The sequence below is a fragment of the Strix aluco genome, chromosome 16 (genome assembly GCF_031877795.1).
Source record: "Strix aluco isolate bStrAlu1 chromosome 16, bStrAlu1.hap1, whole genome shotgun sequence".
Taxonomy (NCBI): Eukaryota; Metazoa; Chordata; class Aves; order Strigiformes; family Strigidae; genus Strix; species Strix aluco.
The window spans coordinates 11,475,719-11,607,164 of NC_133946.1; the positions used below are offsets into that span (position 1 = coordinate 11,475,719).

The window sequence follows — 131,446 nt, forward strand, 5'->3', positions numbered from 1 at the left end:
TCATCCTGTTTCAGAAGGGCTGGGCCTCGTAATTAAAAGCTCCAGCAATCTTATGTCTAGCAAATGTCATCGATGGCTTCACTAGGCCGTGCCCTGCTTCTCTGAGCAGTGGGAACGGTTTGGAAAGGAGCTTCTGGTTAGAGAAACTCGGTGATACCGGGACACGATTCACTTTGGGTCTTTAGACCAGCTCAGCATGGAAAGAAGCTGTCATGAAATCAGTGTCACCAGCATAAATGATGATTCCCATTCAAAGCCTGTCAATATTCTGAGATGAAGGAGTTGTCTGGAGCTTACAAACTTCTCTGTCCTCCTCCTACATTCATCACAGAGTGGGGGGGCTGTCAGCAGCTGAACTACCCCAGTATCTGCTCATCTAATCAGAAAAATGTTTCTGGACCATTTTATCTTAAACTAGAAAACTGAAACAGAGCTGCACCTTTTGAGGTTGGTGCCAGCTGACCCCCAGCAAGCACTGAGAGCTGTCCAGGACTCTGACATCTGCAGGCCATCAGGCAGTGCTCTGAAATGAGCTCCAAAATTTATGTTTACTATCATATGGATATATTTACTCCATCGCTGACTGTCAGCAAGCATCGTTGCTCTCTGCTGATTCTTGTTTTTCATCTAGATGGTTAGGGAGCAAAGGATTCACCACATTTTATAATATATATAGATGTCTTTTATATATATAATATATATATGTTTTATATACATAACTTTTAATTTTTAATATATATATTTTAAACCCAGTTTTATAAAGCTTGAGGAGGAGGCTGCTTTACTCTGTGTGGCCCAGCAGACTGTCCCAAACTCTTACTGTGCTGTGGGGATCAGCAGAAACACTGTCACCTGATCAACACCTTCACCAGAACCATTTCTGAGGGTTCTTTTCTGCGTGGATCAGGCCAGGCACCCAGTTTTGTGGTGCAGCATCACAAATGGTTGTAGGGCTGTAGCTGGGGGGGTGGTGATCTGTGGTGGGGTCAAACACCTCAGGGTAGGAGCACCTTCTGCTAGCTTTACTAGCGTCTCCTGAATCTACACCCTGGGTCTCTGCTACCAGTTGCACTAATAGTTTGTATTTATTTTGTTTGTAGTAAGCACCACAAGAAGGAAGGAAGGCAAAGCACAGAGGCTGCATCTTGAAGTTACCATGTGTGACCCCATCTGCTGCACCACCTACATTCAGGTAAGACAGAGTTTCACTGAGCAATGTTTCCTTTAAAATCTGTCAGATGTTCTGTTGCCAGACCTTTTTATGAGGTAGGTGTAAATACCAGGAAAAAAAAAATGCTTTTATTTGTACACATACAGAAAGGGGTTTTGCTTGGTATGCATTCATCGTTGACGGGGTAGATGCGGCTCAGTGTCTTTGTCGTTCCTCTGAACAAGTCTGTGATGAGCACGTTCCATTATGCCAACCAAATCTGGGAGGACAAATAACTAGGCGGGTGTTTGATTCATGCAGATTAAGCACAGAAACATTTGGTCATTGGGTTTCCTGGCTGCTCCTCAGCACCCAGTTCTGCTGCTTTTACGTTGTCTTCACGGGTGCAGCCTTGCTCCTGCTGATCAGCAAAGGGCTGGTTGTGCCACTGTCTTACCAGGATTTGGCCCAAGCGGGTTCCTGCCAATGTGGGTTTGGATTTTGCCTGCTGGGCAGCGTAAGGTGGACAGAAGCTGGTGTCACCTGCCCCTTGGAAGGGGCTCCCCCGGGGATGGCCGAGGGATGAAACTGGGCCCTTCCACAGGACCTTCTGCATTTTTTGTTCCCTTCTACCACCACTGGGAAGAGAACAGCAGTGCGGCTGAGGTGATACGGGGCCAGCACCGCTGTATTTCCAGCCCCTGGGTAGTGCAAATTAGCGCAGACGTCAGATGCTCCTTCCCAGCGCAGGCGAGGGGCTCACAGCAGCAGGATCAGAAGAGTCCTTTGCACACATCCAGTCTCGCCCAAATCCTCCTTTGTGTAGCTTCACTGTAGCTTAGGAGCTGAACAAGATGCTCTGCACTTCAAACACTTCTTAGATCTAAACCATTATTTATTTGAATAAATAAATACAAAAATAGGAAATTCTGAATATAAAACCTGCTTGTACAAAACCCCCACAAACTCCCCAAGCTTTACATTAATACATATATATTTTTGATACAGTAAAAAAATCTGAAATTGCACACAGTTCTTCATTTAAAAGACAAGGCTTGCATGTAGTAACTTTTGCAGAATCATGGAAATAAACACATGTAACACCAAACAGAAATACACCTAATAAAATAGGACAGAAGGGTGAATGAGTGGTGAATATTTATCTTAAGGCCATCCAATTTAATCAAACATACCCTCGCACTACGGGCCTCTGCGTCAGTAAGAACCAGCTGCCCAAACCCTGTAGCTCAGCTCTCCAGGTACGTGTAAAACTCAGTTCAACTCTCTCCCACTGGGCTAAGTCAGGTACTGCCCTACTAAAGTCAGGGAAATTACCACTGGGGTCTGAAAACACAAATGAGAGCAGCAGAGAAATTGTGCCCTCAAACAGGAGCGTGTATGTAGCAAGGCAGAAATGAGTCCAGGCTCTATTGGCCTGATTAATTTCTGTGTCACTTTGGTTCTATGTTGCCGCTATACAATAAAAACTCACATCATCTCAACAGCAGGTACGTAGGTGATGCACTGGCTACTATTTTGTGTTGGGAATGAATATTTGCTATCAGTCCCTGATGAACAGCAGAGCGTTAAGTGTTTTTGCTGAATCACCTCTTGCATTTGCCCATAAATAAGTGAACTGATGAGATAGTGCAGCACAGCTGCTAGACAGGATGTTTTACCCAGCATTCAGGGAGATCTCTGCCCCTCAAAAATTTGTACTTTAAACAGAGGAAAGTTTTAGGGGATTTTTATATGCAAAAGAATTAAATATTTGAAATATAAAATCACTCTTGTAGAAGAAATGTGTTGAAAACATGCTGAAAACTGCTAGGGTTTAGCTGACAAAGGCAGCAATGGCTATGACCTTTAGTACTGACTCAAGCCCGTATGTAAAGAGGAGAACAGCGTTTATAATGACGTCTGCTTTCAGTATGTAGGTTTGCCACACCAGGAAATACACAGACAGAATCACACTTCCGACCGTGATCACAAGACTGAGTCCTAATGGAGCCTCTTCTTCTGTCAGGTTACCCATTGAACCTCAAAGGAAACAAAAAGCTGATATGAGTCTTTGATTTCTTCTAACAATATCACAAGCCACAAGTCAAGAGTATTCCTGTTCAAAAAAGGCTCTAGCCCTTCCAACTCAGAGTACACTGAAATACTGGCCTGAATCAAGGCTCTGTCAGTAAGTGTACGGATAAACCCAAACACCAGTGGACAATCCATCTCTTGCTCACCGAAGTTAATCTAAATAAAGAGCAATCAGTTGATAAAGTCAGGCTGCCTAACTTTTCTTACCACAGATAATCCGTTCTGAAGCTACAACCATTCTGATCGCTCAGCTTCCAGTCAACCATCAAACCTTCCCCCAGTCCCCCCCAGTCCTGCGCTTAGCATGACAACTTGGTGACTGCACTGCACATCTAAGAGCATCCAATCCTGATTTTAAAATCTTACGCAATATAGGATCTTCCATATTCCCAGCTAATCTCTTCCTATTTCAAATTGTTCTCACTGTGGTGAAGCTGCACTTCTCTCTTCCTTGCATCTTCCTTGCAAGCTAGTCTCAGTAGATTTTGTTGTTTAACTACATTAGACTGAAACTTGCTTCTTTATTCATCCACCAGGCTCCAAGCAAGCACGTGCAGAGTGCTTTAAGGCAGCTGGCTAAATTCACCCCTACAGCAAGTCAGCTGAATTCAACAGAGACCCACCTTGCATAAATGTCAGGAATATTGAGCACGGATTTTAATAGTAACTTGCTTTTTTAAAAAAAGGACTTTATGACGTTTTAGTAAGGTCTGGGCAGGGGTCAGGAGGCACTTTATGCTGTTCTTAGTGAAACGAAGATGTTGAGACTGGCATATGTCTTCAGAAGGAGCGAAAGGAAAAGGTGCAGGCGTGGTGGCAGCCGTACGCTGCTCAGCGATGTCCTTGCCATCCCCTGCTCCACAGGGCTCCTGCCATTTGGTTACCTGTGCAGGCTGCTGGAGCAGCTGAAGGGAGCTCTGTCGCCTCAGTGAGTGGAACTCTCCGAGTTTCAGCACGTTCATTCTCACATGGCATGCTCGCTTGTAAACAGACTCCAGCTGTCCCAGTTCTATTGCTTTCTGACAACCTAGCTGTTCTCTTAATGGTGTTATAGATTATATTTCATATGAGAGCAGATTCTATTTGAGCCTCTGGCCAAATCTATTGATCAGTCAGATAAAGTTTAATGACATAAATGAACAGTCTGCAAATATCTGCTAGTCTGCTAAAGTAGCATGTTTTGACACACACTCAATTTCAGAATGATTAATGTTTGAAGATTATATTCCATGGAAAAGGTGATGACATGACATACCCAAGTATAATCGGAGCACTTCAAGAATGGCCATAATGAAAAGCAATGCAAGATCTGGAGCCAAAAAATCATCTGGATAACTGAAAACTTGACCTGTAGAATAACACAGCGTAAATAAGCCAGGAAAACACAGTAGGCTGACAAACCACAACTATCTCATAAGCACACAACCTACTTCTGTGTTAGAATACATGCAACTTACTTTTATAAATAATCATTGCAAGAGTTGCCACGAAGTAAAAGATGTAATAAATCCCATTTACATAAAATAGAAACTGTAAAGGAACAGATGACAGCTGATAACTGTTGTTAAGGATTTCTCATAGCAATGCAGTGGGATCCATTTCATAAAATCGCCATTTCCCAGAAACCTCAAAATACACTGCTGTGCCTTTTTATACTAAATGGTTCAGCTATGACTGGCCTATTGGTAGGGTTCAGAAAGTAACCTGAGATTGCAAACACCGGGAGTTAGGATAAAAGCTTGCTGTTTCAGGTTTGGCTTTAGTTCCTTTTTAAAAAAAATTTATTTGGTATGTAGTGGGGTATTTGTTAGCCTAAGGAAATGAGGGGGGTGTGCATGTGTACATTTCCCCAGACAACTTCTGTACCTGTTAGTCAGCCTTAGGCAAGTTGACAGAGGGTTGGCAGGCTCCAATATATCAAATTCCTGTACGTTCTTGAAAATAGGTGGCTCTGTGAAGCAGACAGGCCCTTTTACTGCCCACATGATGGAAAGTCTGAAAGCTCTGCTCCTCATTACGTGTCTGAGAAAGGCCATGAGCTCAACTTTGAGATGCAAATTTGTAAGGAACAGACTTCCTTAATTCCCTGCTCACAAAACTAACTGCTATATACTGTGAGATAGTATTTAGCTTTAGTTATTTGTCTGTCTATGTGGATCCACTGCCAAGGTATTTGAGAGCTCCACAATCCTTAATGCATCCTCAAAATGCCCCTGAAGGGCAGGGAATATGGCACACGCTGTCGTACAAATAGGGAGAAATTACTTGCAGGCTCAGGACAGATTCCTCTCACCTGTAGCCATGCCAAGATGAGAGCCATCCTAAAATTAGAGTCTGAATTAGCCGACTGGGCTCCCTCTGGAGTCAGTGGAGATGAGCACGTTCCTAGCAAAGCAGCTCCCGAGCAGCGTGGGATGAACCACTGACCGGTGTTAAACCATGCCAGCTACAGGAGTCGAAATGCCTCGTTTACAGGAGGTACCTCACAGTTAAATGTCTTCAAGAGTCCCCCCGCAAAGGCACAGTTCCTATATAGCAGGTACATACATACTGGAAGAATCATTTTCTCTTGAGACGCAGCAGCATGTTACTAATGCAATAGGGGAGACATGCGCAGGACATTCTGGAACTCACCACCACATGGAAAAGTTGCAATATGGCTCCTAGAATCCGGATTTGGTCATTCATATGTATTTTTGATAACCAAATGATACTAAATGCCTTTCTTAGTGTTACATAATACAGTGTAATTTATATAAGGAAGTCATCAGTGCAGATTCATTATTTCCACATCTGTCTTTCTATACTTAAAATATTCTTTATCCTCCCCTCTCTCCCCCAGCCCTTCTCAAATCCTCTGGATCTCTCCAAGCAGGGACCTCAGCCCAGGTGCCTTTTACGGGAACTGCCCATCCAGTTTCTGAACGGAGCACCCACCCACACACAGTGAATGTATTCCCGTTCCCAGAGAAGCTCATTTTATTAAAACAGAACCAGGTTTTTGTGTTTTTCCAGTTGAAGGAAGGTGGAGCAAAAAATTACTAGATAGGTTCTAGGCATGGAAATGTCTGAAGCCAAGGGTGTCTCCTCTTAGGAGGTTACTTAGATCTTGGCAGAAGTAAAGGTAGAGTGAATTAACATCAGAGAAGAGGAAGTACCACTGAAAGCTGCTTTTACTGCCTCTTGTTGGCTGTCAGCTGTCTGTGAGGTGTGCTGCATGGGGTTCATGGCCATCAGTCCACAAATCCAATTTTCAGCTTTGCTTCCTAAGGAAAGGAGAGTTACACGATCCTAAATGGTGGGTGCCAGCCCTCTGTCCAGACCGCAGGGTGGGTTAAAGGGGTTTCTGCAGGAGTGGGAGCTGAGCAGGGCAAAGCCTCAGCTAAACCCCAGCTAATGCTGCAAAAACCATCTTCCCTTGGAAGAAATGTTTTCCCAGTTTTGCTTCCTATAGATGGTACTGATGATGGAAAACTCAAAGAATAACACAAAAATAGCATTGTGCAGATTTAGGAAGGTATGAATGCTTTTCAGCCAGTCTTCCTGACGATTCCCGCATGTGAGGGATAAAGGTACAAAAAGGATACAACTGATGAAGTTCTTCCTTTCCGTTGAGAAAGAAAAAATAAAGAGAAGAAAATCAGTATTTACTGAAAGTGCTGCAGAAACATTCAAACAAGTGATGTTACTAGAGAGGTCAAGCATGTTTGGAGAAGTGTTATCCTCAGTTCACTGAAAGACTTACTATTTGCTCAGATCATGCAGCTCAGGTTCCAAAAATAGCTTTTTCAAATACATGAATTCTAAAGTAATTTGGGGGAAATCCCTGTTGTGAAGTCACTTTCATGGAGGAACCCATCTCTTTCAAAACACAAAGTATGCAGGCATTACCTAGAACTCGTTTATCCTGTCCTTTCACAGCAGATGACACTTCATCCCCTCTAACTATGCAGGAACAAGGGAAACATGCAAGGGAACCTGAATGTTCCATTTGGTTTTAAATTGTGAGAAAGCATTCATGTAGAACACAGGGCTCCCTGGTTCCTCTAAATAATGTCCTTCCAAACCGGTTCCCTTCAAAAGCAAAGTCATTCTATGTAAAACCTTGGTATGTTCTGATCACCCACAGAAATTGTACCAAATATTTTCTATAAGCTAACCGATTTTTTTTTTAAATACAAATAAAATTCCCTTGCAACGTGATGGCACTGACCTACTGAAGTACCTCTTAAGTAACTCATTAACATTCTTAGCCTCTTTCAGACACATGAGCAATTGAAAAGTTAAAATCTGTTTCGGATAGAGCAAAACTGTCTGTGAAAGGTTTCATCCATCTTCTCAGAGACATCTCATTATCATCAAATCAGTGAGACATACGTCACTATCTTCATCCCTGGGCTTCTTGAGGTTAATGTCCTCATCACCTAATAGTTTTAGGCAGTTGGGCCCAAATTAATCCCCACTAACTTTAGGCACCTAATTGAGGTATCCAATTTGGGAACACAGTGGAAATAGGCAAGCAATTTTAGAAGGTGATTCATACTGTCTATGATCTGAAATGCCTCCTGGATGTGCTTCATCTGAAGTCCCAGTAAAAGGACTTCAGGCTCCTAACAGACTCGTCCCTTCACTTAGACAAAATGTGTTTTGATGAACGCTTTCTTTCGTTTTGCAGAATGGGAGTTAAAGGTTTCATTACACATCCTGTTCTACAGTGACTGATGGTTTGTACATCTCTGAAAGATGCGTTTGTATTTGTACCCTGGTATAAACCCTCACACGAAGGTGTAACGCCTTCTGTCAAGATGCTGTGCTTCCTTTCTTCCACAGCAATAAGATGTCTCCATTTTAAAGTTATTTTAGACTGTGAAGTAGGATGTTGATTTGAAATACCATAACTGCATGTGCAGGCATGTTATTATTCCAAAGTGTCCAGACAAGGAACTTTTTCTGTATAACCAAACACCAAGCTATACCGGTGTAGCCTCATCCATGCTGGGCACCTACGCTGTCGTGATGCCAGTGGTATAATTAGAGTAGGATAATTTTACCGTACAGGCAATCCCTAATGAATTCCCTAATGGTAGTTCCCCAACTTTATTTTTAATTTTTTTTTTTTTTTAAATCATTTTCCACAAGAGGGCACTGACCACATTCCTGCATCTGTTCCAAGGAGGGGTTTGACAGCCACCATTACTTGGAACATGCTGCCTCCCCCTGAGCAACAGGGGACATTTCACACAGCTTAAACATTTAAACCCCACAACACACCTGTGAAAGGGATACTGCAGTTAAGTAGTAATTATTATGCCAGATGAATACATAATTTCAGGTATAACAGCAGGCTGCTAATTCCAGCCTCCTGAGACCGACTCACTGGTAGGATTAATGAAGTCTGCATTGCTGCTGGTGGATTTTTAAATTGGAAGTGAGCATTCTGGCACGGGGGAAAAAAAAAAGCACAGTAACAATTTAAAAGCATTTATATGAAGAACACAGACTTGCAGCAGCAAGAACAGTGCTCTGCTAAGGGCAGCATTTGCATTAGTGAGACCCGGTGTAGTGAGTTTCCATGGTGTGCAGGTTGGCAACCCATTTCTACCTGTTGGAAGGCTTGTATGGTCCAGACAAAAAGAGAGTGTAACACTTGATCCCAGCTGTATGAATTCCTTAACGTGACTGGGAGTGACGCGGTGCATGCTTACTTGAGGTAGAATATGGCCCATTTTCTAAAAAAGAGGGGTTTAATGCCAAAATTATATTAAAAGCATGCAGCAGCTATAGTTAACATTACCCAATGCACCTCATTACACAAACTTAGTTTTTAGGACTTTGGCAAAGGCTAATTGTTCACGCCAAAGTTGTAAAACCAGCTTTGTCTACCTAGGGCTGAAATTTATGTTTTGGGAGAAGACCTTTGACCTCTTTGAAAGAAGTGGAAATTAATAATTCTGACCACACTAATGAAGAACTTTTTTCTTTTTTTTTTCCTCTCTGAATCCCACTGGTTCGTAATTTAAAGCAAAGACCTGATTTTCAAGGGATGTCACTCGGCCTGAGGAAAACGATTTGCTTATAAAGGTGCTCCTCACCCCGCACAAGCGCCGAACACCTGCTGACGCTGACACAGGGCCCGCAGCTGCCGGGATTTACCTCAGCGTGTCGGGGCTGTCACGATATGGCTATAGGGCTGCGCCTAGCTCGAGCTCGGCCCCCACCTCGCTCTCGTCGGTGTCCTACCCGCCCGGGGGCGGCGAGGTGAGAAACAGCCCCCCCCCTCCTCCCCGGTCACCCTCCGCCGCGCCGATACGCAAGGTGAGGGGGGGGGGGGCGGGGAAGAGCTGTCGGTAACGGATGGCAACGCGCCGCTCACCTCGCCTCACACCCGCCATCTTGGCGGCCCGCCCCCGCCGAGTCCTCCAGCGTCCCGGCAGGCTGTGCGTCCGCGCGCGCCTGGGCGGAGCCGGCTGCCCTCTCCCCGCCCCCTCTGCCTTCGGGTGCGATCGGAGCGCTCGGCCCGGTTCGGTCGCTTTCGGGCGGATTCGGGCACTGCCCGTTCGGGCGTCTCCGTTCGGGCCGGCGAAGGGGAATTCGGGCGCGATCGGAAAGGACTCGGCACAGCTCGGCTCTCCTCGCGCCCGCCTCACCCCCGCCTTCGGAAAGGATCGGAAAAGACTCGAGCGAGCTCGGGATTCTTCGCCCCTCTCTGGGCCGGACCGCTCGGGGACTCGGCGCTGTTCGGGCGGGCTCGGGTTCCCCACCCCAGCTGTCAGGTATCGCTTCGGGCCGCGCTTCTACGGACTCGGCCGGGCTCGGCTGCGTCCCGCCTCGGGATTGGCCAGCCGGCAGGAAACGCGGGCCCCGCTCCTCGGGACCGCCGAGCGCCTTCGGACGAGGCCTGGGAAGACTCGGGACACTTCGGGCACCATCGGCAGCGGTTCGGAAACGCTCGATTCCGCCCGGGGAAGACGTTCGGAACCGCTCGGGCGAGCTCGGCGCCGCTCGCCAACCCGCCGAAAAACGCTCGAGTGAGCTCGGAGGACCGGGCCCCCCCCGCCCCGCGGCCCCCTCCTCCCCCCCCGCGGGACTCTCCCCAGCGGCGTTTGGGGGGGGAGGGGGGGGGGAGCGGCGGGCGCTGGGGCCCGCTCGGGCGGGCTCGGCTCCCCTCGCCCGCCTCGGATGGAGGACGCCGACTCGGCGGCGAAGCAGCTGGGCTTAGCGGAGGCGGCGGCGGCGGCAGCCGCAGTGGCGGCGGCCGCGGAAGGACCCGAGCAGCAGCAGCAACAGCCGCCTCAAGCGGCGGCCTCGGCGCCAGAGGCAGAGCCAGAGCCCGAGGAGGAGGAGGCGGCGGCGGCGGCGCAGGTGACGGCGGTGACGGTGATGGCGGCTGATGCCGAGCACATCGAGATGGGAGCCGAGCCCCTGCCGAGCGCGGACGAGGCCGCCGCTGCCGCCTTCGCAGGTCAGGGCGGGCGGAGTGCGCATGCGCAGCTCCCCTCAGCGCCGGCAGCAGCGCCCGCCCGTCCCGCCGCTCTGCCCCGGGGGGGACGGCTCCGGCCCCCACAGCCACCGCCGGGCCCGGGCCCGGGCCCCCGGGCCCCTGCAGCGCTCCGGCCTGCAAATGCCGGCATTTACCTCAGGGGGTGCAGGGAAGAAAGGGCAGGTCCGAGCTGAGGCTTGAGTCACTCGCCGCACTCTTCGAAAATTACACGCTCCTCACTTGAACGCTACGTAACGTGAAGTCAAATGAGCAAGAGCTGCCTCTGCACGTCTGAAATTATTTTGACCCCGTGTCCCATTAGCAAAGAGCTCTGCAACACGCAGAATTGTGAAAGCAAGCTCTGATGTGTGGAAAGTTTCAGAGCCCTTCATACCTACATTGGTATCTCAGTGTGAGCTTAGATGGTGTTTTTTTCACTCTCACCCCATGTGTGGTGCTTAAACCCCTCTGATTTTAGCTAGACGGTCAAATATACATCATAGAAACATTTAGCTGTATGTTTGGGCAGTTTTTAACTGGACCAAGCATACAGGTAATGGCACCCTAGAATGTATGGCAGAGGGAGAGTCAGTTGTCTTTATCTTGATGTTTGCCAGCCACCTTTCTTTTAATAAAAAGCATCACAGTTTGTTTTTTTTTTCAGTACAGATGCAATATTCATTTTTCCCTTAGTTCATCACATGCTGTTAGGGTCTCAAGGAGATTAAAGCATGTTCAACCCGAAGCTTAGTAAAAATCAGAATGATTGTGCTTACAACAACTTAAAAGATGTCATGACAAACTTTTGAATAGGAAGAAGGAAATAAAATCACATTTTTTGATGTTCAGCTGTTTATCAGGCTCTCTGGATGCAGCAGAATATTAACTTCATGCCTGTTTTACATTTCAGAAGTCACCACAGTGACAGTAGCCAACGTTGGTGCCTCTGCGGACAATGTTTTCACTACATCTGTGGCAAATGCAGCTTCAATTTCAGGACACGTGCTGGTAAGTCTGTCCTCTCATTTGAGGGCCTTAGCAAAGTCCCATGTACTTTCTTAGTGTAAATGAAGAGCTTGGTTTGCGTTCAAGCTGTAGTAAAGTCAAGGATTTGTTTTCATTGCAGTGTACGGGCTTTAGGCCACAAAACCATTAGCTGGGCACATACACTTTTTAATTTGTCACTTGGCGAGGTTTTTTTACCTTTCCAGCCCCATGTACGCATTCTGTAATGGAACTGATGACCCGGAACATGTGACCTTTGAACGTGGTTGGCTGAAACCCCAAAAACTAACCTAATTAGCGCCATACCGATTGGTGTTTCAGCGTGCCTTTTGAGAAGATTTGGGGGAATACTAAGACACGTTGATATTTTAACTCTATGAATTTAAACTCTTTATTTCTTTTGTAGTCTGGGAGAACAGCCCTCCAAATTGGGGACAGCTTGAATACTGAAAAAGCTACTCTCATAGTGGTTCACACAGACGGCAGCATTGTGGAAACCACAGGGTTAAAGGGGCCATCAGCACCCCTCACACCAGGTATAAGGCAATCTGTTTTTGAAGTGTCCTTCTCTTGGAGGGGTCTCTTTTTCTCCATTTTAACTGTGTTAGAATTAAAAAACCGTGCATAATATTACGCAGTTGCCTTGTAAAGATCGTTTGTCCTGTGTTCACATGGTGCTTCTTCTATTTCTTGGGAGTAGAGTAGAATACTTTTTTGTTTTTTTCCTGTCAGAAATGTATTTAATTTTCTTATTCTTTGCCCTAACCCTTGCAAATAAGCTTCTTGAAAAATCTTGCCCTGCTGCTGGGCTGTTGCATGCCTTTCTACAGTCATCCACCCCCAAAAGCAGATGGATTATTGTAATATTGATAACAAAAATATGGGTCTCATAGCTCTGCACGTGGGTTCTTTTTAAAGGGTCCTCGAATTGAGTTTTATCTCCATTCAGTCCACTTGCTGATATTTAAGTGTCACAATAGCTGATGTCTTTATCGCTAAGGTTTTGTTCACGGCTGCTTGGCAGTTTCCTTTCTGCCCACAAGACGGCATGGCAAACCTTCAGCGGTCTGAAACACGTTACAGGATCGGCCTCTGGGAAGGGGAAGATCCAGCCAGCTGCTTACACCACTGCAGGTTACAACCTCAGCGTTTAATGCGCTGTTAGAGCGTGTTTCCTAAGATGCAGTTTGCTTTATTTTCAGTCATTTTGAGAGTGTTCAAGCTGGATTTTTTGCGGTGCACCATGTAACTGGCCTTGCTGTGGAGAGGTGTCAGCTGCTTCAGTTAACCGCTTGACACTTGCTGTAGCCGAGCTGAGCATGTGAAGGTATGGCCAGTGTGCTTTTTGGTTGCTGTCACCTTTCTCTTCTTCTTTTCAAAGGACCGCAGTCTCCTCCTACTCCTTTAACATCTGTCCAAGAAAAAACTGGAACCAAGTATAACTGGGACCCGTCTGTGTATGAGAACGAGCTCCCGGTGAGGTGCCGGAATATCAGTGGTGTTCTGTACAAAAACAGACTCGGCTCAGGTAACAACGACCTTCTCGGATGAGGAAGTGTGACTGCTCCTTCTTCATTTGGTGCACTCTTCTTTTAATCAGGCTACTTTTAAGGGCCTATTGTGAGGGGAAAAAAAGACAGTTTCCTAGCCAGCCTAGTCCCTTGTGATATTGTTGTTCTCTTCTGGTTTGTTCTTTCTTCAGAGTCTTTTAAACTTTTTTCTTAAATCTGTGAGGATACAGGCTGTTGTGAAGAGCGTCTCCCTGGTGATAGGTTGACTCCTCTAAGATTTTCTTTGTCTCAGAAGTAGACTTGTGTTTCTACAAAGCTCTACAGAATCCCTGCTGGAACAGAAAATAGAGAGTTTGTCTCCTAACGGGACTCCTTAGCTGCCTTAGTCCCTCCTCTTCTTTCCTCTCTCTGTGGGAAAGCTGAAGCAGCAGCAGAAATTGTGGGCAAGCCTGACTGCACGGCACAGCGCTTGCTTTGTGGATAGAGAATTTTCTTCACGACCAGAAGGATTAGAAATTTGAGTGCAAATTAAGGAAGGGCTTAAATTTATGGTGTTTATCCAAGGAATACTTACCCTGTTGTGGATGAGTAATTTTTTCTAGACTTTTGATGCGTTGGTGAGGCCCAGAGTTGGTGCTCTCTAAACACACACAGTCATTGACACAGCCAGGGTAATAAATGGGCATGGTTATCCCAGAGTGATGAGAAGTAGCAGATGGGCATATTCGGTGATTGCCATAGATTATCTGCTATTTTGTCCAGCAATTTCAGTATTTACTTCTTCAGAAAAGCAGAAAAGTGATTTTTAACCTTTACTAACAATATATTTCATCCATTTTATTTCAGGAGGCCGTGGTAGGTGCATTAAGCAAGGGGACAACTGGTACAGTCCTACTGAATTCGAAGCGATGGCAGGACGAGCCAGCAGCAAAGACTGGAAGAGGAGCATCCGCTATGCTGGGAGGCCACTGCAGTGCCTTATTCACGTAAGGTTAAGTTTGTTTCCTCCTTTCTGCAGGAAGGGGCAGGTGGAGTCTGGGCAGAGCCTGCCCAGCACTGCAGTCCAAACCGTGTGCGCTGCTTCTGCAGACCTATGTGTGATGGTGCCAGGGGGCAACTCGGAAGCAGCATTTTGATTTGGTTGAGAACTGGTGATGTGAGGGGAATTTTTCTAGATGTGTTTTCAAATAGCACAATACAAATCTTGCTTGTACTTGAAAAGGGGTCGCAGTTTCTGCAGGATGAAGTCCAGCCTTGAGCTGTGTCGCAGAAATTGAGAAGTAAGCTCTCACCCATGGTACTGTAATTCAATAACCTGATCTGCTTAATTCTGTTTGCCTGACAAACATATTCTTCACTCGCACCGTTTATTGAGTATTGCTTTGGGTCCTTTGTTTCCTGCAGCATCCAGGAGTCTCATGGAGAATTTGGCATTGCCATTAGGTTGACAGGTGATTTCTGCTTGGGCAGAAACTTTATAAAGTCTCAAATTCACATATCCTTGCCTTTTGATTTGAAAATTGTTTGTTCTTCCTTCACTCTTCCCCTTATCTGCTCGCCCCATCACCGAGATGTAGGGGAATGGGCCTCTGTCATTGCAGAGGGCCCCGAGGAGGGAGTGGGTTCATCTCTCTGGGAGCTGTCTGAACCTTTTAGCAGAATACAGTTGTACTCTCGGTGGTTTTGGTGACTAATGCTGAACTAGAAATCTTCTAATTCCAGGATGGGATTTTAAATCCTCACGCTGCCTCTTGTACTTGTGCTGCTTGCTGCGATGACATGACTCTGGTGAGTTGTAGGTTTTACATCCATTAGTTTAAAAACAATTAATCAGTCAAGCTGCCACAGCCATTTGCCAGCAGGTCATGAGTGTCCTAGAAACGTTCATGAGTCCTGTGGCTGCGGCGTGCTTTGTCCATGCTTCACAGAGAACGGACAGAAGGAACTGCTAGCACTATTGCGTAGCAGCCTCAGTAAAACTGGATAAAAGTTATTGCTTTCTTCTTTTTTTTTTTTTTTTTTCTCCTTAATACTTATATAGAATGCCTTTGGGGGATGTCAAAACTGTGATTTTTGATTCAAATTTCATAATTTTTTGAGTTGGAAAAAATGTTTTTATAGGGAAGTAATGTAATACTCTATGTTGGGTCTATATTTTCATATTAAACTACTTGGGTTTTTTGTTTATTTGTTTGTTTGTTTCAAAAATGAGGTTAAAGTCCTGAAAGCAGAAGACTTCAGCTTGCCTTGAAATAGTGTTTTGCATTTCTTTTCTGCTATGAACTGGATGATTAGCTTGTTTCTTAGACCTGAAGCTAATCGCTTCCTGTCTTCCTCTCACTCTCGTTCTCTTTTCTTCCACCACCTTGTCCAGCAGTCAATTCTTTGCCCAGTTCTGCTCCTTAAATAATAGTGGGAAGAGGCTGAATCTGTGCCTCTTGAGATGGAGACAACTGAGCGTAACTTTCTTTTCACAAAGTTTTTTTGGTTTGGAGAAGAATAAGTTTTTTGGTCTGTTGTTGCAAACCACACATCTTCCATGGGGATATGTGCTGCTTGGCCTTAGCTGCATCTGGAAAGATGAGAGTGAACCCAAAGTCTCCAAAGAGGTGCCTCAACTCACCTTTTACTTTTTTCTTTGTAATTTCTGTTTTTTTTCTTTTGCCTAGAGTGGCCCTGTACGACTCTTCGTACCATATAAAAGGCGGAAAAAAGAAAATGAAATGCCTGCAACTCCAGTGAAGAAGGATTGCCCCAAAAACATCACTCTGCTTCCTGCCACAGCTGCTACTACATGTAGGTTCTTTTCTCCTGGTAAAAATTGCTTCCCTTTTTTGATGAAGAATTGCTACACCAGATATTTTATGTCTATCAGCGGCCCCTTGGAACTAGCCAACTGAGAAAAATGTCTTTTTTTTTGCCACTTCCTTTTCATTGGATAGTTTTGTTGGCTCAGTGTCTTTAGCTAATTTCACTTCCTATTGTGTAGAAACTAGCACAGTGTTGCCACATTGGGACTGCAAGTTGAGTAGGAAAAAGTGCAACTCTAGACCTCCGGGAGACTCGGTTTTAAGCATCTTGACATCCTTTTGCAGCGAGCAGTAGGTTTCCTATTTTCTTCTGAGAGAGTTCTGGATTATATTTACCCCCTCTACATGCCTGGCCATTCAGGGGGAGTTGTGGAGTCCTGGCCTTGATCCATAGTGGGTTTCCTGTAGGTTTTTCACAGACAATTGAGAAATTTCCTCATGTTGAAATTAGGTTGAGGGGAAGACTGTCCCTTTTCTGCTCTGCTGGAAATCCCCATCCCATCCCCAGAGCTTGGTTTTTGCCCTTTAGAAGCTGGTGGGCACTATGGAGTGAGATTTATGCTATTTCTTGAAATACATAGAAAAGTAGGTTCTAAGCACCTGGAATGAAATCCACAGCCTGAAAGTCGTTAATGAAGGAGGCAGAAGGTGATGCTTTCATCTGCAAATTCCTTTCTAACATTCGGCACATGCTTTGTTACTTACTGTTTTTGATTGTCAAACCATCTGTGTGAGAGCAGAAATTAATTTGCAAGCTCATCCAGCTCACACGTTCCCAGTCACATTTGTGTGTCCTCCTGCTTTTATCACACTAGCATCATCTGGATGGTAACATTACAAAGTGAATTGAGGAGGAAGCAACAGAAATCCGAAAAAGAACAGCCAAAAGTAAGATTAGATTACTACCAGCAGCAGGAAGAGAAATATGCAAGGATTTTGTAGAATTTTGTTTTGGTTTTTTTTCATCCCCCAGAGGGGTTTAGTCTGTGTTGGTTCACTGATGTGAGGTGCTGTGAGGTTGCAGGTTTATTCATGCTGGCATTGGGAGAGAGGAGGACTGATTGTTTTGGTTGTAGCCACGTATTTCACCAGGCATGAATCTGCCTAAAAATTGAATAATTGTTTGCTAAAAGATCCTTCTGGCTGAGCAGTGTGCTGCAGAATCAGACCATTACCAAGGAGTGGTGCCAGATTAATTAATCCTGCTTAAAAAGGGTTTAAAACATTTTGGAGCCACTCAGGAATATTCATCCAAAAGGATTTTGTGACTTGTTCCTTGCTTTGGCCAAGCATAATATATCACTCTGTGTAGAGAGACAGCTAAAATTGTCCAGCTAACCAAACTGTTATAGGATTAATTGTAATCCACGTTTTTTTTATGTTGATTTAAGTAGTAAGAACCGCTCTTACTAAGGTTGGAATTAATTAGGGTGAGCCAGAAACTGATGGGTTTTGTGGCCCCACTGAACCATTATGGTCAGTGTTAAGTTTTTGCTCATCTAATAATTGAAGAGGTGGTGATTTGGGAGGCAGCGTGTTGTAAGTGAACATTCTGGCCCCGTACACCCCGAGAATAAACAGAGTCCTGCAGGAGGCCAGCAGTGCCTTCGGAAGCCAAACGGGGTTTTTATTCCCCTTTCCAACTGTATTGGTCACAGGTGTGATCCAAACTTGGGTTGTCGCAGGCCACTTACTGATGATTCAGAACAGGGATATCAACAGCTAAACGACCGAGGCCTCGCGCTGAGTGTTAATTATGAAAGTACTTCTAATATTTCCAGTCACCGTGACTCCTTCTGGACAGATCACTACCTCTGGTGCTCTGACATTTGATCGTGCATCGACAGTGGAAGCCACAGCAATTATCTCGGAAAGTCCGTCCCAGGGTGATGTTTTCACTGGAGCCGCTGGTAAGAGTTCAGGTGTATGTCTGCTAGACATACCTGAGAAGGAGAAAAAAAAGTTTTGGTCGCCCATTGCTATAGGAAGAAGCATTCTGAATACTGCACAAAGGATTTCTTAAGAGCTTACAGACAGACTATATGTTAACCTGCTGTCCTTCCTTTGAAGTGATTTCAGCAGCTTGAAATCTTACCAGTTGCACAAAAGAAGTTAGAAGTTTTGTCCAGATGTTGCAGCTGCTAATGTACACCTCTGCTGATTTTTTTTTTTTATGGTCATCTCTGTCATTTTTTCCACTACTCCTTCATCCTAAAATACTACCAAAAAAAAGAAAACCAGCTGAGTGTTGAAACTAAGTGAAAAATGCTGAATAAACGCTGAAAAATGCTAGAATAAATCAAACAAAATATAAATGCATGACATATATTTTAGTTCTCTCAGTCTGATTGATACATGGGATTGTGAGCTCTGCTGAGGGAACTGTCCTTCCCCGAGAACCAGAGTTCAGAGTCCTGTGATTATTGTAAATACAGAGGTGTGTGTGAGGGAAGGCAGCAATGGCCTTTGCCTTTAAAAGTGAAAGCAGAGATGAAACCAGTACAAGGTTGCCTTGCTTGCTAAGTGTGTAAGATCATGCTCCTGTTTCTCATTTACAACCCCTGGAATTATCATAGAATGTAGGAACTTGTCTAAAATGTAAAAAAAATATGCGTGAAAGAGGCATAAGAAGTGCCTGGGAGCCGTGTTGTGCGGTGATTCATAATGCCATTGTTCTCTGCAGTTCAGGATACCAACGTCCAGCAGCCCTGCCGGGTCAATCACCCAGAACCTCACTATCCCAGTTACCAGGACAACTGTCAGATTTCTCCTTTTCCTGAAGCTGCGCTGCCGACGTCTCATCCCAAAATCGGTACGTTTTAGGTCCATCACGTGCAACAGTTAGCAGTGCTTGAATTTGCTCTCTAGTCAGTGAACGTAAAGATTGAGGCAGAAAAATTAACTTTCCTCTCTTTTGCTTATGAGTTTTGCGGTTATTAAGATTTGGAGAAGCAGATTATTCACTCCCTGGAAAGTTTTTCACTCTGTTATTGAGAACTTTGATTTGTTGGTTTCTACCAGAGGCTGTTGTGATCCTGCTTCCTAAATCATCTTGCTGTCCCCTGCCTTTCCTAAGGCTTTTGCTTCAAGGCTTTTGTCACCACTTGGGCATTGTGGCGAAACATTTATTTAGTGTTTGGTCTGGGGAGACCGTCTCCTTTAAAATTGTGTCACAGAAGCTTTTCTAAAAATTCCCACATCTCTTTGTGAATCCACTGATGCATGCTGGAGGCAGTTTGGGGCAGGATGCTGTTCTCGCATCCACTGTCAGGTTTCCATCCCTTAGCACTAGCACTGACGTTTGTGCTGGAATGATGGGTGCTGCTTAACAACTGCAGTGAGAGCCACCCTTGCCGTGGTCAGACCGATTCTGGAGTAAAACCAGAAAAGATGGTATGAAAAACAACAAATGCAAATCAGTCCTTTAGTGTTTGATAGGATGGGTTAAACCGATTATCAAATAGCTCTTCAAATGTTATATTACGTAAAGTTGATCACCTTTCTGACTGATAAATGAAATGAATATGATGCTATTTGAGTGTTGCCTGTACTGATAGAAACTGGAAGTGTTGAAGAAACTGGAATTGCAAACTTGGAGTGCTGTTATTGCTTTATGTGTTTATCGAGCCTGGGCAAGAAATAGAGCAGGGAACAGTCTGCCACTGGCCAGCAGATGGATTAGGCGATTATAGGCCTTTCACTTCTCTAATTTCTATGATTCTGTGAAGCGACTCTGATACTTACTGATCTCGCTGACGCAGAGCTGGAAGACAGGCAGGTTTTGATCCCTGTTACTGTTCTCTCAGACATCAGGAAAAGATCATGTAAACATGTTGTATTCCTTTGTGCAGTCTGACGTCTTTCTCCTTTAAAGCCTGTGTCCTCCCCTCTGTGTGACCTTTTATTTACTTATTTGGAGCAGCATAGTGCGTTGTTGGTCTGTCCAGAATGAAATCTTGTTGATTTTAAGTCTTAGTCAGACCTTGATGTTACTAATTAAACATTGATTATTTTTTTTCACTGGTGAATACTTTCTCCTGACTGATACGCTTATGCCAAAATGAGGAATCAGAAGCAATTCCTGCTAGATAAGTTATCAAATGCCATGCTGGGATAAATATTGTGCTGGAAATTTAGCAGTGGGAAAGGCTCTTCTGCAAATAGCTACTGATAAAAGACTGCTTTATCTCATATTCATATCTAAGTGCAAATAGTTCTACACCAGTCATGTGCAAATTGATTGAAATTACTGTTTTAATTAAGGGCTGTTGAGCGTAAAATGACCATTTACCTGTGTGGTGAACTTGCAATGCTGTGGGTCAGAAAAGGTCGCACATCTAACACACAGTGACCTGCAGTACTGCTGGTTTTGAGACTCATTCTTTCCAAATTTCTGCTGGATTCTCTCAGCTTTTGCTGCTTGCATGAAAAATACCAGGTATAACTTGGGAGTCTGCTCCAGGCCACCACACCAGGACGACTGGGTGGATGAGCTCGTCTATAGACAGAAAGGAGCAGCCTCATGTTTACAAGCCCTGGCCCTCCTGGGGGACTTCCTGATATCTGTTGGAGGGACAACCCAGCAGGGCCCAAGCAATGCAGGAGGTTCCTGGAATGTGTTGATGAGAACTTCCTTCTGCAAGTGATGGAGGAGCCAAGGAGGAGAGATGCTGTGCTGGACCAGCTGGTGGGGAGTGTGAAGCTCAAGGGCAGCCTTGGCTGCAGTGACCATGAAATGGTGGAGTTCAGGGTCCTTAGAACAGTGAGAAGGGTGTGCAGCAAGCTCACTACCCTGGACTTCAGGGCTTCACTTTGGGCTCTTCAGAGATCTGCTTGGTAGAGTAGTGTGGGATAAAGTCCTGGAGGGAAGAGGGGCCCAAGAGAGCTGGTTAATATTCAAGGATCCCCTCCTCTGAGCTCAGGAGTGTCAACATCCTGACAGAGATGCCTGGGGGGCTGGAGCAGCTCCCCTGTGAGGACAGGCTGAGAGAGTTGGGGGGGTTCAACTGGAGAAGAGAAGGCTCCGGGGAGACCTTAGAGCGGCCTCCCGGGACTTAAAGGGGCTACAGGAAAGGGGGGAGGGACTCTTGATCAGGGTGGGGAGGGATAGGATGAGGGGGAACGGTTTTAAACTGAAAGAGGGGAGATTTAGATGAGATCTAAGGAAGAAATTCTTCCCTGTGAGGGTGGTGAGGCCCTGGCACAGGTTGCCCAGAGAAGCTGTGGCTGCCCCCTCCCTGGAAGGGTTCAAAGCCAGGTTGGATGGGGCTTTGGGCAAGCTGGGCTAGTGGAAGGTGTCCCTGCCTGGGGCAGGGGGGGTGGTGGCACTGGTTGGGCTTTAAGGTCCCTTCCCACCCAAACCAGTCTGTGATTCTATGAAAAGGACTCAAGAGTCAATACACTTAAATCAGTTGCTGTCTTGGAAAATACTCCGTGTTCAATGTAGCCCTGCGAGGAGTCTGGTTTGTCTGCCGATGTTTTGCTAAGGAGAGGTTCACTGTGAGCGGAACTGCTGGAACTGCAGCCTGGTACAGGCAGGTGTGTGGGCCAGCTGCTGTTCACGACAGTATCTACAGTTGAATTTTTTCAGGACAGTATTTACAGTTGAGTTTTAAGTACCATCTGAAGTGTAGTCAAGATTTTTTCCTGAATGGGGGGCGCTGCTGTTCTGTGTTTTTAACTGGGCTGTGCAGTTTGCTGTTCTGTATCCCCGTCCTTCAGTGAGAAAGGTTTGGGGCTTGTTTCTGCCTTTCTTTTTGGAACCGCTTTAGACAGACCAGTGTGACTGGAAAGCTATTATCTGTAATGACATCCAAAACAGATTGTGATGGGAGACTGATAATAAAATGATAATAAAGTACTTTTCAGACACTTCAGCCTCTATATTTTGGTCAAGAACTTCCCCCTTAGTAAATTTCTTAATTCTGGTTTCAAGGAAAAGAATCCGGATCCAGTAATGAAAATGGATTTTAATGGAACCAGTGGTCAGTACCTAGCAGCAGCAGCTCTCTGCAGGGCACCCCCCTACAAGGCTGGAGGTGCTCAAGGCCTGTGAGTTATCCCTGGGCGTTATCTTTGGGGCTGGGGGACAAGCTGCCTGGCAGAGGCTCTCGAGGTGTTAAGAGTAATGGTTCTAAAAGGAGAGCAGGCACAGGAAGGGTGCAATCGGCATTTAAATGGCTCAGAGCTTCTGAAGGGATATTCCCAGCTGTGTTGAACGTTTCTCTGAGGGCCATAGCATCCATCAGTTGGAATGGTCCCGTGTTTATTATATGAATGTGACATTCGCTGTTTAAAAATCAAGGTTGTTAGTTGGCTTTTGGTGCCTGGAATACTGACAGCTCTTCCCCTGACAGTGCAGAACCAGGAAGAAATGTGGTTTCTCACCTTGCAGTACTCACTGTGTTTTCTGTGTGTCGCGTGGTTCTGAAACTCCTACCTAAAGATGTGAGGAAAAATCCTGAAAGGGACTATTAGTAGATTTTGGGGTAATGAGGCTGCACAGCCCTGAAGTTGGTGGTGCCCTCTTTTTTTCTAGTAAACAATTTAGTGAGGAATTTAGAGGTTGGCTGTTGGTAGATGTGAATGCCTTGGACTTAATTTTATGGCAGGTGGCGAGTATTTAGAGTTAGAGTGAAATTTTGGAAAGGTAAGGCCAGTAAAGCCAGGTAACATTTATTCCAGGAAATGTTGCCTAAGGTGAGCTTACACTGTGTATTGTTGGGTTCCTGGATCTAGATTTAATTTCCTCACACTGTGGTCTCCCAGTGTCCATGCAAATCTACTGTTCTGAAAAGTAGATGTCTCAGTGACACAATAACTGTTTTTTTGAAACATTTGCAAAGGTGAGGCTAAGACAGACATTGTTTTCTAGGACTTTAATTTTCTAACACAGGCTTTGGGAAAGGGAGGACTGCAGAGCCCTGATAATTGAGGGGGTTGGAGGTAAGTTCAGGGGAAGTGTGATTGGGTTACCAGGACAGGAGTTCAGCTTCGTTTTGGTGCTTCCTACCAACTGCAGCTACTGTTGAGGTTATGGTTAGGGTCTGAAAAAGTAAAGGCTGTGACACCTCAGTAATTGGTGGGTTTTTTCTTCTTTTAATGTCCCTTGGAGTATGTTTAGAAGTGTTGCTGGACTTCTGTGCTTTTGTATTTTGTTCCGTACCCGTAGCATTCTAGCTTATATAGGAGTGAAGAGTTGTAGTTAGGAATCTGGAGGAAAGGGCCATTGACAAGAAATTTCTTTCTTGAAAACTGCCCAACACAATCAGTGTAAAGCAAATGTCAGGAGATGTTAGTGCCTGAAGCTAAAACTTCCATCTGGGCTCTTATACATTCACTCTTACTTTTGGGATTAGGCAAGGAGAGGTTTCAGAGCTGCAATGAGAGTTGCTGGTCAGAATACCCAGGATATGTGAAACAGATACCTATAGCTGTGAGTACCTTTTATTAAAACTGTTGGTGTTTCAGTGTGGTATGTGTGTTTTTATGGCCATAGTTTGTTTTACGGGTAGGATCCAGGATGAAGGGGTCCAAAGAAATTACAAGTACTGGGGTTTTTTTTTTGAAGGGCTTCCCAACTGGTGGTTTTGGAAAGTGCGTGTTTGTACTACATGTGATTTTGAGGTGATGATAACTGTCTTGGTTTTATTCCAGTCCTGGGCCAGGGTTATGGTTAAGATCAGAATTCAGGATGTATAGGGGAGTGTGGTGTGGATCCGTGCCTATTTTTTGTAGTTTTGCAACCTGAGAAGTGACATCAGGATTTTTCAGAAAAGTGTTGGGTCACTGAATGACCTTACTTAGGGATAGTTAAGGGAAACATTAAGTGAACATTGTGATGATAATGGCAGAGGAGTCCCTGGCAATGCTGCTTTCACTGCTTCCTTGTGCCTCTCTGCAGCAGTGCACCTCCCAGAGGTGTTAATTCCTTCCCAGGGTAAACCATACATGTTCTTCTGTCCTAGGGGTTTGAGGGTGCCCCAAGAGCTTGTTCTGCACAGACCCATCTGTGCACTTTGGGGCACAGAAGGTAGGTCTGTGTGGCTGAAACTTACCTGGACTGGAAATTTTTGCAGACCGTATTTTAAAAAAAAAAGCAACCAAACAACACAACAGAAAAAAACCACCAAAAAACCCACTTCATGGAAATGAAATGTCCTAATTCTCTCTATATTTTCTTTTTCTTTCTTTATATTCAGTGTTAACCTCGCTCCCTGCCCTGGCAGTGCCCCCCACGACCCCCACCAAAGCCATATCCCCATCGGTGGTGAACGGGCTGGAGGTGACTGAGCAGCGGAGCTGGCTGTACTTGGAAGAGATGGTCAACTCCTTGCTCAACACCGCCCAGCAGCTGAAGACTCTCATTGAACAGGCCAAACAGGCCAGCTCCTCCTTCCGCGAGGCTGCTGTCACGCAAGCGAAAATTCAAGCTGATGTGGAGAGGAAAGAGGTAATTATGCCAGAGGAGGTGAGAAGACTCAGCCGAGGGGGTCTTTTTGGCTGAGTGATGAACAGAGCAGTACCTCACTAGGTGTCACTGGCTGTAACAGTGGTAGCCTTTAGAAGTTGTTTCTCAATGTCCTGAGAGCAGTATTACCAAGAGAAATCCGAGTTATTCGTATCATGGGGAAGGAATAGAGTGCTCTGGGTTTCCAGGAGCTGTGGGTAGCAGGCTAGTAATACAAACTGTTTGATGTTACGAGTCCTGAGCTCTCCCATCAGCCATCCTGAAATTTATGAGATGTGGGCACTGAATCCTGGTGTAGGAAAGATGGTGAGTGTTCAGCTGTGCGGTGGCTGTTTTCTTTGTCAAGTGAGTGGGGCTATCAAAGAGGCTTTTGGTGGCCCGAAGAGGCAGAGGGGTAAAAAGAACAGCAAGCTGTGGAGTTCATGGGGAAGATAAGCAGTAAAGTTGAGATGTGTCTTGCTGAGCATTGTGCAAGCGAAGCTGATCTCGCATGAGTCCTGTGGTAAGACTGCAAGGCTGGCTGGCGTTACAGGAGCATTGGCTTGCACCCAGTGCCCCTTCTCTCCTCTGCAAGAGGTTATCTGCAAGGACTGCCCTGTTCTCCCTGCTTTTTTTCTCTTTAATTGATGCATGGTAGGGACCCTGGATTCTTCTGAGCACCAGCTCATGCATGCACCCTGAATCTGGCTCCATGCACTGCTGAATGTGTTCCCCTTCTCCCCCAGATCCACAGCTGCTGGTGTGGACTTGAGGGAGAGAGGTGGGGGGCAATGTTCTGTGAAACTGGTGTCGTTGGCGTTAGCTGAACTCCCTTCCTGTACGCCACACTATCTGCTGTTGCCATCGGCGTTATTGCTAACGTCAGCTTTCCACTGAATTCATAGGCACGAGTGTGCAGCAAGAGGCCTTGAAGAAATGTGTGTGGGAAGACTTTGCTGAGAACTGAGAACCCCTATGACAGTCCTTGCAGCATCTTTGATATTCTTTGCCACGTTGTCTCTGCTAAACTCTTCTGTACGCTGCATCCTTGATGTGCAGGTGTGTGATACCTTGAGAGTCTTAATTCTTCCCTGCCTTCTGCCTGGGCAGAATGGGTATTTGTGCTGCTGTCCAGGTTGGGCCGTCTCCTGCTAAAAAGCTCTGTAGAGCAATAAAAAAAGATACCAAAAAATCAGAAGCTTTGACACAGTTCAGAGATGAACATCTGACTTTGTTTAACTTCGCTCTCTGCTCTTTTTCCAGTTATGTGCTGTCTTCCCTTCTGTTTATCCTTACAGTGGTTTCTGGAATGGCTGTTCAGAGTCCATTCCCCTCACCCTCTGATCCAAATCCACCTCATTTCAGTGTAATTCTAGTTTCTTCTTGTCCCGGGAATGGGATTTAAAATCACTCCTGAGTATTGATTAAAGCACTGAGTTTGCAAGGCAGGGATGAGCACGTCTTTGTTTCCAGAGGAAGCCCCTTTCCCAGTAACTGTTGAATCCCCAGTTGTACAACTTGTGTGTCTTCCTGTTCTTATTGTGTAATGGCTACCTCAACAGTTTTGTATTTTGATAAAAATATTGCTCATGGTGCTATTTTTTTAATATCCAAATAACGATTCTCAAGCTTGCCGCTGTGTGCTAGCTTCAGGAACCATCTGGATGATACTGCAGATAGCTATTTCTGAATTCCTTCAAGTGACTTCCATTTTTGGAAGAAACTCCGGGTTTCTGGGTACAGGGCTGGCATAGGAAGTAATTACAATAAATGTCAAATAATTGGCTGTCTGCTTTTGTGTTGGTCAAGGGTGTTTTTCTGATTTCATGAATGCTTCCCCAATTTGTAACGCACGTCTCTTTCCCACCCTGAGTATGTGTGTGGTCAAACTGTTTAAGGTATAGAGGGAGAAAGAGGTGTCTTCCTGCCTTAGTAGTTGTTGATTTTTGCTGGACCAATTTAATACAAGGGAAATAGGTGCTTTATCACTACATTGTGTTTGTTACACTGACAGAACTTCCAAGGGCTAGCAAACATGGGAACCTCCTCACCACCTCCTCCGTTTGCACGAGCGGGGATGGTGAAGGCAGCGGTGTGGATGCTTCTCTGTAGGAGGGCCGTGGGTTTGCAGAATTTCTGTGCAGCAGGATGTTCCTCCCTATTTGGAAGTGAAAGACTGTGTCATTGTAGGAGAGCCGCAGAGCAAAGGCTGTACAACAGATTAAATTATAACAGAGCTGTAGACTCAGCTCTTCCTGGAAGAGACACTTAATATGTAGCAGGATTAAAGAAATCTCTTGGGAACAGGCTGGTTCCCAAGTGCATACACAAACTTCATGGGCATGACTGTAACTAATAGGTATCTTTAGTTTTCACAGCGATGCAGAGCTATTCCCCAGTTCAGTGTCCCAGCTCCTGAAGATGTTGAGTTCAAGCACTTTTGATCTTGTAACTGTCCATATCCCTGACCATGTCCCTCTGTCACCCCTGCGAAAGAGGGAGATGAGCAAGGCAGGGTGCTGGGGATGGCGCTGTCATCACCTGCCTTCCAGAGGGAGTCTGAAGTGGCCCCGAGTTTAAGCAGAGTAGAGGAGAAGTGGCAAGAACAGCAAACACGTAGGAAAACTTACTTGTGTGCTAGTTTTGTTTCAGTCTTCCTAGAGAGCGATAAATTAAGCAGTAAGAATTTTTAATCACAGTTTATATGCCTTGTATATTACAAATCACTCACTGTATTGTGGTTCACTTATTATACTTACTAATTAATGAGCTTTGGAGTTCATTAAATATCACAAATGAGCCAGTCTGCTCCCATACAGCAGTTTGGTTGACTTGGCTTTGAATACCAGAAGCTGTACTGCATACGGAGCAGTGGGAGGTGCCAGTGGGACTTGCAGAGCTCTGAACTGGGAAAGGCAGGCTTTTGCTCCCAGTTCCCTTTGAGCCAGGGAGGCGTTTGTGCTGTCTGGATGCTTATGTTCTTATCTGTGAAGTCAAAAGAGCGGACATCATGGTTTCATTCCGGTCACGCTTGCTAATGATATTATCCAGGACTATTCAGAGGACTCTCAGGAATACATTATTCCCCTCATTTATATCAGTTTGGAGGTGGAAATGCCAACATCAGAGAGGAACTGTGGCAGGAATGGGATCAGCTAAATGTAGCAAGTGAAAGCCGTAAAAAATTGTAAGTGCAGCATAAATTAGAAGCATCTACAGTCACGTTTCTTCCTTAAGATGGCATGTCTAATCTGAATTTTGCAGGAGGATTGGATCCCTAATTGCAGTTCCCAACACATGGCGATACCTAGATACAGAGTCCTCAAAAGCAAGAGGGGGGCTGAATTGGGACGTGCTGAGCGTTTAGGCGTCAGGCTGTACAGTAGTGGAATATAAATGCCTGTCTGCGTAGGCAATTAGAGAAAGTATGGAAAAATACACTTGCCTTCCGCTCTTCTCTGATGTCTGACATGAGGGGTTTTTCACTCTGCCTCCCTACTACACAATTACAGCCATATAACACCCTGTGTCGGGGCCTGGTGATGTCCTTAGCGGTTCTGAAGAAACTGTAGGTCAGATTCCAAGTGCTGGAGCTAAAGGCTTCACCAACAGAGTTTTTCTTGCACATAATTTTGTAGTTTGTAAGTCCTTGCATGCACTCTGTTGATATCTTTGTCCTTTTTAATTTCTGTAAATTTGTTTAAGGATCATGGCGTGCTGGGCAGATTTCAAGACGGAGGATCTCTTCCAATTTTTGTTTCTATCTGTGCCACAAGTTATTTAGATGCCCCTGGGTAAGTCCTTGGCCTCTCTGGGCCTCGGAGCCTGCTCTTTTTAAGGGTAACACAGAGGGCTTGCATAGCAGTTTGCAGTGGTAGGATCTCTGGGTAAAAGGCTGTGTAAAAAAGCGTTAACCTTATAAATCCTAGAAATAAGAGCAGTTTGTAAACCTGAAATCTACAATTTCAGAATTTATGAAAATCTCTCTTTTGCAATAATTTCTTTTGAAACAAAATTGTGCAGGAGTTTAAGAAAGTGGTTAAAAATACCTTGCCTGTTGTGTATGCTGTCTGCAGTATCTCGTGTGTCTGTTGATGAGGACTCCTTAATTAATAAGCAGAGCCCTCACGGAGTTAGTTCCAGACATGAAGCTGACTGTTCAAGAAGTGGCAATGGCCATAAGCCGTGTGTGTAAACAAGAGGCGCGGATGCAGCTGGTGCTCAGCCTGCGTGCGGCTTCATATTGGCAAACACCAAATATAAGTTACGTTTATGTTACTCAGAAGTCTTGGGGAATGACATTCTGAAAGAAAAGCAAACCATAAACCCCCCAGCTCAGTGTTTATATGAAAATGTGTCATGCTTCTTGCAAAAAAATGAAAATATCAAAACGTTCGTAAGCTTTTTCTGAATTGCAGCATTTTGCATGGGATTGATTACCACTGCTCTGTCAGAACTTCAGCCAGCTGTTAAGAAAAAGTTCACCACTATCACTATTAATTAGCATGTGACTGAGTGTATCTGATCCTCTGAACGTTGGTTTTGATGCTTTTTTTGATTTAGGGAAAAACGGAAGAGAGTGAGTGGGGCAACAAAGGCTCAGTGTCTCTTACAACAGGTATTTGACAACTCACAGGACTGGCCCGAAGGGAGTGGATTAAAGACAGTACTTTGCACAGAGGTCTGTGTGCTTTGGCAATGTAATTTTTTTGAGTGTGCGTTAAGCCATTGTTTCTATCAGATAAACTTTAGGAGGGGGAGAATACAGGAACTCACCAAGTTCTGTGCCAGAAGACATTGCTGGAAGATAGTAAAGATATTCAGGAAATGTGTTAAACAGTTTTTCTGTATAAATTTAACAGAATCGGTGTCGAAATCTGACAAGTGTTTTAACTGAAATAGCCCTCTGTATAATGCAGTGATGCCTTCAGAGCCCAGCCCATTTGAAAACAAGGTGGAAGATTAAATCAGCTAGCAGCTGGACTGTCTGAATTCCTTTTTAGAAAGATTAAAACAATTCAGGGCTAGAGAGTATGAAATTAACCTAAAAAGGGTCAGGTATTTAAGAGTATGAAATTAACCTAAAAAGGGTCAGGCGTTTATGAAATGTAGCTCTAGTAAGCAAATCATGGTTTGCACACTCCAAAACAGCAGCAAAAACAGTTGAGAATTGGAGGTTTATCGGTTTTCTGGAGCTGGTTGTGTGAGATCTGGATGTGTCTGGCTTGATCCTCTCTCTTATCACACCTTTTCCTTCTTCGTAGTTTCTGCATGGCTCCAATTCTTCACCCAGCAGGCTGTGCTGAGCCAGGGGACTCGCTGTGGGGGTAGATAAAAAGGAGACAGAAGGGGGTTAAATGTGGAGTTTCCATCGGGAGGTTTCGGGGACCGAGAGCAGAGGTGGAGGAGCTGCTCTGGCTCAGGCAAGGCTGGACTTCCTCTTGAAGCCTTTCTCATTGGCAGTCTCCCCGGAGAACGGGATTAGCCGCACGCGCAGAGGATGAAGTGGAGTCTGGCAGTGGGAAGGGTTTTAATTCGGGAGCTGCAGCGCTTTATCAGAACCAGAATTCGGCGTGTTCAGCCCTGGCGCTGTCTCTGCACGGGCTGTCACAGAGGGGACGGTACGAGCTGGGATTGCGTCTGTGGAGGTTTTCAAGCTGGGTTGAAATTCCAACTCACCACATGCCTTGTTATCTGTATTTCCACTTTCTTCACTTAAAAGAAGTTTAGAAACGTTACGCAGTTTTCCTAGGCCAGTTCTCTTATGACGGGTCATTTGTCTTTCATTTAACGGTGGAAAGCTCACTTTAACCTTTCCTGAAGAATCCGCAGTTGCCTGCCAGCCCAGTTCTCTGCCTGAGTGCAGGGAGGCAGAGGGCAGAGGCTGCAGCCCCAGGCGTTGAGTCCCAGCTCACCGATGTTAAAGATTCTCTCAAGAATCAAGTAGTTTTCTTCCTGAGACCTAGCAGGATTGATTCTTAGGCCAGAGGCCACATCTCAAGCTTGCCGGTGTATTCCCCATCTTCACAAGGATGCTTTTGATTTGGACAGTTTTGGTTTTCAAAACAGGAATTTTGAAATCTCCATACACGTGGTGCATGTTTTGCCTACACAGTACTGGAAGCGCTGGGGATGTGCATGGGTCCTGTCTTGCTAATTAGCCTGGTCTTGCCTATTTGTCAGATAACAGCAGGACCCAGTCACACCCCTTGCAGTCTGCAGCAAGAGGTTTCCCTGCCACCTCCTTCATCTCCCTAGGGTTTTTTAATTTGAATTTGTGTCCTGGTAATACAAAGGTTTTGAAGGCTGTGATTTCACAGGAGAATAAATACTGTAATGTCAGGTCATAGAGACACTTGTAAATTAAGCCTTTAATCTCCTTATATGTTGGGTTGTACTCCTGGATAAACCTGCTTTGCCTGAAGGTGGGGGTTTGGCTTTTTTCTTACTTTTTAACTGTTCCCAGTAAATTTAAAATGGTTAGCACATAATCATGTCAGCATCGGTTGTGGGTTCCTTTGGGTTAGGACTCCTGTCTCTTGGCAGCGTTGGCTGCTGAGCGTGGCCAGGCGGTTTGTAAAGCTGCACCTGGTTGGACTCGAACTGGTGTGAAGTGGATCCGCAACACACCCGAAGTGTGTTTTAAAAGTCCCCTCCAGAGGACTGCTTAATTCAAAAACTCTTTGAAAGCCCTTTTATGCTTCTGTTAAAAGGAGGAATAATGGTTAGGGTTGATGCTGTTTCTGAAGTCTTGGGTGTGTTCATTTTGTCTGTTTTTTTTCCCTAATCCATTCTGCTGGGCTGTGCCATCCCTCCAGATTCCTTTTGCCTGTTAGAGGATTAGGATCACTGGACTTGACCCAAACTTTGGCCCAAGAAGGTGGCACTTGGCCCTACTACCTTGGTATTTTCCTCGTGTTCCCTTTACTAACTGCTTAGGTCCTCATGTGAGAGGTGCAGTTCCCCCGTGGCAATTAAGCCACCCATTTTAAGGGGGAGTGCTTGGCTGGGGAGAGCAGGGTTTGAGTAAATGCTGTACTTAACCAGCAGTTGGTCACCTCAGGCCGTTTTCTCACAGGCTTCATCTGTCTCCAGGTCAGGGCACAGTGTGCCTCTCTTGTAAGGGCAGAGTGAGGTTCCTCTTCAGCTGCATTTTTGGGCTTGCCAGAAGCAGGCTCAGTGTCAGGACCCTCCAGGCAGAGCACCCTTTTCAACCCCTCACGTCACGCTCTGGCAGTGAAATGACAGGTCTGGTGTATTTTTCCTTGCAGCAATACCAGAACCAGTTATTTCAACAAACAGAAGATGTGGATGGGAAGACAGAAATCATCATCAAGGTAAGCTGGGGATGTCTCATATTTTATGAAGAGTCTCTTGGTCTTGGTCTTGTTCCAATTCAAGATGCAGAGTTTTTTATCACTGCTACAGAAGGCACGTATTCTGTTTCTGGCCCTGCCTTCTGGCAGAGATCTGAGCTCTCCCTAGCAGGACTAATGCTCCATTCAAGCAGAGCGTGTCCCCTTTCCCAATCTTTCCAGGTTTTCACAGTCCTTTATCGTCGTCTGGCCAGGTTAATCGATCTCACTTACCTCTGATGGATGGCTGTCACTGAGGCGTGGCAGGAAGGAAACTCTATTCCTTTTTGTTCTGTGAGCTGGTTTTCAGAACTGCATGATTCCCTCTGGCTTTGGGACTGGGAGCATGAGTTGAGTTAGTCCAGGACCCGTGGTTTAAGCCCTTCCAGCTGTGTTAGTTGTCTTCCTAAGATCTCCAGGTACAACCACATACACTGTGTATTTTCAACATTTTCCAACACTGAACAGGTTATGTGCAGCCTCGCTCAGGTAACCCTTTGGGACCGGCTTTGCAAGCCCCAAAGAGCAGCTTTAAGCCCCTTTTTGGTGGCCTGAATCCCCAGCTGTACATCAGGAATACAAACACTGTTCAATCACAGCAACTATTAACTGTAGGTACCTTGGTAAGATGTGAGCAGATGTGATGAACTCGGTGTTAATCAGGGCGCTGATTGTTGGGTTTGTTGTGCTCAAAAGAGAGAAGGAGCTGGTGGGACTAAAGATACTGCAATGCCTTCACAGCCGAGAAACGCTTCCTGTCGCAGCCTCACACTGCGGCTCTGACGTGCTAATGATTTGTTAGTAATTTAATGAGATGGAAACAGAATGCTCTGTGAAGTGCTTATTTTTGTGGTAGTTCAATGATATTTCCACTTAAATATACAGGTTATGTTAATTGATGTCACTGAGATAAGATTAAAGCGATAGACACAAAAACATCCTTTAAAAACCAGGTGTGAATCTTCACCCATGTATCCTATCTCGTCTTCTGGGTTTAAGTCCTTGCTCCTGTTACAGCTTTCTTAATTTTACTCCTCTGTCTTCTCTTTCCCTGTTGGGACGCTGCTTATGTAGCTGTGCTGCAGAGCGGCAAAGGAACAAGCCTGCTCAGCCCATGGGAATGATCCCTTTTTCCTCTCTGAAAATAGGGAAAGATTAAATGGAAGGGTCCCATCCTTCTACCTATTCGTGTCCTTCCTCAGACCTTCTCTCAGACATATGCAACCAAACCACCAACCAAATCTGCCTTTAAAACTTTAAATTTGAGATAAACTCAGCTTGGGTATCGGTGGCCTGTGCGTAGCCTGGACCACTGCTTGGCCCACACCTGCCCTTGGTTATGAGGGACCCCCGCTGCAGCCTGCAGTGGTTGGTAACATCCCCCCTGTGCACAGGGAGGCACCTCTGTGGCATGTGGACACATCTCCACGAGCACTCAGTGTCTCACCCAGGGTTAGGAAGGGCCTCTTGCCCACCAGAAAGGAAATGAGAAATACAGTTCATTTTCCAAAGTGATCCCTGCAAGAATGGCGAGGAGAGGGGTCTCTGAAGGCACGTCCAGAACCCACCAGGTCTCTTGGTGTTCGTGTGTTGAGGATTTATTAGGAAATGGAGGCTCCTGAGTCACGTCACGTTACAGCACCTGTATTACACTGCGGTGATCTCCCTGATGTTGTTCTCTCTGACCTGGTCCCTTTGTCATCCCCTTTCACAGCAATCCTGTGTCAACTGTGGTCGTGAGGCAACGAACGAGTGCACGGGGTGCCACAAAGTCAACTACTGCTCCACTTTCTGCCAGCGAAAGGTAAAAGCTTGTTTGCGAGTTGCAAATTGTGTTGTCTGGAGGGGGCTGTGTGACCCTGGCGAGAGGCAGACGGCTCTGCCCGCAACCTGAGGGGCATCGGTGTGGCCAGAGGAGCGGGTGGCAGAACTTCCTGTGGCGCACAGGCAGCCGGAGCACGAGCCCCGTGCGGGTCGGCAGCCTTGGCACCCCCAGCCCCTCCTGCAGCCCCATCTCTGAGCGAGGCTGCGGCGGTGGGGCAGGGCTCGAAGGGGTGGGGAAGGTCCCAAGATTTGCAGAGATCTTTTCAAAGGTGATTTAAAAATGGATCTAAAAATCAGAGTAACACCAGAAATGGGGGTGTGGTCACCTGTGTGTGAGATGCAGGGACCCGTTAGCTGGGAGCGCTTTTACAGCCCTGCCCTGCCGCTTCCTGGGAAGCTGAACACTCAGTACCTGCGCTCCCCCTGTGTCGCAGAGGACACAATTCTCTTATTATTTACATTATTTGTGATGCTACAGATGATACAGTGGGATGAACTGTAAGATTTTGAATGTAGGAGGTGGAAACAGGTATGAGGAAGTATGGTGGAGGAAGCTGCTGTGCTTCATGTTTTGCGCAGGTTCCTTACCAAGACCCTTAGTGCCTTGCTTGAGAGGAAAGGATAATTTAATCTGGCCAGGGTTACGGTTCTGCGGGCCGTCCGAGTTCAGTCTGAACCTCCTGAGGCAGGGTGTATTGAGTAGCTGAAGAGTTTTGACTGTTTCCTTTTGTCTGTAACAAAGTGAATGGTGGCCAAGTTCCCCATCTGCACAGCAGAAAGATTAAAATCCAAAGAAGGAACACAGAGAGCAACGCCACTGTTGTCCTCAGTACAAAGTGCCCTGAGAGTCACCTTTTGTCCCCTCCCAGACAGGCTGTCACCTCTCGGGGGACATCTGCCCGTGCCGGAGCCACTGCAATAGGGTGGGAGAGCGTGAAGTGCTGTCAGTAACAATTCCCTTGAGCATCCCCCTGTCCTTGGGAGCTGCACTGGGCGGCCTCTGGGTTGGGCAAGTGAGAGGAGTGTTCTGCTCGTTCAGACTAGACCTTATGGTCGGTCAGTCCCATAGGAATTGAGCTCCTCTCCCTTGCCACTGCCGACCTAAGACCCCTCCTGTGGTGCTGCCCTTCAGGTGCGCTGCCTTGTGTGAGCTCTTCCAGGAGAGGGTTTAAGCTAAGGTTCTGACTTGGTTTTAGTAAATTTTCCATGACCTAACTGACATTGATGCTCTGTTTTGGTTTTTGGGTTGAGAAACCAAAGTTCTGCTTAGTTTGTGTCATCTGATACTGACCCGGTGTGTGGTTCCTTTCCTGTCCTTTGTGAGTCTTGTCTGGTCGAGCAGTAGAGACCCGCCGTAGCCCGTCCGTGCTGGAGAAAGCACCTCTCAAACACAGCACCCGCTGGGCCCTTTCCCTTCATGCCTCTCCCTCTGTCCTTCCCCTGCAGGACTGGAAGGACCACCAGCATATCTGTGGCCAGTCAGCCGCAGTGACGGTGCAGGCCGACGAGGTGCACGTCACCGACAGCGTGATGGAGAAAGTCACCGTCTGAGCACACCTACCTCTTCAACCGCTCCCCGGGGCCTGGTGCGGCCGGCTGGATCGGCAACCCGGCGTGAACGGTCTGTCCTTTACCAACCACACTCTTCTCACTAGCAAACTCATTTTTGAAAGATTTTTTTGATACTGTGACAGCATTTTGCCGACACCCGATCCCTCTTTCAAAACTTTGAATAATACAGAGACTGTGAAAACCTCATCTGGAAAAAAACCCAACCCCCACCTAACTGCAGCCTGGCAGCTGGGAGCCACCTTGGGCTTAAGGAAGCTTTGCCTTGGCCAGCTGGGAACCTCCACCGTGTGGATTACGGCAATCTCGTCCCCTCTCTGGAGATGGATCCAAAGCAGGTGCTGCACTGAGATTTGCCAGTGTTTCCTCCTCCCTGTGCCTCCCTACCTCCTGTTTGAAAAAAGAAACGAACCTTCATTTGGTTTATTTAATTGCCTTCAAAAAGTCGGTACAAGTTCTTAGTTGGCCATTGGAAGGACTTTTTTTTTTTTTTCTTTCCTGTGTTCCCTCTGTGCTGGGCAAATTTGGAACACATGGGAGCCTCTGCACTTGAATAGAAGTGAAAAATAACACATTGTTAAATAAAATGCGGTGAAAGCAGGAGCGTGCCCGGCGGTGCTGTTTAATTCCCTCGGCAGCACTTTAACATACCGATCGATGCAGGAAGCAGCTGCCCCGCAGCTGCGGTTACGCGCGTGTCTCTGCTCTCCGGCCCTGCCGCAGCCTCCCCTGGGCCTCCGCTGCAGCTGGTAGCGTCCGTCTGGCCAAAATCTGACCTGACCCAACCCGGAGGGAGAGCGGATTGTCCCATCCCCGCCTCTCAGCTCCTAATTAAAGCACTGAGCATTAGGAAGTTACTTGCTTTGTTCACTGCAAGAAAAATGTAATTATTAATGTATTTCTTTAATAATTTAGGCTAATCAGGCACCTTTATTTGTGTTTGAAGATTAACGCCCCAGGCTGGAGGAGTCTCAGCAGACACCCCTCCCCTCTGGTTGGTTGTTTTTTTTCAGCCTTGGGCATTACGGCTCTGAGGGGTCACTTGTCCCACCCAGTTATTCGGGCGATTCTGTGTTGGTGGGTGAGGGGGGTTGTTGTTCAGCTGACGGTCCCGGCAGGGTCACCCCTGGATCACGGAGTGACCCAATCCAGCATCAGCAACACCGTCAAAAGGAGAAAATTCTATCCAGAGTTACAGGAAAGTGATAATAGAGAAAAATGCGATGGAGAATCCTTAAGTCTCACACTAGCGGTTTCTGACGAGTCCGTTCCTTCCTCCCTGACTCTTGTTACGCAGCTCCCGGGGGTTCCAGGGAGGTGGCAGCTGCTGCTTCATCTCTTCCAGCACTTGCTGCTGCCGAGATCTCCTGGGACGTCCCATCGGCTGGGTTCTGCCGTCAGCAGCAGCTGCCCAGTGTCGCTTTCAGGGTCTTTACTGGAAAAGTTTTTCCTCTGAACGTGGAGCTTGGCGGGCAGCAGCGTGGAACAGGCATCGGCAGAGGAAGGCAGCAGCATGCTGGTCTCCTCCGACAGAAACCGCTCTCCAGCAGAGAGCTGAGCACGAGCTGAAGCAGGAGGGGAACAGAAATTACCTGCGTAAAGCTCCTGGGAGGGAAAGAACAGGCAAGTCCTTAGATTCCCATAGCAAAGCGCTCGCTCCCGCTTCCCAGAGTAACACTTCAGTATATCTGATAGTTTCTTCTCACACTGTTAAATTATGATTGCCTGTCTTCTAAAGCTTTGAAGGCAATTAGCTAATTGAAAAGACGGTCTTAATTGAGCCTGCAGTAATATAGCTAATTTTCTTGCCTCCGTCTATTGTCCATTAAGGTTCTGACTACAGGGAGCAGCGCAGAATGTTCAGACCTGCCTCGGCAGCGCCTCTGGTGCTTTGCCCCTGGGGTTCACGCGCGTTCTGCCCGCGGAGCCGTCCCGGAGCAGCCGGGCTCTGCGTGGGTTCAAGGTCAAGGACGGCTTCGGGAAGAGGTGAGCTGAGGGGCCAGGTCCCTGGCGCTGCTGGTCCCCTGGGCAGTGACCGGGCAGCAACTGCCACAAACACCTGAGTCCTCCCCTGTCCTCATGAAACACCTGCTGCCCGAGGGAAGCTGGGCCTTGGTTATCCTCTGAATTTTGGCTTTACTGCACCTTTTAAGGGGAAAAAAAATTTGGACGAGAGCAGGGCAACTCTCCTAAATGAAAAAAATTGTAGGCGTGAGTCATCGCTAGTTGAAGCTCTCGGGAGCTTCCCCTCAGAGCCCTGGTTCTGGGGCAGCCGTGCCCCAGCACAGCGGCAAACTCCAGAACACACAAATCTACAACGCAATCACCATGGGAATGAATGTGTTTATTTGGGGATGACAACTCAATCGAGCAGTTGTTACTCTTAGGCAAAGAAAAGCTTCAGCCCTCCCTGCAGTACTTTTTTCTTTTTGTTTCTAAGCAAATTACCCCTCGGAAAGCAACAGCCCTATACAAAAATCGTTACCCAGACGATTGCTGGTTTGTGCAATAATCATTGTCTTCCACCTGAGCCCATGAGGATGCATCAGCTGCTCCCTCTGGCTGCCCCAGGGTCACCGCACGCAGGGTTAGCGACAGCGGAGCCTTCCCTGCCCTCACCTCAGCTTTCTCCAGCTCTTGTCTGAATTTGGGCATTTTTCAGCTAGGGCAGCTTTCCTGTATGGGGGCAGGGGGGTACTGGACATGGCCGCCTTGTTTGGGGGATTTTTGTAGGATCTTCATGTCCACTTGAGTAAAATGAGTAAAATCAGTCTTTGGATTTACATTTACAATGGGTAAGGGATAGATGCACCCTCCCCAGGCCTGGGAACACCTGGGAAAGGAGTTTCAGAGGCTTCTCCCCTGCAAGCTTCTGCCTGCGTCCCCTTGGAGTCCTGGTGCTGCCCCCCCGCAGCTGGGAGAGGCCAGAGCCCTCCGAAAGCAGCACGTGGGGCTCCACTGCCGCCCAGTCAGGCTTGCCAGTAACATCCTGCCAAAAAACTGTAATTTATGATCCTTGTCACTTGGTGCCGGGCTGAGGCTTTGCCTGGAGCCACCACCAACCTGAAGGGGCTGAAGAGGGCTGAGTCACTGTGCTTCTGCCCCTTCCTGCACCCCCGGGGGGGGCTTTGCTGGGGCTCTGGAGGACATGCCCTGTGTCTGAGCGGGTGTCAGTGGGGCTCCCTGTTGTGCCCACGAGCTTGGTGTGGCTGCACCGTGAAATCCTCCAGAGCTGGATGGTAGCACGGGAGGGCTCCCCGGGGAACGCTCCCCGAGCTGGCACGGGCAGGATTCCCCCGTGCAGGGGGAGTGGGGAAACTCCTGCACCTCTCAGGGCCAGGGCGGGTCATACCGTGTGCAGGGGCAGCCGGGAGAAGCCCAGCCCGGCCCGAACACCAGCACCCAGTGCCGGAGCCGAGCTGAGAACCGTCCCGGCTGCCGGCAGCGGCTCTTCCTGCTCACCTCGAGCAGCAGGTGCTAAAGAAGCGGCTCCGCCTGCGCTTCCTGGCAGGAGCATCTGAGCGCAGCGTCCGTGGGTACTCACCTGTGAAGAGGAGCTGGGAACCAGCCTCCCTCCGCCACCCCCTCTCCTCCTTCCCGCCTCCCCAGCGACGACAGCAGCCCTTAGGCAGAAATAGATCTTTAATGAACTTTACAAAAAATAGCCCAGTTGTTCCTTCTCCCCTCCTATGCTGGTGGGCTCAGCAGAAGAGGTGCAAGACTTTGCGGAAGAAGTTCCTGAACTCCGCGTTGAAAACAGTGTAAATGATGGGGTTGAGGGCGCTGTTGACGTAACCCAGCCACGTGACAGTGCTGGTGACTTGGGTGGGAATGGTGCAGGACTTGCAGAGCGCCCTGGTGATGTGGACCACAAAAAAAGGCGTCCAGCAGAAAAGGAAAGCACCTGCCAGAAGGATATGAAAGAGGGAAAGTGATGTGAATGTTAAAAGGGGTTTAATTTAACAAAGATAAGAATGGAGACGGCTCAGAGCGCTTTGGGGAAAAGCAACAGATGTGGTGATATGTGGAGCTGGGCTTAACGCCCAGACAGAATATTTAGGATGTATTTCTCATCCGAAATGTTGATGAAGAAAAGTCTAAGTTACGTTATTAGTTGTGGATTCGCATTTACAGTACCAGGAGGCACAGGTTCCCCCTGAAGGAGCAGGTGGATTATTCACACTGGAGGCCCGTTCTCTCCTGGGGTGGCGTTGGGGACGGAGCTTCTCACCGGATAAACAGCCTCTCGCATTGGGGGTGAGTACGGGGCGGGGCTTAAGGCCCGACGGGCTGTTCCACAGGAACAAGGGGAGAAGGGGAGGGGGGAGTCAGAACGTGAGGGAGGAGGCCCTGGGATGGGTGGGACAAGGTGGCTTTTCGCTCTCCCTCCCCGAGGAGGAAGCATGGTTCTCTTGTTCTGGGCACGCTGGTGCCCGTCGCGGCCCAGCAGGAGTCTGTGAAGCCCAAGCTCGCGGCGGCGGGTGCAGATGGGTCCCACCAGGCCGAGTGTCGCCGTAGAACGTGGCGCGTTTCCCACCCCGCCCCGGCAGCGCCCGCCTGCTACTCACCAACGACGACAGGCAGCACCCGCATGGCCTTCCGCTCACGGCCATTGATCTTGGCCCGCTTCCGACTGTGCCCTGTGTGGGGGTACCGGAGGTGGGGGTAGGAGACAGTCTGGATCCCGTTGTTCACCCCACAGTCCCCCGGGTGCTCAGGGTGGGTGTAAGGGTTGCACCCCTCGGGCTCCAGGCCCGTCGGCTCTCGCTCAAGGAAGGTGGAGGGGCGATACAGCTTCCGGTTGGCCCCGTAGATGCTGCCCCTCAGCTTGGCCTTCCTGGCCTCTTCCCAACGCTTGAGTCCGTGGAACATGGCGCAGTACAGCACCAGCATGACAGGGCACGGGATGAAGAAGGAGCAGATGGAGGAGTACACGATGTAGTTGTCATCCTCCAGCTGACACAAGCTGGGGTCCCGGTTTGGGACGTTGTTGAGGCCAAATATGACAGGGGATGCTACAGCAAAGGCGAATATCCAGGTGGTGGATATGAGGATCAGCTGCCGCAGGTCGATCTGGCGCCGGTTGTAGTTCAGTGGGATGGAAACAGCGATAAACCTGCCAGTACAGGGCGGTGTCACCACTGGTAACAAGCGAGTGGTCCCAGAGCTGCTTGCCACTGTCTTTCCCCCGTTAATTTACTTACGTAGCCAAGGTCCGGGCTACAACCAGCCCACCCCTCAGAAGAGCACCCAAAGGGACAGCTCTGGCTTGGGCCCCCCCCAGGGGCACTGAGGGGACACCACAGAGATGGGGAGGACACAGTGGGGCTGAGCACCCTCCTGAGGAGAGAAGAGGAGCCTTGCGAGGGCGTGTGTGGGAGCAGCTTGGTGCCAGGACACAGCGCTCCCCCCTCCGGCATGAGGAGGAGGAGGAAGACACTTACCGATCCACGCTGATAGCACAGAGGTTGAAGATGGAGGCTGTGCATAGCATCACGTCCATGGTCATCAGGGCATCGCACAGCACCGTGCTGAGGGACCACACGCCGCCCTGGAACTGAAAAGATCCCCGGGGTCAGCAGATGCCATGTCCCACTGCCTTTAAAATGACCCGAAATGCCTCCGTGCTGGGGCGCCTCAGCCGCTCCCGCTTTCCCCTGAAGCAGTGGCCTGGAGCCAAGCAGCCCTGCCCGTGGCTCGGTGCCACTCTCCTGGCAAAGCAGCGGCACAGGGGCTCAACCCCGTGCGAGGGCTCGCAGCCTGCTCGGGGCTTCGTGTTCTGGCCCGGCCCAAGGGTTGAGCCCCCAGACATGTTGCTCTGGGAAGATCTGATGCAAGCAGCCCACAGCCTTGGGTTAGTGCAGGCACAAAACCCCCAAACCCATCAAGCACCACCCCAAAATCTCTGTGGTAAGGCAGGGCTCAGCGTTCACGGTGCCGCATCGCTAGCTGCCAGTCCCCGAGGCAGCAGGGAGAGGCTCTTCAACAAGTGACAGAGCACAAGGCTTCCACTTTCCACATCCAAACTGCTCCACCGTCCTGCCTGCAGCCACCATGAGCAGTTCTGTGGTTCCGTCCCGCCACGCCAAGCGCAGGGCCAGGCTCCCACGAGCTGGGCAGATACAATCTCTTGCTCTCTCTCGCCACAACTGCAGGCAGCCGGGGCAAAGCAGAAGCGAGAGGACGTGACCAGACGTATGTCATTGGTCTGTATTACTTGGGAGCATGGACTCTGCTATACAAGAGATATCAGTCAACAAAAAAATCTATGCTACTGCATCCCAAATAATCCCCAGAAAAAAAAATCAAAGCCAGAAAATGCCCACAGGCTTGTGGTTTATCAATACCAGCCCGTGCAACACAAACGTTTGCTCAGCAACGCACTGTGAACCTGGCTGCTGGAAAATGGGAATGGAAGGAAAAGCTCAAGGAGCACAGAACTCGCACCACGGGGAAACCAGGAGGCCTCAGTGGGCTGTTCCCACCACGGCAGCAGAGAATTTTCCCTCCCAGTTTGGGACTGCCCGGCAAACTCCACCACCCTTTGGGTCCCTCCGCAGGGAGGGGCAAGGTAAGACCAAACCCTGTGCCAACAAATAGGGATGGTTTCAGCTTGAAGACAAAGTGATCAGCAGCAACGCCCGCTTGCCACGTCCGGCCCAAACACGGGTCTACTGGCGCCTGGTCTCCCTCACGCCCGCGCTGGGCTGTGTATCATATACACATACATCTGGGTTTTTCTTTAGCTCACCCTCCTTCACCACCCTGGTAACGCAGAGGCTCGGGGTCACCCTCTCAATGGGCCAAGGGCAGAATGGAAGGAGCTGGGCTGTTGCAGAAAGCAGGGCCAGCGCCGAGGAACGGCCTCTGCCCGGGGCCAGCAGCCCCTCGGCTCGTGGCCACCGTCTGTGCTGGCCCCTCCCTGCAGCCTCACCCCGACACCCCCACACCGTGTTCGGGGAGTGACACCCCTGCCCATGTCACCTAATGACCCCTGGTGGGGTCAGAGCACGCCTGGGCAGTCCAGCCCCTCTGCAAAGTCCCATATATACAGAATATATCTCTGTATATTTGTTATATAAAATACACACATGTATACAATTATATGTTGTATACATATATGATACTAATAAGCTATATCTTATATATTGCTGTAATAAGATATATAGCAAATATGTATACATATTGTGCATATATAGGGGCTTAAAATGTTTTTCTATAATATATATCATTGCAATATATAACATTTTATACATTATAATTTATCCATATATTTCTATATAATATATGCTATATATGTAATACATGTATATTTACAAATTAGATTTAAAATCACTATATTTGTTGTTGTCTTGAAACTGTCCAATGTTGGGGAACCCACCACTTCCCTGGGGCGATTATTCAGGTCTCCAATTGTTCTCAGTGTGAAACATTTTCCTCTTGTGTCTAATCGGAATCTCCCCAAGAGTAACTTGTACTCATTACCCTTCTTACAGGCAGACAACGAGGGGAGGCTCCATCTCCTTTGCAGCCAACCTTTAGATACCAGACCATGGTGCTCAGGTCTCCCTGGAAAATATACACATTATATGTGTATGTATGAAATGAGAGTGGGGAGCCAAAAAAAGTTATTCAGCATCGTAGGAGAGGGAGCAAAATGCCTGCCACCGGGCACAGGGACAGCAGAGGAGGTGCCGAGGGTGTGGAGAGGAGTTCAACCCACATGCCAGTGCCAGGAGAGGAGGGATGGGATGAAGCCAAGAAGAGAAATAATTAGACTGTCACTGTGTTGTCCGAAAAGTGGCTTCGTGGCCCAGGGTGCAATAGGTCAACGATCACACACTCAGGTGAGACATCGCTTATTTATTTCAGGGTTGCGCAAGCCTGGGTGCTCGGGGGTTTCCCACAAATCAAGTACCCAACGGGACTTTTCATGCTGTATTCATACACAAAACTTGCAGAGTTAGTAACTGTCCCAAGTCCATCCTCTCTATGATGATTGGTTAGTAATTTACATACAATTATAATACTGCTGACAGAATACTTCCACTACTGCGCATGCTCAGGGGAAGGGTCTTCACCTGGGCAAGGGTCTTGACCTGTAGGTGTAATTTTTAGTGTTAGAATGAGGGGAGTTCAGCGAAGGACACATGGACCTTGCGTTTGCTTGCCAAGTTGGCACTGTATCCTCTTCAAGGGCTAGTGGCTCTGGGATGTCCTTGCCCAAAGGTGGCTATCGACTTGTTCTGCTGATGAGGGATGCCTTTGGCTTTAACGTAGACAAAGAACATCTTCCTTGACCTAAGCATAATATTTCTACATTGTTCTAAAAGTGTAACCTTCAACAACTGTGTTTGGTTCTAAAACAGGAGAAGTAGGGAAAAGGGCTCTAGTTTAGCCTCCATAACCCAGAAGAAAGTCACCCAGGGAGGCGGGTGTCAGCTCCCAGCACTTACACACAGGTGACACCACCAAGGCTGAAGAACAAGCTGGAGGCACGTCCTGCTGCCCGAGCGACACCGCTCCCCGGGGCACGTGGCCGGGGCGAGCCTGGCACTGCTGCAGTCTCTCTCCAAAGCAAAGCTGCATAACAGCCAGCGCTCAGGCAGCGGAACTGCTGGCCTTGCACACGGTTCAGGAAGTGGGTATGGATTTGTTCACGTATAAATGCCAAACAATAGGTTCTGGTTTTGTTCATCCCAGCGTACAAAACAAAGCCACGGGGGGAATGTTCTTCATGTAACGCTGGGCAGGGGCAGAAACCCCTGCCCCTGCCCGGAAGAGGGGGCAGGCAGCTCTAAGGATTAATATCAAGCACTACTGATGTCACACACAGGATTATGATTAGTGGAGCTGTAAAGCCAAAGTAGACTCTGAAGAAACTGTTTGGCTATTTTTATACAGCCATCTCCTTGAGTGGTAGCCCAGGGGAGGGCTGGATTCAGATCCCAATGCTTCATTCAGCCTTTTCTCCAGCACAGATCAGCCACCCCAAATGGATTCTGGGAGCTGAATCAGAAAAAACAACCCTCAAATTTTTGCCAAGCTCACTGAGATCCTGACAAGTTCAATTCAGATTATGAGAGAGAAAATTTGATTCTGGGCTACAGTTTTCAAAACCTGTTTGTGATTTTGGGGAACTAATTGATTCTGAAAAGGACAAGAGCTCTCAGGGTGCAGCACGTTCAGAGGACACGCAGCCTTTGCTGTGAGATTCAAGTTGGGCGCTCAGAAAATGCTACAAACTCCCTTTCCCCACCAACCCCCGAGACTGACTTTGGGGGAAGCGCTGGGAGAGGACTCCCTGTTATACCTTGTTTCCTGCCTGCCCACCTTAGCAAAATGTACCAAGACTCTCTGCAACAGGTGAGTGACTTTGGATTAGAGGCATAGCTGGTTTTGCTGGGTCATGTGATTAAGTGGTACCTAATCAAAGGAGGTTGCAGAAGATTAGCCCATTGAGGTACACAGTGTAAGGCTTTAGGGATCATAAACAGCTCAAGCTGCCTTTAAAAAGTGCTCCAGAGCAACTCCACTTTCATCAGCTTTTCTGCATTCTCTGTTTTTTCAGCACGAGGCCCCTTGTTCTTCTCCCGTGAGGCACGATCAGCAGTGCTGCTGCTGAGGAGACACAGGCAGCTGGTTGCACAGCAAAACAGACGCTCTACAGGCAAGCTGTCTCCCTTCACAAAATAAAAGAAAGCTGCAAATACAACCCCACAAGCCAGCCTACCTGCTACAGCTTTTCTAAGGCTGATGACAAGCTCTGCGCTGCTCTGGCGGGAATAGAGTCTGAGCCTTAATGAGGTGAGGTTTGCATATGAACCACCACACCCAAACCCTCCAGGCCTCCCTCCTGGAAGAGGGTGGGAAGCAGTGAGGGTCACGCTCTGCCCTTAGCTCAGCACTCTGTGGCAGGCAAGGAGGGGTTACAGGAAAGCGGTACGGATGGCTGCTCTGGATGCAAGCCAGGCCCCTTCCAAAGCGGGGCTCCAGGTGCTTTGTTTAACCCACCAAGGTTGGCAACGCCAGCAACCTCACACACAGCCGCTGTGGTCTCTTACAGGATACCAGTGTCTCACTGCAAACAGCACGTGGGTTCTGGATCAACCACGGTGTGCAGAGGAGGAACAAATCCAGCTGCTTCTCACAAAGAATAGAAAGAGGTTACAGAAAAGATTTTCTAGGATGGTGGATGGCGGGAGATGGACTTGACTTCTCAAACACCCTTGCAGGGTGCCTTCCCAGCTCATTTTGATGTCCCTATTCCAAAGCACAGCTGATTTGTAAGAAAAAATCTGCCCTCTCGCAAACAAGCCTGATGCCAGAAGAGCTCTTACACTCCTGAGGGCACGAGCCAGGACAGGGCCAAGGGTTTTACTATTATCCCCCATGATAACAGCTCGTCTCAGTCCTGCCACATGCTTCTGCACGGCACCACAGGGCACCTTCATACCTGCCCCTCCTGCCAGCCCTGCAAACAGGCTCACTAAGAAGCAGAGCACACAAAGTGCTCCCTCGGTCTTTGGTGGCGATGGCATCTGAAATAAAAGATGCAGGCAACAGCAGCCTGAAAGTGAATCAGGAGTTGCCCGGCTGAACTTCCAAACAAGCACCTGCCTGCCCTCAGTGAGGCCACAGCTCAAGCGCGTAGCACGGAGAGACTGAAAGTGCTAATCCTAAGAGCCCGGGGCTGCTGAGCTGGCTATGACACCAATCAGAAGAGTCGTAATCCTTTCAAGTGGACAAAGTCCAGCATCGGAATCAGAGAATTGTCCAAATGCCCATGAGAAGCTGACTCTGGGCCTTTTATCATGAATGGTGATGACTGCTGCATTCTCCAGAAGACACAATGCAGCCTGCAAGGGGAGAGGAGGGAGAGGGAGTGGGACAAGACAAAGGTGGCCTCTTGTCTGCTCTAGCATTGTTTCTTGACTTAAATCATTGAGGTCAAGGTTTTTCATAAATAAGTCTGATCATCCACCTGAAACATTATGAGGGCCCACCATTCAAAGACATCCCCCCCCCCCATTACTGGTCACTGAAAATAAAATCCTTAGCACTGGTTTGTAAATGCTGGCCTGTATCACCTCCCCAGTATTTTGTTCAGAGACTGTGTGGCTCAGACATCAGCCAGGCCTAGAAGAATGTCTAAGTCCACTAAAGCTGTAAGATTACAGGAAAGACTAATCTCAACTACTTCTGCAAAAAGGATGACATGCATTCACAGAGAGCCACAGAAAATTTGAAGAGTAGAGGTTTGGTCTCTCATCAGAAGAGCTGCATCACAGGCAGGCAACATGCTGCAAAAAAGAGATCTTTCTACATCAGTGGTACACTGACACCCGGGAAGTTTTATGCAGAACAGCATCATCCCCACCAAGAAAACAGCCTGTGTAATTGGTGCTGGCTGCTCTATCGCCCTGAGGATCTGCGAGGCAGAGTGCCTGCTTGGCAAGACTCATCTTCCCTGACCTGTAGAAGGAGCCGGATAAACACACAGACCTGCTAAAAGTGTTTCCCCTTTTTCGTAATCAATTCACAGATCTTAGTGGCAAAGATGTTTACATAACCACGCCAGGCACGGCTCCCGCAGCAGCTTCCTGGATCAGCGCCCTTCCACAGCTCAGGCACTTGCCGTGGATTAAGGAGAGAGCAGACCAGAGGCCCAGTTGGCGGTGCGAGGCAGGTAGGAGGAATGCTCTACAGCAGAGCAAGAGTGGAAGTTGCTCAGCTTGGCACCTGCCCTAATTGCTGGGAACGCGCGCCTCTGGTTAATGAGGGCTGTGTAAGTGGCTGCTGTGGCTTCTGCCATTGTCACAGAGTCTCTGTGCAAAGGAAGCAGCTAAACACAAAGCCAAGCCTTTGGAGTCCCGCAGCTCCCTCCCTGCAGATGGCAAAGCCACTCCAAGCCTGATATATTCTGCACTACTTCCGCAGCACCTTGGAACTCTGCTTGCTCCTGTGTCCTCACTGCCTCAGGGGAGCCATAACCCCCATTTTCAGTGCTATCAGTGCTTCAGGCAGACTCTGGTATCTTCTCCTGGCCTCTCTTCACACAAAAGCAGGGCTTTGCCCCTGGGGAATTATTGTGGACCCCTGGGAGTGCCCCAGGCCACCTTCTTCCCCATTGCTTCCCATCATCCTTGCCTTACTGGCACTGGATTGCCAGGAGAGCACTTCACACTCTCATCAGAAAGACAGAGCCGCTGCAGAAGAGCAGTCTACCTTCCCCATGGATTTTTACCTCTCCCTGTCATACTGCTAAGAGCTGAGACTCCCAAGCAGTTTGGAAGATAAGTGCCTCCTGCATATCAGGGCAGCCTGCTGTGTGGTAATTAACAACCAGCAGACACTAGAACATGTCTTTATTCTGTGTTTATCAAGTTCAGTGGAAAGCCCTGGGCACATCTGCATCACCACACTGTGATCTGGCATTTGATTGCCTGTGTACGTACCGATACCTGCACACTGGCTCCGGCACCCCCGTGTAGCAGCTAACGAGAGAAATAGCAAACAGCACTAATCCACCTCCACCCAAACCAGACTCCACACAGAACGAGGAATGATCAGGTACAGAAGTTCAGCTTGTTTTCTTTAAGGATGGTGTATTTCTGCACAAAAGAAACTGGCTGTCAACACTGCCCTGTCAGGAATTCACTTCACATCCACAGTCTCAGGAGCTGTTCAGTTTGGCAACAGATGCTTTAAGCCCATGGAAAGCTGATGTCTCTTTCCTTCCCATCCATAGGGTGACTCTTGGTTACATCAGGTTGTGGAGGATCAGAACTGACAAATGTCAGCAACTTTTGGATTTATGGAAGACCAGTTCGTAACATCAGTTTTAACCCTTTCTCAGTAAGGCCCCACGCGTTAACTTGAGCTGCTAAGGTAGGTAAATTTGACAGGACAAATTAGTGAGGAAAGAAATACAGCCTGAAGAACTCCCAACAATGCACAGTGAATGCTAAAGAGAGAGATTTAGGACAGGTCAGGTCTCAGGGGAAAACGTTCATCTTGCAGAGAGAAGGCCGGTCTGTGGGGAGATCTACAGCCTTTCCTGCATGCCTGGAGAGAGCCACACGGCTCCCGTTCAGTGGGAGACACTGATTTCCTACACCACTGGCCTGTTTCCAAAGAAGGCTCTCAGCCAAGGACCATCCATTTTTATACTGGTTGAGGGAACCTAGTGTGACAGGCCCACAACTGCCCAGCAGTAACAGACACCATCTCCTGCTCACCGTCAGAAAGCCATCGCACCACCGATACGCCACACGTGTGAGGACAGGACTGGAGCAGGTTTGCATCAGATGACCCCATTGCCCTGCCCTTCTGCCCATCTCCAGATCAAGGCCGCAGTGATTGTGAAATGGTACAGAAAAGAAACAGTTGTGACCACACACACCAATTTCCCCCTTGTCTAGCACCTGCTTTCAGCAGTCCTCCAACCCTGCAGGTACAAACAAGGGACGTCCAGAGAGAACTGACACACAAGTAGGCTTCCTACAGCCAAGACTTCTGAATCCTCACCATGGGCTAAGAGTTTAGCTGTGACAAAAAGTTATGCTGGCTCTCTCCGAAGTACAAAAGAAGAGTATGTGTCAAAAAACGCTGCTAATGCATCGGAATAAGCTTTCTTAACAACTAGAAATAACAGTCAAGATCAAGGCTTTTCCCACTGTGCCGTCTTCTGTGAACAGCAGCAGAGGATAAGCCACATCTCATGGGAAGGAATCCTGTCCCTGCTGAAGCTGGTAGGAGATCTGTTGTTTTGTGGGGTTGTCAGATGTCACCTCAAAAGTTAAATCCCTCCAGCTGTCTTCTAAACCCCTGATGGGAGGGATGTTTTCAAAAACCTAACACAAGAAGCCATCTCACAGGAAAAATGCACAAGGTGACCAAGCTTCTGCTGAATGAAAGAAGTGATCAGAATTTATTGTTCTGTTCCTGCTAAACAACAAGCAAAAAACCACCCTCTCAGTCGGTTTTCAAGTTTTCCAACAAGCCCTCAAAGTCCACCTTTATTCTGTCAGGAGCTGTACTAAAATTAAAAACAACAATCAGACAAAAAACCCCCACACCAAGCATAAAGGTTGTACCGAACATTCAGGACTGTCCGTGCCACATCTTCAGTGGCTAAATGCAATGGTACAGAATGCAAGTTGAAATCAAGCTAGTTTTAAACAGCAGCAATCACTAAACCCTGCACCCCCCATCTGAGCATCTGATTCTGATCAAGTTTTTGCTTTTGCCTCCAAGAAAAGAAAAAAAACCCACAACACAAAAATTCTGTCCCCTGGCACTGACTCAATGGCTACTCTCACTTTTCCTTAACATATTTTAGAACAAAATGAGCTGCAAATCCTGCACCAACATATAGATTATTAAAAATGAACATGGGTACTGTGGGCTGAGCCCAGAGAAACTCAGAGGCACGGAATGGATACTGCTTCAACACAGACAACAGCCCGAGCTGCCTTCCATCTCAAAACCCCGCTGCCTGCTCGAGGAGGCTGCGACTGCTGTGTGCTGCTGCCTTTCTCTCCACACCCACCCCGTGTCTGACCGCTGAGTGGAAGGAGTGCCGAGCCCGGGACACGCTCTTTCTGCAGGGTCCCTCATGCTTTGAAAAGCCTGCCTCGTGGCAGGAGCTGCAGAACTTGGAGGGAAAGACAATTCTATCATATGCCACCTTCATTCCCTGTTGTTTGATATCCCAGGTGCAGAGACGTGGAAGAATTACACCACATAACTGACATTTATGAACAGCTATGGAAGTGAGCACACGAAGTATCGTCATAGCTAAGGACAGGCTGGACAGCCCAGGTTTTTAAAGCTCGTCCAGGGCTGAACACCCGTCACCTGAGCATCCAGAATTTGTGGGATGTCTGTGGTACCCAAGGAAAGCCCCACAATGCTCGTGCCCAACTGGAAGCATTTTCGGAGGTACCCCAGAGTATGTTAACCCGCATATGCCAGCAAAACTCAAGCCTGCAGGCTAGAGGAAACCACACTGGTGGGCGAGTCTGCCCACAGAATCAGGAACCAGAGGCATGCAGAGACAACAGAAAGAGCAAGAGAAAGAAAGAGAATCCCAATTAGCAAAAAGTAGCTGGGAAGAATGATGAAGACAGAGGCTTTCTAACCACCAAAACTGAGTTAACGAGGTAAAAGCAAAACCACCAAAACCAAACAGCATGGGTGGAAAGAGAGAGGGGAATCTAATGCTTCTGTTCTTCACTGGTTCTTCTTATGGGTCCCCAGCTGAGCCTATCCCTCCAGAACACCTCTGTCTCCAGAGAGGTCACAATGTCCTGCAAAATCCTAGGACCGGGCAGAGAGGCTAAAAGCACCCTAAGCTGTAATCCACAGCCTGCCTTGCTTAAGAAAGTACAGGCCCATCCCAGTCAGGCGCTGAGCGGCAGTCCTGGCACAGGAGAGCGGGGGAGATGCTGAGGCCTGAGCACTGCTGGGACTCACATTAGCCTTCAAGGATGGGAACAGCGCTTGGTCCCACTCACGGGGACAGCCCCGGTCACTCCCCGAGGAAGTGCTGATGCCACCACCTTACAAATCACGTGGCTGTCAGAAAACGCAGGGTTCGTCCAACATCCTCCTGCCCCCAGACTACAGCTTGCTGGGGCTCTCACTGCGTACAAGGTTGCATCCTGGCTCTCCCCACATCTGGAATGAAAAGGACTCCTCTTTTTTCCACACCACCGGCTACCGCAAGGACAGATGCATAAAACCTGCTGCTTTGGTCTGTGGGTGCTTTCAGCCACTGGAGCAGGGAGCGAGCCACTGGCTGGTACTAACGGGCAGGCTCTAGTGAGCCTCCTCATCCCAGTCCAACCAGTCCTCCCGCAATCTCAAAAGCATTATCAATCCCCTGGCAGTAAACATTTATCTCCGTTAGAGAGGCAGAGGGAGAGATGCAAAACCACTCAACCTCAGGAGCTCCTGTTTTTCTTTCCTGCAGCCTCCACAGTCTTGGAGGTGAACAGGTTTTGGAGGTGAACAGAAAACCTGACCTGAAGCCCCCCGAGGTGGCTCTCCGCGACCACCATCACACAGAGGGTCGGGCCTGTGCCAACCAGAGAACCTGTCAGGACGGGCGACCGGAGCCACCTTGAATCAGGGTGACAAATCCCACCGAGCTCCCTAAAAAGACAGCTGCCCCTACTCAACTCGACATGGAAACCTGTTTCCTGGCTAAAGATCTGCCTTGTCACCAAAACCTGCTCACCTTACACCAGACAGCACAGCACAGGAGCTCTCTATCCCTTCCTAACCATTTGCTGATGGCAACCTGGGAAGTGATGCAAGGGCTGCCCGGAGCTGCTGCCCCGGGCCCGGGCAGACACCCCGGGCCAACTCCAGCCGGTGCATTCGGGGCTCGGCAGTCGCCCGGCAGGACGACGGGGGAACCCAGGAACTTGCCCCAAACCGGCTGCCGCTGCCACCACTCGCTGTCCTCTCTCCTCCACGGGAGACTAAGCGGGAAAAGCCGCGGCGGTTGGAAGCGGCACAAGCAGCCCCGCAGCGGGGCGGGGGGTCGGAGCTGCGAGGCAGGGGCTGAGCAGCGGCACCGCCACACCGGAGCGAGGGGCTTTAACCCCCGATAGCCGGTCTCCTGCCGATCCCACCCCGGGCACAACATCCGCAAGCCCCCAGTCGCACCGGTGCCCGCTCCCCCCGCCCTCACCTCGGAGTAGACGTAGAGGGGGAGGACGAGGAGGGCGAGCAGCAGGTCGGCGACGGCCAGGCTGACGATGAAGTAGTTGGTGGTGGTCTTCAGCGCCCGTTCCGTGCAGACGCTGAGGCAAACCAGCCCGTTGCCGCCCACGATGAACAGGATGAGGACGATGCCCAGCACCAGGGCGGCGATGTTGTGGCCGCCCACCGGCGGCAGCAGCAGCGCGGTGCCGTTGCAGGGAGCGGCCCCGGTGCTGCCGTTCCCCATGGCGCCGCGGCGCTGCCCCGGCAGCCCGGCGCATGGGAGCTCCCTCGACCCGGCTTAGCTAAACTCGGCTCGGCTCGGCTCGGCCCGGCGAGGCTCCGTTCCCACCGCCGCCAGCCGTGCGAGGCTCCGGCGGCGGGCCGGCCGGCCCCAAACTTTCCGCGGAGCGGGGAGGAGGAGCAGGAGGAGGAGGAGGAGCTGCCGTCAGACAGCCCCACCCGGCTCCGGCCCCCGCGGCTCCAACTGGGTCACCAAGCGGCTTAGGGGGCGGCGGGGGGGGGAGGCTGCCGGTGTCCCGGTCCCCCGGGGGAGCTGCCGCCGCGGGGGACCCCCCACCCGCCCCCGGCCCGTCGTGGCGGCTTGTCCGGCCCTGGAGAAGCCCCCTCCCCGGGGGATGCTCTTCGTGGGACCAACCCCTGCTTGTCTTCCCGTGGCGAGGCGAGTGGTCTCAGTCCTGGGCTTTACCCAACAACAACAACAGCAAAGCCGGGATTAATGCCGTGCCCTTCACTGCCTAATTTACCCCAGCCTCCTCCTCCAGTGGAGGAGTCTCCTGCTCTCAGGATTAGGCTTCACGTTGCCTCTTGAGCAGGAGGAAAAGAACAACTCTGCACTGACACAGCTCAGATTTCTTCTTTGATTAGCCACCCTCCTCCAGGTACAGCAGCAATCGGTTGGTAGTTCCTACTCTGTGCTTCCTGCCGCAAAGCAGCGGCAGTCCCTCTGTGAGTGACAAAGAAACAATACAACATTTCCTTTAAAGCTAAAAATGACGATAAAACCAAACATGTTTTAGGGTTGGTTGGGAGGTTTTTTCTTTGGTTTTATGTTTTGTTCTTTTATTTGGGCTTATGATTTGCTTGACTTTTTTGCGTGGCACATGTTGGGCCATTGAGTGACTCCTCTTATAAAAGTGCCGTAGTAGGAAGATAAAAACCAATGACTGGGTCTCCTACAGTGAGATTTCTGTACGTTGGACAGAATGTCTTTCTTGTCATGAGCTTGACCACGTGTACATGACTCGGTAGTAGCAGAGGCACTGGCCCCACAAGCACTGTATTGCAAATGTGGTGGTAGATCAAAGGACTCTCAGGTCTTGGCTGGACCCTCACAAAGAGGGAAAAAATCCAACCGGTAAGCAAGTGTCTATAGAGTAGAAGGTTGTTTTAAGTCAGCCTGACCTGAAGGTATTTTCCCCAGGAAAATCAAAGCAGTGATGGGAACAATGATTAGAGAAATCAGTGCCCTTAGCATCTGATCTCTGAGAGCATCTGAAGGACTGTAAAGTCTCCAGAAGTCCAGAAAATACAAACACTGCCTATTTTAAATGGAGAGAGATGAAAAATCATGGCACTAAAGAGCAATCAGAGTTGCTTCAATCCCTAGAAAGTAACAGAACTTTTTTGTTTCCGTGCTAGACCTAGGAGCACTTGGAGATACCGGGAGAAATAGTAAATATCACGCTCTCAACTTTACCTCTAGCTGCAGTCTCACACGGCATTCTCTTAAGCAATGCAAGAGGAAAGAGTAGGGGAAATTATTACAGGTTGGGTGAGTAACTGAAAAATTGTATTCCAAGATCTGCGCAGAATCTGGTAATAATTGACCTGAGTGAGGTCAAACCAGAGAGCCCACTAATTAAATTTGAAGGTACTACCAAGACAGGAGAGGCTGTGAGCATCTTGGAGCACAGAGAAAGAATTCAAAATGGCCTTGATAAATTGGAGAGACTGTCTGCCAAATGCAGGATGTAAGTCAAAAGGAATTTTGCATCTCTCCTGTGCTTGGGTGGCAATAATCAACTTCACAAATGCAGGATTGAGGAAGCAACTGGATAGGCAGGAGGTGTGGGAGCAAAGGTGGTATAGCAGGTCACATGCTGAACATGGGGGTTAGGATGTCTTACTGTTCAAAATGAGAGAGAAAAAAATTCTCCACTGGGCTAATGCTGTTTGTGAGGTACCTGAGCACCTGCAGTCTCAGGCAGCCTTCCCTCTGCTACCCACACTCAGTCACTTTTCACAATATTTGTCATAATTATGCAAACTAAAATAAGAGACATCAATTATGATTCCTAGCAGTAGGGTTTGGGGTAGCGTGTCTCATTCCCTGGGACAAGCACTTCCCCGCTGCAATGCTACAAGCAGCAAGGCAGACACTGCGTGTGCTTGGCCCTGACAACACTTACTGTGCCTTTTTTATTGATTAACGACTGGGGTGACTGGTGTGGGGAACCACAGTGCCCTGTCTGACCCCTGGGTATGTACCCCCTGCCCCCCCTGCCATGGGCACTGCATTCACCCCGCACAGATGGACAGGAGCTTGGCACCGTCTGCCAGAGATGGAGCCTGAGGCTGGGGAAGTACAGGGGAGCTGTGACACCCCCCCACCCCCCTGCCCATTTCTAGCCCAGATGGTCTGGGAGATGTGGGAGCTGGTCCAGACTCAGTGGGCATCTTTCCAGCTGTGCTACCAAACCTCAGATCCGATGTTAAGGGCCAGCTAGCCATTCAGATCAGCCTGGTGTGGGTGGGAGACAGTGGGAAGAGACATCCTAGCAGGAAAGGGTCATTTACACTAACTACATGGAGGGGGAGAACTACTTTATTGGCAGCTTTTTATAAGGCGAGAAGCTTCTCAGAGCTGTTGATAGGGTCCAGCTATCAGAGTCTCATCTCATCTATTAAGAGACTTGTGGAAGAAATCCTCTCTCCAACCCCCCACGCTTGCTTCCCCTAATTCCCTTACTCTTTCTTGAAAAAGGACATCATTAACCCTCAGCTCGTGCAGCATGGAAAAGCCAGAGCCCTGTTTTCAGCCATGGGGATGTAGTCAGATCTAGGTACCATCCTTTCCCTGGAGTGGGTTAACAGCAGTTGATCCACACAGTTTGTTTTACTCAGCTGCCTTGGGCTCCACAATTTCATGCACGAGTAGGAGAAAATTACCTTGCTGGCAATCTGACTTGCCAAACACTGTCTCCAGAGGTGTGGCTTCCAAGTCTTTTCTAAAGCCAGCAAGAATGCCATCCCTTTAGTAGCTACTGAGTTGTGTTACCCCTCTCTCCCATCCCCCGTGTCGGTTTGCCATCCTCACATCGATCCCAATACCCATGGATTTGTCTAACCATAACCCTCCTCCAGCTGACCCAGCTTTGACACACATTTAAATCAGCATGCAAAGACCAAGCTCACACCTGGTTTCACTTGTGGGTACTCACATGCTTTTGACTCTGCCTGTATTTCTGCATTCCTTCAGGAACAGTTTGTGCTGGACTTAGGTGGGCACAAGCACAGCTGCACATCTGCCATGTTAAGAAGAGCTCATTTGGCAATACCCTCACCTGCTGTGAAGTTCAGGTAAGGAAATATATGTTATCCAGTGCAGTAAACTGGGACGAAACTACCCCACCAGTGTTTTTTAAACCCATATGTCACGACGGTGTGAGTTTGCTCAGTGGTTTCTATCACCTGGTCACAGTTTTCTGGTCTGATGGTTGGTCTCTAAAACCTAACTGCTGGCACAGTGGCTGCTGTCACAGCCTTCACTCAGTGAGGAGAAGGTACAGTGGAACCACCTTTACTAGAGCCCTTTTACTCCAAGAAATCAACTCAAATTAGCCAAAGGAGGTCCTGAAGTGCATTAATGAAACTGCACTGAAACCCTGTGTGGACAGAACACCCTTAATTTATTTATGTTTAAACTACCTGAGCAGCAAAGAGAGCAGGATCGAATTGTGACTGCAGCCTTCTGCCTTCCCACAGGGATTACTGCCATTTATCTAATCCACTTTAACAGTTAATTTATATTCATTATCTTGATTTTCCCTGTGGGTTAGTGCAGAATGACTCTTAACTCTCAGTGTGGAAGCCCTTATTTGAGACTAACAGTGCCTTAATCCTAAACTACTTTAATCCTGGTGTGGATTAAACTAATGTGAAATAAGGCTTTTGACTTCCAAAAAAGAGCAGCCATGCAAAGCACTAATTAGGACAGCTGTTCCACTGCGGGCTCACAGGCTACAGTAATCCTTGCTCACTGTTGCCAGTCCCCCTGTGTCTGCCTGCTGCCACTCTGCCTGTAGTGCATCCCTTGGCAGATACAATGGCTGTAAACCACACCCTGCGAGGCCAGCTCCTAGCTGGCCAACTAGCCTGGGCCCGCTGATTTGGCTTTGCTGTGTGACAGTGCCTCCAGGGGAGCAGTGAATCCTGGAGAGCAAAGGCTAGCAGAAAAGCACCCTTTTTTTCCGTTGGCAGGTATAGGCATTAGAAACAATCCCTCTTGGATAAGAGGAACTGTGCTCCTAGCAGAGGAGAAGGAAGGTCTAATACATCAACATATCCAAAGAAGTCATCTCATGTCACTGCAAGAAAAATAAGATGATAAAGGACAGAGTCATTGGTCACCCTCGTGGAAAGCAGGAAGAGTTTTATGTCAAAGTGATGGACAGGGAATGCTTAAGAGCACCTTTGGAGACTGTCTGATGTGGTCAGTGGTTTTGAACAACCCTTTTTTTGCTTGGATGCACATCTTGCAGTGTCCTGGTTCCCCCGTCACTCTATGACAGCCTGCTGGCTCAGGGTGGGTGAGTTCAGAGGCTGTCAGAGCCACCCACCGCTGCTCTTTTTGTCAGAAAAAGATGTCTTATTCTGTCCTAAGTAGGTGCTATGAAGGACACAAGGTATGAACAGCAGCACCTACTGCCAGCACGGACACCCCAGCCTAACATAAAATCGTTCCTCGGTTTCCCCCTTATAAACCAGCAGACTGGTCCCCCACCCACTCCACCAAAGAAACGTCTGTCCATACACCTGGGATGGAGCCTCTATACAAACCCATATGGGTGCTTGTCAACTACAGGGAAATGAGACTCTGGTACCCAGTACCTCCTAGGACATCTGCCTTTCCTTCTGTGCCACGCATCTGCGACCCCAGCCTGTGGCATGCAAAGACTTTGCTAGCGACAGCAATGTCACCGTTGCTGCCCTCCAGCCACCTACAAGCTCAGCTGCCAGAGACTCGCTCATGGCAGCGCAAGGAAAGCACCCATTTCTTATGCAAACCAACTAAACAGTGGGAGAGCTGCCTTTTCCCTGTGTTTTGGAGTGTGTTTTTAAAAGAAACTCGGGAAAATGAGCGATGTGGTTAGTCTGCAGCAAGCAGAAAGAGGCTGCGGTGGAGCTGGTCCTCAACAGCCAGCCAAGGAGCCAGGAGGACCCCCCCAGAGACTCTCCCAGGATGAGTTAATGGAGGATTTGATTGCGAGCCAGTTTGAAGGATGAGGAAGGTCACAAAGTGAGGCATCTGTCAGAGTCTCCCAAAAGACATGGAACTTTTATCACAGTAGTTTTTCACACTTGAGGCACTGAATTTTTAAATAGAAAAGGAGAACAAAATTACCTGCCAAAGTTTCATCACAGATGTGCCTAAACTCAACTGTTGAATAGTACCCTGATAGCTGGGCAACAGATTTCTGGGACTATCTTCAGCTTCAGAACAAAGGGAGGAAAATAAAGAGCTTTTAAGGCCAATCCTGTTCCTTTTATTTGACATATTTAGCTGAGCAGTTCTCTGTGAAAGTATCATCTGCAGCAAAGTCGTCCTGCTTTACAATCTGCCTGTAATGCATTTCCCAGAAAAGAGACAGAGACAGCATCCTGCCTTTCAGGTTAACCTTTGCAAGAGACGGACGACGTGGCGTGGCTGTCTTGGCTTTCCAGGCTCTCTCGGAGTCAGGACTCTTGGAATTCCCCTCCAAGAAGCTGCAGGGATTTATGTAGACACTGAATAGATCTTTTGACATTTAACATTCTGACAAGATATGATAAATCCATGTAAGATGTAAAAACTCATGCATTTTTAATGGTGATTAGCTGTGGGGATGAAACTACAAAGAAAACAGCTGGATTTTCTGTCTCTGTTAGCTGAGAGTCAAAACTGGATGTTTTTGTGGATGCCTAGTTTCAGACTAAGCCACATAATTATCTCACACAGGGGTAACCTGGTGAAATACAAGCCTTTGTGTCATAGGGCAGATCAAATTAATATACTTCAAGAGCTCCTACCGCTTTTAAAACCTCAGTGAGCTCATTAGAGCCACTTGTTATGAAAAACCTCCTGGGGAGGAGGAGGAGAAGCGCAAGGCAACACAGGCAGGGAGAGGCATGCCTGGGAGCAGCAAGCACCTACGAGGGCATCTCCTTCCACCTTCCTCTTCACAAAGCCTGTTCTTGTTCCCCTGGAAAAGATGTCCTTTGCAAAGTCCAAATGCAGGCGAAACGAAGCCCAAGCAGCTGTCAGGAGCTGCTGTGCTCACTGCTGGCACTGCACACCTGGAACAGCTGGCCAAGCCTGCCTGCCAGCCAGGACACGCAGCGCGTTGTCCTTATAATTAAAATTAATTCCCTGAAGTGCTTTCTCCTCTTCCCCAGACACAGCAAACAGCTGGAGGCTGAGATTAAGGATGCTGATGCCAATTAGAGCTGTGATAAGGCCAGACACATAGGGAGCAGTAGCGCACAACTCTGCTGTGGAGAGACGAGACGGCACTGGGAGCTCCTCTGTGCCGAGGTACAAGACAGCTTCCAGCTGGGCCCGGAGCAATGCCGGGCCAGGAGGGCAGGGGTGACCAGAGCCATTCTGGGGAGGAAGCCACCCAGTCCTGTCCCGTTATGTCTCTGCAGTGGTATGTGTTGTCCCATCCATGCATCCTGCACTGTGGAGACTACCTGAGGACAGGCAGAGTGCACCCACTTTGGCAGTTCTCAGAGGAGGTTTGGAAGAAGGCCCATAGGGTGTTAAAAAAATAGCAAGAGATTGATGGGGGTGGCAGCTTGGCTCTGCAGGTCTTCAAAAAGCTCTTTGGTGACAGAGAGACAGCCAGGATACACACACAGTTTGGGAAAACAGAGCTCCCCCTCTTCCTCTGAAAACTAGACTGTGCCCTGAGCCTGGCTTTTGCTTTTCTGGATCACAGTGCCAGCCATGGTAAAACCAATCCTTGTTTCTCTCTACCATGTTCATTACCAAGCAGGGAGGAAGATTTGCTCGCAGGAGGGATGTGCCTCGTAGCAGCCCTTCCAAATTGAAGGCTGCCTCCTGCTCGCCGCAGGTGTGAGCGTCTGCAGGACGAGCCTGGCTCAGTCCCAGCATCCCCAGGCAGAGCATCTCTAGGGAGGCGGACTCACACCCTTAGGGGATCCTCTGGCTTAGCACCCAGCCCTGCTCCAGAGCCAGGCGATAAGGAATGTTCGGGCTTGCTTCCAAAGCACCTCTCTCATCCCATGCATTGGAGAGCCAAGGCACTCTGCCAGCACCCACGGTACCACTCATGCACGACTGGGGTACTCTTCCCCTTTCTCTTCCCAATTCCTAGCAAAATGTTTTAAGCTTTTTGTTTTGGTTTGTTTTGTTTTTCCAGTGTGAGCCAAATGCCTAATATTTGTCCTAATCTCTTCTTTCAAAAGAGCTGGGTTTTACTGCAGATTTCACCCAAGGATTTGGCTGGAAGAAGACACAACTTGGATCGAAATGACTGAGGTCTGCTCTAGCACAGCCCAGAGCTCCTGACACAAAGGTTGTGCTGTCCTTGCCCCTGGGTTGTGCTGCCAACCATGAAGATAACTAGCACATCTAGCATCTTCCCTCCAGACTTCAGAGCAAGTGGGCACACTTTCAGGAATGTGACATTTTATGCTTTTTGCCCCTGCAACTTAACTTTCTTTTTAAACTAGTGCAAATCCAGAAAGGTGCCATATGTTGCAGCGAAGCACAACACTTCTCCCACCTGCCTGGTTGGACTCTGCTGCCCGGCCAAACACAGCAGAGGGGAGACACAGGCAATCTAAGCAAACCCAAGAACAGCTTAGGAGCCGAGCACTATACAGGCGGATAGAGACACAGCCACGCACATCCTGGATCTGGACGCATTGTTTGCTTAGAGTAATTTGTCCCTTGCTGAATCCCATGTTGCCATGGAGGGGTGTGTAGCCTCAAGGACAGGGCTCTCCCACACTGAGTCTGGGACTTGAATGAAACCCAGATATCTTGTCATACTGGGCATGGGGAGGTGTGTACTCCCTGCTCACAGACTGAGCCTTATAGAGAGGGATACAGCTCATTTGCACACACAGAGGCACTGGGAAGCCAGAAAAACAGAGTAAACATGGCTTTTCCCTCTGTTTTGTGCATTGCTTTAGGCACAGACCTCCAAAAGGGACCATGAGGGGCTGACGTGCTTCTGTGACACTGGGTTTATTCCAAGACAAGGATTGCTCCCTACCCTGTCCAGGGTTTGGGAATAATAGCTGAGTCCACCTTGGGGTTTGGGAGTGGGGTAGGTGTTTTTCTGAGGCCCCAAGACCATAAGGGACTGTGGTTCTCCTTCTCCCTTCCTCTCCCAAGCCCGCCTACAGCTGCCCCTGCTCACGCCTTCCTCCCATCCCACTCTTCCCTTTTGCAGCCAAACTTACAAAATCAGGTGGTAAAGATTAAAACCACTCCTGAAACCACGCTGGGCAAGAAAGGAGCATTTAGAAGACTAATTCCTCCAATCCCCTTATTCTAATTAGGGTCCTTTCTCTTACAGACCTGAGAGTGGTCCAAAAAAATTACTCCAATCTGCTCTCAGTAGACAGCAGCGTCACAGTCAGCTCCTCGGCTTGGGGAATGCTCACCTGCAGAGGTACACGAGAAAATCTGCACTACACACATGGACTCACACACATACATATTAAGAAAGAAAAAAAAAAATGGGGGAGGTAGAAGTTCCTGAACAACCTGTAAGCTGATTAAAGGGTATTTTATTTTTACGTAGGGAGGATTTAGCCATGCAGTTCCTAGTACCATCTGACCTCAATAAACTCCCATGCCGTCACTCGGTGCTGCCGTTGGATGGGGTCATGGCCTGTGCTGGGGCTCCTCGAAGGTCAGCTGCACCAAACAGCTCCATCGGGACTTGCGACACCATTGCTGGATGTGTGTGGTGGGTAAGATGGTCCCTCCCCAACCTTCTCAGCCTGTCTCGACCCTTGTGCACTTAGTCATCTCAAAGCCATGGACCCCAATGAGAGCAGTGCAGAGGCTGTAGGAACATTCTGGGATGTGTGTTTTGGCCAGCCAAGGCCTCCATGAAGAAGAGCAGCCCCAGCAGATCCTGAGTGGCTGCAGCAACACAGCTGGGGTCTGGACTGTGGACAAGCTGGCAAGGGATGCTACCTTGTAAGGATTGCCCTGGATAAACACCAACCCCAAAGGCTGGCTGGGCTTTCCTGGGCCAAGGCAGGAGCAACAATGTCCACGTGACACTGTAACAGCATTTATCCAGCCTGTTCTTAAAGCTCTCTGGAGGTGGAGTCTGAATGCATCCACACTGCTCCTCCAGCCAGAAAGTCTTTTCTAATCTCCTGTATCAATTCCTTTGAAGTGTGAATAGGAATTTCTCCCCTTCAGAACTCAGAATGACCTCCCAGAGCTCTGCGTGCTGATTTTTGAGAGTCTGCCTGCATCCTTCTTGTGGTGTGGGCTCAGGATACCTAGCTGTACGATGAAACCCTCTCTTTTTCAAAATGCAGTTTCTTGTGTCTTTTCCTCCAACACAGAAAAAGGCCAGGCTCAGGTGGTCTCCTTAGATATTGCCAAATTTGGGGCTAATACATTTAACATAGTTATAAGATGCTGTGTTTCACACTGCAGGTTTGGTGACCCCTCCCTCCCACTGTAAAGAGGAGAAAAGAGACCTTCCTCTGTGCCACTCTCAGCTTTGATGCCCTTGGGATGATGCCATTACGTACCCTTTGATGCAGAGCCTTGGTATGGAAGTGGGGATGGCGCTTCTGTTTTGTAACCTCTGCTCACTGCCACGCACGAGGGTGTCCCCAGCCAATAGTGGGGCTGCTGTGAATAGCCCTTGCACCTGTGGCAACTGGATTTACTTAATGCAGCTCACCACAGGTCTCTCCATGCTGCACATGTCAGGCGGTGTCAAGCCTAAGCACAAGTGACTGCACAAAGATCCCGGTGGCTTTACACCTGGCAACAGCCTCAGGACAGCTCATGTCCTGCTCAGGGATGGCGCCAAGGCTCACAGATCCCTTCTCCCTCCTGCTCTGGGGCGTCTCTCCCTGCCCCTTCAAGGAGTATTGGCACACGGCCTCGGCGCTCCTTAGTGTCACCACTTTGCTGTATGTCCTGTAACCGCTGTGTTACGTCCCAGGAACAGGCACATCACTCACTGGCAGCTGGTGGCAAGGATCAGTTCGGCCCTGACTTCTTGCAGCTTTGGGTATGAGGGCTGTGCAAGGAGCAGGGATCAGGTGAGGGCAGTAATTTCCTTTTCCTTTGCCATTCTTAGTCAATGACTGGGAGCTTTTCTCTGCAATGCTGCATAGATGGGTTAGATTACAGTGATTAATGGATGATTTAATCACGCTTTGTGCCTGCTGGCTGCAGCAGGGGGAATCTCCACTCCCACTTTGAATGCTCACACAAATGGAGAATGGAAAAAGTGCAAATTCACAAAGCTCCATTCAGCTGATATTGCTAAGCAGTTTTGTTTATCACTCCCATTTCCATAATGTCTCCTGATGGGAGTTTAATGTTAATTCTGGTTAAAGGAGAATCAGATGTTGTTTCAGGACTGGGGATTTGATTTGGGCTCCAGTTTATTCAGGTATAAGTTTCATCTTGCAAAAAGCTTTTGAGTTTCCTTGCATGGTCCTGAATTTCCTCATCAGCTGCATTTAGGCTCAAGCCCGTGGTTGTCACCTGCATTATGTGGCAGCAGCGCTGGACACAGCCACACTTTCCCACCCCATCGCCTTTTCACTCTGCCACTGTTGCTGCAAGGCAAACCCTGCTTTTTGTTGCAAAGTAGATAAATCAGGTTACTTAGCTCATGTTCTTTCAATCCCCAGAAGCTTTTACTCTCGTGTTACTCACTCTTTGCTGCCATCATGGGGCCACTTCTCCAGCGCAAGCTCTTCCGTGTGCCTCTTACCTAGACCCGTTTAGTTTCTCATGGCAAACGGAGTTTCCCCCAGAGCTTGGGGGCATTTCAGATCCATTGAGGTTACCGGCAAAGGACGGAAAATCACATTAGTCATTTTTAGCTCCCTATATGTTGTTTAGCCCTTTTAAAAGAAACTTTTTCCCCTCCTTGACTTGTTCTTACATGGTCTTTCTCAGTGTAGATGTTTGGCAACACCACTAGCCCAAGCTGAAGCTGGTCACCACCAATGCAGACATAAAATATGAATCCAGAGAATATGAAGATTTAAATGCAAAGAACAAAAAGACAAGAATTTCAGATGTCACTAATGTCACTGGGGGCTCCCAAAGCAGGGCTGGGTGCCCAGAAGAGCTTTCAGCTGCCATGGGAGAAGGATGCGACTCACACCCCATCGGCACCTGGTTGTCTAGTGATGAAATGCATTGAAAGAGGCCGTGACACTACAGCGAGCTGTATCAGAGAGATGGTGGGAGCACTGCAGGAGGAGTGCCAGATGAAGAGAGCAGTTGTTACACAAAGGAGAGGGAAATGGTTGGGAAATGCCTGCACGTGTGCAGGACTGACCGGCACTGTCTCAAAGGAGGAAATGCGCTCCCCTGTTCAGGTGGTCCTCAGTCCTGGAATGGGACCTGGAATGTCCCTGCTGTTTCTTCCCCTCCCTTTTGCAGGGGTCCAGCTGCAGCCTGCGGTCACAAGCAGTCATGCTGAGGCTGTTGCTCATCAGTGCCGGGGTTATTCTTCCAAAGGAAAGATGATGGGGAAAATCAGGTCCCTCTCGGCACTCTAGTCATGGAGACACCCTCTGTTTTTTGGGGATTTTTTTTGTAGACAAGAAAAAGTGTAATATAGCTCCTATTTCTCCAGTTGGAAGATGATTTATTTATAACGATTAATCCTTCCAAGCTACTTTATACAACATAAAGAAGCAGAGAAAGGGCGTAATCCTATTTTCTCCCTCCATTTACATGTCACCTTTAGCAGCAGTATTTGAGAGCAACCAGCTTCAAACCCCAGAAAAGGCAGGGAATATATTCAGGATGTTTTCTATGCATGTATAAGTATGCTTCATTCTCTGAAGCTGTGATACAATCTGTTCTCAGCAGACCTTTCCTGGCTGTGAAACCACACGACTGTGAAACCACAGCTTGAAAGGTATCGTCCCCTTGTGCTGAAGTCAGCCCTCACCCAATGTTTGCCCTAAAAAAGTGACACATTGTTTAGCCAAATTGCAGGTACACACATACACTCACTGACAGTTCCTGGCAATTGCAAACAAAACCCAAGCCAGGATTAAAAAAGAAGAACAGAAGATTAAGCTTCTATCAAGAGGTAATTAAAGCCAGGAGGAGAGATAATGATGACAATCATAATGACTCAATTGGTACAGGGATGTTTGCCCAACAAATTACTGTCATTACAGACAGAAGCAGGAATTATTACCCATCAGCAGAAATACAGTCCATCGAACTGCTGCAGATGACCTGATTGAGTTTAGAGAGTAATTAAAAGGACATTGCAGCCTGGATGCATTATTTGCTGTTAATCATGATTACTCATATTCATATGTTTACCCAAATAATTGCTTCTGATAAGGGCTGCAGATTTATAGGGGGCCATGGAGAGGAGTGGGCCAGTGGCGCATCGTAGCCGTGAGACAGCTGAGAGCCTGGAGTGACCACGGTTAGGTGAGTACGCTGTGCTGACACGGTCAGGCTGGACAGGCTGCCTTCTCCTCTCTTTCAGCTTTTGGGTGGTGGATTTTAGGCCTCTGTGACACTTTGCTGAGCCATTGCCATGAGGCCATCCACCTCCTGAACAGCAATGCTGGTAATATGTGGGGTTTTCCTCCTCTGCATCAACCAGAGGAAAGAACAGAGCCCAAACAGCAGCTAGACCGGATGGCTTCCAGAAATACGTGGTCTATAGTTTTAGGTAGAGCACAACAATGGGCAGGAGCAAGAAGGTGCACAAACCGGCTGTGTACCAGCCTTTTGGGAAGCTCTCTTAGAGGTCCTGCTCCTCCAGGGTGGTGGGAGCCTTGATTCAGCAAGGTCTTGGGGTGCAATCTGACATTTCAGCAGTCAGACTTGTCTGCTGGAAAGGTCAGAGATGCTCCCAGGTCCTGCGCTGGCTGGGTGCACACTTGTTCAGCTAAAGGTCCAAGTTAGCTATGGAGTTTGCATTTCTTGAAAGCCAGCATCACTGGGGAGGGCAATAAAAAGCCCGGAAGTATCTTAAGAAGGTTAAACAGCTCTACTGTGACCACACTGAAGATCTACCTCCTCCCTGGGGTCTGACTGATTAAAAAAACCAATGCAACACATCATTGATACACAGGGGAAGTTCCCCAACAGCCATTACTGATCCTAGCTACTTCAGCAAGCAAATATGATCTGCACAGGGAAGACAAAATTATGTCCAGAAAGGGAAAAGACAAGTCAATCCACTGGATTAGCAGTTAGAAATGTTATGAAGAGAGGGGAAACTCTGGAACTAGGGATGGGGTTTAAAATGGGCTCTTAAATGTGGTGCTCCAAGACAAATGTCAGCCCAGGGTTGGCACAAGAAAGGCCGAAATGCTGTGGTGAGATCCTGGCTGGGGGTCAAGGCGTTGCATGGCAGGTATTGTACAGAGGAAAGGACAGACTCAGGATCCAGGTTTCCCTTCCCTGAAAGGTGGTGTGCTCTGGGTTTGGTGGCTGTTTTCAGCTCTTCCACATCCTTCGGCTGGGAAGCGGTACTGTGGGGTCTGTTTTGTTTGGGCTCCAAAAAGAAACTGATCTTTGAAACATCCTTCTTGTTTTACCTATTCCATCCCCCTCAAAGCCAAATCTGGCAGGCAAACACAACACTAAAGCATCAGAAGTGTGTGTGAGATGAAGCTTATGGCTCCTTAATCATGCAAAATCTCACACCTGTCTGCTCTGAAACCCCCATTAAATATTTGTGCTGTGGCTTACAGTGAATAAATTTCTGTACAAGTCCCCCCCTTGTCCTTCCTCCTCTTGCCTCTTCTCATCCTGCTGTATCTCTAGAGTAATAAACAGGCCCAGAAGGGCAGCTAGAAAGTGTTCAGGAAACTCTGACAGCCCTTTAATTCTCTTTGTACTGTCTAGTATCAGACTAAAGTAAAACCAAAGTGGGAGGACTTTGATATTGGGTTAGCAAGTACTGTTGGAGAGTTTCCAGGACAGTGACTAAGAAAGCCAGGTTTGCTTCTTTGCAGGAGGAAGGAGGTATATTATAAATTACAGATGTGCCTTCTGTGTAATCCTTTGGGAAATGTGAGTACGCTCTTATAAAGGCACATACACATCTCTGGAGGCACAGGGCTGCAAAAAGAGCCTGGAAACAAAAGGGAAAAACATCCAATGGCTTGTGATAAACAAAATATGCTTTTCTTTTGGTTTTATTTCTGTAAGAAGACAAAATACAGGGTTCTGCTGCTACTGAAAATGTGTTATTTCTTTTTTTCCTTCTTGAAAGATTAGAGGATAGGCACTTATCATCCCACACAAGAGCCCTTCCCTTTCCGTGTGTGTAAATGAACTTTTATTTGGTACATGCCATTTTTTTTTGTCTGAAAAAACCTGAACAGCTTTCTCCTGGGCATCCTCTAGATATACTAGTAGCTGTCTGGGACGGATGTTTTCATGGGCACTTTAAATCTTCTCCCTGAAGGCTCAGCTCTCAGACACTTATCGTAGAATGGGGTTTATTCCATGGTGTTGTGCAGCTGATGGATTAACTCACATGATACCTCCCTGTGTATTCAAGGCATATTACACTGACTCACAGCAAACTCCAGCACAGACGTCATCTCACACAGCCAACCTCTGAGCCGTGTTCCAGGACTGTGTGGTGGCGGGATAACAACTACAAACAACTTCCAACTAACCGGCAATATGATTTGAATTGTTCATCTTGTACATTTTAAAGAAATACTATCTTTGCTGGCAGGAATTCCTGCCTACTTTAGTTATAGTGGTGTTATTTATACAGCCATGTCTTCTGTGTGGCATGTGAACTGTACCAGACAAGGACCAAGGTCATTTGTTCTGCTGCTTATAAAACCTTGTGCTTTAATTCAGGAGAGAACATGGTTTCCCTGATGACTGGTCTGTGGCAGCTAATTATTCCCATGATTGTCCTATCACACTTCTCAGCATCTCTGCCATCCCGGGAGAGGTAAGCATTTCTTGTGCCTCTGCTTCCTTTTTCACTGTGGCTTTTTGTTCGAAGAGCCTGCTAGCTATAAAGTCAGCCTTTTATCTATCTTTCTTCCAGAACTTGCATCTGCTTGGCTGTTGGAATTTTTTCTTCCCTAAATTGATTTAGCTAAATGAGTGCAAATGTTGTAAACATTTTTTCTCACTTAAGAATGGAAACACTGATTTTACTTAATCCAGGAGAAAAATCAGGACCCCAAACAGATCAAACTACAGTAAAAAAACCACTCTTGAGTCTGTTTTCCTGCTAGGTCCTTATACAGGCTGATAGAGGTGGAAGTTTCTAATAGCCTAGTGAGGAAGTTTTCCTCTGTGATGGTTAACAAAGATATTTCTTTTAAACTCCTATAAGATTTTCCCTTTTTTTGTGAAACTTTGCCAAATTGGCACAAATTCTTGCCCATCTTTGTTTGGGACCCTCTTTCCTTGAGGGAGCAGTTTTAAATGCCTGTTCTTCTCTGGTCTTAAAACCATGCCTTTTCTCTTCTGCTTCCCAGGACTGAGAGACATGCTGATGGGCTCTTCCACAGTGAGCTCAGCAAGATGAATGGCAACGCCTATGTGCAGCAGCTAGTCAAACACCTGGTGGGCCTCAAGGAGAGGTAAGGACCAGCCAAAACCACCCTCCTGGTGCATGGAAGTCTCCAGTGGGAGGTGAGAGCCCAGTAATAAGGGGATGCCCATGGGGCTGAGCTGTTTCCAGCTCCAGAGCCAGGCTGAGCACTGGCCTCATCCAGAAGATGCCCAAGATGAAAGGAGACAGAAGAGGAGAAGGGGAGTGATACAGGGCTCCTGGGGGGGGGGGGGGGGGGAGAGAAATTTCTGTGTCTTGTGATAAGTCCCACAGCTGGAAGGAGCAGCTGTTGTACTGTATTTTCCCTGACACAGGTCCCAGAGGCACTCAGATGGACTGTTTACCAGTGAATACAGCAAGATGAGAGGAAATGCTCAGGTTCAGAAATTCATTCAAAATCTCATGGGCCGCAAGCGCAGGTAAGAGCTCTGCTTCCTGGGGAATGGGAAGGCAGCTTGGGCCATGCAGGCTGCAGGGAGGCAGGTCTCTGCTCCAGGGAAAGGGGGGTGGCATGGCCAGTGGTTTGGAAAACTCGAGAAAAGGGCAGGCAGGCTGGGGCTGGGACTGGGACTGGGACTCCTCCTGCCAGGCTGCGCCTGGAGCTGCTGTGCAATAGCAGAGATACCCACCAGCCTGTCTTGCCTGTCACAGCCGGCAAAGCGGGACACAAACCTCCTCACTGAGGCCATTTCTAAGCATAAAACATTATCTATTGCATATGCATATCAATCTTAATCCATAGGACACGAAACTTTATATCAGATCACAGCCTAGGATTTTTTGTTTGCATTTTGATTTAGCCTTTTGGGGAAAGTTGTAGGTGATTTACCTACTTCAAATAAAGCACCCGAGAAACAGCAGATAAACGGGCTCTGTAACAGAATGAGGAAGACCTCTGGGTTTCACAGTCCCCACCCAGGGCTCTGACTGCCAAACTGGGCAGGCTTTAGACATAATCATATCTATGGCCAATATGGGGTCTTGCATCCAGCTGAAATATGGGGCCACTGAAGCCACATGTACGAGCACATCATCAGTTATAGGTGGTGCACCGTGATACAACTCACAACTGCTGCTGCCCTTGCCGCTGGTATGTTATCAAGGGACAACATTGCCTGGAGAGATTTTTCTTCAAGCTCAGTCCTTTCTTGATGGCAGAGACATAGCACATTGATTCCTTCCCATCTGTTCAGGGTGCTTTGATATTTTCTGGGGCATGCACCACTAACAAAATCCTGGCAGAGGTAGTAGATTTTTAATTTCCAAATGCTGGAAAAAGGTACACATCCATGGATGGAAGGACATGTCGGTACTGGGTAATGAGGCAGAGTGCAAGTGCATATTAAAACCTGTCCCTTTGCCAGCCAGAAAGCATCTGAGCCTGATTTGAAGAGGATACTTCTTTTTCTTCCTGCACAGCTATGGTGACAGTCAGCAGGTTAACAGAGCATGGACCATGCAGCAGATCCCTGGAGGGGTGAACCCGCCTTCCAGAGAGCAGCGCTGCTTTACAGCTGTGGTGGTTACACTGTTTGTTGGTTTGTGGGTTTGTTTTATTTTTTTTAAAATAATTATTAATTTTCTCTATCTAAACCAGCTCTCCAGGCCCAGCCAATGCAGATGTGCAGGGGAGAGAGGAAGAAAACAGCCATGAGGAACTTTGCTTTATGTGGTTGTACCAGAGCTTTCTAAACACCAGGTAGCTGGGACAGATTTCTCATCTCTATGGCCCTGGTCACCAAAGTTTTGAAGCCGAAAGAAGACTTTTAGTAACTTGTAAATGCCCAGTTTTTGCCCCAAGTGCAGAAATCTGACGTAATGCAGCAGATCAGAAGGGCTCAGCTGATATCCTCAAAAATAACCTCAAAAATGGGAAGGGTGGAAGATTTTTAAAATTGTCCGTATTTTAAAATCACTTCTGCCTCATTCCCCATCAGCTTGCGAGGCACTGTCTGGGGGACTGTCATTGCTGAATTGCAGCCCTCCATCCCACAGTTTTGTACCTCCTGTCACCTTGTCAGCAGCCACACCCCCAGGGGTGGTTTGCAGAGCTAGAAAAGTGAATGCTTCAGTCTAACGGCAAGGTGGAGTGCAGCTGTGTGCAATCTCAACTGATTTCCATGCCTGTGTTCAGGGTTATCTCTATTTCTACATGCCAAACCCGCCTGGCATTCAGTTTTGCCTTACCTAAAGCACAGCTGGCATTGAGATTTACAGCTAAGAAGTGGCATATAAAAGCCAGTTATTAAAAATACTAAAACCCAGGGAAATGAAATAATATTTTTTTCTAATCACAGAGTTGTCATCCTGGACTGAAACAATTGTTCATCCCATTCGGAAACCTAACAGTTAAAACAGAAAGCCTTTGCTACCCTGTCTTGATTCAATTAGTGATTCAAACAGACATTTCAGGATGGGCTGTCCCAGCATCTGGACATTGTCTCTTCCTAGTGACCAACCACTTCCCATTAGACATCTCATTGTTAAATCACTAAAATTAGGGGGAATAACTGTCCCTTAGTACCTCTTGTCCCCTTAGTACCTCTTGTCCACATAGATTAAACTGGGATGGTAACACCAAGAGGCTCGTCTGTGCCTTTGTGGGGTGCCTGGCTGCAGGCAGCCATGATGTGGGTCCCTCCATCATACATCTGCTCCCTGGAGTCACCTTTGAATTTTACGAGGTGACCTTGTCACACTTCTGGCAGTCCGTGCCCCCAGCAATAACAAACTATCACTCATTTTTTCCCTTCCAACAGCCACTCGGACAGTGATGCCAGGGAAGCTGCTGCAATTACCAGCCGGTATGTTTGTCCCATCTCTAAGCAGCTGGTTGCAGACATGAAGGAAGACACAGACAGTTTCGACTGAAGGTGAAAGGAAAGAAACAGCCAAGGAGACAGTTTTGCATGTATATAGCCTTGAAAATAAACAGGGAATCTACTGAATTTGCTTAGGAAAAACTCTTGAGATCAGCAAATAAAAATTCTGGAAAGCAGCCAAAATCCAGTAAAACCTCTTAGATTATAGAGTGAAACACATGTCAGTGTGAATTGTTGTCAGTAGATGGAGCCTAAATGAAGCACATCACTTCCACTTCATGTTAGCATCTGGCTGCCTGCTTCTGAAGTCTAATAAAGATTTGTTAGCTACGCCTGTGCTTCGGCTCCTCTTTGGGAAACAGTAATAAGGGCGGTACCATTACTAGGTGTTGGAATTAGGAATTCGAGCGGGGGGGCGAGAGGGATTTTGCCAGGCTTCGCCCCACCCGAGGGAATGCTACCAGGCTTCCCCCCCCCCCCCCCCCCCCCCCCCCCCCCCCCCCCCCCCCCCGCCATGAGGCATCTTGGCACTGGTTGCAGCCCCCGGCCATATCTTGGTGGCTGGGACCCGGCCCTGCCCACAGCCCAGCTGTACAAAGAGGGCAGCATCGGGGTCTCCCGTTAGCAGAAACTCAGCCAGGTGCTAGATGTGATTGCAAAGAAATATACTGAGAGCTGCACAACATAGATACACACTGTAAATATTGTTTCCGCTCCATTGTGCCCCTGTAGTTACTGGCCCAGCTTTCTCATAGCCACTAAAGATAAAGCTCCACTAGGAGGAATTTGCTCCCATTTAATGAGGTTTACACGTCACCCCTGCACCACGCTGCCTGGCAGATTCCCTCCTCTGATAGAACAGTGTCCTGGTTTCGGCTGGGATAGAGCTAAATAGTGCTGTGTTTTGGCTTCAGTATGTTTCTTAGCAACAACTGAAAACATCAGTGTATTATCAACATTCATCTCATACTGAACAGCACTACTCTAGCGACTAAGAAGAAAAATTAGCTCTACCTCAGCTGAAACCAGGACAAACAGCAACACCACCTTTCCTGTAAAACCAAAAGACTTTGAAGAGCAGCCCTAAAATAAGGCATCTTCAGCTGCAATCATGTGTGCTTACTGCAGAACTGCTCAGTCCATTCTGCACCATCAGTTTTCACCATTTGCGATGTACCTGACATCTGCAAAGAAGCTCATTGCTCTCAAATGTTCATCTAAGCAACCATTCCCTAACCGTGATGCTGAAATGCTGCTCTCATGGACCTTAGCAGTTGTTTATTTTGGTCTATAGGAAATCTCTGCTAGGAAAGTGACCTGTTGGAGAACTTTTGGAAGGAGTGTTGACAGTCTGTATCTTGTTAAGTCACTAATGGCCATCTGGCTGAAATGCAGCACCTGAGAACTTTCTGAAATCAACTGGGATTTTAAAAGGAGCAGTGAGAACAGCTGTCCCTCTTCTCCTCCTACACAATGGGCAAGTTGAAAACAATGGTCTTTCTTTACACAAGGGGCCAAACGCCTTGCCATGTGATATTTGGCTCTGAAAAATTTACTCAGAAAAAGACAGGACAAGACAGTGGAATAACATGCTATTGAGGCTTCAGTAAGCTGCTGAGGTGTAAATCATTGGAGCCTGGATGGAGATTCTGGGGAGCAGCACTCCAAAGAACCACTGGTAGAAGGAGATGTGTGTTGTCTCTACAAAGTTGCTGGGCAATCACTGGGCTGCAGCGGAGCCCCATCACTGCTTCTGGATCCACTCTGCTCACCTTGTGACAGTACTGTAGTGTGGTGGGAGTAACAAGATTGTCTTGGAACCATAACTGATTATCTCAACCCAAGGGCTTACACAGGGCCTAGCTCCTTCCTCTACCATCCAAACAGAAGAGCAGCCAAGATGGCTTTGTCGCCACTGAAACCTTTGCCTTTTCCAGAAATAAAGATAAGGCATTTGAGAGCTGGCTTTTAAACTTTTTTTTAAAAAAATAAAATCTGTTTTTCAGGAACAACATGACAGACTGCAACAAGAAGAGAGAAACTGTAAGTCATGGGCTATCGAGCAAAACCTGTTGTAAAAGGGAACGTGGACCATGCAGAAAAACCCTGGCTGAAATAAATTAGCTATAAGGGGTATAGTAGCATCATTATGACTTTTTCCAGGAAATGACCTGACCAAGACAGACCCCATCTCTGGCACATCAGAAACATAAATTCGCTCACTCCCTCCCCACTGGGAGAGGCTGGAGTATACAGACAGCTTCCCAAGCATCAGCCCTTGTCCTCCTTCATGCTCATCTTGGGTGGCTTGGCTCTGAATTCGGAAATGCTTCAAATATATCTTTGTTGCTATAGAGACCTTAGGAGAGACCCAGGAACAAAGTAGGAACAGGAAGTTACGTGTCATCATGTTCTATGACTGAAAGATATTTACATCTTTCAATAAGTCATCCAATGAGTCAAAGAGGCAAAGGTTGAACTGCAGCAATTCACTCTAGCCAGGCAATGTTTTTGCCTTCATGAAGCAGTGAACGCAGAATACAGCACTGGGAGAAACTGGGAGAGAAGAGAATCAGTTTAATCAGAAACAGGGATTTTTTTCAACAACTGGCAGCTCACCATGGCTGTTTCTCGCTGGCTTCTCACTGCTGTGCTCTTTCTGTTGCCGTTCGTGACACAGGTTTCAGCACAGCAACAAGGTAAGCTCTTGCAGGAGGTCCATGATCATGGAGGAATAACCGCCACAGCAGCAGGTTTTGCCATTATAGGTGGGAGATGTTTACTCTTACTCTGAGATAGGTTTGTTCAACAACCTTCTCCCCAGTGGTAACTAGAGGGGTCTCATGTCTCACTCAACTCTGTCACAGTGTGAATCCCTGGGCAATTTTGTGTCTCATTTGTATGCTTTTCCAGGATGTTCTGTCAATAATAATGAACCAAGTGTTTATGAGAATAACCCTCCTGGCTACGTGGTGACTACTATCCACATGGAACCAAACTTCACTGTAATGATCGATCCTACTTCCCCCGATGTCAGTTTTTTCACTATATGGGGGTCTGAGCTGCAGCTGAGCCGAAGTGTGGACTATGAGGTGAGCCTTTAGCTGGCAGGCTGTAAGGATGAGATGGATAATGTTGGGATGCAATGAGTTTCAATCTCGGCTCTTGGACTTCCAGGGATTCATAACCTGTTCCTAAAGGATCTAGGAAATAACTTTGAAAAATAAACCTATTTCAGCTGGGTTTGAGTTCACTGCTTGGGAGGTCAGCCCTTCTGCAAGCAGGGTATAGGGAGGAGGGGGATGCATGGTATGCCTGCTGTCACCTTCCTTCAGTGAGTCTGTATCAATTAAAGCAAGGGGAAGTTTTAAAACCAAAAATGTGACAACTGTAGTGTTCAGAGCTCTCCAGGACTCATGTAAAATGATCCCTGTTTGCCTGTAGAAAATAGAGCCCTCAGCAGTGAGGCGATCTTGTGTGAAGCATAAAGGCAGTGTAAAAGGTCAGTGTGTTCAGTTAGGTTGCTGCTAAATTATTTTACCTTCCTGGAGTGCTCTGTACACAGCCACAAGCATCTTTAAGCTGCCTTTCCCCTAATGTAAACCCCCACATTTATTTGAGTGAAGAACAGCAGACAGAGTTAACACCCTGCAGGCGACACTGTACTTGCTGCATGGTACATTTCTGCTTCATTCAATTTAAAAAGAAATCTCTTTGAATTCACCTGGAGTTTGAGAAAATGGCCAATTAGCTCTGCTGACATGTTACAGGAATCATAGGGAGAGAAGCTGGAAGAGTGGTCTGCTTTGACTCCATCATAAACAAGATCCCAGCACTGATGTATGGCTGTAAAGGAAAGAAAGGAAAAGTTAGATATGCCTGAAAACAAGATAAAGCCCAGCAGCATTTCTGATTCAACAATGTGTATATTTGTCTCATTTACTTTCAAAAGAGTTAGTATGTTTTGGCTTGTTTCTACAATGTCTGGGTTTGTTTTTGCATGCAGAAAGACACCTTGCTGCTGGTGTACCTGATTTGTCAGAACGCTGTTGGGCAGGTGAGTGCTCTTCCAAACGCTCAGCCCTGTCACAAGGCACTGCACGGCAGCACACGCTTCCCTCTGCTCTTCCTAGGCCGCAGACTGGGATGAGGAGATGTCCTTTTCTTTGCGGACATACACGCTCCTCTCACAGTCAGAGAGTGCCTAAGGCTCTGTGAATGGGGAGGGGGTAGGAACAAACTCACAAACCCCAGCCCCATCCAGCCCGCATCCAGCTGTGCTCCTTACACCATCCCCTCTGGTCACTGCAAATCAGGATCAGCCCCTAACAGTCTTATTTTTGTCTTTGATTCTCTCACTTTGCCCTTTCCTCAGAGCGATTCGTTGCAAATTCTTGTGACCATTCTCAACATGAACGATAACAGCCCAATGTTTAAGCAAATGAATCTCACTGAGGTTATTCCTGAGGTAAGCATTTTACAAAGTGAAGAGGGCACTGGGTCACCCAGTGCTGTGGGACTAAGGAAGGGTTAGCAGGGAGAAGTCTTCAGCCCATTTCACAGAGAATAACCACAGCAATTTTGTTTCAGGATACAAAAGTGAACACAACCATTGTGGCCCGTGAAGTTTTAAGTGTTAGTGATGCTGACCTGGATACCATCTTTTATGAACTCGCAACAATAGTGCCGGTGAGCATCTTTGTTCTTTGGGGGAAAATGATGGCTCTGGAGAAGTCTTCGTGTTTAATTCAGAAAAGCCCTAACTCTGAGGCTAAGGTCACTGTATTGCATTTAGTTCCCTGACAGCTTCTGCAAGAGGTACATATTTTGTAAAAACCAAGTGTCAGTTTGGTTAGCAGAACAGAGCAATTAATACTGCAGGTATCGAATTCTTTTACTGCTCACACTTGTATTACACTGTATAGATTAAACTCTCATCTAGGATATTCTGAGCCATATGATCCAGGGTAGTCTTGTTGGGATGGTCTGTAAACACCTCAGCAGAGACCTTTGTACCTCACAAAGTTCAGAACTGTGCTGAGTTGGATAGGGAAGAAGGAGCTACTTTCCTGTTTGACAACAGTGTCCATGCAGAGCGAAGATAACATGAGCTGCCCAAGACCGCACAAAAAGTCTGTGGCAGAGCCAAAGGCAGACTCTACTTTCCCCAGGTCTCAGTTTAATGCCTTAGTTTATTTGCTCGTAAGGAGTTTGCTTCATTTCATGGGAAATGAATTGTATACACTGTTAAATTGATGCCAGCCTAGAGTACAAGGGCCTGCTAGAAACTTACAAAAAAAAAAGTAAATTCAAGAGAAGAACAAAATCATAGGATGATTTGGGCTGGAAAGGACCTTAAAGACCATCTAGTCCCAACCCCCTGCCAGGGGCAGGGACACCTTCCACTAGCCCAGGTTGCCCAAAGCCCCGTCCTACCTGGCCTTGAACCCTTCCAGGGAGGGGGCAGCCACAGCTACTCTGGGCAACCTGTGCCAGGGCCTCACCACACAATTTCTTCCTTATATCTAACGTATATTTACATTTTAAAAAAGCATTGTGGAGTGAGCAGGCAGTGTCTGACATTCTGCCTCCATTAGCTCCATAACCCCATGGATTTTAAGGGTTGTGAGCAGAAACCACATGTTTTTGAATTTCAGGGACCAGACTTTGCCATCACATTGGTGTAAATCCAGAGGGATTTAAAAATTCAGAGGAATTCTAGTCAAGACATAAGATTAAAGGAGAACCCAAGCAAGTGCAGAAGGTTATAGAGAAAATGCAACATATCTTATTTCAATTTGGCTTTACAGTTGCTTCCAAAGTTCAGTTGTGCTAGGCTAAGGCAAGTGATCTTGCTAGCTCCCAGAGGCTGAGCCACCTTTGACCTGTTTTGTGCATGGATGTGAGAGTGCTTGGCTGTCATGGTCCCAAAATCAAGGACTGGTGGCAACCTGTTCAGTGGAGGAAATAAGATTCCGTCCAGTACCTGCTGGGCAGGTAGCCAGGCAAAACAGGGGATCTTGGAGAAGAAAACTCACAGGGACATCAACAAACCTTTCTGACAAGCCAGCTATCTCCAGTGTGCAATACCAAAGATTAAACAGATCTGGCACTCTGACACTGTCCCCCCACCCGCTCCCCCACCTCCCAGGTCCCTGGGATTAAAGGTCTGATTGGCTTGACAAACACAGCAATGAGCAGTACTTTGAACATCTCTGTAACTGAGTCTGCTAATAGGGTTTTTCCTTTTCCCCCTGCCAGGGCACAGATGGTTATTTTGCCATAAAAGGAGTTAACAACCCAGAAATTTATTTACAAAAAGCATTGGACTATGAGAAATTTAAATTGACAACGCTGCTCTTGTATGCAAGGGTAAGTTCTTTAAGAAGAAAAAAAATGCCTTGTTTGCCCCAGTCTCTCAACTGAAGGGTAAGTCTGAATGGGAATCTCTGGGATGGCAGGAGGGAGGGTGGATACTGAGGGAGGTGAGTTTGGAGCAGTCTTCCACCCTCCATAACTACGCAGTGCCAGACTTGCATTCAGTACACCTTTGGCAGCAGAATGAGATAATTCATTGCTTTAGGTAGGCTAAGCCTTAGACAGAATGGAGTTACAACAGCTAAAAGACCCTGGGCCACTGGCTTTTGCAGTTGGGTTCTTCTTTTGGCAATAAAACTTGCATCTCACGAGTATGCTTTGCCTTTGGGTACAGGACAGGCCTGTGGACAGCACCGAGACCACCAACACAGCTACAGCAACAATAAACATATTTATTGAACAAGCTGACACCAAATCACCCTGGTTCCTACCCTGTACCTTCATTAACATGGACAATAGCATTTGCATCAGCAGCCCCTATACTGGGAGGGTCAATATCTCCGAGATGTCGGTAAGCAGGTGTGATCAAACAGTATCCTTGATGCTATTCTCAAACAATATCCAGATGCTATTCTCAGTAGACAGTGCCTAATGATTTCCATGAGCTCATGCTGATCTTTGGTCATAAATGCAGATGATTCAGCATGACAGGGAGCCTTCACCATCCTGGGAAGTGGAGGTTCACCTCCCCAACGCCTGCCCTGCCAAGCAGCACTGCTAGTCCTTGTTCCTGCAGCACATCACAGGAGAGGCGAGAGCTGGGAGCCCCTTTGCTCTGGGCTGTCTCGCCTCTGCCCTGGTACAGCCATCTCCCAGCAATCAATGCCATTCTGCCCAGACAAAACCACTAGAGCCATGGGAGAATGGAAGAATGGATGGGAGGATGGAAGAACGCCGCAAATGGGAATGGGAGGGTGGGAGAATGCTGCAAATGCTAATTTGGTGCTGTAGTGTGGAATGTAATACTTTGTCTTGTTATTGCAGACAGAACCACTCATCTTAGAGCCGGGGCCTATCTATGCTATTGATCCTGACTACACTTTAAATGAAAAAATTGTGTACAGCATTGTTGGTGGTGAGTAGAGGTTGTCACCTTCCACAAACTGCATTGCTCATGTCCCCTACATTACCTGCCAAGAGGAGATGCCCCCCATGGCACTTGAGAGTTGAGGGGGATTTGCCCCTCTGTTTCTGCCACAGAAACATAACTAGATCCACAGGACATTATGGATTAAGTAGAAGAAACAGACTGTACAGAGAGGAAGAAAAAGAGAATTAAGAGTCCTACAAGCCAATCTCAATGAAATCTGTTTCAAAAGGACTTTGGTTTTTGGGGAAATGAGACATGTTTTATCTTTAAGCTTTTAGACTTGATTTTGCCAGTCTGGTCACACCAGTCACACCACTTTCAGTCTTTGAGCTGAACTTAAAATTCCCACATCATTGAATAATTTTTATTCCCCAGCACACTGCCACTGTCTAATCTGCTCTGTTTTAGTCTTGATTTTAGAAAGATTACTTGAATACAGTCAACTGATTGCCCAATCATTGACTGGGCCATTTATTTCATTCAAAGGATTTCCTCTTTTTTTGTTTTTTTTTTTTTTTTAACAATAGTGGGGTTTTGAATAACTATCAAGGCAAAGGTAGATCATATTGGTCAGGTGAACTGATCACTTGTTCATCTCCCTTTACCTGTGCCACATGGCACCACATCTGTGAACATCCTTCTGATAATAAATACATTAACCTTAAATTCCACTGGCATTTTGGAGGTAGTGTGGCCTTCCTACCCTGCAGTCAGTAGGGAACCCCAGACTGGGGAGTCCTTGTCTAAATACAGCCCACGGTGTCTAAGTGAGGAAGAGAATTAAAAATTTTGCTTGTATATTAACATAAATCCAACACAGATGTTTGTGTGATTAAAAGACAGATTAGAGATATAGGAAGCTGATTTCTACCCCTACATCAATACAAGAAGGTTTCTGTGTTTAGGCTCCTTTTGTAGTCAGAAATAAGCATTTCCAGAGCAGAATGCAGCTCACATTGAGCCCAATGTTCACAGTAAGTCAGATAAATCATGCACTGAGATGCCATTTTCTCTTCACAATATATGTAACAAGGTCACATAGAGATGTCTTCCCTTTAGATGCCTAGAGCTATTTGAGACAACTCCCCACCCAACTAATCTTTGTAGATTGGCTTCTTGCCTTTAAAATAGGAATAATCCTTCCCTTATCTCTCCTGAAGAGCAGTTTGGGTTCAGTTAGGGTTTGGGCTCAGGTTAGGGGAACTCGAGACCTTCAGTCCTCAAATAGTACCAGAGGCTCTAGGCATTTAGCAGAATTTAAGCTGGCTATGTCTGGGCCTAGGCTCTGGAAACGCAAAGCTTTGCTGTCCTATCTCATCTAGGTGGGTTCACACACATCTTCTCGATGCTTTTTGTCTGTTGAGTCCCTCTGAATCCCTGGTCAGTGCTGCCAGCTCTTGTAGCAGCCAGGCAGGCAAGGAAAACAGCATTAAGCCCTGGGGGTATTGTCACTAAGATGTGAAAAAATGAGTCAATGAGCTCCAGGTCACTTTATGAAGGTATCTGATGATTGAATTTCCATTTTCTTTAGGGGATACAGACAAAGTATTCTCAGTGGATGCAGACACAGGGAATTTAACTATGAACAAAGTAGCAACTTCCCCAGACTCATACCTATTGCAAGTCATGGTAAGTCTGATGACATTGCAGACAACAACCCAGCATAGCTGGCTTTCGAGGAAGCAGCAGTCTTGATGTGACAGGAGTCAGTTGCGTTACTAATTAAAGCTAACTCATTACACCCTTTCTTTTGGAAGGGCTTAGTACTTGACCACTGTCTTATACCTACTTACATTCAAAGCTCTTGCAGGAGTCAAGGCATTTTCCCTTACACGTGGGTTGCAACATCAAAGCAAGTTAACCAAAAGGGGACATGCTGATGAGTTGGAAGCATGGAGGAACATAACTGGAAGGCTTTCATTAGGCATGACTGGAGCTTGTGTTATGGTAGTTAACATAACTCAAGCCTAGAGACAAGGTTGTCTTTGGGCTAAAGATCAAGAGGAAAGGAGGGAGTTGAAAAGCACTCCCTGCACACATATCTAGGACAATGTGGACTCTTGGGCAGCAACTGAACTGACCCAAACCCTTGCAAAGATGAGCAGACTCTGCATGCTGGTGCTGGAATCTCACTGCTTTGTACTGGAGCATCACAATTTGTCCAGATGTGGCCCTAATGGAGGGCCATATCTAGACTGGGGTTACACCAAGACTGTGTGGAGGGCCAACAGCAGAAGCAAATTATAAACCACATGGACTCCAAACCGTAAGGCCACCTGTGACAGGCCTGTCTCAAAGCTCACTGAGAGTGACAGAAAGAACCCCATGGGCTGTGATGGGCTTCAGATCAAGCCTATCCTATGTTTCATCACTAATAGGAAAAGGCTAGCCTCTCTCTCTCTCTCTCTCTCCAGGCCACCCAGGTCAACAACATACAGAAATACTCCGTAGTCAGTGTAGAGATTAAGGTCGTCAATAAGAGCAACTACCCACCCTACTTTGAGAGCAGAATCTACAACGGGACAGTATTTGTTGGTCTGGCCCCGAGAAGCTTTGTCTTCCAAGCTGGTGATCCTTCAAGCCCCCTGATGATAACAGCGGTGGATGAAGATTTCCCTAACGTAAGAAACTGAAGATGCACTGCATTCTTTCTCACTGCTTCAGGCGTAAAGCTGGATCAGAAAACATGACGAAGGGGAGGCAGGGAGAAGCAAACACATTTTCCTCTAGTGTTCCATATTATATTTCCCTGGAAATTCCACATAGGTCAGAACTGCTTATGGTGTGATGTCATGTGGAGAAGCTGCTGGACTCCTCTCTTCCAAAAGCCAGTCCCACCCAGATCTGTGTAGGTGAGCTGATCCACTGCAAAACAGTATGCTGAGTAAAGCCCAGGGTTAGCAAATACTGTGAACAGGTCCAGATTGGAATTAGGGCTGGGTGAAGTGTTTCCTTGAAGAGTTCGGGGTGGTGGGATCTTAGGTGTCCTCTCTCTGCCAGGTCAAGGAGAGCTATATGTGGACTGGCCTGGGAAGAGGAGCCAGTCCAAAGACAGCAAACTAGCCAGGGCCTGCAGTCCTGGGCTGGAAATTGTTCCCCTTCTCCCTGTAAGGGCTCATTTTGAAAGAGCCATTCTTGAACAAAGTACTGGGAGAATGGGGAAGAGATTTACTGACCAGCCATTCCCATCCCACCCTATTAAATAAAGACAAACGTGCTAATTTTATTGATACCAAGGCTTCCATAACAAGACTGGGGACCTACTAGAGGAATAACACCCTAGACATAAGGGAAAAATTGTGCAGACCTCAGCACAAGTGTTATTCTCCATGTACAGCCCCCTCTGGCACTGTATTAAAGGCAGAACTGATCAAATTTACAAGGTCTCTTGCATAGATGTGTTTTGCTTGGGCAAATGCTAAAGATACCAACACAAGATGGGTAAGACTTTGGATTTTTTTGGAGGCAACACTTTTAGGATACATTCTTGAATTCTGAGCAACAGGATGAACACACAAGTTCAACCTTTCTCACCTCATCAGTCCAGATTTATTTATTGTGCTATACACCTGCTCACACTTCAGGTGTGTTTGGCAAGTCCTGCCAATGGATTATTACGGAGATGCATGCAAAGCACAGACAGGGTGGTTTAATCAGTCACTCTTCTGGCTTTTCAGAAAGTCAACCCAAACATTGAGTACTACATAAAAGACAGCACCGATTTCATCGCAACCAAAGATGGACTCGTCCTGACAAATGTGATGCTGCAGTCACCGGGAACTGTAACCATCAAGGTAAAGCAGCTTCATTATCTTGCCGGGGTCATGGAGGGAAGGGGTAGTTTCTACCAGAGAAGTACCAAGGGTGGAATTTCATTAGGTAACACAGACCTTGTCCCAACCATTTGCATCATAAATGTACAGGGATGGAGGGAGATGAAGCAATAGCAAATTTAATCTGTGGGATACAGGCTACATCTGGTACTAGCTGTAAAAATGTTTCTCCAACCCTGTGGAAAATATCATTGGAGACAAGTAAAAAGTCAACCAGGGAGATTTTAGGAGCCCCCCTCCCACGCTCTGATTAACAAAAAAAGGAGGGTGAGCAAGTGGCTAGGAGGTGGATGTGTAGATATGGTTAGGGTATGATTGCTGGCATACATCCCAGCTCTAAAGGCTACAGCTCCAAACTTGGGAATCCTTTGGTAAATCCAGTACTTTTTTTTGCTCAGGTCAAAGCAAGCAGTTGTTAATAACTTTAGACTAAGAAGCTAGATACTCACTTCATCCATCTGCCTGCCAGTGGCAACTGGCTCCCTAAGACCTGCCTAGCACAACGCCACGCCCTGTGGAGCTCTCTGAACCAGCTTGACTGTAGCACTGGTTTAGCTACATGGGCAGGGCAAGAGAGAGGTGCCAATGCCTGCCCCACACTACCTCATTATCCACGTGCAGCACTGTGCTGCAAAGCTGTATACAAATGATGCACCTGGTTCTGGCCCAGGACAGGGAGAGCTCTTTTTCCTCTGTGACCAGACTGTCCAGCTACAATGCAGGGCTATCATGGGGATGTGGTGAGAATACGGACAAAGTACTTTGTCCACAAAGGGCCCATTGCATACCTTAAGAGTGAGCTGGAGATCCAGGAAGTCCCTAAGCTATCTCTTTCGCATGTTCACATAGGCTGTTGGAAAAGATATGGTGAGCCTGCAGGAGGCAAGCACTGTAATCGTGGTGGAGGTCATCCTTGCTGCAGGTAGGCTGGGTGTCTTTGTTTTCTGCTTTGTGGAGATGACTGGGGAGTCTTTTCCACTTCTGTGGGCAAACTGGAAATGACAGGTCAGCCACTGAAGTCTGTGGACCTGGGTTGAGGCCAACCCCATACCTACAGGAGGTTCTATGGTGGCTACAAGAGAAAATGTTCAAACATCATCTTTATGACATGGCCACCACCTGCCTCAAACAGCCTCCTGAGACTTTGAGTGCTGTGTATTGTAGTGTTTTTTCCTGTTATTCCAAAACTAAATCTGGGGTTACTTCATGCTGTTTTGTGGGTCAGAAATAAGCCAGGATGTCTTGTCATGACAAAGGAGGGTTGCCCTGACACCTTGATACATCACTGCTCCTTTTTAGCCAAAAATTTCAGCACAGAAAATTTAAACCACAGAAGATAATGATGCTGTCACTATGCAAAAAAGTAGATTGAAATGACCCTGAATGGCTCAGAATCTATGAGAGGAATTGTGCTTTATTCTATACTATAGGCAGCACCCAGGGAAGGCCTAAGCAGAGCTGAGATTACCATTTCCCTGGCCAATCTGTAGGGTATTTAACCCTCAGCTTGAAGAGGTGGTGCTAAGGAATGTGCGTGCAATGGGTTGGAGAGTCCTTTACTGAGCATTCCAATATCCAGGGAGAAACTAGACTCATTTTTAATATACTCCCCTTCTGGGAAGTGGTAACTATACATTGGCCTCTGGTCTCCAAGACACTGGTGCCAGAGCCAGCTCACACAGATCTCAAGGTGAGTCATTCCATCAAGCTGAGCTAGCTTTCGCAGAGGCACTGTGTGCTGCACAGCACAGGAGTTAAGGGTGGCAGAGTTTCACACCAGCTCTGTGGGCTGTAGCTCCCTAGAAGACATCATTAAGAATCAAAAATTCACTGACATCCTAAACCCCCACCAACATATTAATGATAAACTGAGAGTGCAATCAAATGCAGAGGAAATATACAAAGTCCATTGTCATAAACAGGTCAGCAGCACAACAAAACTGTGTTTCATTAATGATTAAACTTTAAAGAAATTCATTTACACTACAAAATGAAGCTGGAAAACTTAAATATAAAGAACCCCACTGAGAACAACAATCAAAGGTGATTAACCCCAAGGAAGTTACTGTCTTTCCAGTATAATGTTGATCTCTACACAAATATGCTTACACTGAACAGCGGCTGAAAGCATAAGCTGCTCCTGAGAAGGCTGGTGTACACTGCTACAGCTGCAAAAGGGCAGGAGAGCCTTTCCTGTCCTGGGGCCCTTTGAATGCTTTTCCTATTTCCTATTATGCTTTTTTATTTCTTACTTTAATGTGCTCATCAGTATCAGAAGTGATGTTCTGGATTAAAGGAAGCTTTGCATTTTCACACACATATGTACAAACATAGCTCATTTTTGCTTTCTGGTATAAATGGGTGAAGTGGGAAAGTAAAAGACCTACCTAGCTTTCCTCCAGGTAACATCTACTTGCCCAATACAGTCATATATATATTAGCTTTGATAAATCATGGGGTAAAAGTCATTGTTCTGTAAATGGATGTTATTTCCACTTCACGTGACTTATTGGAAGTTATAATATTCTGAGTGGTCACCTTAAAAAAACCCCTCTGCTTTTAGGACCGCCAACGAATGGCCTTCTGTGATATTAGACATATCACTGTCACATTCTGCAGCACAGGATACTTCTTTGCCCTTCAAAAATTGGTTGGAGCTTCTCCCACGATGAAGTGCTGTGTTAAAAAAGCTAGCTTCTCTTTTTAGGCTTTGTAACACTGGTTTGTTTCTCTTGCAGCTACAACCTCCTCTGATAAGATACACACTGCCCAGGATATGGCTATCTTAGGTGGTACATTAGCAGCACTGCTATTAATTGCTTTAGTCTTTCTTGGAGTGATGATATATAAACAGTATGGAAAACCAGTTAAAAACCTGGTAAAGAAAAAGGTAAGTAAATGCCATGTTTTTACCTGAATTTCTTAGTTAGAAAGTGGGATCTGAGAAGGTTTTAAAGTATGGATGGGCTGTCCAAATACTACACGTTTGTGTGAAGGTGATGAATCACTCCTATCCTAAAGCCTGGGCTTAGACAGTTGTCTGCACCTGAGCTATTTACTTTTGGCTCTCTCAAGTCCCTGGCAAACTGGTTACTTTGAAGTTTAGAGTGTAATTCATCTGACCAGATGTTGGTCTCTGCCTTAGGATGGGACTGTCAGGAGCCTAGACTCTACTGACTACAACAGAAGTCCAGAACACATAGCTCGGGTGAATAATAAGTCCTTCACCCTGAGTGAGGTAAATCCCACTCCAGAGTAATACCTCAAATGGATGGGTACAAATCAGTATACATTTCTGGTGCTCAGCACTCCTGGAAAATGTGCCCATGCTTATCTGAAAAAAAAATTCAGAATTTGTCACTAAAAAATAGTTGTTCTGGGGAACCATATCTTTCCCTGGCTTCAATTAGGTCTAACGGCAAAACAAGCTGAAGCTCTCCTCAGCAGTAGCTCAGTCACTTCAGCCACCCCTTTTTTCCCCTCCCTGTTTCTTTTCCTTTCACGGCAATCATAAGGTGTCTCTCCTCCTGTAGTTCTCCAATGAAATCTCTGGAGGTTACCAGAACCAATCTTACAAGGAAGATGAACACCCAGAGGTGAGCACCAAACAGCATGGGACGTCAGAAAATGGCAATGGCCAGTGGATGACACCTGTGCAAGAGCAGCCAGCACTCTCCTTGCCCTCTTCTGATGCAGAAGAAATTGGTAGTCTCCCACAGGCTTCTATAGCTTCCACCATCATCTCTGACCAGGGAGAGAAAGAGGAAGAAGTGGAAGAAGAGAAAGAAGAGACTGAGCATGAGAAAGAAGTGAAGTCTATCCTCAAGACAGACAGGCACGTGGCAGATGATGGCTACAAAGCTGTGTGGTTTAAGACTGATGTGGATCCAGATGCTGGAGAGAGGGTTGAAGTTATTGAGGACAATGCAGCAGATGGCGATGATGACAGTGACCAAGATCTGCAGAAGAATGAGAATGAGGAGGAGGAGGAGGAGAAGGAAGATTATGACAAGGATGATCACCAGAGAGGGCTGGGAGTGTCCTTTGCCTCAGAGCCCTCATCACTCCCAGCTGCAGAAGTGATAGTCAACATGTCTCGCACAGATGCAGTGACAGGAGATGACTATGACATATAATGGAAATAGACCTGCACTCTCTCCCCAAAATGGGGGAATCTCAGCTGCTCTGCTGACATGAAACCTATTTTTCTTCTCAGAGGGGAAACTGGAATGCAGGAGGACAAGGCTGCCTGTCCTGCTTGTCTGAATGCAGCGGTTAAAGCTGGAAGAGATTACAGCTAATTCAACCTTTTAGGGAGACCTTGAAATATCACTTAGGATTTTGGCGAGGGGAACACGTCTCATCTCTCCACCTTTCTGCCTGTTCCCCACAGGCCCCTTCATCGCATTTCCCAAACTGGCTGCAGGTACAGCAGAGATGTAGCTGAACTGACTTTGAAGCAGTTAGCCCAGCTCATGGTAGCAATTCAGTTACACAACGCAGTGTTCATCTCCTGTTGGTGGGTATCTAAGCCAGCACTGACTGCTTGCCTGTTCCCTTTGGGGTGTTACAGTTTGGTGCCAGCTGCAGGACATAAGCCAGCGCAAGTCACCCTGACCCTGCAGTTGCTCATATGACTGTAGCCAGGAGCTCACTCCAGGGCTTGGCTCTGTTCTCTGCTGTTGCCACTCTGTGCTCCCAGCACAAGCAGCTGGCATGGGCCACCACGGTCCTCGTCCTGCCAGCAGCCAGGAGTTTACGTGCTCAGGAGCTGCTGTTTCCTCTGCCACCAGTAGGCAAGGACTGATCATGTGTTCTTTACTGAAGGACTTTGTCATCATTTTTTGTGTGTCATAAAACCACTAATTGTGCAGTATTTCTTTAGCTGTCTGTCTCTTATCTGTCAGGGAAAAGAAGAGCTCCTGCCAGTACCTGCCTGCAAACTGCCAGGGGTATTTCCAGCTCTCTGGGCTTTTGGCAGCAATAAGTATCATTCCAGAGCTGCTGGATGTGGGGTCAGCACATTGTTTCCCATCATTTCCCTTGTCCAGCAGGGCTCAAGGTGTCCCTTTTATCATTGCTGTGAAGGTGGAGGTCAGCAGAGCCTCCAAGTGCCAGGTGCCACCGCATTTTTCCGCTCCTCTTGTCTCAGATGCCAATCCCCTTGCATACCACCCTTCTCCATTCATGAGGAGCCCAGCAGGCTCTTTTGCTGTAAAATACCATCTTTCAAGCTTCATTTAGAGCTGAGATGCAGCCTGAGAGCAGAGGTGGTTCACTGAGAGCAAGTCAGCTCTGCTGTGTTCTGCTTGTGAGTTCAGGCTTGATCTAGAAAGCCTGCTGACCTCTGGATTGACTTCATGGGGTGACAGCACCATAGCATGTTGGACCCCTCCTCCCTCAATCGTCCCTCATCTTTCAGCAATATTGTGTTCAGTTACGGTCCTGCCATACAGCTCCAGTTCAGCAAAGTGAGCACACCATTTCCAGGCAGCACGGGGAGTAAAGTCTTTGATGCTCTGGTCTAAATTTACACCTCCCATCAACCAATCTCTCCCCCCAGCTGGCAACAAAAACCTGGGCAGATTTCCACGGTCTGAGAATGTGGCTGTGTGCATTCGCATCTTCTGATCTATTGGCACAAAATTGGTGTTGCTCCTTGTTTTCTCATGTTGGGGCTAGCTACAGAGTAGACATGGGCTGTTGAGCTTTTAACTTCCAGTAAAAAGCTCAGGAGTTTCCAAGGCAGGGATGTAGCAGAAGGATCACAGGTCACTAATATTTATCTCACTTTCTCAGCCTAGCACAACAGCACAGGATTGCAACAAGGTAAGTCTCATGGTAGAGAAGCAAAACCAATAAATAATCCTACCTTCTCCCTACAAGCCAATCTCCACATTGCTGTCATTACTCCAGATAAACCCTTGAAAGAGAAAAACCAAAGTATGGTTGCTGGGATCTGCACGTACATCAAAGCACAAATGATTCCCACGGAGGCTTTTATCCTCTTGGTCCATGCTTTATTTCTGTATGTCTCCCTGTCGCAGTGTTGCTAGTGCTCTGTTCTGCTCTCCGTCCTCTGAGGAGTGCTGCCCTTGCTGGGTGGACTTCAGGAGCTGCCCTTTTGCTGAAGGTGGAGATTGAGATGTGGAAAGCTTTCTTCCTTACTGCAATAAAGCTATTTGCCCAGAAATTACAGGTATGGTTTATCTGATAACAGAAGGTGGGGAGTGCGCCCTGTGTTTGCTAGGTAAGCATAGTTCCTCCAGTTATCTCTAGCAAACATTTCCCATGGGACCAGTAGTTGCTAATTGCTAGCCCACTGCCCCAGTGAGGGTAGAGCCCAGCCTATCCCCATGCTGGTGCTACTCATAGGAGGACTGCTGCTGGGGGGTTAAGCTAGAATGTTTTTACTCTAACCTCCTCCAGGCATTTGGTTTTTTTTCACCTCTGGCTAAAGGTCCAAAAATGTGCCACTGGCTTGCTGTGCACCAAGAACCAGCATCTACAAGGGTTCAGTGGTGCTAAGTGCCCAGCTGATTGGGGATTGTGTCCCAGGTCAGTGGCTGCCAGAACCCAGCTCACATGGAACAAGGGATCATCTCTGTGGAAGCGAAGCAGAAAGCTGAGCTAAGAAGCAGATGCTGCATTAATGCACCAGTGAGTGCTCCCCATCAGATGGGCAAAGGGAACCCACCCAGCACTGTGCTTTCTAACCTGTGTGGGTATGGGAAGAGACTGGAAAGGGCAGAGGAGATTAAAGAGATGGAGCAAAGGGCAGATAAAAGCAATCTGATGTTCACCAGCCCCTCTGCCCCAGCTTTCTGCAGCAGGGGGCAGTGCTTATCAGAACCCAGCTATTGTTATCCACAGTTATGTTACATGGGTTGCAATTGGCCATTCTTGCCTCAGTGCATTAATAAGGAGCTTTGAATTATTTTAAAGCATAATGACCTGAAAAGTGACTGACTGGCATTGGGAAGGAGAACTGCTGATTCCCAGATCCTGTCTGTCTTTAATGAACCAGGAAGAACATTTCTGAGAGAAGTGCTGACACAGCCAGACCTGTTTACTGAAAGCAAGGGACAGGGGACAGGCTCCAACTAGTCCCGGTACAGCTGGACACATGCAGTCAGGTACTGCTGGTCTGGTATCTACAGCAACATGGTGAATTTGGCCCCACCAGCTGCTGCCAAAGGTGATACCAACCACAGTGATGAAGGGACATGGACATATGCACACACAACTCCCCAGACCAGCTGCCCCCTAAGTGTGCTAGAGCAGAAATACCTCCTCATTTCCTGCAGCATCTTTCTAGTCTTGGGATTACCTGAGACACAACTTTCCTCTCACTTTTACAGTTGAAGACTGTTTTTCTGCGGACTATCCTTCTCTAACTCTTCTTTCTACATACCTGGAGAAAGGAAAAATGTTTTTCTGCTTGTCCAAAAGACTGTTTCTTGACACCTGTGACCAGTGACTGAACTGAATGGATTCCACCAGAAGGCAGTTTGTGTGGGCTGACACAGTGTAGCTGCTCCATCTCCCTCATTGCTATGCCATATGTGATCTATTCCTCTCCGCTGGCACACTGTTGTTGGTCTGTCTTCCCTCTGCTGCTGTATTGTTTGGGCTTCTGGGCACATGTGTAGGCACACTGATTTATGAGCTCCTGCGATCTGCAATCTGTAGTCATCTGTTGGTGCTCCACCTTCCCCTAATTGGTATGCTTCTCATGCTTTTGGCCTTTCCTGTTGGCATACTGTTTGAATCCAGGCACCCTCTGTTTGCTCTTCGTTGGCTGTTGGTGCTCTGGCTTCCCTCTGTGCAATTGAAACCCTGTCCCTGTGCCGCTCACCTGCCGGGCTCGCTGTTGGCAGTTCGTTCCTCTGCAGGCCCAGCGGCTCTGTCTGTCCCCCTACAAGCTTTTATGTTCTTGTTCTTTCATCATGCAAAATTCGTACTGGAAATACCCAGAAGTTTGTGCTTAAGACAAAAGTTAAACCGCAGCACTCAGAAGGGGACATGTGTGTTCAAACAGTGCCATCACATGGACAGCAAAGGCATCTATGTGTCTGTCTTTTATTCACAGCTTGAATGAGAAAGCAGAAAGTGAAGGTACTTCTTCCAATTAGACCCTTCCTTCAGAGCCCTGTGGTGAATTGGGGTGTCCTGTCAGCAGGAAGGTTTCAGTCACCTTTCCTCCCTTGGGATAACAGCCGAGAGAGGGACACAGAGAGGTTGGGGGCTGTCTTCCTTTGCTTGCACCTGGATGGGCAGGAGAGACCAAAGGAAAATGTTCTTGAGCCATCGCTTCTGGTGCTGATCCTCACCACCACTTCTCTGACCCCACATCCTGTTTCCAAACTTCGGTCTCAAAAGAGGTTTTGGCACCTCTTTCTTTTGTTCTCTCCGCTGTAGTGATGTCCAAGGACCCTATTTCATTCTGCAGCCTCTTCCCTGCAGGTACACTGGGAGCCATCAGTGTCACGCTCAGTTTGAGAGCCATCCCCACACCCTGCCACATGGTTTCTGTTGTCCTATACCTCCAGGAGACTGTGGGAGTCCCAGCTGTTTGGCTGGGGTACACGCAGGGAATTAAGAGTCTTCTTCCCTCTTATGGAGGCCCTGCCAGGGTCTGTCACCCTGCAGGGACACCAAGAGCAGTGAGCAGGAGAGCTCTGAGTAGGAGGTCACAGAGAACACTGCATGTGACTAGCCACATGTCAGCCCCAGTGAGCTCTCCTGCCCCTTCCTGGCCACCAGCAGCCTGGATGGAGCCTGCAACATGAATGTGGGGGCCACAGCACACTGTGAGGGTTCAGAGACACATATTTCACCTTTCCAAGTATGCTGCAAAAGATCACGGCCTCACGGATCATAAAGTGTATGTTCCTGGTAAGAAGGCAAAAGAAAACCTTTCCTTCCCCTTGTACCATGGTGAGTTTGGGAGCTGTCCTTGAAGAGGGTCTCATCCTTTGATGGAGCCCATCATCTCCGTGATACGAATATCAGCCTGGCACACCCCACAGTCAGGATGCTGGCACATGAACCAGAGATATCTACAAAGAGGGATCACATTTTTCCTTCCCAGTCTAGCATTGCTCAAATCCTGTGGTACTAATCTGACATGCAGAGAAAATTAGCAACATCTTCCATCATGCTTCATTCATTCTCTTATTTTTGGGTGAGATTTCAGATTTGATTTAAGGAGGAGTCTGGTATTTCCTGTGTGTTTCCTCCAGGAAATACCTCTCCTGGGAGGTGGGTCAAAGATGAGATCCCTACAGGTCTTCTGTTTACGCCATCATAATTTCTGAGAGATGTGAAATCTCCCAAATCATCCTCCATCACTTGAAGATGCCATCTCAGCAGTAACCCTACCCAGATGAAAGGGAAGCGTCTAAACCACAAATTGGAAATAAATTTGAAATTCTATTGGGAAAAATAAATTGCATTAGTGGAAAAATATTCTCATAATATCAATGTTATGTGAACATCAAATGTCAATAAATTCTAAGTATATCTTTAAGATTCACCTTTCAAACATAGAAATTGGACAGGTCCAGTTAAACCAGTCTTCCGTTTCTAACATCATTACATACAGGCACAGTATTTGGTATTTTTCAGGGTTATGCTGTATCCATTCAAAGGAGATGAAGTTTTGTAAATATTATGTCTATGGCAGTGGTAGCTGTTGTTTTTGTGAGGAGAGCTAATCAAACTTGGCAGCAGGCAGAGCTCAGTCTCTTTGAGCTATTGCCTGTTAAAGCCTCCAGATGTTCTTGTCTCCTGTCTTGAGCCTGCCCCGACAGTATTTGTGGTTTAAGAAAATAATTGGAAGTGGATGAAAAAATAGCAGACCGAAAAATGGTAGACAAAACCTTTCATTTTTATCTTACCTCTAATGTGTTATGGCTATTTCTGACTTGTTTATGGGTTTTTTCAAATGGAAATAATATACAACAAAGAAAATGACTGATTTTAAAGGGGAAGACTCTTCTTCCCCTTTCAATCTCTCTTTGTTTTTTGAAAGGAAATGAAGTAAAATGTGAAAGGACCAAGAAGAAAATGAAATCTTTTATGTTCAAGTCCATCTGAGATTACACTAAATCTGGTTGGATTTGTTTGTCTGTTTAGGCTGGGAAGGTTGACTAACTTTTTGCATTACTGTACAACAATCATGTTCATTTAGAAACATTTGTATGAGGAAAAAAAACTAAGTAACAAATGTTTTTATAAAATTGTTTGGATCAGTTGGAAGACTTTAGATAAAGCAAAGTAACAAAATATTTCAGTTAGCTTTTAAGTAAATATCATAGGTTCAGATACGAATATTATGAGGAGCACTATGACATTTCTGGATCAGGCATAAAGTTTCATGCACTGGTTTCCACATGGACCCTTTTCTGTGCAGGACTGAAAAGCATTTAAGTGCTTAAGCTAAAGTGTTTTTGGATAGCAAACAAGTTATCTAAGTACCTTTAAAAGCTCCTTAAACTCCAAAAACATTCAAATGTTTTTGAAAATTTATCTCTACAGGTAGATTTAAGAAATCTCTTTCACCCCATCCACAATCAAGCTTTGATTTTTATTTCTGTACCAGCTTAGAATATTTAATATCTGTTATGCAGATCTATAAAGAGCCAATTCTGGTCTTTAACTTGGGCTTTGATGACTGCCTTTCCCTACTGATTATTTTATCTGACTGTTTTAGCGATGTAAAGGTCAGCTAGGGCAGCACCTCTGATAGATGTAAACCACTAAGGAACAAATTACAGAGAACTAGGAATCTTCAGTGCTTACTTGCTGGAGTTAAAAACTAAACCAAAAAAGAACTCCAACTTCTAATCATCTTACTGCAGTTTTTCTCCATAGGTTCAAAATATTTTCTCACAAACTCACATTGATATTAGCTAAAAGGCACAGAAGCAGGAGTGAAAAACTGTCACATAGCTTGCATTATGAGAAGGAGCATTAATTCAAGAATCTGGATTCTCTAAATGCGTGTAAGACTTAAAAGATACTAACATACTGCATGCAATGTGGCAATCTGGCTCAGAGATGTAATGCCAGTTCTAAGATCTTTGAAAAAACGTATTGCAATGTAAAATGTGAAATTTTGCTCAGATTTCTTTTCCCTGCAACAGCCTGGAGTAGCACTTTCTGATCTATGGCACACGACCACGCAGGGCAGGATTCTAAGGAATTTGGTCCACTGTTAGCACAACCCTGGCTTGACAGGGTAGGAAAATCCACAAATCTGTTGTCCACAAATCTACAGGGGGAAAAATAACAGTTTCAGTGTGACGGTGGTAGATGCGGATTTGAGATTACGGATGGAAGCTGAAGAGAGACTTAAAGCACTGCGGAGAGGACACAGCTGCCGAGGGAGATGATGCTCACGATGTTTCTGAGCTTTGAGCACCCTCTTCTGGAGTAACACACACCTAAGAAGTGGCCACTTCATTTTCATTCTCAGCCTTTACAGAGAAAAGAAGCAACGTCCCTTCTTGGCTGCCAGGGAAAACTGTAAAGCTGAATCAAAATCAGCAGACGCAAGCAGGGAATTTAAAAAAATCAAGTAAAATACAGAGACATTTTACCTTCAGGAGGCAGAAACAAAACAAAAAATTTCCAGTATCTGAAAATTCATTTCTGCTATCCCAAATTCTGTCCCCATTTAGAACTGAATAACCTCATGGATTATATCAGGGCTTCACTTGGCACAGCTGACAGCAAGTGCATCAAAAAGGGATCCTTGTGTGTGTATATGATGAAAAAAACCCAACTTTGATTCTACTCAAACTCGGAGGACTGTCCTCCAAGACAATCGCTGTTGTAAAAAATCAGGATTTTCACAAAATGTAAGCATTTGTTACTAACTTTGGGTTATTGCTCTCATCTCTGTTAGTCGGACATGTTGCAGCACGCACCTATAGCTCTGTATCTGAGCCATAACTCAAGACTAGAATGAGTTACTGAGGTCAGTTGTGAAGAAAAAAATAACCTTTTACTTATGAAATATTCAACTTGCTTTATGAAATTTTTTTTTATTGATCACCTTTCCAATAATATCAGGCAGCTAATCTATATTACTCACAAGAAATTTCTGTCCATGTCTAAGGCAATTCCTTTTTTCAGCTTCCCCGTATTTCAGTTTCTGCAGATATGTAATGCAGAAAGGAGCAAGACATCTGTACATTTAAGACCCTGAAGATAGCGGACTTTATTTAGATCTCAACATTCACTTAAAGATAGGTAAATAACTAGTCCTAACTCACTTCAGTCAGCCTGCAGAAACACAGGGCAGTGCTGAAGAACAACTTGTAACTATTGTGGGGAGCTGTAAAGCACTTCAGCCATCTTATTAGGTTGCTAACTCTGGATATGCCAAGGGCAGAGCAGAAAAAATTGTTCTTTCACTGCACGACCGTGCTCGGGCACTGGAAGCAGCACAGCAATATTACTGCAGCTTGTTGGGCTAATTCTCTCGCCATCCTAGAGGAAGAAGGCAATAAAACGGGCTGAGCACCACATTAACACAGCAGTACTGCCTCTGGGGCCTGAGCTAGTACCTCTGTATACACCCCTTTTGTTCAGACCAAAGAAGTTACTTGGAGCCAGTTTGGGCACCTCAAACGCTGCATTGTATTTGACGGGCATACCTGAAAAGATGTTTTCTGACAACAAAGCCGAGCTAATGGCTAGTTGCATGCCGAAAGGAGTGGTCCCCTCAGAGAAAATAGAAGAATTGTCTCGTTTTTCTGTCAGAGAAACAACCTGGAGAGATCAGCAGATTTCGGTAATCATCAGAGCCTCTGTCAGGCCAGACGAGCACCAGAGCTGAGCAAGGGAAGCGATGGGAACACATACGAGCAGGAAGAGGAAGAGGCAGGAGCGTTCTCTGTGGCGAAAACTGCCTTTTAGATGAGATTAAATACAAAATTAACGATTTATTTCTCCCTGGCGGAGGCGCGTGCCGCCTGAGGGGAAACTCTACTTCCCATGATGCAGCGGTGCGGCAGGGCGGGCTCGGGGCGGAGCCAACCCGGCAGCGCGCCCTGAGGGGGCGGCCAATGGGGAGGCGGCTGGCGGCGGTTGGAGTTTGAATTTTGAAGGGGCTGAGGCCGAGCTACCGTTGGGGCGCGGGGCTCGGGCGCTCGTCAGGGACGTGGGACCTCCGCGCTTGGTGTGTGGGGCTGTGGCGGGCGGTGTGGGCTGAGGGAAGCCTCTTCCTCCCTCCGGCCGCTGCGGGAGAGTGTGGGGCTCCGTATCCCGGCCTGAGGGAAGAGAGGTGGGGGGCACGTCCCGGTGGCGAGCCGCCATTGTGGAGCTGCGGAGCAAACGGCTTCTCGCTGTGTGGTGGCGGGGAGTCTGCTCGCTTCCACGCAGTGAGGGACGGTCTCCGCCGCGCTCCTCGTCCTCGCCGGCCGTCGCATCACCGACTCGCCTGTACTACCGGCCCGCTACAACTACTTGTAGGTGAAGAGCCTGAGGGACCTGACTCAGTTTACGGTGTGGCTGGAGCTCGCCGCTCGCCAGCCTCAGAGAGGGTGTTAATCTCGGGGGAAGGAAGGGAGCACGCAGGTGGGGAGAGAAACAGCTTAATCTTAGTAGCCTTTCCTGCTGGCGTCACCTGCCTGAGATTCTTCGTTGTAAAGAAGTGCTTAGCTCTTGTTTCATGTGTTTCCCATGGAGGGGAATTAAATGCCCAATTCCCTCTAAAAGTTGGGGACCGAAATGGCTGCATAGAAAGTGTGTGGTGGATCAGGTAAAGAAAGCCAGGTCTGTCAGGTTTCGGGTTAGTATCCTACCTAATGAATCAATTCTTTGTTGCTTTTGTTGTTAACACAGAATTTAAAAGAGAGGCTGTCATGTCACAGGAGTGCAACGATGAGTGGGAGCTGAGCAAAGAGAATGTGCAGCCCCTCCGGCAGGGACGTGTCATGGCCACCTTGCAGGAAGCACTGGCTCAGCAGGAGACTTCCACCCACACTGCGGTTCAACTCAAAAAGCAGTGAGTGATATTTTGACACCTTTCCCTTTTATCTTCCTGCCTCCTCATCATTTGTTCTATGTCTTGTTTAACTGTACTAATCTCATATACATTAAAAAGGGCATAAAAGAACAGAAGTTTAGTAACTGACATCTGCTACTATCACACTCCAGGTATTTAGGACTGCTTGCTGTGGGTGCTGTACAGTATAGTCTACTATTTTTAGGTTTGTGATAGAGCATTTAAGCAGCAAACACCAGGGAGATTTGGTTGTGCTTTTAAATGTATTCATTAAGAAAAGTGTGTATTTTTTAAAAATACATCGGAGTATTGGTGGATGGAAAATTGCTTTCCGTTTAGCTCAAGTCTAAATATATTGAACCTAGCCTTTTTCTTTTACACCTACAAAATGGTATCAGTGAGAGCCAAGGTCTTAGTTTACAGAGTAGAAAATGTCTTTACAGTTATACACATGTATTGAATGGATAAATTTTTTTTTGTTTTGTTTTGTTTTTTAGGGAGTTTGAATTGGAAATCCGATTTTACTCTGGAGATGATCCACTGGATGTCTGGGACCGGTAAGTTTTCCTTTTACTTCAGAAGAAAGAATAGAAAGGTCAGATACCCCTGTAAAAGTTTAGGAAAAAATATTGTAATTTAATGAAAAACTCATTAGAATATAAATTCTCTAACAGTTTTCTTGAATCATATGTTGTGTTTCAATATTATGCCTAATTTTTTTCTAAATCTCCTTATGTTGTACAGAAACAGAAGCTTTGTATCTTATTCAGAACTGACTTCCTATTCCATCTCTAGGTACATCAAGTGGACAGAGCAAACCTTCCCCCAGGGTGGAAAGGAGAGTAATCTCCCAGCACTATTGGAAAGGGCGGTGAAAGCACTCAATGAACAGCAGCGATACTACAAAGATCCCCGCTATCTTAATCTCTGGCTCAAGTTTGTGAGTATTTTGTGACTATGTCTTGGATGTTTCTTTTTCTTGGTACTTGGCATGTCATTTGCACATTTAAGCTGATTTTTTGTAACGATAGAGTCAAAGAACATGATGTACAACTAGTGCAGTATTAGAAGTATTTCTCTGCAAACATGTTACCTGCTCTTGAGTTACACTTCTCATTTTCAATAGGATCTTCAGACCTTTTTTTAGGGTCATTCAGTTTGGACAGCTACAGACTTCATAAATTTTGTTTTGGAAAAGCTAATTTGAATGAATAGAGCTTGATTACTTATTTAAGGAGAAAAGGAATTGATTTAAAGATGCATTTTAGGTGTGTTATCTGTCTTAACAGTTATTTTAACTTCTGGTTTGTATCCACATCCCGTGTTTAAGCAAAACCAAGCTGAGTGTGTTCTGGTCTTGCCCTCTCTCTCCATTGCTATACTTTTTGTTGTTCTCATCGTCTTAAAGCAGCTTTTCTCCAGGTTTAGCTTTCTGAGCTGATTTACCAGTTCTGAAACTGATAAGAAATGTGTTGTACTTGATCTAAAGCTAAAATAACTATTCTGAGGAATACTAATATGACATAGTTCAATCACTGAATTATCTCAGATAAAAAAAGAAATTGAAGAAATTACTGACTTTGAATATGTAGGCTAGAATGAAGTGATTGGTAATAATATTAACAAATATATACATGCAGTCAGAGGTTTTTCTTGTTATTATCCTTCTGCTTTGGAATTCCTTTCTTTAACCTTGTGTGCTGTGCCACGATACAATTGCATGTCCTGGCCTTACAGCTGCTCCTGTAAGACTTGTGCTGAAATCAGTTGGGGTCTTGCAGGAGCCATCAAAACTCAGACATCGGCTTGGAATCCTTTGTAGTCCAACATGATTACTGAAATACTTTGGTTGTTTCAGGGAGATTGTTGTAACGAGCCCTTGGATCTGTACAGTTATCTACATAGCCAGGAAATTGGAACAACACTGGCACTACTCTACATCACTTGGGCAGAGGTGCTTGAGGCTAGAGGAAGTTTTAAGAAAGCAGATCTGATATTCCAGGAGGGTCTTCAGCGCAAGGCTGAACCTTTGGACAAACTCCAGTCCTATCATAGGTAAGCTTCTGGCTGAAGGGAAGAACTTGGAGTAATCCTATGTGGGTCAGTGGGTACAGTGAAGTTTATGCTGACTTCTCCAATATTTTTCTCAGGCAGTTTCAGACCCGTGTTTCTCGGCAGACGCTGCTGGGGCTTGAGGAAACTCCTGATGAAAACGATACTCGTCTTCTGGGAGCTATGGAACCTCAGAGAAGTTCATTGGCAGATCTAAAAGGCAGAGGGAAGAAAAAAGTGAGAGCCCCAATTAGTCGTGTAGGAGATGCACTTAAAAGTACGTTCAGTTGCTGAAACCACATATTATTGGAAGAATTACATCTTTTTGTTGTGGATTTTACACTTGAGTGTGATAGTTAAAGGTTAATTTGCATAAATCTTTTTGCTTATAGCCACTAACCAAAACAGAAGCTTCCAGACTCTAACTTCTCAGCAGCTTTCAAATAATCCGGGTTTTGCTGTGTTTGATGAAAATTCATCATCTGGACCTGAGATTCCTGTACTTACACCACAGCTATGGACAGCACCTCCAGCCCCGAGAGCCAAGGAGAATGAGCTGAGCGCAGGACCTTGGAACTCTGGCAGGGTAAGGAGTCTCAAAGTGGACTGGCAAAAAAGAGGAAGGTGTGTATAAGCTGTTGACTTCTGATCCCTGAGACAAAGGTCATATTCTTTCTTCCTTGCCTGGGGTATGTGTCTATCTGTAACTACAGATCTTCCTAGCTTCTTCCTAAAAAGTTTCTGTCTATGTGTAACCTATTCAAGTTTAGCAAGCTGATCTTGCTAGAATAAGTTAAAAAAGCTCTCTGGAGTTCTTAAATCAAGAAATTATGATTGTTGCTAACCAGAAAAATTGGTTGAGATGCCCTGCCAAACTGTTTGGAGAGCAGAAAAAGAATATAAGAGGGAAAACACTAGCCAAAGAAAGGGAGAGAAGCCAGGCATTAGTTAATTCTGTAAGAAAGAGGAGTAAGAGTTAAATTGATACCATACAGTACAACCTGAAGGGAGAACTCATTGCCTATCTTATGGAAATGAGGCATGTACAGCATTCTGCAAGTCTGTTTTGAAGTGCTTGTGAGGAAAACAGAAGAGTGGAGATCAAAAGAATTTAAGAACTACTGTATCAATGGAATATTTATCTGGACAATAGAGGGAAGCTTGCCAATAGATGAAAAAAGGATGACAGAAGGTAAGTTCTGATGGTTTAAACTAATGCTGGAGACATGAAAAGAAGCAGCTGTGCTACAGGTGTTTAAGCTGTTCTAGAGAAATGATTGAAGACATCTGAAGGAAATTAATCCTATTAAATCAAGTTTCATAGGTTCTTAGATAACCTCCAGTGTTCCGCTGTTCTTTGTAGATAAGAGGATGAATAGAAAGTTAATCAGATGATAAAAATATTTTAGGCTTCTCAATATAGAAGTCATTATAAATGAAGCTTAGAAACAAAAACTAGGATGAGGGGAGGGAAGCAAATGATCTGAAATTGATGGAAACTCCAGGAAGAATTACTGCCAGATACAAAGCAATTTGATTAAACCTGTGATTTACTGAACTTTTCCATTCACTTAATTTAGCTGAGAAGAATGAGGAGGAAGAATTATTAATGTAAAACTTTTATCAGTTGCCTTGCTTTGGACTGCTTAACATGTTCATTCTGGTCCCCAAATGCTTCTGTGTTCTTTTAATGTTTGTCCTTAAGAGTTATCTCTGTTCCCCCCCTTCATGAAATTTGTTAGCTTTAAAAAAGCAGCTTCAACTAGCAGAAGAGTTTGAGGATGTTTATTTCCCCTGCACTGAAGTGTGGTGCTCATTCTGGCTTGTATTACACTGAAAAAACAACCTTTTGTAAATGCTTTGAGATATTAAAAGCTGCACAGAGGAAAGAGGCTTCTCTTATTGCTGGTGTGAAGATGGCTAAGTGTAAACAGTTTGAAATATGGTAGTGAAGAGAAGGTAGGGAAATGTCCCCACGATGTAACTTTATCTGCCTAAATGTCAAAGGGAATATAGTAGGCAGATGAGTAGCATGTTGCCAGACTAAATTCCATCTGTCTTCTCTTAAATAATGGACCTCAGAAGCAGTTAAGTGATTTTTGTGGTGTTGGAATGGCCTCTGAGAGGAAAATTGAGAAGACTGGAGGTTCTTGGTGGACAGCAGAAGGAATACTATTATAAAACTGGGACAGTCTTGGCTGAAAAATGAGGACCATCGCATTTCTGGAAATCAAACAAGAGGAGCAATGGAATACCCAGCTTGACCAGCATTACTTCAGAATAACAGAAACTAGGTATTGATGAGGACACACAGGAGGAGTGTGTCTTGGTCTGTAACTGTTTATGTATCAGAAGAGAATTAATCTTGTAAATTAATCTTGGAAAAGTCTATCAGGTTTTTTTTTTTTTAAATAACAAAAGCTACAAATGAGCTGAACACCGGAAAAAGGGCGATTCAGTGTATAGAGGAATGTAGAGTCTAAAAATGAATCTTTAAGCCGTTAACATTGACTTTCCCTTCCTCAGCGCCCTCGCAGCAGTGCGAATTCCGGTATAGAAGTGCCCTGCCCACTGCCCGGTTTCACCCCATATGTGGAAGAGTCAGCTCAGCAACAAGTCATGTGAGTCTTCAGTTTGAAATGGGGATTGCATTTGAAATTATCAAAGCTGCTTTGTAAAATTCTGGCTCGTTTTGCCAAGTATCCAGATCTACAAGAATCTAAAAATCTGGCCACCTGGAAGCTCTTAGTGCTTTGGTTTGATGGCAGAGGCTGCAGTGGACATAAGGACATGGAAAGTATTTGAACACTGCTGCTCATTATGTGGGAGCTTCTATCATATTTATAAATGCTAAATAGTTTAATGGCTTAATTCAGTGTGTTTACACAAAACCAGAGTTACCTCTCTTAGGATGCTGTTTGCAATGAAAGCAGCCCCGGACTGAGATGGCTTATTGCTGTTTTCCAGTATCTTGGGACTCTGTGCTCATTCTCTTTGGAGTTGTATTCTGAAACAAGCTATCAAAGTTTCCATGACAACAGTGTTGCTTAGGTTATGGAGGAGTAGTGCTGTTTTGCCTGAAATAACCTTCCTGCTTGTACAGTGCTCACTGAAATGCTGATAAATCCCAGGAGATGGGGTTGTTCTGTTTTGTTAGAGCAGAGTACAGAGCATTATTTTGCAAAGCTGCTTAACTTTCTTGTTCTGTGGCTAATGATGGCCATGGAATATATAGGCTTTTCCTGAGAGAGAAGTGGAAAAGAATGTTTGATATTGCAGACAGCTTCCTTGGCTTTGGATCACGTATAATCAAAGCATGTTGAAAGGTGTCTACCAGTGGGTTTTTCATGTGGCTTTTGTTGCATGTTGACTGCAGAGTAGCTCTGACCAAGGACATATCATAATTTAGTTTAAGAATAAAAAAAAAAAGTTTCTGTCTAAACTATAAGACTATTTCTTGCTCCTGGCAGTCAGTGATGCCATGAAATTAGATCTCTTGACATGCTGGTCTCTCTTAGATGAACACTTGTTTACAGAGGTAGCATCTTTTTCTGCCAGGGAAAAGGAAGGGGTGGGTGGGAACTGAATGTCACATGAAATTAGCTGTAAGCAGCTTGAGCAGAGAGTTTGAATATAGTTTTATGCTATATAGTTGGAAGCTGAAAAGCAGATACTTTTTTTTTTGTCTGCCTTTGAGTCCATTTCCTCATGATGGTGTGGCCCTGAACCAAATGAAGACTGAAAGTGTTGTGTTGAAATTGTGTAAATGTGATGCAAATCATGCCATCAGTTGTCATCTGGAGATTTGGGTAGAAGGACCCTGTAGTGATATTGGTAATAAGCCCCCACCCCACAAATAAAAGCTTTAAAACCCCCCCAACCATTGGGAGCACCTGTTTGTCTCATCATCTCCAAGATTATTTTAGGGTGGAGTCCATTCATATGCACAACAAAACAGATGTCTTGGAACTGTGCACTGTGTTTTCTTTTGAACTAACTATTTACCCAGACCACAGTTTACGTATTTCTCAAGGTTGGTTGTTCAGAACATCTTTTATTGAGGTACAAATAATTGCTGAAGTCATGTGGATTACTGGTATCTGTAAAACTGTACAAATTCTGCTTCCTCTCTCCTGAAACTAGCATGTAGCACTTTCAAGCTAAGTTGACTGCTACTAACTCCTTTCACTGTACAGTGATGGGGTTTTTGTGGGGTTTTTTGGTTGTTTTTTTGTAATGGGGCACTTAATTTCTGTTACTAAGCACGCAAAACATTTTCCTTGATTCCCCTCTTATTGCATCTTAAATCTTACATTTTTTCTTAACCTAAAATGCCAGGCTTAATCTAGTCCAAGATCTTCCATTTTTAGTCCCACTGATTCTCCCCCCCCCCCCCCCCCCCCCCCCCGCCCCCCAATAAACTATGTTTTGTAGGATAATCATCCTTGTCACTTGTGTGGTCACACAGATCGATGGAGCATAGATCCTGATCCAGAATGCACAGCAGCAATTCAGAGTATCATAAGAATTGTATTTGCTCTTGACTGGGCCCTATTAACAGTTTGTTTGGGGTTTTTTGTTTTGGTTTTTTTCATCACACAATTCTGAGTCTGCTTGCCTTTTATGTGCTATCACTTAATTTTTCATGTTTTTTCTATCAACAGAAGAGACTATCTTTACACTGTTCGACAGCCAGATTCAGAAATTAGCCATTTTTTCTCCTGTGCTTGTTTTTCTGTGTTACAGTGAAGTACATATAATCAAAGTAATAATTGCATGGTTTTTTTCAGGACTCCCTGCAAAATTGAACCCAGCGTAAACCATGTTTTAAGTGCTCGCAAACCTGAGAAAGAGGAAGACCCACTGCAACGAGTGCAAAATCATCAGCAGGATACTCAAGAAAAGAAAGAGGTGGTGATGTACTGTAAAGATAAAATTTATGCTGGAGTTGAAGAATTCTCTTTGGAAGAAATCCGAGCTGAAATCTACAGAAAGAAAGCAAAAAAGAAAGCAGAAGGTATGCTTCTGTATGGGATGATGTGAGACTTTCTGAGATGGGATCGTAAAATTATACTTACTTTTTATCAGCATACAGCTGTCTGTTATTGCCGCTGCTTTTCTTATTCAACTGGAATAGCTATTTAACTTCTCTGAGGTATAGAGAAAGTAAAATGTCTGACAGCTTTGCGTGTAAGCTGTGAAATGGGGAAAGAAGCCCCTTTAAAAATAATTTAGGCTTTAGCCACAGATTGCGTGTGGAATATGCTTTGTGCCTTATAAGCTTTTCTTCTTTAGAGGAGATGCAGGCCATAGCACAGCAGAAGGAAGAAATACAAAGGAAAATTGAGGAGTTGGAGATGAAATTAAAGAAGAAAAAAGATGACAAGCAGCAACCATGTGAACAGGTGTTGTCCTCGTTTAACTGTTCTTTTACAAATAGCTACTATTTGAAGTAAAAGTACCAAAGGAGGAACAATATCTACTATGTTTCTCTTTGGCTAACACTTTTAAAACTTTTTTTGAAAGGATGCTTCAGACTATTGTATACATACATTACCCAGTAAATGAATGCTCAGAGAAATACTTCTTTTATTCTCCCTGACTTGTTCCCAAGCCATATCCTTTCACTATAGGAATGTAAATCAAAGACTTCAAATTTTGTAGTGTTACTTTACAAGTATTGTTAAATTATTTAACAATTGGACAAGACATCTTATGTTAAGGTATAGACTTACAAATTTTTTTAAGTAAAGATACACCAAATGCTCAGGGGTGAATTGCTCATTCTTAAGCTCTTTTGTATGCAGTTTCCTTTTATATAGAGAATTGTGGTGTAAAAGAAGACAGGAGAAGCAGCTGGAACTAGGGAAAGAAGTGAAGGGTTGCAAAGTGGTGTGGGCTAACCCGGGTAGGCAATCACACACCTGCTTGCTCACTCCCCCTCAGTGGGATGGGGGATAGAATTGGAAGGGTAAAAGTGAGAAAACTGGTTGAGCTAAGGACAGTTCAATAGGTAAACCAAAAGCTCTGCACACAAGCAGAGCAAAATAAGAAATTCATTCACTACTTCCCCTCAGCAGCCAGATGCTTAGCCATTTTCAGGAAAGTAGGCTTTCATCACGCATAATGGTTACTGGAAAGACAAATGCCGTAATTCTGAACGTCCAGCCTTCCTCCAGATTTTGCTGCTGAGCATGATGTAATATGGTACAGAATATCCCTTCGGGTTAGCTAGCTGATCTGTGTCCCCTCCCGGTGTTGTGAGCCCCCAGCCCGCTTGCTAGGCTGGCAGCATGAAGAACAGAAGACCTTGGTGCTGTGTAAGCACTTTCAGCAATAGCTCACCAGCGTGTTATCAACACTGGTGCTATGTTTTGGGTTTGTGACTAAAACGTACCAGCTACTGTGAAGAAAATTAGCTCTATCCCAGCCAAGACAGTACACAAAGCTGTATCTGATTTGTCTCCAAGTCTTATAGGCAGTAGAATGCTCTATTATGTATGAGATTTTTTTTTTTTTTCTATGCAGACCAGTCTTGAGCAGAGTATCTGTCAAGCAAGTGTACTTCAGTCTGTCATTGCTTGGTAGTGTTTAAACCACAGTTTTCCTACAAGTTGCACATAACAAGTAAAAGTTAATTATTTTAAAGTGTTTCCTTTTCCCAACTTTGTCAGCTGGGCTCATAAAGTGTGTTCTTGCTTTTGCACTCTCTCTTGAAACACAGTAGTAAATATTTTAGATAATGAAATACAAAGTGTTGTGAATTTGATGTAAGCTATGTAACTGCTTAAATGTGTCTTTAATAGCTGCAGTATAGCTAAAATCTCCTATGAAAGTTATATATGGTTGCAAAGAGTAAAATTGCACATTTTAACTATGCTAAGCAATAAGAATGTACTTTTTTTGTGCAAGTAAATTAAGTACAAATGGCTAAAGACAACTATTAATCCATCAGGGTTTTAACGACCTACACAGGATTGTCATAATGTTCTTGGAACCTTGTTGCATGGCTTGTGATTCCAACCAAAATATGGTTTTGTTTCTGCAGCCAACAGAGATAACCGAAGCTTCACCACCTTTGGGACTGCAAGGATTTACTTTTTCCAGTGCAACAGAAGTTGTGGAGAAACAACTTCAGTTGCAAAGGTAGTACGAGACTTTCTGTGCCAGCGACGAGAAAATTTGTGGGAATAATTTAGTTAAGAGTAGCATAGATCACTAACAGCCTGCTTCCCCGGGCAGAATGGAATATAACCCTGGGCATCAGCCTGTAACCAGGATCTGTAATCTGTCTTTATATATCTTTGATTAGTCTGAGGGATCTTAACTTCCTACAGGTAGAATATGTCAGCTTGGCTTGCCCTTTTTACAAAGTTTACTTATATTTTACACACCTTCATAAAACATAAGAGACAAGGTTGTATCTTTTTCACAGTGAATTCCAGATCTCTGAAGATACTCAACTACATAAACCATCTTGTTCTGAGGGTAAGTATTTAATTTTTTTTAACATTGAGGAGAAGGCTGTGTTGAAGGGAAGTGTTCTTTTATATGAATAGCAGGACTGCAACAAACTAAAACCAAAAGTCTAGGTGGATTAGAAGAATGAAAATGAGAACATGTTAGTAGTTTCTTTAATCATATTCAGCAAAAGACTGAGCATCTGAAGTCTGAGAACTGTCACTATTTGAAAGGACTTTGAAACAGAAGAGCTTTTTTCTTTTAATAGCTGAAGAGCTTTCTTCACACTTTAGTATATGCAGTTTTACTAAAATCTAAGAGTTTAACATGAAGAATGATACTATCTTAAGTTGTGGTTTTTTTTTTTTCAGAGGATTTGGTAGAGGAATACAATCAAAAATTATTTATTCATTTTTGTTGTTGGGAAGGGTGCATGCTGGAGAAATTTACTTTTGACCTGAATTGACTGCTGTTACTGTTGACAGAGGTTATCCAGTCTCTTGATGTATGCCCAGATACGCAAAGGGGAAATGTGTTTTTAGACTCTGAGGATGAGCAGAAGGAACAGAGAAATGAGGCCAGCCTTGGGAAAAAAGGTACAAATTCTGAAGCATATTCTAAAAAGAGCAAGCTAGCTAACATAATATGGTGGCAAAAGTGTGGTTCGTTAATGTGACAAAAGCAAGTCTTTTTTTTTAATAGGTTTCTTTAAATGTCAGTTCTGTAACTTCCTACTAGAACTGGTATTTTTAAGACTGTATGAAGTGTTTTGAGTAGCATTGGATACACTGTTGTGGAAAAACTGTTGATACAACAGAGCCTCTTGGCTTTTCTTTACCTATGTAGGTCTCCTTCCCCCTCCGGATCCTGCTGTGCTTTTCTCCATATTTGATGAGTCCTCTACTTTGAGAAATCAGAATACAAGGTAGAATTACTCAAGGCCTAGATTTCAGAGGGAGGGAAAACTCCAGTATCAGCCCACTTTCAGTAGCAGCTGAAATACAGTACTGTTTCTTGTATGGATCTAGGGTGGGGTTTTGTTTTGTTTGTATTTTTTGTTTTATTACTCTACTTGGGAAGTCCATGATGAGCAAATACTCTCCTATTGTTCCTCCTCAGTCTAGAACTATTTAAGCTGCTATATAAACTTTCTTCATTCTGGAGAGCTGTATGTATTGCAATTTACTGGTAGTTCTGTAGTAGAAAGTGGTAGATTGAAATTATCAGTAGGCTTAAACTCTTGAGAAGAATCTGTTGAAGATCAGAAGCTACTCTAATAAATATTTAATGGCATGTAACTTTATCTTAGTTGTTCTGCAGATCATACACAGAAAAGTTCCCGGCGCCCTCTTGCTGTTCGTAAACCTTCAGATTCTGTAACTGCAAAGGAAAACATGCTGCCAGACGCCTGTGTAAGGCCACAGTTTACCTCACAGCAGATTTCCTGTCCAGGAGAAACCACCATAGAATGTCCTACTGTTGAACTGAGTGAGACTGGCTGGACTGACACGCTGTGTGATAAGCAAGGATTCTAAACTTCTCCCTGTCATGGCAATAGTGATTTGGGTGATGTTAAGATTACACTGGAAATTTCATGTTTCTATTAGGCTTTAAGGTGGCTAATACAGAGATAAGCAACTGATTAGTGGCCAGGATTACTCACGCTGAAACTTTAAAAAGTTTGTGTGATGAAGGGTTGCACTCTCAAACACTACCTCCTGTTCCATCCACTTTCTTCCCAATGCTTTCAAACAAGCATCTTAGCTCCTGTGTTCCTCACCCAAAGTACCATACACTTGACTCCCTTAAACCTTTGTGTCTTGTTTCCTAAGCTATGTGTCTGTCTGTGGCAGCTTTGCAGATGTTTGTAAAGCTTTCAGTAGAGGTGGTAGTTGTTGTCTCACCAAAGGACTTAGTTACTGCATGCCACAACAGACCTTTAGACTGGTTGAGTGAGAGGATTTTATTCTGAGCTGAGAAAGATTTTTGTGTACAGCTACAATATGAAATACTTAGTAGGCTTAAGCATGGTAGGCATCGTGCTGATTTGGGTTCTAGAGTCAGTCTGGATAACTGAATATTTCTGCTTTACATGTTCTATGTGTCTTCAGTGCCCAAGGTTTTAGTAAATGCTTTAATAATGTGCTTATAACTGTACTGAAATGCACTTTTGGGGTGGTAGATACTAAGTAGCCTTTTAACAGTTCATGGCAGCTCTGCAGTGAGTAACAAAGCTACACTTTCTAGTTGGAAAAAACCCATGCAACTGTATTACAGTGAGGGTTCAATTACTCAGTTTGAATGAGCAATGTAAGTAGAGTACACAAAGACTGAGGGTCAGATTCCTTTTGGAAGGTGGTAGGGTGGAAGAAAGGGGAGACAGAAATGTTCAGTTTTTAAATAAATTAAAAGAAAATTTGTCATAAAATCTACAGGCTTTTCACTGTCTCTTCCTACTTTTTTCAGGATGAGCTGAATGGAATTGAGCCTTTGACTGAAGATGCAATTGTGACAGGCTCCTACAAGAACAAAACCCTTTGTGCCAACCCAGAAGACACGTGTGACTTTGTCAGAGCTGCCCATCTGGCCTCAACGCCCTTTCATGGGGTGGTAGCTCAGAGAGTCCCAGCTCCTGCTTTTTCGCAGTGTGACCTGAAGGAAGACTGCCCAGAACCTAAGAGTGCACCTCTGAACGAAGAAACGCCCGTTTGTGAGGGAGCTTACAGTGAAGCTCTTTGTGTAAACAAACTGAGGTAATTAACAGCAAAGCATCTTAAGCCCCTTTTGCTGTGTGTCTTTCATTGGTTGTGGATTTATTATTCTGTTGCTGAAGAAATGATTTTCTGAAGAGATCAGAGTATCCTGAAGACAGCCATTTCTCTAGCTCAGGGTCCGTTTTGCCTTGAACAGATTTAAGAGGTGATAGCAATACCCACTTGGCTTTTCAGTATTACTGCTGTGGGACTTAACTCCATGCTTTTTCTACAGAATAACTTGCAAAGAAATTAATAAATACATTCTGTCGTTGTAACCAGAGATTAAAAGTAGAATCATCAGTTCCTTTTATACTCATATGCTTCTGTAGTTATTTTAGTATACAAAATGCATCTGGTGATTACGGCTTAGGTTTCTTCTACAGAGGAGAAAAGCTGGAGAGAAGAAAAAAACTGGAAAACCACCTCCTGTTTCTTATCATTGTGAAGAAAAAAGCATCTGTTGTATGGGGTTTTCTTAATTTAGAAATGTTGATTTGCTACCTGTTAGCATGTAAACGTGTATACCATGCTGAAGGTGTTTGTGTAGTTGGCAAGTTCCCTGGGAAACCATGCTGATTATAACTGGGAAGGAAGAGCAAAAGTTATTTCCCACCCAACCCTCCACTGCTTTAAAATCACTGTAGGACTGAATTTTGGTAGTGAAGGGAGCAATAAACATTCAGTATGTCTTCTGTTGTAGCAGTCATATTTAATGGAAGAGAAGATAAAATTCATCTGTAGACTTAAGATTCTGAGTATAAACAATCATGAAGCTAAAATGAAGCTCTGACATGACTCTTGGTTTTCCACTAAGGAGGAGAAATGACTTGAACATAAGGAAGGCTGGGAGTGCACAGAATCCTTTCATAGTCACTAGGCTGGCATTATCTAGACACTATCTTCTGAAAGTCTGAGTAGTTGATGACTTTATTTACAGCCCGATCATGGAAGCAAGCCTGGAAGATACTCGCTCGTCAGGTTCTTCTGTCTCCTCAGGATCTTCTCTTTCCTCTGTTACACAAATATCTACTATTAAATACCTGCATATCCCTGAGAAACTGGAACTTGCCCGGAGCTTGCCTGCTGAAATGGCTCCTGATTCTGGAGGTATCAGTGAAAACATTACTGGTTAGTACTAAACTGAGTTTCACTCACAACAAATAACTTGCAGTAAAACTATGGTGCTCTTTCTGTACTTCCTATATTCTACTCTGCTTTCTGTGTACTTTCTGTTACTTTAACTTGTGACTAAACTTGTGTCTCCCTTGTCAGAAGTAGTAGTGAGGTATGCAGTGTAGCATGCTTGTCAGCATCCAAAGATGTAAATATTAAGGTGACAGAGAAGTTATTTAAGGTATTAAAGCAGGGAGTGTGTAGGAGTAATGAAGTCAAATTCTGAAATGAAAGATTTGCGCTGGGTGGTAGTGAGAACTTTTAAGACTGCTTTGTTTTGTCTTGATTTTTTTTTTTCCCCCGTCTGTAATCATACCATGTGTTCTCCTGATGTGCTGATAAGCGCCACATTGGAAAAGGTGAATATGAATTTGAAATTTAGTGAAAGTTGCATAATTTTGGTTTTAAATTTGCACTCAACTTTGCTGTAAACTACTGTGCTGCTTCGCAATATGTTTCTTTTTCCTATTGGATGAAAACAATACTGGTACTTAAATAGTTAATTCTTTTTCTTTGAGCCAAAGACCTTTGTTTCTCTCTGTAGTAAGTCTTTATATTACAGTTAGAACAGGAATGGTCGCAAAAAGCCTTCAAAATCTGGCCTGTTGAATTAGGTTTGTGTTGAATGACAGTTTTCAAGGTGTTCAACCTGCTTTAACTCCTTTGATTTCAGTTTATGATATTTTAATTAGAATTGTGTATCTGAAAATTCTCAGTCTACCTACTCTAGAGAAGAATACATTATTATGTGTCTGCAGACTATGATGAAGCATGTTTGGGACCTGGAATGAAAGTACAATTAGAAGTGTGTTGTCACAGAAATAGCTGAAACATTTTGGATAGATCTTACACTCATTTTTTTTTCATATGCACTAATCTTTAAAGCTAGATGAAGAATCTTTACTGATTCTTTTCAGAAAAAGAAGGCATTTGTTCAGAGGCTTTAACGGTCCTTTCTTAAACTTCTGATGATTCCTGTTGCTTTTTCCTTGCTTTGCACATCTCCCTTGAACAAGCAGTTCTCAACCTGGATGTAGTAATTCTGCTGAGGACTCCTTAATGCTGCATAGAGCAGAAAAATTACTTCAGATGTCTGTCAGTTTATTCCTGTAAAATATGCCAGTAAGTTTCATAGGTCTGTGATGATTAAATAGTAGAACACCTATTTAGCCTTCTCCCTACCACATTTCCTGGATTTACTTTCAAGGAATTACTTCCTGAGCAGTATCTTACTAGAATGCTTTTCAAATAAATATAACAGTAGGTAATGATACTCTGATTCTAACCTTTGTACTGTGAAAGCTTGAAATGTCACCCATGACTAGTCATAGTCTTTGGGAGAGGAAGTCAGTAGAAGCTGTCTAGTTCTGCTGTGTTTGCCTGATCATTTGAGTTCAACACTTCTCAGGCTACCTTGGTTTTGTACAGATGAACTCATCTATTGAATGATTTTTTCTCTCTGTCCTGTTATGCAGGAAAATAAACCCAGACCTACGTGTAATTATCTTAAGTGTCTTCCAGGAGGTAAAAGCTATTAAATTGTTAATGTTGCAGTGAGCAGCAGAGTTGGAGTCCAACTTTGTTTTCCCTTTCTTATGTAAAACCCCTGCTGTATTCAAAGAAGTGAATTTCAATAAACCCCTTCATTTAAAAATCACAAACCGATCGCTCACTCTGGACATAAATTTAAAAAAGGAGTGTTAATTTACAAAATGAGTGTCAATTCTGCTGTGGCTGAGCAGGCGTACCTAATCTAATTTAGAGCTTTGTCTCTCGTGAAAGATACATTTTACGTGATGCTACAGTAGAATCATTAAGACCTCAGGATGTCAGTAAGGTAGCTTCAAAGGTGAGTGTTATGTTCACTTCACAAAACAAGAAACTGTTGGAAAGAGATCAACTGACTTGCTGAGAGGTGATGCAGTAAATCAGTATGCAGATAGAAAGCTTCCAATATCCAGGTTACTTTTTCTTGACAGATACAGTCAAGTCACAGAGACTCAACACCTAGTTTCAGCTCATCTGTTTCTATTACTTCTCTTCCTAGGTGATGCTATAACTCAGTTCTTGTGGAGTGCTGAACAGCGTAAAAAGCTTTTAGATCCTATGCCAGAATCGTTGACTGCCGCTCCAGATTTTCATTTGGAGGCTGGCGCTCTGCCTGTCATGGAGCTCGAGAAAGACGTTGAGCTAGGTAGGTTATGCCAGACACTACAGTGCAAGGGATCTATTTATGTTCTAATTGGTTTGAAATGTACTTTATATTCACCCTCACTAGTTTTATGTGGTGTAGATGGGGAATAACTTGAACAGCCTGGGTACATACATGTGCTGTGACAGCTCATAAATGTAAACTTTCATAACAGGAAATGAGACTTACTGTATCAAATGGGAATATTGGGCCAATGAAGAATACAAGATGTGTTTTGCCATTCCAGCCCACTTCCCCCAGTTGGATGCAAAGGGATTTGCAATAAAGGTAACACATAATGATTATTATACAAGAAGTGGGTAATGTTAAAATCTCCTCAGCCAATATAAATTGAAATGTAAATTTGGTCTTAACTTCTGAACTCTGTGCATGAAGTTTGCTACTTCAAGTTCTCTTTCTAATTGTTGATATAGATTAAAAGTTTCTTGACTGTGGAAAATGTCTTCCTTGGTAAAGCGAGGAGGAAGAAAAAGGATGAGAAGAATAAGATCATCAGCAATTTTCACTATATTCCAAAAATAAATGTTCTTATGTACCTTCTTGTAGGTGTATTCTCAGCCTGTGCCTTGGGATTTTTATATCACACTTCAGTTACAGGAGCGTCTGAATACTGATTTTGACCAAAGCTTCAGTGAGAATTGCAGCTGTTACTTGTACCAAGATGGCTGTGCTATTTTGCACAGGGATATAAATCGCTTCACGCTTGGGGTCAGTACAGACAAACAAAGTACAAACGTAGAAGACATGAACTCTTGCATAGCATGCCGTTAGGGAATTTTGTTTGTCATTATGCTCATTGCTGAAGATGGCTTCGCATGTTTAATCCTGCAATCTAGATTCTCTGATTTTTGTTTTATCTATGCACAAATTGGGGCTGTCTATTCTAGCCTCAGAGCTGGTTTCTCATTTGTAGATAATTTGCTTCTCAGAGACAAACCTGAACTGATTTTTCGCATTTTCTTTATTCATGAGTGATAAACAACCTGAGCCAAGAACCACACATTATTCCACAATGAGGTTTGCATCTAAAACTCTTGTTTAACTTGGTATCTTTCAATGAGTTCTAGTCTTCCAGTCTGCTATTGCAAAGTCATAGCATTTAGTGTCTTGCTGAAGGATTTACATTTTAAATAAAGTCTTGTAAGTGCATTTTGAATTGTTGCATATAAATAGAATACAAATTAAAGTCATTTCAGTCTTCAGTTCAATTTCCTCCTCCTGATCTTTTGTCCACTTCTAAATAACAGTGTCTCCTAAGAGCTCATGAATTTAATTCTGACTGGGCTGATCATGGGCAAAATCTGATTATACTGAATTTGGGGTAGAACTGTTATCTCTGTACAGATGAGTAGGAAAAACAAGGTGAGCTATAAATATTCACTTAAACTAAGGTAGAATGGCATATAGATACACATTTATTCCCTGTTTTCAGGATGTTATTCGTGGCTGTAAATCCATCACGGAGGAGGTTATCCTACTAGTTGTTTATAACCTTCTGGGTGTGGTTGAGAAGCTGCACAAAGCAGAGATTGTCCATGGAGATCTGAGTCCAGAGGTGTTTTTTCTGGGAAACAGGTTTGTATCTTTGTATGAATACAGGAGGATGTATAATGCTCAGTTTCAGCTGCAGTGCTTGTACTTCTGTAATTTCTCCTCTTTAGTTGGGGTACTGATACTGCAGTCCAGTTTTTGTAGGCTACAGTGTATTCTGAAAATAGGGAAACCACTTTGTTTAGCAATAAACCTATCTTTTTATTTATTTCTATAGAAAAAGTAAACAATGATGTTGTAAAGCTTAGCAAAAACATTTTGTTTAGTGTATTACCTGTGTTCTCAAGTTTCTGGTGTGTTTACTGGTGTGCTAGAAAGCTGACTGGATATTGGTAAATAACTTGCCTTCTGGTTTTACTTATCTGAAAACCAGGAAATTAGAAGACAAAGGGCAGGTGGGACTGGAATATCCAGACACTCTTAAACAGATTCCTTACCCTCCACTACAGTCCAGCTTGTAACCTGATGTGCAGATTTAGTTTTCTTTAAGCTCTTTCCCATATTATGTTAACAAAGTCACATATTCCTTGGAATGTGATCTGTGAACTAAGTGTGGGAAGATGGTAACTTTGGCATGTCTGATGATTCAGATATAATTCCTTTAGAAGAAATTCACTGAGGCTGTTCTTAGTCTTCACTGATACGTTAAAAATAGCTATTAACTTTATATTAATTTTGAACTTAGTTGTCTAACATGCACACCCCCAATATATTTTATTTATAATTTCTTTAACTTATTCATATTATTTATTAATAAACTGCATCTATGTACTACTGAAGTTTTAATATTTTTTTCACACACCCAAATGGATTGTCTTGCACATCCCTTAGGGTGCACGCATCCTATTTGGAAGTCGCTGATCTAACAGTGGCTTGCTGGACTTGGATCTCTCCCACTGGATTTCTCTGCGGCAAATACAAACCAAGATAAACTGCCAAAAAGTTTAGGATAATGGTTTTTTAGATAGCAAAAGCTATACTAGGACAAGTGCATAGTATAAATTACAAAACAAGATCACAGCATACAAGTGTGTAAGAAGAAGAGTAGTGAGAAGTGTGATCTGTTTATGCTGTTGGCTTGGCAGTACGCTGTCATCTGTGCAGGTACTCCTTGCTGCCCTTTCTGTTTGTCCTCCCTGGTGTGTAGACTAGGAAAGGTTTATTAGAGTATTCTGGAGCTTAATTCTTTCTGTATAAAGTACCCTTGAAGGAGAGGGAGGAATGCTAACACTATGCTATTCTCCCCTTCCACCAACTATGTTTCAGATAACTGTGACAAATATCAAAACAGCCTCATCATTAACCCTTTAGTGTCTCCTATTGCTTACTCTGGAGATACCAGTATCACCTCTAAGCTTCAGGCTGCCAGCTGGTTCCCCATCCAGGGATAGTCCTTTCAGCAGTAGTTCTTAGGCTGACCATCAGAGGGGAGCATTGACATAGCTAAGACTCACATTCACTGTGCTGTTAAACTTCATTTAAAAAAAAAAAAAGTTTGCTGGATTGTCTTATGCTTCATTTGCTTCCTCTGCTCAGGATCTGTGATCCATTTGCTAATGATGAGATGACAAGAGCTCTGAAGATAGTGGATTTCTCTCACAGTCTAGATTTGAGATTACAGGCTCGCGTAAGCTTGCCCAACAGCTTTCCCATATCTCAGACCCCCCATGGACAACAGCTTCTGGCGAAAAGTTCTCTTCCTTATCAGGTGAGTCTGTTTAGGAGGACATTTTAGTTTCTATGTTTTCTTTACAAAATCTTTTTTTCTTAAATTATATTTTGCAAATTCTGTGGAAAGCTCTGGATCAATAAATGCTGAATAAGGAGAATTTTTCATCTGAATAAATCGTTGGCAATGAATGAAGGGACTAGCAGCACTGAGTGCCTGGGACTACTATATTTATTTAGGAATCTACAATAAGACCAGAACTTTACTTTTTGAATTTTTCTTGCTTAGCAGGTCTCCAGAAGAGTCTGATGCAACGACCAATTTAGACTTAAATGTGTAAAAGTGCCAACAGTAGAAATCTGTAGTGGATTGCAGAAACTGATGGAACTTGAACTTTCCAATGTTTGTTGTGATTGCAGGTAGACTTGGTTGGCATTGCAGATATAGTCCACTTGATGCTCTTTGGAGATCATGTCCAGGTCTATCAAGAGAATTCCATCTGGAAAATCAGCCAAAATGTATCGAAGTAAGTCCTTTTGCAGAGGAGGCTGCTGGGAAAGAACAGACTTCTAACTTCCTTTGTTTTCTTTACAGTGGTACCATCTTCAAAGCTTAGAGCACAGAACTTAGTGCTGTTGTTGTCAAAAGCATTAGTTCTGTGGGGACTTTAAATTTTGAAGCTACTAGACTTGTTCACTGTATAGTAGCCTTGGTTCTATGTAGGAGACAATTTTAAGCTGAATATTAGCCTAGCAGCCCAGTTAAGATGATTTTGCTTTTCCTATCCTTTCAGACCAGACTCTCTAGTCTCTCTTTTCATTTGATAGACCAAGCTTGGAGAAGTTTAGAAGTGGTGAGTGGAAAAAAATTACACAAGCATGTTGCTTTAGAAATGGAGATTTTTTTTTTCATTCTAGACTATATTGAAGGGCTACTAAGACACTGATGCCAGGGTTCTGTCTGTAACAGTTGCAGAAACAGTATACGTGCACAAGAAGGAAAATAATTTAAAATTAAAATTTAAGATGCATGTGCAAGCAGCTTCTTTTTGGAAGCTGCTGTTTGTCCTCAGGTATTAATTTCTACCGCTCTCTTTTAGTCACATGTTTTGTCTATAAAACTACTCTGCCTTCATCTACCCTTTGTTTGTTCTTAGACTAAACACTTGTTCATTTTGTTAGTCACATCCTGCAGAATTTTCTGCCTTAGTGTGTCATAAGGCTTTTCCAGAACTCTCTGCTTATGACAGAAATTACTTGACAGATAGCTGTATCATGGTTTATTAGCTACACCCGTGGTGTGGATATAGTTCTGTAACCACTGCTTTAAGAAAACCTACTACCAGTCTGGGAGTTGGCCAGTTCCCTAGCAACCTGCATTACTTTGAAAAAAATCTCATCATCTTAAGCTGTGTACTGGGAAAAAATGCTTTTTTTCTTTACTGGGCATATATCTGGTTTTCTACTACTGATAGCAGTATGTACAAGGCTACAGCCTGCTTCTGCTGAGTACTGGCCATGTGTGCCACACCCCGTACCCTGTAGTGCTTGTTTTTTTCTGCAGAGGATCAATGTGCAGGACTAGGCTGTGAAGAACAAAATCACCAAAGGGTGATTGCTCTCTGAACAGGTGAATATCAGTGATGCATAGGTTGGCAGTAAATACACATCTTATACTGCCTTTCTTTCAGAAATACTAAGAAAAAAAAAGGCAACTCAATCATTGACGGAGACTGGCATTTGCTCTCTACTGACAGATATTCTCACATTACCTGTCTTTGAGCTATGTGAATCTGACATGCTCTGAAAAATAGGACTCCTATTTTTCTCCTATTTTTCCTATCTGAAAAATAGGACTCCTTAATTTCTATCAGAACTTGGTCTGTTTTTAGCAATATCCTGTTGGGATGGAAGGACAGATTTCTGATAAGTGTTGCCTTTTTTAATTTAAATTTTGTTTACTTTTTTAATTCTGCAAAAGATTAAATTGGGCTACTGCAGATGAAGTCACACAAGGCCTGAGTTGGGAAGGTAGGAACAGGGTGTTGGGGACCCAATCTGGATGTGGGTATGGGAAAAATGGCAATAACTGTCTAGATAATGAGCAGGAGGGCTGAGCAGCAGGTATAGTAAGTCTTGAGTTTGGAAGGATAGGGCTGGCTGTTATGGGGAGTTTGGAGAGGAGAGGTCGGTTGGAAAGGAATTTCAGTCAAAGCTGGGGACACTGGATTGAAAGAAATAGGATTCTGGGTAAAAGTAGAACTTGGAAAGAAGGTAGAGCCTGGGATGAGTTCTATGTAGCCAGAACCAGGCTGTGATGGCTCATCGCTTGCTGGGTGCATCAGTTTATAACCCTGCTTTGGAGCTGAGAGCACAAATGAGGAATTTCCATTTTCTTCTACTTGCTTCTGAAAGTGTAACAGACTATTCATTTTCCATACTTAGTTTTCAATATCAAGAATTCCAAGAAATGTTTGTACAGGTGCTTTAGTTACATGTTATACTTAAGTCTTACATCAACAGTGTAAATGAGGCCTTTCATTATGTGGGAATAAGGAATCGGCCCTGAATCTTTTTTTCCATTCACACATAGATCTTTTAGGCTCTTATTAATTGACAACCTCCAGTCAATTTGAAGCTTTCAATAAATTCTCAGGTAATCTCTGACAAGCAAGTTTACTGCTGCAGGGAATCTTCATCCACCAGAAGAGGCTGCACAATTAAGCACTTCCCTGAGAGAAGAGTCGGCTGATGGATATTAATCTTGCGCTTTACCCTTTGCATACAGTCACCTGTGAGGACACAGGATTCTTCTTCCTGTTGCTTTTAATAATTCTACTTTTCTTTTCTAAGGATCATGTTACTTCTGTCCTTTCTGCTAAAAGTTCAATAAGTGACTTGGAAAGTGGTTTTTTGTTTCTCTGGGGGTTGGTTTGGATTTATTGGGGTTTTTTTGACAGGATAACTTTCCTCTAAGAATGTTCTGAGAATTTAGGCAGTGGCAAATAGAAAGAAGGCTTCTTACTAGCAGGCTGACTGGTGTTAAATGCAACCATGACCTCCTTATCTTAGGAAGGCTTTTAAAAAAGGACTTAAATATTTTGAAGTATTAAACAAAAGATAGTAGAATGACTGGTAAAGCCACTCATTTTACTACCAGTTCAACAAAATACCAAAGCAGTGGGGAATTGCAAGGCAAAGCACAACATTGATCTTCTGAGGCCAATGGCACTCACTAAAGCAGAACCCTCTTAAAAGGTGACAGAATGAGTGCAAAACACTTAAATGTTGTAGGAAGAACTTCTGGAAGGGTAGAATGTGAACTCTGATCAAGTTTCTTTTTTTATTTTTGAGCATTACTATAAGGTTGACAACCTGTTTTTCAGGGGAGGGGTTTTTAGCATGTTACCATTATTGAAGAATGGATTTGGAGATTTTTCAGTTCCAGGAGTGGTTTTAGTTTTCACTGTACTATTTTAGGAAACTTCATCTGTGCAGGCTTATGTGAGGCAGTGTATAGAAGCTCTGTTTGAATTTTTAGGACTATTTTTGTCACTCATAACTCCTTAGACATCCTTACCAACATGTAACCTCCTCTGCTGTGCCTCTTACTTGTTGAAGTCCATGAAGAAAATGGCCTCAAGTCTTACATATTTTTTTTTTCTTGGTTATGTTCTGTATGACTTAATTATTTTAGAAAATGTAAGAGTTACTAGTGTAATAGCACAGGCCAGATTCCTTCTGAGACTATAGCTGCTGCTGTTGTGTGAGTCACATAAAGCAGAGGCAGATAATTTGTTCAAAGCCAATGTAACTCCTGGCTGGAGGGAGAAAAGTGCTTCAGTAGTCAGAAGCAGTGCGGTCTATGGACTTCAGTGTGAGACTGAAGAACAAAGGGTTAGCTCTGATAGCAGTTTTCTGAGACTTTAATGAGTCACTTAACCTTTTTATTCATGTTGTGTGGGTATATCTGGGAGAGAGGGATTTATTACTACTAATTGTCTTTGAAATGTTACCTATATGAGAACTCTGGCAGATAGAAGGCAGGGGAAAAAAGTAAAACTGGCTGTAAACCACTCTATCTTTTTCCTTAATTCTTTAAAAAAATTCTTTATTTCTCTTGCAGCTTTCCTTTAATATTGACCTGTGAGGGATAAGATTTACCTCTACCCCTTATTCATGAAAGAAGTCTGCCAACTTTGTTGGTTCAAAGAATGCTTTTGATAACTCCTTAATTTAAAAGTGCCGTGGCTCAGTGTGAATGGTGATAGTGGTCAGGTACCCTGGAGGAGGTAACTGTAAAAATAGTGGTTTTGATGGGCCTGTGAAACAGCCTCTCTGGTTACTATCCAGAAGCCTACTGGAGAAAGGGGCCCACATGTTTTGAACTCGACAATACATTCCTAGATTTCTTTTACATTTACTCATGTGACTGAAATTATTATTTCAGACTTGGTTTTCTCAGGACATTTAGTGCTGAATATAAGTGGAAATTGTTGTGTATGCCTACTGTTTCACTGAAACTGCTCTATTTGTTTTAGGACTGTTGACAGTGATTTCTGGGGTAAACTTTTTGGGAGAATTCTGAATGCAGATGGTAAGTCCACAGTGTCTCTGCTGAGGGAGTTAAGAGAGGAAATAAGTGACATGTTTGACAGCCGTTTCCAAGAACGTCTTTGTGAATCCTTAGCTGCACTGGGAGAATCTTTCCTCTTGGAGAACTTCCTGTGATTTCATAGAGGACAAATGTATTTTGTATTATAGAGTGGAATTTGTTGTTAACTTTTTATTTATTTTTTTCAAATGTAAGCACGAACAGTGATTGTAGCCATTTCTGCAATACTTCATGTGGGATTCACTAAAGAATGTTGATATGGCATCAGTGCATAGATAACCTCCTAAACCTGCTACATGAACTAGTCTGTCTGAGCAGTTTGCCAGAGAAAATTGGTTGTCATAACTGCCCCCTCCCCTTGTGTAGCTCCTTAAAAATGTGTTTAATACCCAGTTCACACTGCAGTTTCTGAAATGTCTTTGTCCTATGTTTAGTTGGACTTTTAATTGGTGTTCATCAATAAAGTTGTATTTTGATAGCAACTCTGTCATATTAAACATTACTGTCAGATGATTTCAAAACACTTGATTTATTATCTGTGCTGGAGTGTTTCTGCCTGACTGGGAATTGTTTGTGACTGCTGGATACAAAAGCCTCTCATTTGGTGGCAGCTTTCATAACCACACAGGACTTCCTGGACACTTGGAAACAACTTGGATGATTCTGCTTGGAATGTGCTCTCATGGATGACTGTTGTAAGAAAAAGTAGATGAAGTCACGAGTGAAAAAGGTGCAGACTTTAATTTTTGTTTCTCAGTGCAAGTGTTTTATTTACTTTTGCAAGGGCTAGAGTTACTGACTAGACTGAGCATTTTTCAGAAATCTCACTGAAGTCTAAATCTGCCATAGGTGCTGAAGTGTGTTGCAGGCTTCTGTGGGAGGCTTTGTGGACAGATATTTGTGTTAACCTTTTATGCATTGTATTATTGAAACCAATACACAGGCTTCATTTTATTCAAGAGAACAGAATTTACAGGATCTAAACCCAAGATGTAGAGGAACTTCTCAGACTCAGGATTTACTTCCTCACAGCTTCTCCCACATACAACAGTGAGTGTAGAAGACTGCATCACTAGTAACAACTTCTCCCTATGAATAAAATTGGCTCTAAGTGTGTTTTTCATAGGGTTAAATTCTCTGGCTATGGTTCTGTTTGATTCTCCCCTCTTTGTATTATCTAAATTCTGCTCTGGAACTTAATTCCATATTTTCTAAGTTGCTAATAAGCCACCTTCTTTCCTGTTCTTTCTGCATATGTCTATTGCTACTCCTCTTGCTTTGACCTGGGTTCTTTTTGCTCTTCCAGATTACCCAAAGCCTTCTTTATAGTCCCTTTTGGAGGTTATATACTCTTGTAATTCAGGAATAGGACAAATGCACTGATAGACAAGCTTTAATATATATCTAATGTAAACTGCTGCAAAATTTTTTTTGTTCATTAATGCCTCAAATAATGCTTTCTGTAATACAAGTCATTAGTTAGTCATCTATTGAGCAAGCAGACAAAATAATGATCTATCTCTAGCCAGTGTTTGTAGCAGAGATCACTGCTAAAGCAACTAGGAGCTATGCATTGGACTAACTTCTGTTAGCTCTAAAAGGATGTGCATGTTTGTTACTGCTTTTCTTTAGTTGAAATTTGTTTTCTTTTTCTGACCTTCTAACTTCCTTTTAGACAAAGTTTGGGGGATCTCACTTACTGTCCTCTCACTTTCAGCCTTTTCAGTTTGTCCTGCAACACCGATAAGAAAACCACGTAGCTTAGGAAGAAAATGCTCATCCCACAGATTTCTCAGGCAAGATGTGTTTCCAGCCACCACAGAACACCTATTTCCTAAACCTTATTCAGACAGAAAGCTTTTGAGAACACTCTAAACACACAGATAAGAGCCCTCAGCAGAAGTTCAGTAAAGGAAATTTGTTCTTCAGGTCTCTAAAATCTGTAAGTGAATCTATTTGTCTTTACGCTAATGAAGTCTACTTTACAGCTGAAATGCTCTGTTATAACTCTTACATTGACTTGGCATGTTTTCTTTCTGAGCAAGAAGTGTGCTAATCCTCCATCTAACACAACTACCCTCAATCAGTTGCATGATATCATGTCCTGTTACTCTTCATGTATATCCCAGACAACACCAGTGCCTTATAACTAGAAAATTATTGGAACTCCCCTCCTCCCCAGTACTGTAAAATAAGAAACATTTAGAAAGGGCATTGCACAGTTCTCCATAAGAAACAAACACACACAAATAATGAAGAGGAACTAGCAGCTATAAAAAGAAAGAACAGACATGTCTTTTCTGCTGCTTGTTCCCAGTTCTACTCTGCTGGAACTCCACATCTCTTCCACACAGGTTAGTCTCTGCCTACCCTGTCCTCTGAGTTGATTGCACCAATATGTAAGAGCAGCTCAGGGAGGTCTTTTGGACATCCTTGCTGTATCTCTGTTCAAGTTTTGTTCTCCAAGCAACTCTGTGCAACCATGATCCATTACATTCCTTAGACTTATTTTCATATATATGTTTTCATATAATAAACACTGTATTCAAACTTGCAGTAGCTCAGACTTCATCACCATTTTTTTTAGTGATAACCTCACTAGGACTTCTAGGCCTGGATATCAGACATGACTTCACCCTACCCTCTACCCCTTGTGGCTCTTCTTGTCATCTTGGCAGCTGTATATGCCTCTCTTCCTCTGAAGGTTTTAGGACAATTTTGATCTCCAAGCAGCCTGGGGGCAAGGCTGGTCTCTTCTATTTCGTGAATGGTCTATTACAATCCTGGCCTCTGACATCTCAGAGCATGTTTGTCTTATAAGGATTCAAAAAGGGATGCTTGGGAAAAAGTTGTCTAAGGTTAGAGACAGACAGTTACTTTAAAAGGAGAAAAAAAAAACCACCCACAACATGGCTTTGTGCCTGCTAATGTGTGCTTAATACCAGAGGGTAAATAGGTTTGATCATGTTCAGTTACCAGAAAGTAATACCATTGGCAGCTGGAGAGGAGGGTGCCAAGTTGACTAATGTTTCCTGGAGGAAATGCCACACACTTGAATTCCTACACATCCATTCTACTTGTCTTTGACTCTTCTGTATCTGATGTGAAAACACCAAACTCATTAAAATAAATTAAAGGTGAACTTGGCATAAGTAAACTGCTCTAAAAGTTTTCAGCAGAATGAGATTTCCTTAATCATACAGTTGGTGGATATAACACAAGTTGTCAATATGGATGTTAGTCAAACAAAGTGCCTACTGAATTTGGCCAATGTGTGGTTAAATTTCAGAGTTGGAAGAGCTCTATCATAAATGTAGGAGATGACAGACAATTGTAGAGGAAGATATACTATTTCAATGTCCTAGAAAATAAATATTTTTTTTTTAAAAAAAGGGACTTTCTAATATATTTTTTAAATTGGAAAATGGAATAAAATTCATGTAGCTGAGAGAAGAAAAAATACATATCCAGAATGTTTGAGATGTTGCCATTCTTCCTTAGCCTGTTTTCCACTTGAACACAAAGTTGGTTTTGCATGTATATTAACTGGAGATATAGTAACAATATCCTGCTCCTTGGCTACTGTTGCAGTAGTAAATTTTCATCACTGAGATTACTTATTAGATGCAATTCAAGTACAGTCTAAATGCTATGCATGATATTACACTTGGAGTGATGTTATTGTCCAGATGCTTTTTCTCCTACCTGGGTAACCTGTGGTAGGAAAGTTACTTTTTTTTTTTTTTTTTTTTTACGCACAGCTTATTTCCCTGCTTCTAAAATGTTTCAGTAGTATCACAGGTGTTTGACAAGAAAGGTCAGAAGAAAGGAAATGATCTGTAATGTTGGACACTGCTGGAAAACACATATAGATCCTCCTTCTGAAGTCTGAGAATCTTGGTTTTTGCCATTTTTCTTATGATCTATGTGCCAGCAGCAGCACTCTGAGCTTTAGATCTGTCCATAGAGTTCTGACTGGCCAGAGAGGGGGAAGAGAACAGCAGACAAAGCCTGCCCCTATTTCTTTCTTATTTCCTGCTAGGGACAGTGCTACAGCAAAAGGTTCTTCAAAGGCTACAGAAAAGGGTCAGGATACAGAAGAACTGAGCTTTTAACTTTTTCAGAAATTAAGACCAACTTGACTCATGCTCTGGATGCCTTGATGAACATGCACTTCACAGAATAGCCCTGCCTGCAGTAACCCACTCAAACCCCAGATACTTGGATCTTGAGACTACGGAATACTTGGTGTGCTTGTCTGCTGCTCAGGCTCTGGCATGTTTGTCTTTAGGGCTTGTCTCTTTTCTGGCTCTGAAATAATTTGTTGGTATTTGTAGGGACTCCCGTTTCCTCTGCATTCATATAAACTGTCTGCTTTGATTCAGAAGCAGTAAAAGAGTAAGTCAGTAACATCCACTCTGTTACATTAAGTGGAAGGGGATCTAGAAATAATGGCAGAGAGTCACTGAGCCCCAAAAAGCTACAGATAACAAATCTAGGCTGATCACACGTGCATGAGATACACATGTACTGGGAGTGGGGCAAGACCCACAGGTTTGAGCTGTTTTCTGCTCATCAAGCTTTGGTAGCTGCATCTGGGTTGGAAGGAGGGGCTTCCACTGTTCTAGGACTCATCAGGATCACTGTCTACACCTGGGAAATACAGATGATACAGGTTACCTTGTTAGTATTTATGTGTTTTAATGACCAACAATGTTACATAACCTTATTACCTCTACTTGAGTATGTCAGTTGAAAGGGTAAGAAAAAGCAGATCTTGATATTGAAGAACAGAGAAGTGATTAAAAGAAGTTTTAGAAGCCAACAATAAGAGTTCTAAAACAATAATACTAAAACAGAACTTTTTAAAGTACATCTATATTTACAAAAAGTCTGTTGCAAGCTCTGAAACTAACTTGCTAATACTTTACATCTTAGGAGACCATTTTAAGGAAATGTGTCAGCTAGACTCACCACCTGCTGTCCTAAAAAGGTGTTTTATTTGTAGGAGATTCAAAATCCTAAAACTGGGATAATTGGTAAAAGTATTTATCGGCTTGGATAGATATATTCCAAATGCATTGATATCTGAGACTTCTCCTAGCTTGGGGTCTGTGTTAAATAGAAAGATTAGGAAAACCACCTAGAGAAGTAAGTACACACCTGTTGACTGATAAATTATCAGAGGTGTAAGCTGGCTGTGCTAGCAGGTGTGATTACTTACAGAAGATTTCCAGAATGAACTAGAAACAGTAGCTTGCACTCCCTTTTAATTGGTTACCGGATTGGTGCCACAGCTGGGGGTTTGGCTACTTAGCCCATCCCACTCCTACCACTTTGGTGCCAGTGCCAGCAGTAGGTGCCTAGAGCCTGAGGAGCAGCGCAAAGCAATTCTAGCCAGTAAGTCAGCTTCCTTGGGGCCCAACTGAAAACAGCATGGGGAATAACCAGGAGGAGCTGGAGACACGGGCACACCTTCAAGGCTCTGGGCTTTGGCGTCAGGGGGCCGTGGGGGGATGGCTCCTGTGGCTGGAGTGCTGGGATGGAAGGACACAGGCTCTTTAGGGGGGACAGGCAGGGAGAGGAGGAGGCGGGTCACCCTCTATGTCGGTGCCCAGCTGGAGAGCACCGAGCTCTGCCTGGGGATGGGTGAGGAGCCAACTGAGAGCTGGTGGGTCAGGATTAAAGGGAGGGCAGGGACAGGAGACCTTATGGTGGGGGTCTGCTCCAGGACACCCCACCAGGAGGAGCGGGTGGATGAGCCCATCTATAGACAGACAGGAGCAGCCTCATGTTCACAAGTCCTGGCCCTCCTGGGGGACTTCAGCCCCCCTCACCCCGATATCTGCTGGAGGGACAACCTAGCAGGGTACAAGCAATCCAGGGCGTTCCTGGAATGTGCTGATGAGAACTTCCTTCTGCAAGTGATGGAGGAGTGAAGGAGGAGAGGTGCTGTGCCGGAACTAAATGATCTTTAAGCTCCCTTCGAGCCCAAACCCATTCTATTATTCTATGATTAATGTGTGTCTGCTGTAACACTTAAGTGTTTCTGTATAAATTCAACTGATGAATAAGGAGAATGCATTTCATGAGGCTGGTGCATGAAATCCCACAGTTGTATTTACAGCTTTTGATATGAAATCATACAATGATGGAATATTGTGACTGTAATCTATGTTATGGATTCATATAAATTCAGGATTTCTTAACAAAAATTTGGCAATGCATAAAGGATTACATCGGTAGCCTTAAATTTACATGGGACAATAAATAATTTCAAGACTAAGCAAACCTGTTATGTTTATGACTCTTGTCAGGCTTTCATTCTGCAAAATATTTAAGAACTTGCCAGGTTTTAGACACAGAACCCAAAGCAGCAGTATTTGTTCTCTAGTCTCCCAGACCAGCAAATCTCTGAGCTCTTCTTCCATCTGATAGAGAACAAGCCATAAAGAGGAGGCACAAAGATCTTATCCCTCCAATCAGGACATAGACAGAGTGTGCTCCCAGTAAGTGGGAATGCTCCCTGGTCCCACAGATTGGACACAGCCAAGGAATTTTTGTTTTTATGGCTCTCCTAAGCGTAGGTTTCTTCTGGTTCTCAGAAAATTGCATGCTGGATACTGTGAACAACTGATGTGATTTGAATCTGAATGTCTGGAAGGTTTTGAACTATTTCAATAAGCTGAATTATTCCAGTTTCTACTATCTTTATATTAATTTTGAAATTGACTGCCATTATTTTCTACCTATTGGATGTGTCACCTTCCTTACTACAGCATAATATGGTCTTATGTAAGAAAACAAGTCTGTTCATCAACCTTGTTAAAGTTTTTGCACAGTTGAGAAGAGACGGTATGATCATGTTTTAAACAAAATTTTAAAAAGGCTTTGGTGAGCCACTTTAGTCTAAAAGTGAGAGAATTATAAAAGCGAAAATCCTAAGTATTTTTTCTGAGGAACACTGTCATTTCACATTTTGTGTCATTCTGACTGACCTACCGGATTTTGGGTTCCATACACTAATTAATTCTGCTTTGGTTCTGCCAAACCTACTATACATCAGATCCAACTGGTTTTTAGTTCATTAAATTTATGAATACTTTTAGAAGTAGACAAATTACACCTTCTGCATGTGCATCAGCAAATAATTCTAAATCTTTCCTCTGTGCTGCTGCTGATTTCCCAAATAATAAATATTCCAAAATGGCTTTGGGCTAAACTGTAACTTCTGAGGTGTTGCGCTCCATGCTGTGCACTAGTGATTTCCCCAGCGATGGTTCCGTGCCAGCGATGCTTCGGTGTACAAAAGCTTAGTGTTCCTATTCTAAGTAAGTTATTTGACTGTGGTCTTGAGAATTGGTGGTTAGAGTCTCTCATTTAGCCTTGGGCTATGGGCAGTGCAGTTACATTAATGTGCATGTGCTTAAACCAGTCTCTTAAAGATTGCTGAAGGAAGACTGAAGCTCCTTTAACAGTTTCATTCTCTTGGTTCTTACTATTTTACACTCATTGGTTAACATAGCAGAATGGCATGTTTAGAAACCTAGAAATAAGAAGGTTTCATTTCTATTCATTCTTTATCTGATAGAATATTTTAAATTATTAAAGAAGCATGTGAACATTGAGGTCACTCAGTAAGACCAGGGAAGAACGCTGTTCCTTTTGTTAGTTCTAGAAACATTTGTTCCCTACTCTCTTTTTGTAATAAGTACCATCCAAAGCTATTTAATTATTGATCCCGTGGCTCCAGCTGGTATGGAAGTGTGATTTACAAAGCAGGATTAGCAGCTAAGTGACAATGCTGATGAAAGACAAATGTTAGTCTTCGGTTTCTGTGCCTGAGCTTATGTTTGCTTTTCCAGCGCTTTGGATTCTCTTGATGCACAGTTCTTCAGTACCTCTTGAATTGTATAGTTCCTTTCTTGAAGTTAAACTAGTAATGTATTTTGATGTAGTGAAATACTTTAAATAATCATTCACTCAGGAATAATTTCATAGAGGGAAAAAAAAAGTGTTGGAGTACTGCAAAATTCAGTGGTGGCTGGATATGGCTTGTTGGTACATTTCCTTGATATCCAGTCAAAATGGATCTGGTGAAGACACTCTGGACCATTTTGCCAGCCTGGATTAGTACTGTACCTGTACTGTGAACTGAACTGGCTACAACTTGTTCTTTCATTAGGCTGTTCCCATGGCTTCACAGGCCAGATCTGCTGATATCCTGTTTGAAAAGATAAGTATGTCAGGGATTAAATCCAACTGTAAGTAGGCACCTATTGTTTTAGTGGCACATCGCCTGCTCCTGCTATGTCTGGAGGGGAACCGGGGAAGGCTTTTCTTCATACAGCTTTGGTGGAGTGTGCCATATTCTTCTATCTTGGAAACTATTGCTTAGATCCTGTGCAACTAAAAGCAGCCGTTTTTATATCAAGATGTAAAATGTAAGTGTCAGCTGAAAGTAGTCTTGCCTAGCCTGAAACAGAAAACGTTAGTGGCAACTGCTGTGGGCAGCTGTAAAGATGGTTTCTCATTTGATTAACATATGGGGAATGTGTAACAGGAATAGTCCATTTTTATGCAATTAAAAAAGTTATTATTCCTCCTCATCTCCTGGGAAAGCATATTTTTTACTTGGTGAGCTAGACAACAATAGAAAACACTGTAATCCTGTTCTCAGTTCTTTCAACAGATAATTCCCACACAGTGGAAGACTGGAGCCATCTTCGTTGCTTCTTGTTTATGAGCATTCATTTCTGCTACACATGTGCTCCATGCACCAAGATCAAGATGTTTTTTTGCTTCCCATCAGCTAAACTGAGGAGATTTTTATCAAAGTGAGCAGTATATCTATATACTTTTAGACTGTCTGAAAATTGCTTCATAACTTTCTCAATTACAAGCTTAAGTTTCTGTGGTGTTTCTCTATATGGCATATTGTGCACTTTCTTAAACTTTATTGTGGTTTCCACAATGATCTTTCCTGATGTATCGGTGTCCTTTCCAGAAACAGATGCGTAGTGATACGCGTAGAGGGGAAAAGGCAGAACACTGCCATGTGATTGGGAACACACTGTTGCATTGGATGAGGCTCAGGGAAGAGAGTTACCATTTTCCTTGCTCCCCTAGTAAATTCAAACTGGTCCTCTGAAAATAGGAGACAGCAAATTTGGAAATGGTGTTTGAGTAGTTGGACTTGTTGTAAAGAGAGGTAAGAAAACTACGCGTCCCCTGAATCTTCTTGCTATTTCATTACGGTAAAAGTCAAGCTGTTTGGTATGGTGCTGTGGATGTTTTGGCAAAGCCCTGTTAATGTTTCTGGCACCTGTAGTTTTGTTAAACTTCTATTACTGAGACAAACAGGGTTCTAGACTGAAGGCCTACCTTCCACTGTCAGCATTGCTCCTGGCTTTGCACGTGATACCGGACAAATCATTTAAGTCCTGAGGTTTTCTTATTTGTAACACCAGTATTATACTTTTATGTATATTTTCAAATCTAGATATACATATTTATAAATGTTTCACTTCTGTGGAGGAGAAATGGTTCACAAAACCAAGGTAACACTTTGATACGTTTAGTTGCTGGTTTCCTAACCTGCATTTGGATGAGTAATTTCTGTTGCTCCCTGTCACTGTAGTGCTTTTGGGCAGCTGAAATGTACAATGCAACCAGTAACATTTCACCAAAATAGGTTTTGGTTTTGATATTAGTATCCAGAGAGTAAAACAGGGGAACGGTTGCTCTGACTGATGCTGCTGTTTAAGCTGGAGTGTAGCTGTTCTACCAGCTGTTAAGATCCAAGCTGTTCTCTTTGAAAACTAAGTTATTTTTTTAACTCAAAACTGAATTTTGGACCTTGACCTGTATCTTGGTGAAATAATTCTTAGCATCCAGCTTTTAGGTATGTCACTGTCCTGTCAGATTTTGGCGTGATAGATGGTTGCATGTTTGGTTTAGGTGCCACAGATGTAAATAATACTTTTGACATCTATGATAGCTTCCCTGTCTAAACCACCCTTTATTCCTCCCAATTTTATTCCAAATCCATTCTAAAATTATCTTTTTTGTTCATGTCTAAGTTTATCACCTTCCCTTTTCTATCTCTTTCTGTGTTTTGCAATTTTTATATGCGCTAAATGTTTCATTACATGAGGGTTGTGTTAATGTGCAATGGCACCCCACATAGTCAAGGCAAAACCAACAGTCACAATTATTACTCAAAGCAATTATAAGCAGTATGAAGCCTTTACATAAAAGACGGTATCTGTCCCCTCTCTTCTTGTGGCGTGCTATTGTCTTTCCTTTCAGAAGCGACTGTATTTTGGTAATGCTGCATAGATTTTTCAGGATAGAAGTTACTATACAAACACGAGTGTTATATGACCTCAAAAATAGCTGTGAGCTGGAAAGCTAAATCCAGCTCTAATGAATGAAGTCCGAAAGCTGACAGCATTCAGCAATTTCACAGGCTCAGGATATTTTCTAACAAGAAAATTCATTTCTGAGACTTGTTGACAGAAACATCAAGAATGGAACTGCTGCCTTTGCCTCCACCCACCCCAGCAAAGAGTGGGGGGAGAAAAGCAGCTCTTTATAAATAGCTCTGTTCCTGTCGTATTTGTAAATTCAGTGCTTTTTGTGTCAATGACATCACCCTCTTCTCCATGGCAACTCTCTACGATGTCAAAACTGCAGGGCACCATCACAGAAACTTAAACCAGCAAATGAACGGGTTGATTCAAGATGATTTAATTGAGAAACAGTGCAGGGGGGCTACAGGAGGGGGTGGGAAACATGAGCGAATGGGCTACTGTCAGCTCTGCTTCTCTGGAAAGCTCGCATCTGTGATGATCGTCTCCTAAAACTCTGCCCTGGCTCTTCTTTTTGTAAGACCTTGCCAGGAGGAGGAGGTGGGTGGGTGGGAAGGCATGCAGGCATCTTATTCTCCATCTCTGGTGTGTCTGGAGAGAAGCACTACAGGTGACTAAGCAGGAGGAGCCTGACTGACTCACTCCTGAGTTATTTTCTCACTCCCCTTTTCTCCCCCCTCCCATCTTTTCTGTTTGTTTTTTAGCTTTCACCCAACAGCTTGTATTTTTCCCCAGGCCCTGATGAGAAAGAATTAGCAGCAGGCTTTCTTGTTACCTAATGTTCACAAAAATGTGCTTGTGGTTATCCAGGTGAGGAAATAAAAGCCAACTCTAAAAGCAAGAAAAATGAATTGTCTCTTGGATACAACACCTTTATCTTAAAAAAACAAACAAACAAACAAAAAACAAACAAACAAAAAAACCCCAAAAAAACCCCTTCTCCTTTCTGAATTTTGTCCAGGAAATGCTAAAGTAACTGACATGCCAGGAAACTGTAAATAGCTGGCTTCTTTATCAGACTACCTCTGGAAAATACCTAATTGCCTCACTGGCAGCCCTGCTGGTTTTGACTTGATTTCTAAACCGACTGCGGTGGGGGGAAGCTATTTCACTTGCTGTCTTGATTACAGAATTGGATTCTGCTGGGTTCCATTTGGGACTCAAGTAGCAGGAACATAATGGTTACATCTGCAGAGTTTCAGCCAGTGTAAACTGTCACTGCTTCATTCAGCTTAATAAATCTGTCCTAATTTACATCCCTATGAAGTCTAAAGCCTTAGAACAGTTTACCTTCCTCCTTCTGCAGGGTGCCATGAGATCTGTTGCTGAAATTTAGCCTGCAGAAGTGTCAACTTGATATTATATTTTGCATTTTTGAAATTGCATGGCATGGACGCAGGCAAGTTATGCAAGATCAGCAC

General features: G+C 45.2%; 6 protein-coding genes and 2 long non-coding RNA genes across 19 annotated transcripts; 6 read left to right on the forward strand and 2 right to left on the reverse strand.

The window, feature by feature from the left end:
- Nucleotides 1-1,277: 1,277 nt before the first annotated feature.
- Nucleotides 1,278-9,955, reverse strand: TMEM80 (transmembrane protein 80). Of its 8 annotated transcripts, none has more exons than XM_074842361.1 (6): nt 9,618-9,686; nt 8,847-8,973; nt 6,832-6,848; nt 4,702-4,795; nt 4,500-4,592; nt 1,278-3,190 (listed from the first exon to the last, which is right to left on the reverse strand). In XM_074842361.1, the coding sequence occupies exons 2-6, from the start codon at nt 8,968-8,970 to the stop codon at nt 2,985-2,987; spliced, it is 534 nt and encodes a 177-aa protein (XP_074698462.1). In that variant the 5' UTR covers nt 8,971-8,973; nt 9,618-9,686; the 3' UTR covers nt 1,278-2,984. The 8 variants fall into 8 exon arrangements, with proteins under 8 accessions (XP_074698462.1, XP_074698463.1, XP_074698465.1 ...); XM_074842362.1 differs by lacking the exon at nt 9,618-9,686 and having other exon boundaries at nt 1,278-2,033; nt 3,015-3,190; nt 8,847-9,500; XM_074842364.1 differs by lacking the exon at nt 8,847-8,973 and having other exon boundaries at nt 9,618-9,955.
- Nucleotides 9,955-42,781, forward strand: DEAF1 (DEAF1 transcription factor). Of its 5 annotated transcripts, XR_012625424.1 has the most exons (17): nt 9,955-10,606; nt 11,635-11,732; nt 12,136-12,265; nt 13,111-13,257; nt 14,087-14,226; nt 14,963-15,028; nt 15,910-16,036; nt 17,832-17,960; nt 18,734-18,862; nt 24,252-24,502; nt 31,771-31,836; nt 33,569-33,658; nt 35,125-35,585; nt 36,545-36,870; nt 37,078-37,233; nt 39,382-39,504; nt 42,744-42,781. XR_012625424.1 is itself a non-coding variant. In XM_074842358.1 (13 exons), exons 5-13 carry the CDS (start codon nt 14,149-14,151, stop codon nt 35,227-35,229), a joined length of 1,041 nt encoding a protein of 346 aa, XP_074698459.1. In that variant the 5' UTR covers nt 9,955-10,606; nt 11,635-11,732; nt 12,136-12,265; nt 13,111-13,257; nt 14,087-14,148; the 3' UTR covers nt 35,230-35,848. The 5 variants fall into 5 exon arrangements, 2 of the variants coding, with proteins under 2 accessions (XP_074698459.1, XP_074698460.1); XR_012625423.1 differs by lacking the exon at nt 42,744-42,781 and having other exon boundaries at nt 36,593-36,870; XR_012625425.1 differs by lacking the exons at nt 36,545-36,870; nt 37,078-37,233; nt 39,382-39,504; nt 42,744-42,781 and having other exon boundaries at nt 35,125-35,299; nt 35,420-35,848.
- On the reverse strand, nt 38,872-52,732 carry DRD4 (dopamine receptor D4). The gene is made up of 4 exons (XM_074842360.1): nt 51,953-52,732; nt 40,692-40,804; nt 39,816-40,363; nt 38,872-39,151 (listed from the first exon to the last, which is right to left on the reverse strand). The coding sequence occupies exons 1-4, from the start codon at nt 52,208-52,210 to the stop codon at nt 38,949-38,951; spliced, it is 1,122 nt and encodes a 373-aa protein (XP_074698461.1). The 5' UTR covers nt 52,211-52,732; the 3' UTR covers nt 38,872-38,948.
- Nucleotides 52,733-52,788: 56 nt separating this feature from the next.
- On the forward strand, nt 52,789-57,704 carry LOC141930901 (uncharacterized). The gene is made up of 3 exons (XR_012625426.1): nt 52,789-52,865; nt 55,466-55,566; nt 56,467-57,704. It is a non-coding gene; the product is annotated as an uncharacterized LOC141930901 (long non-coding RNA).
- A 3,092-nt stretch (nt 57,705-60,796) lies between these two features.
- Nucleotides 60,797-62,010, forward strand: LOC141930945 (uncharacterized). Its single transcript, XR_012625450.1, has 3 exons — nt 60,797-60,893; nt 61,026-61,193; nt 61,904-62,010. It is a non-coding gene; the product is annotated as an uncharacterized LOC141930945 (long non-coding RNA).
- Nucleotides 62,011-67,105: 5,095 nt separating this feature from the next.
- Nucleotides 67,106-71,166, forward strand: SCT (secretin). Its single transcript, XM_074842336.1, has 5 exons — nt 67,106-67,406; nt 67,945-68,049; nt 68,336-68,440; nt 69,619-69,720; nt 70,781-71,166. Exons 1-5 carry the CDS (start codon nt 67,318-67,320, stop codon nt 70,890-70,892), a joined length of 513 nt encoding a protein of 170 aa, XP_074698437.1. The 5' UTR covers nt 67,106-67,317; the 3' UTR covers nt 70,893-71,166.
- Nucleotides 71,167-73,356: 2,190 nt separating this feature from the next.
- CDHR5 (cadherin related family member 5) lies at nt 73,357-87,020 on the forward strand. The gene is made up of 14 exons (XM_074841943.1): nt 73,357-73,542; nt 73,757-73,935; nt 74,850-74,900; nt 75,219-75,311; nt 75,434-75,532; nt 77,105-77,215; nt 77,556-77,732; nt 78,206-78,296; nt 79,843-79,940; nt 80,726-80,932; nt 81,989-82,105; nt 82,994-83,066; nt 84,883-85,034; nt 85,678-87,020. The coding sequence occupies exons 1-14, from the start codon at nt 73,464-73,466 to the stop codon at nt 86,278-86,280; spliced, it is 2,130 nt and encodes a 709-aa protein (XP_074698044.1). The 5' UTR covers nt 73,357-73,463; the 3' UTR covers nt 86,281-87,020.
- An 8,524-nt stretch (nt 87,021-95,544) lies between these two features.
- On the forward strand, nt 95,545-120,134 carry BUB1B (BUB1 mitotic checkpoint serine/threonine kinase B). The gene is made up of 24 exons (XM_074841861.1): nt 95,545-95,625; nt 96,002-96,164; nt 96,662-96,721; nt 96,960-97,104; nt 98,023-98,219; nt 98,315-98,493; nt 98,609-98,802; nt 100,743-100,837; nt 103,007-103,233; nt 103,512-103,621; nt 105,265-105,362; nt 105,652-105,704; nt 106,163-106,273; nt 106,524-106,602; nt 106,987-107,089; nt 108,144-108,430; nt 109,371-109,540; nt 111,654-111,800; nt 111,973-112,085; nt 112,365-112,526; nt 113,251-113,393; nt 114,906-115,077; nt 115,458-115,564; nt 119,579-120,134. The coding sequence occupies exons 2-24, from the start codon at nt 96,022-96,024 to the stop codon at nt 119,766-119,768; spliced, it is 3,285 nt and encodes a 1,094-aa protein (XP_074697962.1). The 5' UTR covers nt 95,545-95,625; nt 96,002-96,021; the 3' UTR covers nt 119,769-120,134.
- The last annotated feature ends 11,312 nt before the right edge of the window (nt 120,135-131,446 follow it).

Coding starts and splice junctions, on each gene's coding strand:
- TMEM80 (XM_074842361.1), bottom strand. CDS start 8,970: ATGGGCCATATTCTACCTCAAGTAAGCATGCACCGCGTCACTCCCAGT. Junction 4,593..4,701: donor TGCAATGATTATTTATAAAA/GTAAGTTGCATG, acceptor GTTATTCTACAG/GTCAAGTTTTCAGTTATCCA. Junction 3,191..4,499: donor AGTGCTCCGATTATACTTGG/GTATGTCATGTC, acceptor GTTTCCTTTGAG/GTTCAATGGGTAACCTGACA.
- DEAF1 (XM_074842359.1), top strand. CDS start 10,424: ATGGAGGACGCCGACTCGGCGGCGAAGCAGCTGGGCTTAGCGGAGGCG. Junction 11,733..12,135: donor CAATTTCAGGACACGTGCTG/GTAAGTCTGTCC, acceptor TTTCTTTTGTAG/TCTGGGAGAACAGCCCTCCA. Junction 18,863..24,251: donor GACGTCTCATCCCAAAATCG/GTACGTTTTAGG, acceptor CTTTATATTCAG/TGTTAACCTCGCTCCCTGCC.
- DRD4 (XM_074842360.1), bottom strand. CDS start 52,210: ATGGGGAACGGCAGCACCGGGGCCGCTCCCTGCAACGGCACCGCGCTG. Junction 40,805..51,952: donor CCCTCTACGTCTACTCCGAG/GTGAGGGCGGGG, acceptor GGATCTTTTCAG/TTCCAGGGCGGCGTGTGGTC. Junction 40,364..40,691: donor TGTGCTATCAGCGTGGATCG/GTAAGTGTCTTC, acceptor CTGTACTGGCAG/GTTTATCGCTGTTTCCATCC.
- SCT (XM_074842336.1), top strand. CDS start 67,318: ATGGTTTCCCTGATGACTGGTCTGTGGCAGCTAATTATTCCCATGATT. Junction 68,050..68,335: donor CTGGTGGGCCTCAAGGAGAG/GTAAGGACCAGC, acceptor TCCCTGACACAG/GTCCCAGAGGCACTCAGATG. Junction 69,721..70,780: donor CAGAGCTTTCTAAACACCAG/GTAGCTGGGACA, acceptor CCCTTCCAACAG/CCACTCGGACAGTGATGCCA.
- CDHR5 (XM_074841943.1), top strand. CDS start 73,464: ATGGCTGTTTCTCGCTGGCTTCTCACTGCTGTGCTCTTTCTGTTGCCG. Junction 80,933..81,988: donor TGGATGAAGATTTCCCTAAC/GTAAGAAACTGA, acceptor CTGGCTTTTCAG/AAAGTCAACCCAAACATTGA. Junction 82,106..82,993: donor CGGGAACTGTAACCATCAAG/GTAAAGCAGCTT, acceptor ATGTTCACATAG/GCTGTTGGAAAAGATATGGT.
- BUB1B (XM_074841861.1), top strand. CDS start 96,022: ATGTCACAGGAGTGCAACGATGAGTGGGAGCTGAGCAAAGAGAATGTG. Junction 103,234..103,511: donor AGCAAAAAAGAAAGCAGAAG/GTATGCTTCTGT, acceptor TTTCTTCTTTAG/AGGAGATGCAGGCCATAGCA. Junction 112,527..113,250: donor TAAATCGCTTCACGCTTGGG/GTCAGTACAGAC, acceptor CCCTGTTTTCAG/GATGTTATTCGTGGCTGTAA.